This window comes from Hetaerina americana, unplaced genomic scaffold (genome assembly GCF_022747635.1).
Source record: "Hetaerina americana unplaced genomic scaffold, ioHetAmer1.1.p SCAF_2, whole genome shotgun sequence".
Lineage (NCBI taxonomy): Eukaryota > Metazoa > Arthropoda > Insecta > Odonata > Calopterygidae > Hetaerina > Hetaerina americana.
The window spans coordinates 27,071,903-27,216,081 of record NW_027286763.1 but is presented as its reverse complement, the minus strand read 5'-3'; the positions used below and the strand labels follow the sequence as shown (position 1 = coordinate 27,216,081).

Genomic DNA, 144,179 nt, shown 5'->3' with positions numbered 1-144,179 from the left:
AGACCTTCTTCAAGAGAGACTCTTGAAGAAGAGGTCTCTCTTGAAGAAGGCCTCTGAGAGGGCCGAAAGCTCGAACAATTTATGTATATATAATATTTCTTATATCTAGGTCTTTCCTGAATGCATTCTTCTCTCAATTCTGTTTTTCTTTAAACATTATTATATGCATTCAAATAAACTTCTATCTCCTAAGACCTCAAATTATCTGCATTAATTCATGACAGTTGTCTCCGCTCCTTTGTGATCCAAGTCAGGTGTGTGTGATTTTTTACTTCGCCACGCCATTGCTCCTCTGCTTTTAGCAGTTAGGTTTTAATAATTTCTTTCTCTCTTCTATTATTATATAGAGCCTTCTCTTCAAATTATCATTTGGCCCAGTACTCTTAGTGGTTCAAATTTCCTCGCTTTGAATGTATACCTTGATGAGGTGTCATCATTTACCATGTATTGATTCCCCTTTGCAGGGCATTGTCTTAATACTGTTTCCCTCAGAAGCAGTCTAAACTTCATTATTACCAAGTTTATATATGAATCGGTCTTTTTTGTTATGACATGCTAATCCTTTTACTTGAATACAGAAGCAAGCTCTTACTATGTGTAGTATATTCAATCCCATTCTTCATTTCCCGGCATTGACCAAGTGTACTTCCTTTTTGTGATCTGTTCCTTAAAGCTGTTTGGCAAGTCCAAATTGTGTATGGTACATACATCCAGAAATTCCTTCCCCTAGCATGTGTTTCCATGAATAGTTGGCAATTACGTTATCTAGCCTTTATTTCTCCACTACTACCTTCCAGTTTGCCATTATTATTGGTTTTAACCACCATTCCTTTCATGAGAATATCCTCTAGGTGCTCATAAATTTCTTCCTTTGCATCTGGGTATGGGCTTGTGAACTTGTATTATCGCCGTTTATCTTCATTCGCCTCTGATTTTAATCTTGGCACAATGATAATCTTTGATACAAGTTCATCAGTCCATTTTCCACCACTCCAAAAGTCTCTGCTGCCAGGCTACCTGTCTTCACTAGCTCCTAACATATATATTTTATATCTATCATTGTCATAATAGGGAATTTCCAGTTTTCTGATTAATTAATCAATATTACATACATCGGATAGCTCATCAAGATATCAAATATCCAGATCATACGCTCTGAGTTTAGATACCTAATTGCCGTCATAATTATTCTCAGACGTCCACTCCTTCCTCCATTTAATGAGTCGGGCATTGAATCGAAAGATAATAGACTAAATAACATTAATTTTCTCCCAGTAATTTTTTGTTTTTCGGGCTCAACAAACTACTCAGACTATTGGTAATTAGTCATAAATCAGGGTTGCATAAATAAAAATTGTAATTTACATTACCAATGTCTCGTAACGTGATTTGCATACCTTGCTAAATGTAGTCGCAGAGAGGAGATATCGTTTACTCTAGCGGGGTATTGTCATGCGTACGCCGCGCGACTGGGCCGGAGGGAAACGCCGCTTCATGTGTGCTTAATGAACGACTTGTATTTCATTCCTAGCCGCAATAAATATTATTTTGCTTGCATTGATTGGTGATAAAGAATTAGGGAAAAGAATGAAAGGCAAGACATCTTCGCATTCCTAAATTAGGGAGGCATTCATCATAAATGGGCTGCCAGCTCTCGCAGGCGCTGGACGAATTGACCTGGAAGACGTAGCTACGACACACATAATGCCTTACTGGAGGACGAGTATTATTTCCCTATGTCTCACTCAGCAAGGATATTCGCGAAGCAATGGTGGTATTGGATTTGAGGTGCGAGGAGGAATTGAAGATGGGTGCATGGCAGCGAAAATTTAGCCAGGAAGGCAAAGCGATTGCAAGTGAAATGGAACCACCTCGAGAATGAATAGAAAAGGTAATACGTGCTGAACCGGCTCCGCGCCGCGCGTTTGTCCGAGAATATGGACGCTCGTGGTTGGCGGTACACTACTGGCGAATTTCAAGCCATTGCATGTATCTCCAGCAGCTTGAGGAAGAGAACGCGAGTATGAGGGTTATTAATTATTTTGTGTTGTTAGATTAATGCCTAATGTATATGCGGGATGTAAGTGCCTGTATCCTGTCAGCATATAAGGCTGTAGATATTACTTCAATTAGCTTAAAATACCTTTCAAAATTTATTTAAATTAATTATATTGCCACGTAAGCATATTTGATTACCTGTTTCTACCTTATTTTTGAAATTTCACTGCATAATAAATTTATCATAATTTACATGCATGGAAATTACGCTTAGATCACTTCAGGGGCACCTCAATGCTCTGTCCAGCAAGGGTTTGTCTTTTCTTTTGGGAGGGCATATAGATGACTGTTTGAAATAGAGGCTACGGGAAGGCTTCTTTTATGGCGTTTAATTTTTTGGGAGATGAATTTTCCTATCACTTCTTTGTACCGAACTAAACACAAATTCTGCTGAAAGCAGGCTCACTCAAATTATTCATGTCCATCCATAACTAAGAGGGATTCGTGATTGACATATTTCCCTTGCTATCTTTCTCTTTTTTGAGATAGACACTGATCTGACTAAATTTTTCGGCCAATTTCCACCCTCATAAATGCTAATAATTAGTTTATAAAAACTATTCCTCCCACGATTTCGTTAACCCTCAATGAGTTCTGCAGAAACGTTTTCTACCCCCACGGTCTTATTTGATTTCAATTCTCTTAATGCCCTTTCTATCTTTTCATGAATTATGCCTTGATCTACGCTATCCTCATCTACGTCATATTCTCTCATTGTTTAACCTGGCTTATTCTCTATGTAATAAAGTTCTCCTATATGTATGCTCCTTCCTTATCTCGTGAATCTTCCCTGGTTGAACTAGTATTTTTTCCTGATTTATCTTTGATTTTTTCTATGGATATTCCCCTCCTTCTTCCTGACAATGTTCCACCCTTCCATTGCAAAACCCCTCTTCATCGCACTGTCTACTACCACGTTTCTTTCGCCCTACTTGTATTAGTTTCCCGCCTCAGTTTATTAATCAGTTCTTATTATTTCTCTATAACTCTTAAGTATAATTTCTTTCGATACTGAAGAAATAATAATGGCTCTCTAATGGAAGATAAATATTATATGGGCCCTGCAAGGACCTTCAAGTAGCTGGAACTCTAGGACTGACATTGTAATTCAATGCATTTATGGTTATTTCCCTATTTTAATACCATACATTTATAACACTCTCATATAAATTTACCTTACATAAATTTAAAACAGGGAATAGAAAATAAAATATTATCAGCAGCACATTAAGTAGGAGTTAAACTACAGATTTGACTGTTTTATACGGCTATTTCTCAATCTAAAACTAAAGACAACATCCTAACAAATCCTAAGGCTGATGAGATGGAGTAAAATAGTGTAAAAATATATTATTAGATGTAGTGTAGCCTCAATTTTTTCCACTGTTTAGGTGAAAGTAATGCAAGTATAGGCTATTTAGACTATAGAAACACCAATGCTCATATTGATACTTTGACAGTGGATCATTTCTTCAAGAAGTAAAATTAACGAAGAGAAAAATTCCAAATATATTTTAAGGTTTTACACTGTATCCTACACGAACATTAAGACAACTGTACTTTATACTATGCCTACAGGTCCTGAGGATCTTTTTGTAATGCAAGCGAAGAAACGTCTACCCATCCCCATCTAAACCCTACCTAGTATGTCGTTTTCTCCTAATCAGAACTTTCTGCAAAGTAACCAGCAATCCCAGGGAATTTGGAGGCTTCCGTTATAATAAATGGAATCATTTTGTATTCCAGAAGACTTTGTTCCAGTTGTGCTCTATTCTCATATAATCCTTGAGTTGAATAATGGTTGGGTGTAATGACCAATGTAAACTCTTGCCTTTTGTCATACTACACTGTCAAACTATTAGATATTCTAATATTGCCTTCCAGGCCAGGAATCTTCACGAGCATTGAGCGATAAAAATACATGAAAAAAAGTTAAATGGATAATTAGGAGACTGGGAGAGAAGATCTTAAAACTGCGACAAATATATCACAGTAATGCTGCCTCATAATGATGATTAAGGACTGACAACATTTTGGTATTCGTTCTACAAAAACAGGAAAATCTTTCCATCCTAAGGAAATTTCAGTTTATCAACTCTTACATATGATTATAGCTATACTTCTCAGTAAAAGTATACTACCGAGAAACAATTATATCATTAATTGCGCGGGTAGAGGTCTAAAGAGAACGTTATATCGATCCACGCCAACGTCTTCCACTGTATGAAGCGGCGAGAGTACATTGCACGAGGCCTGCTTGGGTGGCATGGATGTAGTGTCACGAGATTCATTCATAGCGATCGAAAATAAAATTATCGCATGATATCTGGGCCCTCCTGACAGTATGTGTGGCCGGTAAGTACCAGCCGGCCGCCTGAAGAACGCGAACCTCGCGTTTCTTCGTAGCTCTCAGCTCGAAGTGGGCTCGAGCTTCTTTAATCATTTCAAGAGCCCCTATCAACGGAACCAAGGGCGCACTGGTTAAAGACCTAATTTTCGGTACTTTTTCATTTATTTTTATTTAATCTTGGGGCAAGAAAAACGAGGGAAAGGGCCTTTAAAGGAAAGGAAACATAAAATACGAAAAAATGAGAATGCAAGATTAGATGCAGTAATTTGGCGGTTGAATTGTAAAAACGACCGTATATTGTAAAAAAGTGGTGAGTGTCTCATTTTGAAGGAAACTGGAGTGACTTAAATGACGGAAGCAGTTATTGGTGGCAAGTGCTATAAAATATCCAGCGGTAAATGTTACGCATTTCTTTCAAAGGATCCATCGCGCGTTGAAATCTCCAGCGGTCCCGCACACGAGAAGGGAGCAGCGGGAGGACAACGAGCAATGGAATTCTCATGGCGTTATACCCGCGTGGAGGATTATACGCCTGCATTTTATCCAGATCCGTTATTTCCCAAACCGAATGATTTAATTAGCTGAAAATAGTTTCTGACAATGATGATTGTCTCCGGATTATGCTGTTAGAATTTGCGCTCGTGGGACGTAGTCCATTATACTTGCACTTTCGAATGGAAAAATGAAATGATGGTAAGAAAAATAAGCAAAGAAGCACAGGGCATGGTTGGGGAGGAGAGACAAATTCAAAGGAGGCAGTGGGTCAAGGGTTTTTTTCATTGATGATGGAACGTTGAAGAATATGATAGGATATAGAGGGTAAAATGTTACTCGGAAGAGATTGGTAGTAAGTGAAGAAGCGTTTTGGGCGGAATGAAGGGGGGCAGAAAATATGCGGCATTGAAGAAGTGTTTATGGTAGCGTTGGATGCCTTGATGTATTGTGTTGGGTGAGGTTGAGAAGTGTAGCAGTGGTTAGTCATGTGTGCCCAACTGGTAAATTATCTTTATAGTAATTGGGCGCATTATTTTCAAATGAATAAAATGCTATATTTGATTCCCGTCAGAATCCCCTCACATATTTATATGCGTAATACAAATCTGTTCTTAAAAAAAGCAATAATAGAAAACGAAGTATATTATCTTGTTTTGGAGAAATACTGTCACTCGTCAATATATTCAAAATTAACTTGGAATTTTTTTCAAAGTCAACTAACAGCTCCTCTCCAAAATGCTTTGCTCCCGTGTTTTGAAATCCTATCAAATATAATATGCATTGAAGGCAACAGCCATCTCGAAGGCCGAGCGCACGGGTGAGAGGGTCGAGTGTGGGAGATGAATATGCCAGGTGAGTTTTACAAGTGACATATGCTCCAAACACTCGCTATCTTTTACTCTTTTAATGGCCAACTTAAATTTTAAGTTATTGAAAATTCATAAAGAAACTGATTCGCGCATATTGGCAAGAAAATAAAGCCACATTATTTATTTTTCTACTTTTTTATACGCTTATAAGACTAAATACGTAAATTCATCCGTCCAAACCATTCAAATTAATGAAAATTTTTACATTTAAATACGGGTTGTGATATTTTGCCTGATTTGAACCTACGAAAACACCTACTCCAATCCAATACGTTCAATCCATCCATGAAAACTGAGTTTATAGGAAATAATTTTTGCATGGAGATAGATCCGCCAGGTAAAAACACCTCCTCCTCTCGCTCCATCCCGTGACCCAGTCTTCCAACTAGTCTTGATAAGGCAAAAGGCACAGCACTCATCCGTGCCTCGAAATGTTTGTCTTTAGTGTCCACATTACCAGTTCCCTAATCCCGAAAGAAAAATTAGAGGTAAGGGAGTGATGGAGGAGATTGGGATCGATGTGGATGGCTTCTCGGGTGGGGACGGAGGAGTAGAAGGGAGGAGGGACTGTAATAGAGACGAGGAGCGGGAAGGAACGAATATTTGGGCTTATTCCAGTCCGGTTGGAGTTTACACATTCTCGGGTGTGGAAGAGATGCTGATCTAAGTGAAAGGAAAAATTATGTTGATTTCCTATTTCATAAAATTAATGGAAAAGAGAATGGGAACGAATGACAATAAAAAGATGAAGACATTCCTTCGATGCCTCGCGCATATCTCGCCTCCAAACTCCCATTCACCCTCAAGGGGCGCGTATGAGGACTAAAGCCCTCAGCTTTCCGGCTAATACAATACTAGTATACCTCTCCCATGATGAATTCAGAACTCATCATTCGTAAATATCTTTTTAGGAGAGTAGTTTTAGTTACATCAAATGCTGCAGTTATTAGGACCGTGGAACTCAGTAAAATAGGCAAATACGGTATCCACTAGTAAGTATGCGAAATGGTATAGAAGGAAAAATGCCTGTTTGAATGGGAAAATGATACAGGTATCCCTTACAAACTTCATTGGATAAATCTCGAGAAAAACTCTTAAAATAGGTGCCACCAATTCGTTAACACAAAATGAACGGAGCTTCAAACGGAGCGGGACTGTTTCTGGCTCAATATTAAAATTGGTGACTGGCTTCATTTATCTGTGTCTCCACAAATTATATTATTATTGGTATTCTACCATTTGAGATATGGTCTGGATGAACACAGGCTATATTTGGGCACTATGATGAATTTCCTTCTTTCCGTCCAATATACCTATTCCTACCCCTTCCTCGCATGCCTAATATTTTCCCCTATTCTTCAATATGATACTGGCAATCAAAATGCTCTACATCTATCTTTCCTGCTTCCTTTGGATTTCTCCCAAATATCCCCTCTCCTACCCCACAATACTTACCACTTCCTCGTTTCTCTTCCTTTCTATTCACTTCACTCTTCCGACCTTCTCCACACGCATCTCAAAAGCCTCCAATCAACGCCTATCATCCTGCTTTGATGACCATGTTTCAGAACCGTACAAAACCATGATCCTTACCAAAGTTTTAACTAGTGTTTTCTTAACATTCTTACTCAACTCAATCGGAGCTCTTTAATTCATCATTCACGTTGATGACATAATCACCGTCATTAATAGTAAGATATGCTTATTTTCCGACCACGCAGTGATTTACGGAGATGTCCGAGATTATGGGGATAGAGTAGAGTTAGCAGGTGACCTAAATGTAAATGAGCGTAATTGCAACACATGAAAATTATGGCAAAAATGTGTAGAGATGAATTTTTGGAAAAGAAGTAGTTCCCTCCCGAACGCCTACTGAATCAAAATACCGAAATAAAAAATGTATACTCGAGTAAATACTTGGTACCCTTAATCACGACCTCACATGTGTGAAATATATGCGGGGGATAAGTCGACAAGATAGCGGAAAAAATGAGATCTATTAGAAGAATATTGGAAAAATGTGTCGAAAAGGTTACAGAGCAGCAAGACAAAGTCTCTCAGCCAAAGCCTTCCTTCGTAAATGCCACGAATTAGTCCATAAAGACTCCCAAATTTTCCTAAACCTTTAAGTAGTTCCGCGGGAATATTGTCTACCCCCACAGCCTTATATGATTTCAATTTCCTTGATGCTCTTTCTATCTCGGCATCGAGTAAGCCTTGACCTAAAGTTATCCTCATCTAAGTCATATCCTATTTCTATGTCTAAGCCCACTGGCAAAATGTATTTACCATATGGTGCGTCAATGTACTTGTATTCCTTCTACCTTTCTGGAATTTTTCCTGGTTCAGCTAATAATTTTTCTGACTTACTTTTGATTGTTTGCACGTATGTTATCTGCTATCTTCCTGACATTACATTTACCTTCTCGTAGACCGTACCAATATCACGCCTCTTTTATATAATATCCATATGTTCGCTCTACCTCTGCCACCACACATATTTTGCTCTATTTGCATCCCGCTAGAGTTTATTACGATAGTTAACTCGTTATCTATCTTTCTACCTATCTTTGAGTTTTCATTTTTCTATTTTTCTGTCGTTTATCTTTATAATCATCTCCTCTGCAAGCCACCATGACCAAGTTTTCTTACCTCTAATGGATGGTATACTATCTCGACTTCTTCTTTCCTGTGATTGTCAAATTGGAGGCATATAAACCTGAAGAATGACCAAGTAATTCTACTGATTCATAATATTCTATAAGTCGCTCGCTTTATTTTTAGTACAATTCTTCGCTCCTTGTCGCTCAATATTTCCGCTCATATTGCCAATAATGTCGCTCAATATTGTCGCTCAATATTAGTATTATTGCCACTCCTCACTGGCTCTCTTTCCCTCCGCTGTATACTACTCTATATTTATCGCTGCAGTAATCCTTCTCGCAAAGCCGTGAAATATCTTAATTTTCCCTCTCTTTAGCTCCCTTCATATTTTTTTTAATTTTCCTGTCTTCAACATCGTTCCAGGTATCCAGGTGACTATTCTAAATGTTTCCCGCTGACTTTCTAAATAGTGTTTTTAACGTGACGCCATCACTCAAAGGCCGCCCCACTCTAGTCAGACGCCTTTGCAGCCACCTCCCTGAGGAACAGACGCTGCGTGGACTACCTTTCGTCTGGCTCCCTCCACTCGACCTGTCTGGCATGGGCGACCCTGGCAGTAGTAAATATCATTTCTCCTGCAGGCACAGCTTTAGGGGTGAGGGTGCACCAGTCCTTCCATCACGTTAAGGGTAGTAGTAGTCGTTGGGGAGGGAGATATTTAATATTTGATTTAGCAAAAAACTGTAAGCTTGAGAGCGCATGTTTTTCATCTTTAGTCTTGGAGAATGTAAGCCTTACATTGAAGGAGAAGGCTTTGGCGAGTGATTTAAAGTGGGTATAATTTTCTACTTTGGGGAGTGTATAAATCAGCCACGGACTTTATCGCCCATATAGGATATAATTGATCCAGGGAAAAATTTGTATTCCAGGAATCAAACAAATTCAATGCAAATTACTGGACGAAAATGATAAAATGTTGTTTTGATTATTGTTAACTAATGAAGTGGGTATTCACATTATATTTTATGATTACGAAAAATATAGATACGGTTTTGACAATTTTGAATATGAAAACCAATCACAATAATTTAGTATCAATTATATACACCCATCATCAATATTATACGCTAAAACTTTGACCTCGGATAATTTAGTCATTGGCCATAACAACTCATAAACAAGATTACATTTAAACGAATAATGCCTCCTAAAAACTAAAATAGTTACATGCAGTGAACAAAAATTTATTTGGGAATAATTGTGGAATGATTCAATTAAACAATTGTAACAAATTAGATGGAATGAAAATTCTAAGAAGCAGCATAGAAGAGAGGGAAAGCATATATCATATTCAGAACCAAGCCAAGGTGGAAGATGTGGCAACGGAAACTGGAGAGACTGTAACAATCAAAAACAAAAAACAAAAATGTAAATGAAAAATCTTGATTCTGTAATGATTTTAAAGTAAGGTAGAGCTCATCCCATACTGAACTCAATAGCATTTGACAATCACAAATCAGAGTAGTAATGGGGGATTATTCCTCATTTCTTGTGCTGCCTGAGGTTTCCCAGAAAGGTCTGGTGCCTGAAATATCAAACAGTTTGGGTTAACCTGATGGTGCATAGAGGCATCAACTAGGGTAGAAGTTGGCCCCATGGTCAGATGCCCAGCACTCTACCCATTGAACTATGATATGAACAATGGAAAGAAAATATTTGGCAAGTTAAACTCCTGGAGCCATATCTTACCCTCAAATATTTGGAACAAGATTAAAAAAAGCTTAATTAAGCACCTGAAAAGTGAATACTAGGAAGATTTGGGCTTGTGATTTCTTCTGAGGGTTGGAATGAGACCAACTGTCCATAAATTATAAATCTGTGTCTCATTGGTATAATGCACAAAGAGTATCAGAGGAGGACTGAAAATTGATAACCTGCCATGGAAAGGCCTGAAAAAGCTCTCCTCTGTGTTGTTAAGGCTAAAAAGAAAGGCATGTAGGATCGAATTCTTGCAAAAATGAGAAAAATGGAAAAACTTGCAATCATTGTCATAAGTAAGCACATTTTAAGAAATACTGCTCTTAATTCATGGCTCAACAGCAAGAATCATCAGAGGATCAATCAATAGATTCCTAAGAAGTGAAGATTGAGAAATTGAGTAGTACTTTTGTAATACTTGAAGGATGTTACAATCCTAGGGCAACTGGAAGCTGGTGTGTTGACTCTGGAGCTAAATGCCACATGGCCAATGATAGGTAGCACTTTTCTTCACAATGGGATGGAGTGGAAATAAGTGTTTATTAAATTCTATAGATGAGTATCCCAGGTTCACTATAACAAGGTGAATCAAAACAGAAGTTTGCTGACATTGTGTGCGAATATATTGCTTTGATGAGGACAAGGGTTGGAAGGACAGTAATGGTCTTTCATATGGAGTGCATAGCCAAAGAAAATTTTCTTCCATGAGAAGGAAGACAAAATTATTATTATCAGGAAAACAATTTTATGCATGGCCATTAACTCCTAAATAAATGGTTTTACAGAATGGAAAAATGGGACTTGAACTGAATCTGCAAAGAACTTCATAATTGCAAAGACTCTGCAAAGAATCTGCCAAGGCTTCATAAGTGATTTGAGGGAGAAGCTGTACTGACAGCTGCATATCTTCAGAGCAAAGGTTCAAGGAAAGGTGTCAAGAAAACACCATTTGAATGGTCACCTGGTGAGGTGCCAGATATAAGTCATATTCTTGTATTTGAATCAAAAGTCTGTTCTTTCCTTCCTAAGCATAAAAGGCATACATTGGGTGAAACAGCTTAAGTTGTCTATGGAATTGATAGCAGAGGATATTGAATCCTGAAGTAAAGGACAAATTGAGTTAGGATTAGTCAATCAGTGAGAATTATGAAAATGAATGAAAATAACTTTCATTACTGTAAAGTCTCCTTAGAACCATAAGAGAACAGTCCGAATTCTGCCTTTTTGAATTCTCCAGTTTCAATAATGCCCAATTCAATAATTTTGGAATGCCGAAAATGAGGAAGTTGGAGAGTATGTACAGACAATAAAACACAGATGTCAGGGCTAACAAGCATGAAAATGTCCCAGATTCAATGTTTGTTATTCCAGTTACAGGAATTAATAATTATCATCCTCTTAAATATTGTTCTGATAAAGATGATGAATTTACGGACTTACATAAATATCCGAATGAATAACCTATTATATTTTTAAACTTAATGAAAACTTGGAACAAGCTAAAATAATAGTCCTTAAAGTTTGAAGATCTCAAAGATCAAATAAGGATGTTTCTTTAGATTGTTATGTAAAAATGATTGGTTTGGCTTTTAAGTCAAGACCTGTTTAATCAAGAAGCTGAAATCATGGAGTGAAATTATTAAAAAATGCATTCTCATGAAACAATGGATGGTAATGCCTGAGAAAAAGTGAATTTCCTTTGATAACGCAATGATTTTATGTGATTTTCCAATAGGTTAGAAATCCAATAGCTTAAAATGAGTCTTTACTCCCAATCTAATGGTAGTGGCATTTATAAGGTTCCATTGGTAGCAAGGGGATTTTCTTAATGCTATGGAGATAATGATGAAATCTTTGCTCCTAGCGGGAAGCATGAAACTATTCATATGTTATTGACTGTAGATGCACAGCATCTACAGACAAGAGGCAAGACAGCTAAAATCTTGTATTGGAAGATTATGACTTGCTGGATTGAAGCTTTTCCAATGGGAATGAATTTTCTAATAGTGGCTGTCAAAAATAGTTGAAACCTTTCAAATAACACATTTTTTAGAAAAGATATTGGATTTTGTTTACTCAAGTACTCACTGCAGCAAAAAGGGGTGTAGGATATGATGCTATAGCTAGTTTGAATGACTATTTTGAATTTGAACAAGCGATTATGCTATGGATTATTTTCACTGTTGCAGGAGTCGCTCCAGAGTGGAGAAGTGTTTGCAATTGTTGGCTGCATGGATGGCTTGTTGCAATCCCCTTCCTTTTTTTCCCATTTCTGTGTCCTTCTGACCCAAAGATTATTATCTAGGGCATTTTTACTATTCATTAGCTAAATAGGAGAAGGAACATTGATGAAATATAAAGCTGATTAATACAAAGGACCTAATTTGCCAGCTGTTGGAATTATGTATGATATAAATATAGTATATAAATGAATGGCAACATGTTAGACATTGCATATTCATACATGGACAAAGTACTGAAATCATTGAAAAATGGGGCAAGTAAACTTAATGAGCTTCTAAGTATGGAGGCACCCATATCAAAAAAGAATTTTAAAATCTAAAATATAAAATTACACACGTTACCAAAACTTATTGGGCAACTGGAGACTAACACAGCAATATTACTCCATAAAAAGGGAATAATTAATAACCTCCTAACTAAAGGAGCATTAATCTGCTTAAAACTGGGTTGAATATTATAATCAAATTAGTTATGAAGAAAATAAATGAAATCATAGCCTTATCAGAAGATCAGCAAAGCTAAATTAAACATCTGAAATAAATTTATTGAATGCCAGCATACCTATGCTTTACAGACATAAAAAAATCTTTTGATTGAAAGCAACTAAAAGATGTAATTCATATTGTTAGTAATTAAATACCCAACTAAACTTCTCAGGATCATCCAAAATGTATTCAAAGTCAATATGCAAGGCTGGATTTATGCATTCCCTCATTCTTGTTGAAAGTAGATAGCTCTGTGGTCCTTCCCCCCCTTCAAAATGCTGATGATGCATAATTTCAAAATTAATGTGTAATACCATATTTTTTAAACAGAGTAGCACTTAATAAAATCTTTGAATCACAATATATTTAAAATTCAAAACTAAAATACTGAACTAATTATGAAATTGTAAAATATTAACACCTGCAAAAAACTTTCAATAGAATTTCTTCAAGCCATTTTGAATACCTGCCAAAATTTCTTCCTTCATGCTTTTGTCCATGAATAGGCTTTAATTATTACATTGAGTTGGGCAGACCTTGTTAAATATACAGTTACCCTAAAGAAGGAAAAGCTTATTTAGTTGCATTGTAGATTTAAAATGATCATTGATTTTTTTCATTGATGAGACCTTTCAGTTGGGAAATTTGTCACTGGTGTGCAGACAAACGTTCTACATTTGGATTGATTTTTTTAGTTTTTTTTTCATGGTCAATTACAAAGTTCTAGGGGGTTTAGTCCAAATGCTGCAATTGATCATGTTTGATTAAAGATGGACATCTTCATCCCATTTGTTAAGTTCCACATGATTTTTGAAAATCAAAAGCAGGCCTCTTCCCTCATCTTCATATTACACAACAGACTTTGTAATAGCACCAAGTCTTTTCTCAAAGCCCTTGCTAAGCAACTGACCTTTTTTCAAGTTTTGCTTTGAGGTTATCAATGCTCTTTTGAATTGTACTGATTAGAAAGCTGTCACGGCCTGCTTCAATGAACTTCACCAATACTTCTCATCAGATCAAAGTTTCCTGAGAATCAAATGCTTTTCATCATGCTCATATTATTATTTTCAGAAATACTGAGAGTTTTTCCCTCATATATACAAAATTATATTTCCAGTCCCATCAAGAACTTAACAAGTAATGGTAGAACTTAAAGAAACTTCAAAAACATCAATTTCCACATTTTGCAAATACATGTTCACTTGATGTAATCTGACCAGTGTCTTTCCCTAAAACTGTGTAATCAATGCTGCTTCAATCTTTTGCATCTTAATGATGTGACTTAGGATATTCTGGTCTGAAAACTGAATAAACACCAGCCATATTAGCTGCACTATTGTATGATGCCCATTGTGGGTACACTACAACCTGGCAGCTTTCAGTAATACAGACGATGCAGGGCGGTAAGAGTGTTAAATGATGATGGCAAATTTAAATCGCTAAGGGTTTATTCACCCAAAAGACAAGCTATATCAACAAGGCTGTGGTTCAATGGTCACACGTGGCAAGGTCAGATGGAGAGATATTGGTACGATGAGGGTGCATGATCAACTGCCGTTGGTTGGCTGGGGTGATGCCATTAAGGGTCTCTGGTGGCACAACCGCATACCTCTATAGCAACTGTAGGGCAAGGTTCAGAATTCCTCCAATGAGTGAAGGGCTAGGTCCGCCACATCCATTACATTTGGTAAAATATAAAATTTAGCATTTTAATAGGCTCCCCATTTTCCTTAACATGATACAAAATAAATAACAGCTGAACCACATGTGAGATATTATCAGTTGAATTCAGGACAAGGGAATAGTACTTGGATATTGTAGCTTCATTAGTAATATGGGTGAGTACTTTCTTAGCTAAGAGCTTAATGAACTTAGCACAAGTAGTTGATATCCACTGCCTGAATTTGCAAATCTCCTGATGTGATCAGCCAAAAATGGATAAAATGATCAAAAATTATCTCCTGCACCATCATATAACAACCATCATCATTTGGGCTAAATATTTTATTTGAACCTCTAAATAAGCTAGAGAGTTTATGACTACTATGACTCCATGGTACACTTTTTTCCAGGTGTCAGTTTCTTGTTCAAGCATTCTGAAGGATGCTAAGAAACGGCTGGTCAAAACTTTGATTAGGTGGGTGGTTTTGTATGGTGTGGAAACATGGCCATTGAGGGAGATGATAGATTGGAGGCAATTGAATTGTGTGTGTGTGTGGGTAAGAATGGAAAAAGTGAATAGAGCAAATAAAAAGGAAAACAAAGGACGAAGTACTTGGCATTTGGGGGGGTAGAGAGAACTATTGGCAAATATCCAAAGGAAACAGAAAAGATGGCTTCAGAGTATTTTGATTGGCAGTGGGAAATTGAAGACTGTGATTGAGGGCAGAATGTTAGACAAACGAGGAAGGGTTAGGCCAGGGATGTAGGACGGAATGAAGGGAGGAAGGAAGCATATGGAGATGAGGGGCTTATTATAGTGTAAGATGTTAGGTTGTGAATAGTTAGGAGGGGCAAGATATGCATGTATCGTGGTACCACTGTGTAGCCTGTGTCCATCCAAAACTTATCTCAAGCAGTAGATAACCAATATAATAAAAATAATGACAACTGCAATAAATTCAAATAATGCATTCACGTAGCCAGTGGAGACTAGTTCTATCGGATTAATGGGAAATCAATTGGAGAAGAATCATAAATAACTGGAGATACCGCCACAGCTGTAAATGAGACATTAAACCTGTTCAACAAGTATTACGAACTGTTTAACGTTAAAAAACCAAACAAAGAAACCATACATGCAAAATTTGAATGAAAATATAGGGAAAAATGTATCGTCAATGAACTCAAAACCCTTATCACAAACTAAACGTCAATATATGACCGGCACCTTTTTCGCCGATATCAAACTTATTGTTCCGTATATTCTTCACATATGTTAAACCTTCACCTTTCTTTTTTGGGATATGAACTAAAACTGATTTGGCGAAATCTTCCGGCCGAATTCTTCTATCATAAATGCTGCGAATGGGTCCATAAAAAACTCTTTTTTCCGATAGACTTTTTTAACAAGTAAAGTCACGCACGAGGTAAGTGAGGATATAATTATTAATCTGGAGAAAAAACTTAACAAACGTTCCACTTTCGGAAGAGATCTGAATATTCGTGCATTAATATATAAAAACATTCTCCCCCCCCACCCCGCCTCTCTCTCCATGGAAGAGAATATGTTTACGCTGTTCTTCCATCTGCTACCCTCCAATCCCACAAGAGAATAATTTCCCAGAGATGCGTGACTTTCTTCGCCTTCTTCCTCGTGACGGCTACATTCACAGCAATGCGGTGATATCTCGGGGAAGAGGGGCGAATGTTCGGCCAAATTCAGGATGGAGTGAGGGAAACGGGTGTGGAATACGTTAATCGCTCCCCTGCCCCCTCCCCCTCGCATCCTCTCGGATGCCAAGGAATGGCACGTCACGAAATGGCCCTCCTAGGGCGAGGACCCCGCCGACGGCACCCCTCCCCAATCCATGCCATCAGCATGTTCTGAAATAATTACCAACTTTATTCATCCGTAAAATGTATCCTTGCATGGCACAATAGCTAATATGGACTACTATTTTTTCCCATTTTCAATTACTTCGTTCATAAAAACTAATCAAATATGAAAATGCATGTAATTGATAATTTGTATCTTATACATATCATGCCCCGAAATTATTGATTGAACCAGAACAGATTCAAAGATGAAAGGAATGTATAAAGGAATCATATAGTAAAGACATTAGGCTAGTATAGAAAGAGAATATGACGTAGATATAAGATAGCTTAGGTCCAGACATGTCCCCTGACGGCGAGATAGAACGGGCATGAAGGGAATCGAAATGAAATAAGGCCATGGGGATAGACAACACCGTTGTGGAAGGTTTAGGAAAAAATGGGCGGAAGAGTATTTATATAATGATTCGTAGCATTTATGAGGGAGGAATTCAGCCGGAATGGCTTTGTTCGTGATGTGTTTCCTGGAGTGTCCAAGGGCGGAAGCTTAAATAATACGTATTGATATCCATTATTGAAATAGAAAGAAAGACTCGTACATTTCCACAGATTTTATTATACGGCACAACGCGTTTCACCGACTTGCGGCATCATCAGGTACAAAGGTTCATTTGTACCTGATGATGCCGCAAGTCGGTGAAACGCGTTGTGCCGTATAATAAAATCTGTGGAAAAGTACGAGTCTTTCTTTCTATTTCAATAATGGATATCAATTACTTCCACGAAGTGAAGCCTGAAACAATAGAATAATACGTATAGGGTCAATAAATTCTGTAAAAATAGCTCTCGGGTCTTTTTCAGGTAACATTACTGCAATTTACTTTCGCAAACCCGAGATCAGGTTTCTATGGAAGCAGAATGCAGTGGCTTGTTATTTACCTTTCAGGGATTGACAAAACCCTCAATAGAGTTCGATTGCATTTTTTGCTGCCTGAAAATTCGCAACGTCTCTCTTGAGACTCACTTCCTGAAGGCTTCAGAAGAATGCGTAATGTAAATCACTTTCCGTGAAGCCGTGTGGTCACAAAAAAATTGCGACGCAATTAAAAAACAGCGACGTTACTTTATTTGCAAAAGTAACATTGGAAGATAATATTTTAAAGGCAATTTTAAAGATACAAAACTTTTGTGTAGGATCATTGCATAAGCCAATAATTTCTTCCAGACGAATGAACAAGCATTAATCTGAAGATTTTGAGAAAAATACAAAATGGGCTTGATTGTCAAATTTGAGGCATTCTTATGTTTAATGATTAACAAATAGAGCAAACGAAATGCATTAGAAGATGGGCAGTGTTTTTTCTCTGATTAACGATCCACACTCAAAAAAGTCTTCATTTGAATTTTGGCGATATTTGGATTTCGGAACGGTTTTTGGATTTCAGCTCATCGCGTGACGAACGGCGCTTACGAAAGGGTGCAATTATCTATTTTTCCTCAAATTGCTAAATTGTTCCGAAAAAAATACCTCTGATAATATATATATTTTTAGTCATTGTTCCTGTAAACAATCGTCGTTTAAATCTAGATGCACGAGAACTTAGTTTAACTGTGGAGCTGTGAGATGGAGTGGTCGATCATACATTTTTCGCGAATAACATTTTTACCCCCGAGATTTAACCTTTCAGTATGACCTGAAGAAGGCCTAAGAGAGCGGTCGAAAGCTTAAACTAATGGTAATGTGAGTGCTCTTTTAAATTTTTTCTACATTTTTGTTCTATTCTGCCGTCCAAGCGTTATATCGCACTCGTGAGTGCTTCTACCTCATCGATATGCTCCTCTACCTCGTACCACGGCAGTGTATATGTGAGTGTGTATACATGTATGTGTATACATGTGTACACACACACACTGCAAATGGTTATCTCTTATGCTCTTATCTGTTATCTCTCAAAGCACACATAAGCATTGGTATTGGGCTGCATTTAACAATTTTTAATAGACACATATTTCGAGAATAACGTATTTATCTTCAAGATTAAACATCGTTAAAAGTAAATGTAGAACTCTTTTCGTTCATTTTCTTTACAAATTTCCGTCAAGTTTCTCGCAGTCATTCACCTCCACCCTAAAGCCACCAAAAAAGTGGCTTAAAGCAAACCGCGATCCGCGCCAACACTCACTCCTGCCGCCAGGCTTTCTCGCACTTTTCTTACCGATTTCTTCTTCTGTATGAACGTGGAAAGGATCGCTTGGTAATGGAAAACCCTGATTTACCCAACTGCTTGCATCCATTGTCCATTCCGTCTCTCCATCTTCCACCGACACTCAAGACGTGTCAGCTTAAGAATATGTACACATTGTGGAGCGTCTTCCCGATACGCAACGAAACAAACATACATCGTGCATCTTGGTTACATCTTATATTCTTATATCTTTCAATCAACCTCCTCGTTACTATTCTAGCATGTTGTAGTCTTAGCTAAAGCAAAGCATTATATTTCATTTGATATGTATTAATTCCTTCTGCACAACGTACCTCATTTGTGCCCATTCATCTTAGTCGATCCAAACCCGCAAATAAATCAATACCGATTTGAAATACAATTTATCGAGAAACTCTTCATCTCGATTTGTTTATCATCGATTCTCATCCCATGTGCCCAGCAAACATTCGAATCAGTGTTGACAACCCAATTAAATGGAAAGAACCAAATTTACTTTACAAAAATCCCACAAATAATTTAAAATATGAATTTACCACAAACATTGAATTCAATGAATAGCCTCCAATTTTATTCCATTTTTTTATTTTGATATACGCATGTCATATATAAGTAATTTTCTTTCCCATTTGATGTTGGAACGAGGAGATTAGATCAACGTGTAGTTATGAAGATGCATCAGTAAACTGCAGTCCAAAGTCCCAAAGTCTTTCAAGTTGCTTGGCTCCGACCACATTCCATCGAGAGGCATCGCTTTAAAAGAAACATCTTAGTGTTTAAAACGAGCCCGTGGTAATTTTCTAATTACATCGACTGCCTGTTAAGCGAAGCACTCAAAATATGAATATAGTTTAATTTAAATAAATAATCAATTCCTCGTTTTTAAACTCGTCAATTCCATTTATTTGACCGTTCTAAAGCTGGATCTTCGACAGGACAAAGGGCATCCTTATATGAGGATGAGGAGGGGGAATTGGATAGGACGGATGGGGGGGGGGAGGTGAACTTCATTTCTGAAGATGCACATCTCTTCTTGATTTTCATTTCATTCTAAGGGTTATTGTGAGGAGCTAGACAAAATAACAGAGTATATAATAATTTAGATAAGTTGGGTAATAAGTAAAGTATTCAATCGGATTCAGTAAGCGATAACTATTTAAATCTTGAAGTAAGTACTTGAGACACTTAAAGTAAGCACATGTCAACTATACATCTATTAATTAAATGAGAATATTTCATATATTGAGGCCTTCATGAATGTAGTCTAATGCTATTTTACTAGTTGAGATAGGCACTCTGTTTGGGAAAAAACAGCTTTCCTTCCCAATGCCTTTGTTTCATGCGAAACGTGTACACCAAACAAATTCAATGATATTTTTTACTGCTTTAAACTGGGCTGTACAAAACAATATATATGTAGATCACTAGTCCGATAGATTGGCTAAAATCTCCGGTGAAAGTTTTGAGCTAGAGTCTACGTATACTCACTCCCCTGACTTTGGTGCCCACCAAAGATAGACATTGTAGATCTGGTGTAACGTGCACCTTGCGATGCACTGCTGTTGATTTGGTTCTCAGAACTGACTTGGATCCGCGAGAGTGTTTGCCTATTACGACACTAATATTTGTAAGATAAATAAATCAGCGTACCGCTAGTAAATAATTTTATGCATTGCACTTCTTTAACAGGGTTCTGCCACATCTCTTTCTTTACCATTTTGTCAATTGAAATCCTTTCTCAGCGTGACTATCTATTATCCATTCACATTAAAAGGTAATGCTGTCATCCATTTGTGAAACAACCCTATATTTCAAACTTGCACAGCTGCGAGAAAGGTTGAGCATTTGAAAATTCTCCGAAAATATTATCTCCTCCCGGCCACCCCTCGATCGATCATTTAAGTGAGCGATACTGGTTCGACGAAGCCGTGGAGCGGACATGGCACATGATTTCGTTCAGGTGCACCAACTGGGGCAGTGGAATGGAAATACTACCTTGATCAAAAATTTCCCGGAATTTATTCAGAAAATTAAAAATACAAGTTTATTCATCTAAATCTATATTGTCCCCTTCAAAGTAATCCCCATCGACTGCAACACACTTATGCCAGCGCTTGATCCAATCCTCGAAACATTTTTTATATTCGGTTTTCGGTATGTCCATCAGTGCTTCCTGCGATTTTTCCATTACTTCCTCTCGGCTGCTAAAACGCGTTCCCCGTAATGGTTTTTTAACTCGATTGAACAGAAAGAAGTCACAGGGAGCCAAATCAGGTGAATTTGGTGGCTGTTGGATGGTATTTGTTGCATTTTTCGTCAAAAAATTACGAATAATGATAGCACTGTTCGACGGTGCGTTATCATGGTGCAAAATCCACGAGTTTTCTGCCCACATTTCTGGTCTCTTTCGGCGAATTGCTTCACGCAAACGTCTCATAACGCCCAAATAATACTCTTTGTTTACTGTCTGGCCTTCTGGCAAAAATTCATGATGCACTACACCGTTGTAATCCATGAAAACCGTCAGCATTGCCTTCTTTTTTGACTGAAAACGACGTGGTTTTTTTGGTCTCGGCTCATTTGGTGAACGCCATTCACTTGCCTGATGTCTGGATTGCGTGTCGTACTCATAAACCCACGTCTCGTCTCCAGTAATGATCCTTTTGATGAATGTGGGATCGGATTCAGCCTCGCAAATCATGTCTTTTGCGACGTCAACACGGTCTCTTTTTTGCATGAAATTGAGGTCTTTTGGCACCAACTTTGCTGCTACACGACGGAAACCCAAATCATTAACCACAATGTCTTGGGCGGATCCATAGGCAATGTTCAAGTCCTCCGCTATTTCTCTGATTTCGATAATTTGCGGTTATTGACCAACATTTCTTTTACTTTATCAATTTTTTCACCGACTTTCGATGTCGATGGTCTGCCACTGCGTTCATCATCTTCGATTGACTCACGACCACTTCTGAACCGCTCGTGCCACTGGTAAACGACCGTTTTTTTTAGAGAATCGTTGCCGAAACACTTTTCCAACATTTCCAACGTCCGTGCGCCACTAAATCCGTTTTTTACGCAAAATTTAATACAAGTTCGTTGTTGCAAATTTAAATCCATTTCTGAAATTGTAAAAAATCGCCAACACACACAGAGATAGATGTACTCTTGTCTACGTAACTTTTGCAAATGTCAAGTTATGACACTAAGATTTAAAGGGAATATCAACAACAGATGTACCAATTTAACAAAAAAAACAGAACTCAAATCGGAACGATGGGAGCGCCACACGGTGGTTATTCCGGGAACTTTTTGATCAAGGTAGTATTGCTGAGCCAATGGCACGAAAAACTGTACCACTTCGAGCCTATCAATTGAAAGTAAACGGAATTGAACTAAGGCGAGCGAGCATGCACCCCTCGTATGATTTGTTAGCATCGGAATCTTCACTTAAGAAAATATTTCATTCTTTTCATGATGGTTTTCAATATTTATTTCCCAGAGAAAAAAACCAAAAAAAAATCAAGCTCATTTGTTAAGGGTGAAAATACCCGCGGAGTGGATTTCCTTCCCACTATCTCGCGACGACACTGGCGCCGTCCCAGCAAATGTTTTGAAGTTGATCTTGAAAATAAATTTTAACTCTTTTAAAAATGTTTGTTAGGTTTATAAAAAGTAATATGCGAAAAGTAGCATCAAATTTAATGCAAAAACATACATACTTAAGGAAGCATTCACTTGTATCCATGTTTATTTAGGTTTAACTTATTGATGGAAATCGCCTTCCTATCCGATTAGTAGTTACAAATATTTCCACGGAAAAGACAGTTGTATCAGTTATCAATGCTCTGAATAAACAATTTAACCATTTTTTTTACAAATACACGGAGTTAATAAGATCGAATAGAAATCATTAACAATAATAACACATATAATAATATCGTTTTAAAATTCTTTATTCATCGTGTACAATAGAACATTTCAATACAAAAGACATTTGGCAGGCAATGCTCATCATGTTTAATAGTAGTATAAATTGAGGGAGGTACAGATTGAATAATCATTTTGGTCCTGCTAAGTTACCTCCAATTTTCCCCTACCTTGATTTGTATGATATTTTTGTTATATATTTAATATTGTCCCATGTGGCAAAAATTATAAATAATATAATTTTTATTTATAATTTTATAATAAATAATTCAATTTTCCAATCACCGTCAGCAAACGGGTTTGCATCAAGCGGAAGCATCAAATTAGTGAGGAAGATTGGTACTCAGCTTACAGGTAAAAGGTGTGTTGGAAAGATCTCGAAACGAAAACGCGGAGGGCCTCTTGCTGCGATTCGGTCATCTAGATACACACACGCGCCCAAGCACACATCCACGCAAGCTCTATCACTTACAGACGACAACCAATCACACGTTCTAGAGGCACGTGATGATTATACGTAGATGTGAGCACTACACCGTAGCAACGCATAGCACAAGTCGAAAATATTAAATAAAAATTTGCAAAATCACCGCCACAGACCCTGCTCATCATCAAACACTCGGTAAATGTCCGATCACCTTCGCACGGACGCAAGCACAAACACACACACAGACGCATACGCACATTGCGTTATGTACATAGACAACCGAAATAACAGAGCACGGACAATAATTCATTTCAACGCCAATACAAGAATTCATGACATTTGATATGCAAAGGTAAATGCACAGATACACAATCAATCCAAAATGGATAAAACAATAATTGGGTGAATTAAAACAACAAAATGGAGGACGTGCACAGGGAAAAGATGGAGGAACGAGCTGGACAAACGCAATGAAGTCGTTAAGGGACACGAAAACATGGAAAACCTTGATTGACCCTGGCCAAAATACCAAAATGTGCAGAGTGGGAAACACATGTAGCATAAGCTAAAATAAACAAGAATAGACCTAAATAATACACGAAACCAAATCAAGATATGAATTGGCATAGTGAAAATTGAATCCCACGCATACATTATGTACCTACAAGGAAGTTATAGAACCATAAATTACCATACCGTGCCACACACACATCAGGTTACCTCCAATGCACAGAGATACGATACGTTCCTCTTCTCCCTACTCCGAGTCAGGGAACAGGGGTTCACTCTGTGATATCTCCTTTATCCCTGATGCATCGGCCATTTTGAGAATTGATCTCTGCATCGACAGCGCCGATTCCGGTGATTTGAGGTTCTGCTAATTTCTTCTTAATAAACCTCTTGAATTTGAAGTTACACTCAACAATGATTCGACTCTGTAACAATTCCCTAAAAGATGTGAAAAGTGATGAGTTTGTCTAAATTCCTATTAAAGCCATAATATAATTTCACTTACGTACTTCTTCATCCCCTTTAGCTTTTCCTACAATTGTTTACCTCGTAAATCACGGCCTCTCTCACTCACCGAAACGTCATTTGTATTAATATTCTCGAAATACGAAGTTTTACCTCGATAAACTCCGTTTTGAATAATGTTTTGACGGGTTTGTCCATGCAGTAGGTTTTATTTGCCTTTGGGGGATAAAAAAAGACATCTTTGCCGATTCTCGATTAAACTCTTCGTCGAAAACGCACGATGGCCAATTGGGCGCGAGACCCGATGGACGGGCACGAAACACGGGAATGCGCCCAATCGGGAGTGTTGCGTGCCCACGGGGGGTGTAAGCGGCGGGAGGAGGGGGAGACAGAGGGTTGGGATCGGAAGGGAACGGGGAGAATCTGAGGATGAGCGTGTTTAACGGAGGTATGAAGGCTTATAAAAGGAAATAAGGGCCTCGAACTACCTCTCAGTCCTCAAAACTCTCGTCTAGAATTCAGCAAACTCACGACTTCAGATCTGCACGCGAATATACCCAACGAAAAAATTTGTATGTATTATTTAATTATTTACCTTAACTGTGATATTTTGATGCTCATATTAGCATATGGATCCTTGTAAACTAGTATCATGCTTCCTGAATAATGGGTAACCATAAGATTGCCCCTTGTAACTTTTAAAAATATTATCAACGAATACGATATGATTCAAAATTTTAAATTTGATCCTTGCAGTGATATTGCTATCCGTTCAAGACAAACGACTAGTAAATAAACATTTGAGCAACGCTTATGTGCGGGATCGAGTGCTATTTTACCCCACCTTCACTTCTCTTAGCTGCAAGAGACAATTATACTTTGTTTTCCATAAACTAGAATAACAAACTACTGAAATGTCTGTGTATGACAAAACTTCCATGCTTCATTGAATTTTGTCTGCACCAAGTGTCAGCGAGAAATTTTGACGATGTTCGTCAAAATTTCTCGCTGAAGTAATTCCGCTATTCCACTGAAGTATTTCCCTTCTACGACGTCCATCTTCCTGTCAACACACAGTCCAAGTGGGTGCATTGTTCCAGCCACCCTATTTGTTCCCTCACTTGCTGATACTTCGTTAATACTCTCTAACTTTGTTGTTTTCGCGTTTTATACTTCAGGGAACCTAATTACTTTGATTTATTTTTATTCTTCATCCCATTGCTTTCTTATGGTTTCTGCAAAGCACGTAGTATTTATTGTAATCCGTTGGCTGTCTAACAACTTTGTTTGATCATCTACAAATCTAAATGACTTATTCATCTCGCCAGCCAATTCCTTTCTCTGTTCAAACTCTTTCCACATCCTATTAACATTTACTCGGCACAACATCTAAAAATCACTGGCGATAACGGGCAAACCCGCTCATATCGATTCTACTTCTGCTACGATTGTCTGTGACATTTGATGCATAAGAAGATTTCGAGCAGGCCACATATATCCACCTAGTCTACTCCTATCTCCCTTAATACTTTGAATAGCTTTGCCCCCTTGGCTCGCCGAACGCCTTCTCAAAATCCTTGAGAAAATGTACCACCCTAATCCAAATGACAATGGCAGAAAGTTACATCAAAAGCTCTCTAATAAGGTATGTAGAAACTATGTGACATTGACTCAAGTAGCTAGACGGTTGTATTCGGTGAATATCAGTCGGGGAAATTAATACACCTAATCGATCTAATAAGTATCATATTTCGGGCGACAATAATTTAGTTAGCTTGTGCCGGTACAACCGACAGTTCAATATCCTGGAGATGTCCAATCATAGCTCATATTTGCTGTAGTTGCCTTTCATATTTCATAATTCCCGGAAGTAACTTTGAGCTGACATCATTCCTGTGCGTCATTGTAATATATCAAATGTTTCACACCTGTTGAGCTGTCACCAAGACCCCTGTCCCTTGGACGACCACTTGCCGTCGATAAAGGTATTATCTATGACAGAAATGACGCTTAAACAGGTTTAAATAATTTCAAGATGACGAAAACTAGATTAAAATCGAATTCTACTAAATGTGATGAGATGATTTGTGAAATTTTTGCACTGACATTTTTTGAACGTTATATATATTATAAATATTTAACCAGTACATTTACAAAATTCTAACGAACTGACGAATCAGTCAATCTGTTGCAGTAAAAATGCTAACATTCTTCAAGCTTTTTTTTAATGATTTACCCGAAAATGTCCAGGACCCCAGTGACGCAATTTGGGGAAGTAAAGAAGTCACTAAATCAAAAAAATAAATGCTATCAAAATGTTTTCCTTTTAAAATGTAATACAAAGCTTTTACTTTTTGGAAATGGAAACTCAATGGAATATCTACTTATAAGAAAAGGATATAACATTTTAAAATTATTAAATAAAAAATAATCTAATTAATAAATCTTATTGCAAAAACTGTCGTGGTATCTATTACTTAAAAATACATCAAATTGCTGCAGGTCGCATGAACCTACAAAAAATCAGAACAAACTTTTTTAATTTCATGAAAACCGGTCCTCGAAGCATTGCGCCATTGAAAAATAACTTATACTTAATGCATTCTAGCAAACTACCTCACAATTAGTTGAGTAATTAGACGGGCCATTCTATTCACTAAACAAACAGAAGGCATGCTTTGTTTAAAATTGATAATTAAAGGTATCAATTTCCCCGAAAGCGATAAGGGATCTCAATAGCTGTAATTGACCACGCTAGGGGAAAAATTATTCTTAAAATACTGAGTGGCCTAGAATCTTGTCATTGTTCTGTATAATCCTTGTTTTAATGTTCTTTTTATTACTAGCTGTTTGTCTTGCATACGTAGAAAGGTTCATGAATTCATCCCGCTAACTTTGTTGCGCACAGGCACAACCCTGGGACAATAAAGGAAATGGGTCTTATGCATCAAGCTTTCATCGGTTTCCTGATCCTCATAGCAACCGAGCACTGCAAAGGGGACAAATATTTATTTGGCAGGTGCCCACCTGTGAACCGAGATCCATTAGCCTTCGCTACTGACCCCGTAAGTACCTAAATGTCATGAGTGCCTACTTTTTGTTGCAAATATTTTAATTCAAGACTTTGGATTTGGTTTTTTTCTAATATAATTCTTCGTGTGTAGATATTTTGTAGAGTTTACTGATGCCTGTAGTCATAGATTGATTTGAGAAAGGCGTGGAATTTTCTCTATTCTCTTATGAGTCTTTCTTCGGTGACCAGCTTCATTTTTGTAATTAACTTGATTCTTTGATTTTTAATTCGTGGATCAATGTTATCATTGTTATCATCTTCGTGGATCAATGTTATCATTTACATTTATTTATATAAGACTTCTGCTATACGTGAAATATTGACATTACTTATTTCGATCCCTTACCGCCCGTAGGAATATTACCTCTTTAATGTATGTTTTATACTGGATCGCTATAATTTAATTGACATGATCTCTCCTACTATACTACCATGTGGCCACTAATGCATTTTCAACACCATCGCTTAGGAAATCTCCTGATAATTTATGCAAGAGATTTAATCTGACTTTATCTTCTCTTCGTGAGTCATTCCCAACCTTATTTCTCTAATAACCTAGATACGCTACTCAGTTTATCATAATGCTTTACAAATCTTGCTTAATCCAGCCGACTTCGTAAGAATTCCATGCGACTTCAGCAAATTCTAAATGAGGCCTAAATATGAAAAATAGAAACTTAATATATTGGAGCTGTTAATTGATGGAGACCGGAGGATTCATTTGGGTTAACGTTTTCAGCAAACATTCTACCCCGTTATGAGAAATTTCAATTTAGGGCATCGGATGGAAGGGATGATTAGGTGACATTCGGTGAATACACTTGGAAAAAAGGAATTGAATAACTTGATCTTTTCTGAAGTGCTGGTTAATCTTCCACCTCTTTCATTTTTCAGTGAATATTTTGTTGGCTTATTTCGCTGCATCTCCCGGAGATACGAACTAAACTATAAATGGTGTTGGATTCTCGCATGAAGCTTCAGCCAATTTCACTATGATGATTAACTCAACGCTTTTCTAAATTCTTTTTTGCTTTAACTGGCTAAGTGCCTAGAGATATCGTTGCTTATATTTTCATTGTAGCACGACAGTCTTCGACGCCTGAACGATTTGGTTGTTTTCATTGGGCCATCTACTTTTGTTTGCCGGCCCCGGTGGTGGCGGGGTGACGCCCTCCCCTGATAACTCAGAGGTCGCGGGTTCTATTCCCACCTAGGTGGCTTTTCCTCCACCTAGGGTTTGGGTATTTGTAATTGTCTTTACTGTAGGTATGTATTGGAGTCGGATGGAAGAAGGGACTATTAAGTCTCAATCTCGCCTCAATATAAGTCGTTTAATAAATTAATAAATCTAGGTCGAATAAATTGCACCATTTAGTATGCTGTTTTATGAATTTACTTGGAATGAACCTGTTGACTGCAGAACGTGTGATGTCAAGGAAGTAATTCCACGTACATCCACGTAATTCCACGTAATTCTACGTAATTCCACGTAATGCCGTATTCCTTAAGGCAGTATTAAGGTGTTTGCTAACTTTCTTAAAGTTAGACAAAAGAGCTTTGCAACATGCATTTAAGCTTTTATAGACTACCTTTTTAAACAAGTAAATCTTCTTCGCATTTCCCACTCCACATTGACAGAATTTGGCGTTTACTCCGTGCACTCTGAGGCTGCTAATTCCTTTAAGAATGTTCGTATTAAATAACTTTTCTTGTACGTTTGTAGCTAGCAAATATTAAGTCCATATCTAGACTATTAACTAGGGGCAAGGATTGCCCGTAGTTGGTGAAGTGATAAGTGGAATTATGGAGTACGTCACAAATCAATGTGAAGGCGACGAGCAGACATCTTGGTTTTTACCCCGTTTTAAAATTGCATGTGCTCAAATCAATAGGTGGGACATTGAAATCTTCGCCGATTATTGCCACGTTTGTTATTTCTGGTTGATTATTTTTTCTGGGTGAAGCTTTTGATTTGCTTGTAAAGGTACTATATTGAATTAACGCTAGGTCCTTTATTCGTGCACATATAGATTCTTTCTGATCAATGACATTCAGGGGAGTAAAAATTATCTCAGCTCTCCTGACGCAAGAGCTTAAACTGCACAAGCAAACCCGCCATTAATTCTTTTTACTATGTCATTTCTGTAAACGTAAAAGTAGTTTGGGAAAATTTCACTCTCGGTGATTTCAGTGAATAACCAGCTTTAAGTTCCAAAAAGTACGAGTCCTTCCGTGGATGTGGTTTGGTTAAGGTTCAGCGACTTCATTTTTCAAACTTTGGCAGTTATTATATATCACTATATTTATCCACCTTTTTAATTCAATTTTTTAATTTAACTTTTACATTCAAATTTTATTTAATTTTATTAATTTGATAATATTTTTTCTTTGTCTCGGCTTTTATGTATATTTATAATTATTAAATTAACTTAGATTAAAATTTAGACTTAGTAAATTAAATTAGATTAATTAACTTAAATTAAAATTAAGGTTTTTCTAATTATTATTATTTATATCATCTAATTATAAATAAAACTTTCCGTCTGATACGATACAGAGTACAATTCCTTGGGAGGATGGATAATCTCTTCAAATCTGCAATCTATGGCTTCGTTGATCCCTATGTTTTCTTCGTTCCCTGAGACTCTGCTCATAATTTTCAACAAAATTTTAGGTGCATGTTTTTAGCATATAATCTTTAATTAAACTATCTAAATCAATTTAAATACTTTTTCCTTTTAAGTTTGCCGGTAAGACCTGGTATGTGTTGGCCACCACTCCTGATCCTTTGAAATTTAAGCTGAAATGTACCTCTTACACATTTACAGCAGTCATCCCAATGAAACAGTATTCAGTAACTTTTTCAGGATATGAATACCTGTAAGTTATAATTCAATACTTAACTATTTGATTTTTATTGTGTTGTATATGCATGTTGTTTTGGGTGCTGTATTTGCTGGCTAGAATCAAATGCTGGAGTCTCTATAACGTCGTCACTATTGTTTAAATTAGATTAATTACTAGATTCCAAATCCAATATCCCTCCACTTTAAATTACACTCCAGAAAGACGGGTCATATCAAGTGAAATCATCAATTGCATTTAATTGGACTTTCATCATTTTGAAATTGACTGGATATTTGGCATAGAAGTACAGGAAGCATCATACAAAATAATGTTTTCCTCTGCCATTCTTGTTCTCTGTGGGAGCCGTTTTCAGGGACGCCCATGCACTGATTCTGACGTTTCCAGAGAACCATAAGTATATTTACTGAAGTACAATTGATTCACAGTAAATATGTATTGATTGTCTAATTTAAAAGATACCAACATTAAGTTCTAAATGGCGTTAAAGAAAAATATCTTCCACAAATGTATTTCAAAAGGGCACCTTTCGCCTGAACTAAGCAACACTAAATTTTGTTTTTTTAAGTGAAAAGTTACAATGTTTATGACTTTCATACAGAATGTACAACTGCTTTTCCAAAAATACTTAAAAATATTTGCAGTATTTTTAACCAAAGAATTCAAAACTTCGTATCATACTTCTTTTTTCAGTGAATTTGCGCAAAAATGGCCATTTTAGTCAAACAATCGGCCATTTAAAGAGTAATAAAATTAATGTGGTAGTAGAGATTTGACTTTAAATTTTTAAGTGTAAACAGATGATGAGTTCTAGAAAGCATTATTTATTATTTTTCAGATCTGGAATTCCTATTTCTTTCCTTGGAACGATGGATTTAATTGGAATGGTCGATCTAACTGCAATGAATTATGACGCCCCCGTCCGATTCACTGTGAGAAAATGTAAGTATGAGTGATATAAATAACAAAATAAACAGTGCATAATTTTTGAAAACGTATTTAATATTATGGTTTAATTGTACTGCTTAGAACTTTCTCTAAAATGAAAGATTTCAATACTCGTCCTTTACCTACTTGGAGTTGCCCGAGTTCACCTCACATTTAGAGGGCACCTAATCTGTAGGGCATCGTTTGTGTTGAAGGGAGTGATTCAACACCAGACATATACTAAGCACATAAAACATTACTTACAAGTTAGGAGCAGTTGGAGAATTTTTGCAATTAAAATTATTATAATAGCTTGGATAACAGAAATTGTTGTGGGTATTGTAGATTTTAAGTTTTTAATTAAACTCTTTTCATGCCAGAGAAGTATAATTATCATTGATTTGTATTGTATAAAATTACATGTAAGGATAGCAAAATAGCACTCTACCGAGTTAAACTACTGGATGATTAGGTTTATAATTGTTTTGAGCCTCAGTGTACGACGAAATATGGGCATTAGAGAGAGGGCACAGACTAAATTAGCTAAAGGTTCAGACCAAGTTGAAATTCAAGAACTACAAAAAATCATGAGAGAATAAATAAAATACGGCTTAGTTTTTTTTATTATTAACATTGGCCTACCGATCAAGGGAGGCAATTCAATGGACTTCGCACTGCCTAACTTCCAGGAGTTTACTTTTAAAATAAGGCTAATGCTATAGTAAATACTCTAGACCTATGATGATCTATTCTTCGAACGCATGTCAATTTTACCTCCCACCATCCATTTTAAAAGTCCTGGCACTTTGAAAAGTGAAATATTATGCCATTTGTGATTTAACTGAAAAAAAAAGTTACGTCAATTTTGTGACAGCACACGGCGCGAACGTGTTGGATCAACACAAATATATCCTTTTTAGAAAGAGGAGCGCTTGGAATCGATGCCTTCACGTCCTTTCAAAATAAAACGTAGCAGCAAAGATACGTTTTAGAATGAAAGTGAAGTACTGCAATAACGAAGACAAAGCCGTCCTGTCCAAAAGACCAAACACCAAAGCAGAAACCACCAGCTGTCAAAGAACAAAAGAACAGCCGATAGAATGGAGTGAAGACGCCGCCTATCTGGGTGTAAATATAAATATTAGGGGTCACGTAAAATCGTAACCAGAAAATGATTAGCAATGAAGCCGTTAGCAATTATCGCCTATTTATAGCAATAACGCAACACCGACTGGCATAAAAAATACATATACGCCACAGTAATCCGCCCAATTATGACATATTCAGCTCCTACTAGGATAGGTTTACTCTGAAAAACCATCCTTGGAAAGATAAATATATGAAAAAAGAGAAATTCTACGGTCAATGCAAAAAAGCTCAAGGCAAAAAAAACAATATGGATATCCATGGAAAAACCAATCTACAAAAAATGACAACAGTGCCTAAAAAGACCAAGTGAGAATTATTATGAAAAATGAAAAAAAAATAATTAAAAAGCAATAGAATATGTCAAAATTGACCAAAATAATGCATTAGACATGTACAAAAGACCAAAAACCATTCCCAACAGTGTACAAAGTTCTTTGATAGATGTAAATTTGAGATAAAAATTCTGGGAGAATACTACCTTGATCAAAAAGTTCCCGGAATAACCACCGTGTGGCGCTCCCATCGTTCCGATTTGAGTTCTGTTTTTTTTGTTAAATTGGTACATCTGTTGTTGATATTCCCTTTAAATCTTAGTGTCATAACTTGACATTTGCAAAAGTTACGTAGCCAAGAGTACATCTATCTCTGTGTGTGTTGGCGATTTTTTACAATTGCAGAAATGGATTTAAATTTGCAACAACGAACTTGTATTAAATTTTGCGTAAAAAACGGATTTAGTGGCGCACGGACGTTGGAAATGTTGGAAAAGTGTTTCGGCAACGATTCTCTAAAAAAACGGTCGTTTACCAGTGGCACGAGCGGTTCAGAAGTGGTCGTGAGTCAATCGAAGATGATGAACGCAGTGGCAGACCATCGACATCGAAAGTCGGTGAAAAAATTGATAAAGTAAAAGAAATGTTGGTCAATAACCGCAAATTAACCATCAGAGAAATAGCGGAGGACTTGAACATTGCCTATGGATCCGCCCAAGACATTGTGGTTAATGATTTGGGTTTCCGTCGTGTAGCAGCAAAGTTGGTGCCAAAAGACCTCAATTTCATGCAAAAAAGAGACCGTGTTGACGTCGCAAAAGACATGATTTGCGAGGCTGAATCCGATCCCACATTCATCAAAAGGATCATTACTGGAGACGAGACGTGGGTTTATGAGTACGACACGCAATCCAGACATCAGGCAAGTGAATGGCGTTCACCAAATGAGCCGAGACCAAAAAAACCACGTCGTTTTCAGTCAAAAAAGAAGGCAATGCTGACGGTTTTCATGGATTACAACGGTGTAGTGCATCATGAATTTTTGCCAGAAGGCCAGACAGTAAACAAAGAGTATTATTTGGGCGTTATGAGACGTTTGCGTGAAGCAATTCGCCGAAAGAGACCAGAAATGTGGGCAGAAAACTCGTGGATTTTGCACCATGATAACGCACCGTCGCACAGTGCTATCATTATTCGTAATTTTTTGACGAAAAATGCAACAAATACCATCCAACAGCCACCGAATTCACCTGATTTGGCTCCCTGTGACTTCTTTCTGTTCAATCGAGTTAAAAAACCATTACGGGGAACGCGTTTTAGCAGCCGAGAGGAAGTAATGGAAAAATCGCAGGAAGCACTGATGGACATACCGAAAACCGAATATAAAAAATGTTTCGAGGATTGGATCAAGCGCTGGCATAAGTGTGCTGCAGTCGATGGGGATTACTTTGAAGGGGACAATATAGATTTAGATGAATAAACTTGTATTTTTAATTTTCTGAATAAATTCCGGGAAATTTTTGATCAAGGTAGTATCCCCTGGAGTTACGGCTAGTAGAACTGGATAAAACCCTTTGGGCCGAGAGGGATCGAAGCATCAGGAAATCTGAATTAGATTAATTGCATATTTTAGGAAAACTGGATCATTTTATAGGCTGGAAGTCATGCGCACTTAACGCACGCGGCTATGGGCTAGTTAGCTCGTCGGGATTCATTTTAGGAAAACATTCAAGTACGCAGCAGTCGGGCAATGGCAACCAGTCGTGATAATTCAGTGCCTTCTTTGATGCCTCTTTCAGTCTGAAATTCAGTTATTTTTTGCAAAAGTGACATAACTTGTTCCCCACAATAGTGTCGGGGAACAATTCCGTACTTTTATCCTCCATTTATCCGTCCACGAACTGCTTTTGTATTTTTAGTACAGAATTTCAAATGGCCTAAGCACATATTCTGTCTTATGACGTGCATAGAATGAGAGACTTTCCCATGAGACGCAAAAAGAGATTTCACATAGTTATCTCTACACCTGGATTCTATTATCTACAGTTTTCGTCCATAATATTCGCCAATCTTCTTACATTACCCGATGGCAGAACAATTTTTCATCTTATGAAATCCAATGCAACACTTCGAGTTCACCATTACATGTTAAGCGAAGGCCAGCAAGGGGTATTCTAAATAACATAAACTAACTCAAAGACACACTCCACGTCACGAATACTCGTACATACGCGGGCTGTTCGCACCCAAGTGAACTTTTTTCTCGCTGAAGATTATCCGGCAATTCGGATGGGTTTCTCTTCCATTGGCATGCGCTGCAACTGCTATCGTATATTGCCCTAGACTCTGATTCTGTAGACTTCCAAAGAGCAGAACTCCTTTTCTCAAACAATCGAGGGTATAAAATAACTGGGAGGACGTCTCAAAACATTAAGCAATGTCGAAGAATGAAACGTTTGCAATCTCTAAATAGGTACGAAAGAGGTTTGTGCGCTGTTATCTTCTATACAATAAATCAAGCAAATAGAAAGTAAGTTGAATTTGTCCATCACTAAATGGCTGCATTCGTTAATTAGATGGATACGTATCTTTTTTACAAGAAAATAGGAGATCGTATCAGTTCTCCGATCTTGCCTTAAATACTATCCAAAATAAAAGTTCAAGAGGTTTGCGTCGTCAGTCGAAAATTCCGTTAGTCAACATGTAAACTTACTTCTTAAAGTTAAAGTGAAAGTGAATCATGGCTTGATGACTTTACTCACTTCTCCCACGGTGAAATCCCTCACCTCAGCTACTTATTCTAGGGGTAGGGGTTAGGTGGATGAAGGGACCAGTTAATCTCAATCTTGCCCCAACATTTACACATTTTATTATTATTAATAATAAAGCTAAATGACAATAGTGACCACCCCAATCCCATATTACATGTTGTACGTATCCATAACATTTTAAGCGATATAAATTAAGGAGGGCAATAATAACTTAAACCGTATTCTCACTCTGAATGAATTAATAAGAAATATTATTTATCTCTATCTACAAGGTACTGTAAAAGACACCGCCAGGGTGTGTAGCAGGGGATAATTCAACACCAGCCATGTAACATCATGAATTAAGTTTGTCTTAATTGTTAGTTTCGGAATAAATATGTAAAATAATTCAAATATTGCAGATATTTGTAACTTCAGGTATATTCACAACGGCATTTATGAATAAATATAATTATTAATATTATTGCCAAAGGTCTAAGTGAAGAACAACTTTTCATGCACGTAAAATGCTCGCTAGTCTCAAGAGAACTTGGTGGCCGAAAAAGATCGAATAATGTTCTAAGACTTACAGCAACTTCACTGTCAGGAGTGAAATACCCAAAACGCCTAAGTTATCAACAAATGGAATCAGGTAGTTAGCTAGTTATTTTTTGCCGACTAAGCTCGTATCTCCTATTTCTCCAAGCGCCGAGAAATCGCGGAGATGTCGCTCTAGGTTATATGGCATATCGATGGGATGTAGCAATAATCATGATGACTCGACCTTGGTCGAGGTTTTACTATCTAGTTTTTATTCCATTAAACTGTGATAGACGGTCATGTTACTTTAATTGTGCCCTCCATCACCCTTCAAGTTTATTTAGCCCTCATATGTATTAATTATTTAATTTTCATTTTCCTTCGCAGCATTCCTCATCAATACTTTCAGGGAGTACATTATCATTGATTCCAGTGCAACGTATATAGTCTTCTACTCGTGCATGGATAAATCATTTGGAAGAATAGGTATAGTATATACAATGTAAGGTATTTCTACTAATAGAGGTAGGTTTTCGACGGTTCCTAGCGACTCTTTCTTCTGCGAATCGCGTGAGCTTCCTCTTCTCTGCCCTACATAATTTATTTATTCACATCTTAGTAACTAGCACACCTACCTTCATGTTATCTCAAAAATCTGCTCTCTTACCTGCTCTGAACTGCTTTTACAACATCCCACATCCCTCAGGTATTTAACACCCTGCTACCATCCTCATCCCAATCTACAAAGACGGCGGTCGCGAGGATACGTGTATTTACAGGTCAATATCTCTAACGTCGAAATGCCGCAAAATCATAGGATATGCACGTATTCCAAGAAACTGCGGGAGATGCCGCGATAACTTTTATCAGAGTCATCTCCTAAGTGTGCATTACAATAATAGAATACGATGTATATTACTTGAGAACGGGATGGCATTCCTCAACAACAGGGACATACTCTGCCGAAGCCAGCATGTGTTTACTTACTGGATCCATTATTAATCGGGGTATTTCCTAGGTCAGCCCTTCCTTGGCTGATGGTTCGATGAACAACTCATCTACAAGCCTCAAGGCGTTGAGTGGCAAGTCCCTCAAGTTATTTATTAAAAGATGTTTGAGTTTTTAAACGGTATGACAGCGGTGCAAAATGACCTTAGCTGTCGATGCGCCCTAAACATTACTACTACTACGAAGAATCACGTAGAATCCGCAAGCTTCCTTCCTCTCTTCACTCCTTCCAACATGCCTAACCTATTCCTGCCACTTCCTCGCTTATCATGGTCTTCAACATCCCATTTCCAATCAGAGCGCTCTGCATCCATTTTTCCTGTCTCCTTATGATTTCTCCCACCAATTCCCTCTCCTCTCTTCTCCCACCATACCGACCACTTCTTCATTGTTTTCCTTTTTGCCCACTTAACCTTTTGCATCCTTCACATCCACTTTTCAAAAGCCTCTAATCTAAGCCTATCATGACCTCAATGACCACGTTTCCGCGCCGCGTATAATTACGCTCCTGATCAAAGCTATGACGAACCTTTCCTTAATATCCTTACTCGTATTTCTGCAACCAATTCCCTCCTTCTTGTGAAAGCTTCTTTGCCTAAGAGCCTTCTTTGTCTTCTATTGATCCCTGATATCATATTTAACCAAACTTTAATTTGATTAATGCATGCCCAGTGTGAACCTCCCCCAACCACACACACACCGGTGACTTGCTAGGTCCCATGTAGGTGTAGAATTTTATGTCTCCTTCATTCATTTAATACAATACAAATGCATACACCCACTTGTGTAATAAAGTCGAGTGTGAAATTTTGATTTTTTAATCCTCATTTTACAATAAATTGATCAAAGTTTGGATATTTCGAATATCAAATATTGAATTGATTGGATATATCAAATATTGAATCTTTATTTGCAGAAGATGTAATCATACTGACAACCACAAGGCCTTCCACTGCTGCCAACACGATGATGATACTTGGGAATGTAGCAGAATTACTTGGTTCGACATTGTCCTCAGTCACTCCTTACCTGAAAATCACCCCTCAGACAAATTGCCCGTGAACATAAAAAAATAATGTTGATGAACTGGAGTAATTTAATACTAGGAAATGAAGTTCATTTTTTAATACATATTTTTTGTGCTTTATCTTAAGCTCATTAAGTCGAAATCTATCATATTTATACATTTTACGCATTAAAGGTACAAGAAACCTTTGATATTCATATATGTATTCATATTTTTATGTATGTATTATAACAAATTGTCAATATTTAAAATATAACAAAAACATTTGTAAAACAATTATTTATCACTATTATAGTAATCATACTCGCCAGGGGCGAGGATTGACGCAGATTGACTAAATATAAGAACTTAACGCCGGTGAAAATGGCGGGCGGATCCATGTTCACAGAGTGGAAAACGGTTAGTAAATATCTTTTTTTGGCTCAACTACAATAAATAAATTAGCAGTGGTTAAAGTCATTCAAACACAATTTATAAATGCATGTCGAGACGCTCTCAAAGGGTGAGATACTTGAATTGGATAGGTAAATTAATGCGAAAGCAGAGTAATTGCTGTCAACCCGTCCAAGTGAGCAGCAATTCATCGCAGAATGAAGCTGTGGAAATCATAGGTCTTTTATTGGCTGTGGGGGTGAAAATATAGCACATTGGAAGAGGGAGCGGAATTAGGGCGAATTGTTTTGTCCGTGAACCGTTGCCCTCGATTTCCCATTGAACTATTGGCTCCCATTCCCGTCGATCAGTTTGCGTGAGCTTGTGTTTATAATTCACGCCCGATTCCGCCCTATCACCGATGAGGACGGCATGAATAGTCATTGCCAGCCAAGAAGTCGAACGCAGACATTTCTTCCCTCTTCTTGAATATTCATCCTGAGGCAGAGGCCCCAAAGCCGAGAGCTGCTGCAATAATGCACCGCTCGAAACGGAACACCATTCACACTGGACCCTTCATTTCGACCCAATATTGTGAAAAGAAACATTTAACACCTAAGTTTTTTAAAAAGGATTTTGGCATCTATTTACTACCATTAAAAATTAAGAGATAATTTCGCCTTGAAGAGATTTTTCGGTCTTATTTTTGGAGGACGGAGTAGAGCGAGGAAAAATACTAATTTTGAGATGCAGGAAGGAAATATAAATTATATCCTCCTATACCATTGAGATTTTTAAAGAATTTTTTCTAAAATTGCCCTACAAATCTCTTCAAGGTGAAGTTATCTCAAAATATCTCTTACGTCAAATTTTCTTACCCCCTGTGAGCACCTTACGAAAAATTTTCCCCTTTTCCCTGCCGTGTCTCAGTAGTTCGTTGTTTTGTTTCCTTCCCTGCCCATTTTATTTACTCCATTCTTATCTGGAGAGCTCTCATCTCTCCCCAGAATTCCGCAAAATATTACCTTCCACATAAAAGTTCTCAATATCTTATTTCGCTCCTCTTAACTTTCGATCTCTATGAATTATGTAATCCCTTGTAAACACTTTTTCGGTAATTAAGATATTATTCTAATGTCTGAAATGCCATACGCCCTCTATCCATTTCCATCTAAAAAATTTCTCAAGTATGTGAAACTCTCTACTGGTGCTAATTCACACTTAATGCCGGTATGAAGCGTGAGAAGGTATACCTGTAAGCATTTAAGAACAGAAATAACGGAAGAATGGAAAATTGAAGGGGAAATAAATGTAAGAATATAAATGGCAAAAGCGGCTTACATGAGGATAAAACGGATTATTAAGTAGCAGGATGAGTTCGGAACTGTGGAAGTGGTTAGTAAACTTTTACGCTTAGGGTATAATGCTATAAGGATGTGAGTCGTCGCGGGTGTTCTGGGTGACTCATAGAAAGAGAATAGAAGATTTAGAAATATGGATCTGAAGAAAGATGTTGAAGATCACCTGATCAGACGAGGTAGAGAAGGTGCTAAGGAGACTCGGGGAAGAGAGAAAATGCTGCTTGATGCACTAAGAGGCAGAAGAACCTTGCGTCATCGCGAGCCCTCGAGACCAGCCATAAGGCCCTCCAGCCGAAGATGGGGCATCGATGAAGCCAGAGCAGCGTTTAAAAAATGATTTCTCTGCTCAGCTTCATGAAAGATGCTCCGACTTTGGAGCACAGAGGGAGGTGACGGTTTATTGAATAATTACGTACACATAAAAAATGTTTATTGATTTAAAGTATTTGGCAACTTACTAGCTGGGTTATATTAAAGAACTATGGTTTCCAATTAAGTATATTCACGTTTTCCATATATATATATATATTTATTTATTTATATTTCCATATATATATATATATATACGCATATATATATGTATATATATATATACATATATATACATATATATACATATAAATATATGCATATATATATATATATATATATATATATATATATTTATTTATTTATTTATTTATATTTCCATATTTATATACATCGAAGAGTTAGCGTGTGATGTTGAATGATTGGATGGGAAATGGCAGACGAGCGAGTATGAAAGAGGAGGAGAATAAAACATTCGCAGGCCAAATGAAGGATAGCAGAAGGTATAAAAAAACTGAAAAAGAAAGAACTTATAGCAAAGAAAAGGGTTCAGGCTGGGAAAAGTGCGCACCCCATGCAATTGCTGCTAGGAGCTCTTAAAGCATATATTTACTATTGACTGCCCCTGATAAAGACTCACGTTTTCTGATGAGACGTATTTTGTACGAGTACTTCGCGTCAGAAGGTGGTGTTTTTGGTAAAACAAGCCGGTCGGACGTTAGCCTACAGGAATTCTATATTAATTCAATTATAAAATCCACAGTGTCAACGGCAACTCAGGAGCTACAACTTTCGTAGGTGACTTAGAGTTTTGCAAGATGGAGAACCAATTGTAAATGAACGAATGATAGCACTTTTTCGCAAGATATTGCTTCATTACCACACCCATTTCAATGCCCTGCACCATCTTAAATTGCGTCGGAGACCTGAAGGTGATGTAGTACATCGAAACCAGTCGTGTAAGAAATCAATATCTTGTGGAAAAGTGCTATCGTTTGCTCATTAAGATGGAGACACATTTGAGTAAGACTCCAAAATCCGATCCGAGAGGACGCCGTCCTAATAATCCTAATTCGCTCAGCTGTGATGCACTCACCGAGTGTAGTGTGTGTATTGAAGGTATTTGACTTGTTTTTCGCTCGGCTAAGATGGCGATCGAGGTCGTCAGGACATGTGGAGTGCTAGCACCGGAACGGCGTTTGCAATCGATCGTCGGAAGGTCACCAGACTCGAGGTCACCGGAAACGAAGTAAACCCAATTTAAGAAGGGAGTCTTTGTTGAATAAGAGAGAGAGAGACAGCGAACGTGGTTTCCTCGGAACCCAGAGATTCGCCTCCCTCCTCATGTTAAATCGGGCTCCTATCCAATCAAAGGAACTCCGAGTTCGGAATCACGCGATGCTTCTTTCTATGGCATTCAGCAAGTACTTCACGAATCGCAATTGATCACAGCGGCGACATTGTTCATCCTCCCGCGCCTGGCTTTTGCGCCTCACAGGCAGCCGCAGACTCTTCCGTCGGCTTCCACCGCGAAGTTGGCGAACGCCAGGCTACTAGTATTCCTACAACTAGAATTCCACTACTTATAATTAATTAGAAAAACTAGAATTCCCAGATTCCATCGCATCCCAGGTTGCAATATTCGCTGCGTCTTGAAGGCGCCTTGAAGGTGTCCTTCCACACTTCTTTATACTTCAGAAAATACTTTGTAAACTTTGAGGGTATCCATTAATAGAGAAAATTTTCCTTAGTGTGAACCACGTATGCCTCTAATGGTGATCTGATCGGTACATCATAGGACACCAGTCTCTCGAAAAACAAACTATTTTTTCCCGGATGATGGCTTTCCTGCCCTCTCTAGGGAACCGGCAGAGAAGGGAATGAATTTGACAATACCACCGCCGACAGTGGAGCGGCGTTTAAACCTTCCTTCCCCGCTCGCGTCGTGTCACTTAATCATCTGGTGCGCACCTCAGCTCCTGGACACTCATCAACGCATGGAAAGGTCAGGAGGTCAGTCGTCCATAGTGATTTCCACTTTATACTTTTCCCTAATCTTGTATAATTGAAAAATTTTTATTTGAGTGGATAGGACTTGTGCACTCCGTTCTAATATTTCAGAGCACGGGGGGAATCTTGATAGCGAGGAACTACTATATTGCAAGCTTTGAAGACAACTCGGCTCTTTCAACACCTTAGTCGATTGGGAACCTTAAAGATCTACCGCAGGAAGGCGTCGCATTCGGTTATCGGTGAACGTCAAATGTGTATTCACAGTGTCAGGCGACAGTTCAGAGAGGGAGGCAGTGTGACAGTTCCATTGGCAATTGGAACTACGAGATTCACAACAGAACAGTTTCACTCGAAATGAGGGGTTGATACTTTCTTTTAAGACTCATACAACGTTTTCCTATTCATATTATATTTCCTTTCGTGGTTGGAAAATTTTCATAGAGAATACGATTCCATTTCAAATTAAAAAGAAAGAAAGTTTAATATTATTGGCTACTCGCACGTTTTTAGGGGATTCATTCATTCAAGGTGCTTAACGATTTAAGATAGGTTTTGGTCGAACCCTAACGGCTGTTACGTTCTCCGTACCGCGAGAACTTCCTCTTTGTTTGCCCGACGTTATTCTATTCCCTTCTCCAGTCCTTCGCATCTTCCACTTACTTTTCTACATTCTAAAAAGTTCATTCTCTTCCTTTCTTCTATTCCGCTTACCCAACCCAACCCACCTGTCCATCACCACCTTAAAAATCCCATTCTGCCTCACAATATTTCTGCCGCCCACTTCGTCTGCCATCATCGGATTTTGTGAATTTTTCACCTTGGATTTCACTTCCTCTCTTCGTTCGTTACACGTAAAAATTCAGTGCATTATTTGTCCAACTCATTTCCTTTATTCTTCATCATGCCTGAAACGCCTTCATTGGCGCATTGAGTTATCCTCGTGCCTCAATGATCAATTTTCTCCATTAAAATCATTAGATATTACATTATTAGAGTCTTAACGTAACCGCTTTGGTTTTCAAATATAGTGAATAATTAATACCTTTCCAATAGATTATCACTATTTGTACTCACGTTTTGCGTTTAGAATACGTGCCAATCGTTGTTGTCCACTGCCATGGTCTGGCTCTCTCAGCCAACTAGCTGCCGTTACGATTCGTAAGGGTCCCCTATCAATAATGGATTGTCAGTAACGTCAGCAGTTTTCACTCCCAGTAAATAATTAAAAACGTCATCATATAACGGGTGACGAGATTTGATTATTGCAGTGATGTTCATAAGACATCTGAAAGTGCTCTTTCCTTTGTAACAGTAACTTTCAAAGGGAAGGATCGGTCGAAAAAGCGGAGCTTAGGAGGCGGCGCTTGCGATTCATAGTCCTATGCGCTACGTAATCTATTATAATGAGTGCCAAAATCGACGTTTTTCTCAAGCCTTCAATTCATTTCCACGTCGCATCGTAGTTCCTCACATACAGAGAAAAAATCATCAACATAGTAATCAACCCGAAGGTCGGTTTGTTAGATGATGGTAAGTACTAACCTTAACGGCGTGTGAAATTCACCCATCAGAGTAGGCGGGGTCAGTTCTTTCCCCTGTCCCGTCTATGGTTTCCCAGGAATATCTGATACGCGAAAAATTACACAGCCTGTATGGAGGTGAGGGTGCCCAGTGAGGCGTACCCGGGAATCGAACCTGGGCCCTCCAAAGCTTAGTCTCTGTCAACGGTCAATAGTCCAACAATCTACCCCTAGACTACCGCGTCCACTCACATTCAGATCTAAATTCAAAGAGTATGAATATCTCAGAAGTATGAGTGACCGCGGCTGCCAAAAATCCTCATCTGCCCGTTCCGCATTCCATTCCACAGCAAATTATGACATTCGGTCAAGGTCGACGTGATCGCATTTCGCTACCTCCTGGTCTCCCCTGATCGGAGGATTGGCGGAGAAGAGCCCACCCTCTGGTGCCCAGCGACCAAACCATCCCGCACTGGCGCCGCCCACCATGGTGGTCCAGGTGCCGCTGGCGCCCCGCCTCCTCCTCACCATCGTCCTCCTGGCGCCCTCCGCTCGCCAAACTCACCAAGAGGAAGTGAGAGGTGCGTGAGAATCCTCAATCATGAATTACAATCATCCGCTTTAAGTCCAGACCTTATAATATCCCTGATTTGTCTCAGAATAACCGCTAATTCACCACCACCACCCCCCTTGAGTTACGTACAATAAACGTTGACAGGTGGAACACATGAGGAATCTCTAATCATTATATGGTGAAAGGAATTATTTTATAACAATCAGGGTAAGCTTTTGGTAGATCCACTGCCTCATTGCCGGTAAAATCCTAAGCCACACCTTAAAGGAACATAAATACTCTAAAACCTGCATTATAATGAACCATCCTTTAACTCCACATACTTCCTCCCCTTCCCATCATTGCGTCAAATATGACCATATTTTGCCGACCTCTCCCTCGTTTAACCTCTTAATTACAGCCTCCCACATTGGCATTCAATATACCCTGTGTCTTAGAGTGTCTCTGACTCATTTAAATTTCTCACAGCATCACTCTCTCCTCCTAGAATTCATTCCTTAGTTTTTCCTTTTGGCCATCTCACTTTTTCCTTTCTCCTCCATGCCCGTATCTCAGAGTGCTGCAATCTGCACCATTTTCCTCGCCTCAAGGGCCAAGTTTCCTTATCGGGCAAAACTGCGCTCCTTATCAAAGCATTCACTTTTCTTCGCATCTTCTCCTTTGGCCATTGTCATCTACTCCCACTCACTCTTTAAAAGCTTCTTCGCCTGAGGTAGCTTTTTTTTTATTCCATCCGTAACACTTTGACTATCTTCGTCCGTAACACTTATTGATAAGTGAACTGTTCTACTTTGCTATTTCTCTACTAATTGTTAAATTAATTGCAGACGTGGACATAAACCCGAAGGTCGGTGATGGTAGAGTTCACCCAATACCAAGCCCAACGGTGGGTGAAATTCACACATCATGGTAAAGGAGCCAGATCCTCTATTCTGTGGAAACGCAAAGCCAGTTGATTCTTCCTTGTGCATTACAATGAGATTCCGCAAAGAATCGGCCTAAAATTTCTCTCAAAGAGGTAGGGCGAGTGAATGCAAGACGTGCTGAGAGGCAATGGGATGCTGAAGACGGTAATACGAGTAAAGGGGGAGAATGGAGGGGAAGCGTGGTAGAGGGAGGACAATAATAGGCGCTTTCGCTGGAATTAAGGTAGGCGGAAAGTATGCTGAGCTAGATAATGTAATTGAAAAATGTAGAACCGGATTTAAGGATATTTTCCAAGGCAATAAGATCATAGAAGGACAATTAAGTGTCGTTCTTTGATCGATTTCAAACGTGCCGTAAGCCGGGTAGAACTGCGGGATATTTTAACGGAGTCATCGGCTGATGTGCATTGAAAATGCAGGGATTTCAATAATATTGGTATTTATGCCAGCATTTTTTTTATTGCTTTTGTTGAACGGATGAGACTTGGTGGTGATTATTGAAAGAACAAACTAAATATAAAGGTTTAGAAGAGATGAGACATATGTTATCATTACACTTAACACTTTCACAGTGTGGCATTAACTCGCCTGCATACTATATTTTAATGGAAGCCGAAAGGAAAAAAATATTATTGCGTGCGTTTTCTTGTCTAACACTGAGAATATATAACTTATGTTACTACTTTTAGGTCATATTTCATTTGTGCAAGGAAGAGATGATGACGAAGGTTACCATGGGCTATGTATTAGCACGACGTTAGGCTCCCGGCATCTTTAATTCGTGCCTTAAATGTACTTCTATCTTGACTATTTATGACACATTTCTGACCAAAGTCACCTTCAAGTTCAAATAGGATCCAATTAAGGGTTCTTAGCCACGACTCTTCCGTGACGCAATGTTGAATTTGATATATTTTTACAAAACCCCTTCACCCAAGTCAAAAGTGCTCTGAACCTTTCTCTTTCGTGTACCAAGGTTCAGTGACCCCCAACGCTTCCCTAGCCGGAGAGGAGGACCGAAGGGGCGAGGCAAACACCAACACCGCTCGAGGGGACAGCGAAGAGTGGTGAGCGCAACTGGCAACCACGGCGGAAAAAGTCGGGTCCATTCCCAACAGTAATTGCAAAAGAAAGCGCATATTACATGAGTAGGTGGTTACGCATCCCTGTACCTAAGTAGATATTAAGGAAGCGATGTGAATGTTAAGAAATAGGACATGGATATAGTCCTCAGTCTCTCAGTATTATCAATATACACCGCTTAATTTAGACGGATATTAGCTTTTTGCTCTTTTATTGATGTGCCCAATACCGATAATTTTGACATCTAGAACCCCTAAAATCAAGTCCATTTTACGACATCATGATTCAAAATATTTGTAGCTTAACTTTGGCACCTTTTGGCCTGCGTATTTTTTCCAGGTCCTCCGCCCTCTGCCATCCTTCATAGCGCCCGGCACCATTGTTCTCTTCGCCACCCTCTCCACCACTCACCGAACGCTCTCCTCCCGTACCAGAGCCTTGTCTCACTCCACTCCTCCATCCAACTATTAGACCTTCTTCGAATTCCTCCAGGCCTGCTTATTTCCATTAAAACATGGCCGATGTCTCACGTCTCAATAACTTAGTTTGACGTGACCCCATCGTTGACGTGACCCCATCGTATTCATCGGAAGTTGAGGATTAGGTTTTCTGACTTCCTCAACTATATATTTTGAGGAGTACCACTGGAAATTCTCATTCCGTTCTGCGTTAGATGCAGGGAAAAGGTATATCTTAATTTTTAATGTCCACTTAGAAATATCCAAGTGTCATTATTCATGGAGCGAAGGTTTTGTTAAGAGTGCTGAATAAAATACTGGACGAAATCATGGAACACAGCGAAGGAATAGAATGGCTTCTGAAGATGAATAGGCACAAGAGATGCAATAGGAGTGGAGTGAACCATCGGAGAGCAATGTCTGGAGAAGTGGAAAGGCTGGAACGAGTGGAATGGTGCAAATATCTAATTACAGAGGTAATGAAAAGCTGGAGGAGTGAAAAGGAAATTAAAATAAGAATAGCATTGGCCAAGAAAGTTTTCGACAGGAAAAGAAAAGTGTTACGTTGCAAAGTAACTATTGGGCTGACAAAAAGACTTGTCAGGTATTTGGGTGGAGTGTTATGTTATATGGATCTGAAACAGAAAAAGGGACCAGGAAAGGCTGGAGGCGTTTGAAACGTGCGTGTGGAGGAGAATGATGAGCAAAAAACGGACAGACTGGGTGAGGAATGGAGGAGTGTTGAGGAGAGTGGGAGAAGAGAGAAGGTAACTAGGAAAAGAAACTTCGACACGCGCTAATAAGGGACAGCCTCTTGCAAGAGATGCTTGAAGGCACGGCTAGAAGGGCGGCAAGAGAGGGCGGAGGAGGGTCAAAATGACGGACAATGTGGAAGAGGGTGACTGATATTTACTAATTTAACGACTTTTCGGGGAGAGATTGAGACTTCAAAGTCCCTTCTTCCACCTAACCCTTACGCATTACATTCAAGATAATTACAAACACCCAAGATTTAGGTGGAGGAAAGCTACACTAGTCGGGAATCGAACCCACGATCTCTGAGTTGACAGGCGATGATGTTTCGCCGACGCCTCCGGGGCCAATTTGAGGAAAGGAAGAGGAAGGCACAGGAAACGAAAACATGACGGAGAAGAGGCCTCTATGGATCTGCCAATTACGGCAGATGGCCTATCACGATGAAAAATGTATTCTGCACACAATCACTTATCAGGATTTTTTTTCAGAAAATCAGGGGTTAAAATTCCTAGCTGATCACTGAGTACATCCCTATTCAAAGATTCAATTAATATGCTATGAACAAACGACAGAATCTTGTATATTCAGATGGGCATCAAATACTATGTTTCGCCGGTGACTTTCGCCGCCAAATCCTTGAAAATGTATTATCCAGCCGAATACCTCGCCAGTGCTCTATCTAACACCCGGCTGCATTCGCCTACTTTTGAAAACCATAATCCTGATAACAGAGACAAAGACTATTACAGTTTCCCTAACGTAATCCTGATCATAAAAATCAGTGCAACCAATAAATTAATAACTATAACATGAGCGAGTCGATTAATTCTTTTGGGAATATACGAGTGTGTAATAACTTTTTCGGATTTGGCCAATAAGAATGATTAATTTCAGCAAAATTACTGGCACATAATAAGCTCTCCAGTTATCTGAAAACTTCGTAATCGATCCTTAAGGAGAAGGCATTTGGAGCAGTTGGGCCGACTCATCGACGACATTCTGGAGCGGGTATCCTCGCTCCCGGGAGAGGGCGCCCTCCTCCCGGAGGTGGCAGCACGGAGACGCAGCCAGCAGCTGAGGTGCGCCGCCTTCATCTGCGACGACGCTTATGACGGCGTCGTCGGCGCCGTGCCCCTCCGCGAGGGGCCCGAGGACGACGGACTGCCCGCCAAAGGCGCGATAAGAAGCTGGCTTCCGGTGTTCACCCACAGGTGCGCCTTGTGAAAGCATCTTTGCGTAACGCAATCCTTCCACTAACAAGTACTGTGACCATCTTGGTCCAAAACACTTCCAAGATTACCAAAGTGTTCTACATGCTCTATTTTTTGCCCTACAATATTAATGTTTACTTTAAGCCTCGCTCTTTCTCGTAAACCTCTTTTCTTAGTTTATACATTATTTTCTATCACATTCTGGCACGTTTTCCCATACCCTTCGGCAGTTATGGGGAAATTTCCCCTATATCTTCTCATAGCCTAATTTTATTTAAATTACCTGAATGCCCTTTTTATCTCGATATCTCATAATCTCGGACCAAAGCTATCCTCATTGACGTCATATTCTCTTTCTTTGTCTAAGCTTGCTGGCCTAATGTCTTACCATACAGTTCCTCTATATCTTCCTTCCACTTCTCTTGAATCAGCTCTGATTCAAAAATTATTTCTCATGACTCTTTGATAGAGCGTGCGGATGTTCTCTTAAATCCTGATAGAGCTTTCACCTATTTGTTCAGCGTACCAATTTCACCCTTCGTCGTAAACTCTTCATGTCCTCGCACTGCGTCTTCCACCGCGCTTCTTTCTCTTCGTTTGTTTACCGCTTCAGTGTGTTATTTATCTCCTTGCACTTTCTTCTGCCTGATTCTGTGTTTGAAAAGGAGATTTCCCGAATAACCGCGATTTGGCTTCATGTCCTTACATCAGAGATGCGGTTAAAAATTAAAACTCAATGCCTTAATAACTATTACGAAATCATATCTCTCATTAATTAATTAATGCACATATGAATTTTGGCCTGCATTTCGTGAGATGAGCAAGAAATCATCAGTGAGGTGACGGACTAAAGCGACAAACCCAGAGCTTGCACGACTTTCGAGCTCAATCTGAGGTCACTAGGAGGTAGTCCCTCGTTTTCAGGGTCGGCGAGGAGGAGAGCCTGCAGCGGCCGGGCCCGGAGACGAGGGCCATGCTCCGGGCCGTCGCCAAAGACGGATGCCGGATGCTGCTCATCCTGATGGAGGACGGGGCCAGGGTTGGAGACCTCCTACGGTACGGTGACAGGTTGGTCGGACACTGCCTATCCATACTTTTAATCCGCCATCTAATTCGACGGCTCTGCCGTAAAGAAAAGACCGTTCGGATTGAAGACAACGCGATGTAATTTCATTTTAAAAAAGTGAAGTTGGAGATAGATCTTAAAGTAACGTAATTTAACGTCACACAAAGTTAATCGGCGTATTGCGAACATTTAATAACCATTTTTGAGATTTTTAGGGTGAATTTTTATTTTAAGCGTGAAGCCTAATAAACCATCTATTCTTCACTTTTCGCGATTAATTTTCATATACAATTGAAATTCTTAGTTCGGCAGCATAGTTCGTAGACTACACTGAGTTAGTTCTTCAATCTAATAAGTTAGTCTTGGCTTACTGGCTTAGTGCATTGCTTCCAATGCTAATTTATAAATTGGGTGCTTCTGTATTAAGATTGTCAGGTCATAATTACTGCTCTATGGGTGGCATTTTTTATTCGAAAGGAAATTACTCATCAAAAGGCTAGGCCATGAGAAAGTTTGGTTGCACGGCTAGATCATGTTCAGTTTTCCACGGCAGAATATTCGTAACTTCACGACATTCTACACACAGGGTTCGTCCGGAAAACAAGTGTACTGATTTTTCCCGCCGCTCCAGGCGCGCCCAGCACCACTCTGACGGGCTGCGATTGGAGGGGGGTATGTTGGCAAGCGACGCTGAAAAAGGCAGTCGGCTCTGAGCTGTGGTGTAGTGAGGAGCTCTGTTAACGCGAACCTCCACGCTCGACCCACGTCACGGAACGCGATGCCGAAGTTTTTGGAGCAGCGTTATTCCATCAAATTTGCGGTAAAGCTTGGGAAATCGTCTACCGAAACTGTCGGTATGATTAACCAGGCTTACGGGGAGTCAGCCATGTCCAGAAACATGATCTTTCGGTGGCACAAGATGTTCGTGGAGGGCAGAGAAGAGGTCGACGACGAACCACGGCCTGGACGCCCATCAACGACACTCACCGACGAAAATGTGCGAAAAGTTCGCGATGTACTGAACTCTGATCGTCGTCTTAGTGTTCGGATGATAGCAGAGCAGTGTAATGTGCCAAAAACAATAGTGCACGAGATTATTAGGGAGCAATTACAGATGCGAAAAATTTGTGCAAAGTTGGTGCCGAAAGTGCTCAGTGATGATCAAAGACTCAATCGTTTGGAAATCGCGACACAACTTGCGGATCACTGCAAAAATGATCCACATTTTTTAGAGAAAGTTGTTTCGGGTGACGAGACGTGGATCTTTGAGTACGACCCGGAGTCGAAGAGACAAAGTGCGGAGTGGCACACCCCATCATCACCCCGTCAAAAGAAAGCTCGCATGAGCAAATCTCGGATCAAGGCGATGCTCATTGTCTTTTTTGACAAAAGGGGAGTCGTCCACTATGAATTTGTACCTGAACGACAAACTGTAAATGCTGCATTTTACGTCCAAGTGCTCGACAGGCTTCGAAAACGAGTCGCCTGCGTCCGGCCAGCGATCAAAAACATCTGGCGGCTGCATCACGACAATGCGCCGTCTCACACCGCGCTTGTCATGTCGGACTTCTTGGCCAAGCACGGCGTGGCACGCTGCCGCACCCGCCCTACAGCCCGGACTTGGCACCACCGGACTTCTTTCTGTTCCCGAAGATAAAGAGGAGTTTGAAAGGAACGCGATACGGGACTTTGGACGCCGTCAAAGAGGCCGTGACGACGTGCCTTCGAGAGGTTCCCGATGATGCCTTCGCGGGAGCGTTCCAGGAATGGGAACGCCGCTGGAACAAGTGTATCGACTCACAAGGGTCCTATTTTGAGGAATATTAGCTTAAGATACGTAAAAGTGTAATAATTTTTTTTTCCTGAGCTCAGTACACTTATTTTCCGGACGAACCCTGTATATCCGAGAATATGAGCTGGGAACTTATTTTTGGGTGATGCCGAAAACATTTTAATGCAATACAGGAACAGACCCCTGGTTACAATCCGATACATTATGTCAAGGCGGAAAGTTGAAATAAAAAATAAACGTCAAAATAAAATGTTGACTTTTTCATCCAATTTCAGACTAAATATCTAATCACATGGACTAAAGTCATATTTCGTCAGATAGTGATTGCTCTACTTTTAATAATATCATCTAAATCTACTATCAACTGAGCTAGTTCAAACAACTGCGTAAGATACCGCGACAGTAACTTCAACGGACGGATATCAACCCGGGTCCCACGATATCCGGCCCAGTGCTTTAGCTAGTTACCAAGGCCTACTCTCATACACTCAGATTTATCCCGGTAAGGGCGAATGATTTTAAACTTTGAAATTAAGTTGATAATACTAGCAAATATTTGTGAAGCATTTAAAGGGATGAGAGCATCGCTCGGCATGGAGCCGCAGGAATTTTTCGGTCGAGGCAATTACTTTCGATGCCTTTGGGCCGAATTCTTACACCATTCTCGACGCTCCACCACTTAGTTTTTCAATCCGTATTATCCAGCCTTTTTCACCTGTTCATCGTTAAAATTAGTGAAAGTAAAAGTTAAAATCGAAGATATAGAGCTGCAATTCAATAAGGGGCGTTTTTACTCATATGAGATCCAAAATAAAAATTATGAAATATAACCGGTTACGTTTTGAATGAAGTCATCCGGAGCCCCTTAGATTCGGTTAAACACTCCCAAGTAGAATTTCTCACACGACGGAAAAAATAAACTATTCATACAAACAATTCCAATGCTCATTATTTATAACTGTTTAGTTTTCTCATAAAATGATATCTTATCGTTTTCTTGTTCCAATACTTAATTAGGAGATAAAATGTTAGAAAATGAAATTTTAAAAAAACATATCCAGTGCGGTGACTTCAATCAATTAATATATTTGGTTTACGTACCCGTAATAAATCTTATTGCCGTTGACCAAGCCTACAGATTCAATTATTTCTCCACTAATTATTATTATTAATAGAGGTTGTAAGGTATGTTTTCGATGGATTAAGAGCCTAAACACCGCTCCATTTCTAAGGCTCACCAAACACGACACGAAGCGAGACCCTCCATTAACATAAACCTTTCTTAAATCCCGCATGCTTCCTACTTCCCTTCATTCCACCCTTCATGCTTATTCTATTTTCACTCCCCCACCTCTCGCCTGCCTAATATTTCCATATCTATGACAGTGTTCGAAACCGCTAAACGTGGTTTGCATTCACCCCCCCCCCCTCAGACTACCAAACGCGCGACCCCCTTGACCCAGAAAAACTGAATTGGCAATGTCTTTACTCTTTTACTCAGCTTTACCAGGAGTAATAAAGTCGTTATGATGATATTTTTTGTGTATTTATAAAAAATAATAGTCATTTTATTACAAATTCATATTATCATTGCATCATTTTCATTTTTTTTAATAGAAGAAAGAATATGAGTATGCAGGCAGATTTAACGCGCACTTTTAAATTTCAGCCCTCCCTTGAACAGGAAAAAATATCTCGAGAAAATCATTCATTCCTCTACAAAAGATATTCATTATTCTTTCTACCTTAAATCGCAATCCCGGAGACCCCCTGTTTCAACCGGAGTTCAAAGTCCCTCTGTTGGGATCCCCGCATTCTCCTGCTGACCCGCTTCAATTCCTCCCATCGATCCCCTGCCACGCAGTCAGAGCACCTGTCCTTCGTTTGCTTTCGCTGGCGAGGCCGCGATTCGAAGGGGCGGGGAGTCAGGGAGCCGCCGCAACCTCCAATGGTGTCGTTGCAGGGAGCGCGAGCTGGACACCAGGGCCAACTATGTGCTGCTGCACGACCCGGCCCTCTTCCGCCCCGAGGCCCTCTACCTCTGGCGAAAGGTGGTCAACGTGTTGTTCCTCAAGGTGCACGGCAGCCCGCCGTGGTTCGAGCTGACCACCGTGAAGTTCCCGTCGTGGGGCGACGAGACGGGCTCCGACCTCGTTGACGTGTGGAGTCGAGGGGCGTTCTTGCTGCCCGCCCAGAGTAGCCAACCCCGCCCCCTCTTCCGCGAAAAGACGCACAGTCTTCGAGGCAAGACTCTCGGCGTGTCAACCTTCGACCACATGCCCTCGGCTGTCAGAGACCAGCCTTCGGACGGGCTGGAATTCCACGGAGTTGAGATCGAGGTGGGCGCACCCAAGACGCCCTACGGTCCCGATACCCTAGTGCGAGGGCCGTCCGGAATGTAGCACCCGTTTTGGAATCAAAAGATAACTAATGATTTTCTTGAAAAAAACGTTTATTTTTTTAAACTAAAAACCTTAAACTACTTCTTTTCATAGTCACCATGCAAATGTTTACATTTACCATAACGTTTGACGATTTTTTAAATTCTAGCTTCATACTCCTCTTTCCCTAGTCCATTGAGAAGAGTAGTCACCCCTTCTTTCAGTTCTTCATCGCTTTGAAATTTCTTTTCTACCAAGAAGTCCTATATTTTTTTAATTAGAGATAAAAAGCTGAATGGCATAAGACCGGGCTTCAGGGGTTTCAAATTTTCCATTTGAATTTTTGGATAAGTTCTATTTTTTTCTGTCACAAGAGGCCTGGCAGAACGGTGCCGCTTGACAGCAGACCTCGCCGTCGATGTTGAGTCGCCCACCGTAATTTCCTCAATATAGTATATTCCAATATTCAACAGCATTGATAGTGGCTCCACGGGGCATAAAGTTGATGAGAAGTACACCTCGTCGATCCCAGAAAGCCATAGTCATGAGTTTCCGGGTGGGTGTTGACGTCTTGAAGTTATTTTTGGTTTGGTTGGTGAACAAGTATATAGCATTCCTTTGATTGTCGTTTAATCTCAGATGAGGCATTATAAATCCATGTATCGTCTACAGTGTCAACGTAAGTCAAGAAAATCTCCTTCAACAGAATAGCACTCCATAAATTGCATATTTACAACCATACGTTTCCTTTTGCACTCACCAGTAAGTATGTGAGAGACTCACCTCGCACAAATTTCCCCATACTTCAGATGATATTTGATGATTTCACGAATAATTGTGCGTGAAGCATTAGGGAACTGTTAACCGATTCCATAAAAATAACGCGTCGGTCGTTCTTTATGAGTTCGTCAACTTAACTTAGCAGTTCGTCCGAAATGATAGATGTTCGCCCCCAACGGTCGTTATCATGGGCACTCTCCCTCCCTAATTTTCCAGCATATTTCCGGCAAAAGGTAGCGTATACAAATACATTTTTGAACCTTTAATGTATGCTTGATGATGAGAATTTGTACAATCCATGAGCATTATCCATTTTCAACGGATAAATCGAAGATGCGTAAATATTATCAATTTTAAAATAGGATCATTAACTCTATTCATAATAATATCCCCCGTTGAATTGATAAAGTTGGAAAACCGGTTTGCCTTATTGAAAAAACACTTCCCCAATGTAACGGTGCGACACTGTGGAGCATGGACTTGAATCAGCGGTCAGTGACGCAGTGCATACGTGTCCGGATGGTACAGTTACTGCTGTAGATCATTTTCGTACATTTGTTGACTCTAGGCATACAAACTCCGCATATTGCTCATTCTGCACATTGTGATGCCTCACATACGATGCTTGTGCCTCACCTGTTTATAGAGGAGCCAGTTTGGCCGATGTATTTGGAGGTACAGTCGGCGGTGTTACAACTGAGTCTATACCGTTCGGAGGGATTAAAATTTTCTAAGAAGTAGAAATTAATATTTATCAGGGATTTATCATCATTGTGGAATGAGATCTTGATTGGGAGACCGTGGGCGAACTTGTGTGTTGAGGGACCAACGAAATGAATTTTGCAACATCGTCTACAGGGTTCGTCCGGAAAATAAGTGTACTGATTTTTTCCCGCCGCTCCAGGCGCGCCCAGCACCACTCTGACGGGCTGCGATTGGAGGGGGGTATGTTGGCAAGCGACGCTGAAAAAGGCAGTCGGCTCTGAGCTGTGGTGTAGTGAGGAGCTCTGTTAACGCGAACCTCCACGCTCGACCCACGTCACGGAACGCGATGCCGAAGTTTTTGGAGCAGCGTTATTCCATCAAATTTGCGGTAAAGCTTGGGAAATCGTCTACCGAAACTGTCGGTATGATTAACCAGGCTTACGGGGAGTCAGCCATGTCCAGAAACATGATCTTTCGGTGGCACAAGATGTTCGTGGAGGGCAGAGAAGAGGTCGACGACGAACCACGGCCTGGACGCCCATCAACGACACTCACCGACGAAAATGTGCGAAAAGTTCGCGATGTACTGAACTCTGATCGTCGTCTTAGTGTTCGGATGATAGCAGAGCAGTGTAATGTGCCAAAAACAATAGTGCACGAGATTATTAGGGAGCAATTACAGATGCGAAAAATTTGTGCAAAGTTGGTGCCGAAAGTGCTCAGTGATGATCAAAGACTCAATCGTTTGGAAATCGCGACACAACTTGCGGATCACTGCAAAAATGATCCACATTTTTTAGAGAAAGTTGTTTCGGGTGACGAGACGTGGATCTTTGAGTACGACCCGGAGTCGAAGAGACAAAGTGCGGAGTGGCACACCCCATCATCACCCCGTCAAAAGAAAGCTCGCATGAGCAAATCTCGGATCAAGGCGATGCTCATTGTCTTTTTTGACAAAAGGGGAGTCGTCCACTATGAATTTGTACCTGAACGACAAACTGTAAATGCTGCATTTTACGTCCAAGTGCTCGACAGGCTTCGAAAACGAGTCGCCTGCGTCCGGCCAGCGATCAAAAACATCTGGCGGCTGCATCACGACAATGCGCCGTCTCACACCGCGCTTGTCATGTCGGACTTCTTGGCCAAGCACGGCGTGGCACGCTGCCGCACCCGCCCTACAGCCCGGACTTGGCACCACCGGACTTCTTTCTGTTCCCGAAGATAAAGAGGAGTTTGAAAGGAACGCGATACGGGACTTTGGACGCCGTCAAAGAGGCCGTGACGACGTGCCTTCGAGAGGTTCCCGATGATGCCTTCGCGGGAGCGTTCCAGGAATGGGAACGCCGCTGGAACAAGTGTATCGACTCACAAGGGTCCTATTTTGAGGAATATTAGCTTAAGATACGTAAAAGTGTAATAATTTTTTTTTCCTGAGCTCAGTACACTTATTTTCCGGACGAACCCTGTATGAGGAACCCAAACAATTCCCTCAAAGAGAATCGATTTATGAGCGGAATCTGCGCTAGAATCGCGGGATCCAAAGAGTGCTTTTAACCGATTGCACCATTCCCTCGGCAGATCCTGACCACGCTTGGCGAGTTCATGGACTTCCAGGCCCAGCTATCGGATGTTGAAGGTCTGAGTAATAGCGCGGGTGACAACCGGACGGGTGGGTTGGCGGGGTCGGTGGCCCGGGGCGAGGCGGACATCGCCTTGGGCAATCTTTTCTACATGCCCGCTTCCCTCCGCCACTTCGACCTCTCCATTCCGTACACTGTGCAATGCCAGACGTTCCTCACGCCCGAGTCCCGGCTGGACAACGCGTGGCTCACCCTCGTGCTGCCCTTCCAGGGGCCCACGTGGGCCTCCCTCTCCGCCGCCCTCCTCGCCGGCGGATTCCTCTTCAGGGCCGTTGCCGCCCTGCACCACCGCGTCACCAGGGCCGGCGGTACAGGGCGACCCTTCGCCACCCTGGGCGATGCTGTGCTCTACTCGTGGGGGATGCTGCTCCAGGTGAGGGCTGGTGTCGACGCGGCCCCCGCGCAAGTATTCGCTTCGATTTATTATTTACACCATGCTCACTGCACAGGGGGAAGTATACACTCCATGAAATACATTTATCAAATTTGGGATTTCAACAGAATGAAATGTTACGAGGATTTTCCGAATTGTTCCTCTTTCTCTCTGGGTACCTACTAGGTCTGCTCCTAAAGTAATGGGACTGAGTCGATTAGAAAACATTATTGACAGAACTGACGCAGTCACTCAAAAGCCTTCAAAGTAGCACCCTTATGCGTCCACCAACTGCTTGCAGAGGGTTTTCCACGTCTCGTACACCTTCTGGAAGGCGGTACCGGGAATACTGCAAAGCTCTCTCCTTACGGCCTGTTGCAACGCTTCCACCGAGCCGTTTTGACGTCCTTTCAGCACAGATTTGAGGTATAGGAAGAGGAAGAAGTCTAGTGAGGTATTGTATAAAAATAGTGGATCCTCGCATACATGGTCGAGAAATTCTTGGAAGATCTGCGAGCGAGTTTCCCTTTTTTCATCCGAGAGCACTAGAGGTACCAACTTCGCACACGCCTTTCTCATGCCCATGTTTTCGGTCAGAAGTCGATGCACTTCACTTTTAGGGATGCCAAAATTCATCAGAAACCATGCGCACACTTAATCTGTAATCCCTGTTCAACAAAACCTTCACTCCTGCAAGATTTTTGTCACTTTTTGAGGTCGAAGGACGTCCTCAACGTTCTGCGTCTTCAATTCCTTCTCTACTCTCCCAATACAAATTCTGCCGCTCAAAAACGCACGAATTACCCATGGCATTATCACCATAAGCAGCCTTTGAGCATATAATGAGTCTCTTTCCCAGTTTTACCCATTATCACGCAACATTTGATGGCGTAGCACTGTTCTAATAACCGGTTCATGACGGAGCGTAACGAGGTCACGTTATAGAGGTTTCGCCAACGAACAATCCACACTTCACAAAGGCTGAGAGCCACCTGCCGCCGGCCTCCAACCTTTCCTGAGACTCTCCCTCCTCGAAACCAGCCAGAGAAACCACCGCCTGCCCGTCTATCCGGGAAAAAATAAGTCCTACCACTTTTGGGACAGACCTTGCAAATGATAGATTGTTTATGCACATTGCATCTCAAAAAGTACTAACCTGTGGAGAGATTGATTTTATATTTAGCAATTCATTTAAATTAGATGAGCACATCGGAATTTGGCATCTAAATTCCCCCAACAAATGTGAATCTTTCTGGTTTCTACAAAATGCCAGTGGCGTAACCACAATTAAGGTCAAAAACATCTTAAAACTAATATTTACAGTGGTGCACAAGGGAAATCTGAAGAAATCCGGGATTCCGGCTTCCAAATCCTTGTGCGACATTCTCCGAACCTACCATTGAGGAATTGATTCCAATTATTACCAATGAACACATGTATCTACAATCAAAATTGCTTTTTGATGAACCAAGTGACAAATTGCAAACAAACCCTTGCAACGCTTCTAATCCCCACTTACCACAGACTAAAAACATGTCCAATATCTCATTTAACTCTTCTTAAACTCCACAAACTATGTGGATCGTTCAATAAGTTCTTTGGACAAAAAAAACTTATTTTTGTCGATATTGTTTATTTTTCGACGTAATCTCCTTTTAGTTCGATGAACTTTCCCGAGCTTTTCTCCGACATTTTTAAGCCGGCCAAAAAGTAGGTTTTCGGAAGGTCCTCAATTTAAGCACCTGTGTTGGCGATGACCTCCTCATTCAATGTGAATCGTTTTCCGACGAGGTATTCTCTTCAAGTTTGGAAATAAAAAAAGTAAATGGAGCCAAATCTGTTGAATACAGTGAACATTGTAAAAACTTGACCTTTAATTCCATAACTTTCGCCAAAGAAACTGCGCAGATGTGCACCCGTGCATTGTCTTGATGAAAGGTAATTTTTTCTTTGCCGAATGACGTTTTTTCTTGATTTCTACACTCAGCCGATGCAATTACGATGCATAATACTCTCCAATTATCGTCTGTCCTTTTTGCAAGTAATCGATATAGGTAGATGATTGCACGTGTATCCTAAAAAACCGTGGCAACCACCTTGTCGGCCGATTTCACTGTCTTGGCCTGCTCCAGCCTTAGGAAACCCCCCTTTGAACTTTCGTCTTTGGAAGCCCACTGTTTCGACAGTTCCTTTATCTCTGGAGTGTAGCAGTTTACCCATGTTTCATCCGCAGTTATGCAGAAACTCGTCAGGATTGCGACGTAAAGTGCAATACCAGCCTCCGAATCGATCACACGATTGCGTCCATTTTCCACTCAGAGAAAAAGCGCAGCCAAGATTTTTTTCACATTCAATTATTCGTTTAAATTGTTCTTGAAAACATTTTACCTCGTGATACGTAGTCGGTAGTCACAAATATTTCGCGAACCTTGATTCGTCGATCGCTCAAAACCATAATGTAGATTTTGCCAATCATTTCGAAGGAAGTCACTTCCACTGGATATTCCAAACGATGTCCATAGTTTGAGGATGAACGGCCTCGTTCAAACTCATTTACCCAATTATAAACAGTTGTAAACACAGGAGGAAATGTGCCTTGAACTTTATTCAAGTCGGCTTTGATCTCTTTCGGAGTTTGGCCCTTTAATGGAAGTGTTTAATCGCCAATGAATTTTTTTTAATTATTCTAAGTAAACAAAACGTTTGTTGCTTCAATCGACTGTGAAAGTGAAACCACATGATAGATATCACTGACTATTTAATAGTATTCTAGTGAGGGATAAGGTTTACTAAAAACAAGCATTTCCAATACTACGAGCGCTATCTATAGGATTTTCTAAAGACCTATTGAACGACCCACGCATACGCATTGCTCCACTCACCCCGGAGCGTGGTCGGTAGTGCAATAAATCACGACATATTGGCGATACTGGTGTGCATATTACGCCCGTTAATATCGGTCTTTTTAAGTGATTTGCATTATGAGACCAGGTCCCCTATTGGTAATTCCAAATTTGGAGAATTTAATCGTCTCTACGTTACGAATGGAAATGTTGGTATTTTTGCCATAATTTTCTGGAGATATGCGATGGAAACTGAACACCTTTTTCCTTTTTACGGTTGGTGACCTAACACCCCCCGCCACACGCCCTTGCGGCGGCTTGCGGGGTATTATGTAGATGTAGATGAACACCGATTCACTCCATGCCCATACTTCATAAGACTCAGAAACCGCCACCACGGTGATGGTCATGAACATTGGAACTCGGATCGCAATCACCTTGCACTAATGAGGCAGCATTTAGAGGTTGGAGCAGCTCTGTGGTTAGAACACTGGGCTTCTGCCTGGAGGACGCGGATTCGATCCCTGGTGACGCCTCTGCTTTACAAGCTCAGCCTCCCCCGAGCTGCGTGATTTTTCGGTTGACAGATTTTCCTAGGAAACCACAGGTGACACGGGGAATGGGAATGCCCTCCCGGTTTATCTATAACCACTCGTCACAAGTGAATTCCACAACCCTGTGGGACTTCCGCAATATCAGGCCTGCCTTACCCCATGACGCCCGAGCAACCTTCTGGCCGTTCGCCAGGTGTGGTACTGGGCGTGAATCTTTCCATGTCCGCCCTCAGGTTCCAACTCCGGCGGTGCCGGCCCCATGGCCCCTGAGAGCCCTTTCGATAGCGTGGTGGGTCTTCTGCCTCCTGGCGGCCGCCGCCTACCGCTCCTCCATGACGGCGGCCCTCTCCGCGCCGCCCCCCAGACTCAGCTTCGACACGCTGGCCGACCTGGCGGCCGCCCCCGATGACCTCATTTGCGGCGGGCTGGGCGACGAGGGTCGTCGGATCTTCTCCACTGCCTTGGACGAGCCCAGCCGGCGCCTGAGCGAGCGCTTTGAGGCCCTGGAGGGCGAGAGCGCGATGCCGATGGCGGTGGCCTCGAGGGTGGCCGGAGGTCACTTCGCCTACTACGAGAACGAGTACTGGCTGCGAGCGGCCAGGGCCCGGTGAGCGAGGGAGGGATGCGCAAAGGGGTGGGGGGGGGGCGTGCCGAATGGCTCCACAGCATGGATCGAAACAATGCATGACGGACCCATTGGTATTACAGCAAAAGAAGCACCAAGTAGTATTTACACCGACCCCTAAGCACACCTGTGGGAGAAGAAACCACGCGGATGCAAACAATGGCATTCTAACATATCTCGAGATCTTCTTTCTCAGGCAATAAAATAAGGTATACACAAGTAAGTCTTCTGAGACCTAACAAAAACTGTTTTTATAGTCATAAAAAAATAACAATCACAATATGCTATTCACGACCATGAGGAGATATGTGAATAACAAATTTTTGCACACTTTTCAAACATACCTCCAAACGAATAACTATTCCACATTATCAAACCAAAGAATTCAAACTTTTAACTATTTCAGAAATAGTTTACTAATGTTTTCAATCATTACTTTTATGAAATCATTTAGATAAGCTCTAGCAATTAGAGGAGGGGTCTGAAAGACCCCAGAAAACTATCGTATAGCGACAAAACAAACCTTTTTTTTAACCAATCCGAAAAACATTAATATATTTCACAAACCTTGTTTTCTTTTTACCTTTCCCTCTGTTTCCATTATCAACGTCACTCCTTCTAAATACTATCTCTTTACCCTCTAACACAGCATTCTTTCTCTGATCACTTCCTTTAACCTCTTATCCCTCCACCTTGCCTGCGATGAACTTCACTGAGAAACTTCCTCTCCCTCCCCACCTTACATAAAGGAGACTTGTCTTCCTTCCTCTTCAATCTCATATCACATCCTCTTTTCTCCACACTCACACACAATGTCCGCCACACTCTAATCCAAAGACTTCAGTCACATCTTCTCTCAGATTTTACTTGACGTACCTGCCAACAATTTCCCTTGCTTGCAACTTAAAAGCGACTGAAAATGCCCAGCATCAGTTTCTCCTGCCTCCTTTGTAATCCTTCCAGCAACCCTTTCTCCAGCCTTGCCATACCTAATAATTGTACGTCCATTACTTTTTAAGGCAGGCGAGGTAGGGGGGGGGGGGAAAGAATAAACAATTTGGACTAAATGAAGGGAGGCAGGGGAAGTACGTGGAGAAGGGTTTGTTGTAGGGTGGGGCTCCACTTTGTGTCGTGGTGGCCGATGATTAGATCTGCAGAAGAGATATCATTTCGTGTATCCGCTCAAAACATTCCTTAGCCAGTAGGTTACCTTTGATAAAAAATAAACTCAAATTCCACCAAAACTGTCGAATGTCCAGCAACATTTCATAGTGTATTTAGAGTTGTTACTTTGATTAATTAACGAACTTATTCTCCTTAAATATTCATATGCACTGAAACTGTCGCTTGGGTTTAAAAAAATATGAAATACTTTTCAAGTCTTGAAAAAAGACAAAGTTGGTGACGTGATGGGGAATATGCATTGGAAGTGTTCATGGCAATACAGACCCTAATTTCTTTTTTCAAATAAATAAGGCTAAATCAAATGCGAATACTGATAATAACTATTATATTGTGCGTTAAAACTGGCGAAATTTGCGGGACCCGCAGTACATTTTCATTGGTTTGACGTCATCACCGGTTGGGAAAAAGTTCACATTATATTTTATAGCTAACTTTTTACACGTTTAGGCATTATAACCCTTCTCATGAGCTACTACGTTGACGTGGTGAAAGGCTTGTGTGTTTTGATAACCCCTAGAGCTGTGCCAGCTGGAGCAATGGTAATTGCTTCTGGTAAGAGGATGCCGTGCGATGGTTAGATGCCAGACGAAAGGTACGCCTCGCAGCGTTTGTTCCTTAGTGATACAGCTAAAAAAAGGCAACTGAATCCAATGGGGCGGCCGTTTAAATGAGGGTATCATATTAATAGCACAATTAAAGAAGGCAACGGAAAATCACCATAATTTATTATTCCACGAGACAATGACAGATATTGTTCTTAGTGTGAGTCCTGTCAACTACGAGACTCGGCCCACTGAACTATGTTGTACGCGGCAGCGGGAGAAGAAAGGCTACCGCAGTCGTTGTCACACGAAATCCACATGAAGCGAAATTGAGAGCAGCAGCAGAGAAGAAGACGCTGAAAATGACTGAATCAGTTAGATTAGATACTTGGAATGTAAGAACGATATTAAGGACAGGAATATTAGAAAAGAAGATAGGGTAAATAAAGATGTATTAGGGTTATGCAAGGTGAAACTGAAGGACAGCGGGGACTAATAGAGCCCTTATTATAGAGTCATACCTCTATGTATGTGGTGAAGGGGAAGAGATACAGTGATGGGTGACAGTAGTATTGAACAGAAAAGTAGGAAGAAGCGCATTTTTAGAGAACAGGTGAGTGATAAAATGTTATCAGTAGATGATTTTGTTGCACAGGACAGGAAACACCGGGCATTGAGACCTCTTAGCCCATTGTGTTGACTAAATGGTTAATCTCCCCGTCACTCCATAAACTTCCGCCATCGTATCTCATATCCAAATACGTAGTTTGTTTGCTACATGGCAGTGCTCCCCATTATTGACGTGAAACTCCCGTTACATTTAAATCCCTAGCCCCCCCTTCCGTTGAAATTTTTCGCTCCTCCGGCAGGTACTTGGAGAGTCTCGAGGAGGCTGAGGAGGGCGGCCCCCCGGCCGAGAACGGAGTTCACTACGACCTGCACGTGATGCGGGAGTGTGCCTTCACGCTGCCCGTCTCGGTGGGGCTGGCGACCAACTCGCCGCTGCGGGCGCGGGTGGATGGGCTGTTGAGGCGCATGGTGGAGACGGGGCTGGTGACCAAGTGGCTGGCCGACGTCATGGCCCCCACGCTGGAGGCGGAGCGGAGACTCAAGGGTGCGGGCGAGGAGAGGGTCCTCATGGACCTCCGCCGCCTCTTCGGCGCCCTGCTGGCCCTCGTGGCGGGCCACATTCTCGCCGGGGTGGCCTTCGCGGCGGAGGTCGCCATCGGTCGGAGGGACCGGCGGCCGGTACGGGGCGGGGGCCTCGCCATCCCCCGGCCGTCACGCCGCCTAAGTGGAAGGACGAAGCGAAAAGCGAGGGCGCGTGTCAACAATCCTCCGTATTTCTATTTCATATTTTGCTGAGGGAATTGGTTCTGAGGCCATTAGGCAGCACTGTCATTTCTTTGAGAATTTAATCAGATTAGACCTACGTGGGAATTAAGAGCCCTCGAAGTGGTTCGTCGTATGATGTAAAGTGGAAAATTGAAAATTTAGTTGGAAATCACTCCGGTTTAGTCATACAGTTTTTTATAAATGTATTGGTATCCTCAATTGAAATTGACGACGGTAAAGAACGTTAGTCATATTGACAAAAAATTCAAAAATGCTTAACATTTATTAGCCGCATAACGCAATTACGAATCACTTAAAGCGCTGGCTCTATAATTTGAAAAAAAAACTTTATCTCACGATGAAAACATGACAGAGGTCTTTCAGTGTTTTATTTTTAGAAGCGTTAAAATCAAAGTAATATACTAAAATTTCTATTTCATCATAATTTTGAATAATGACTAATTCCCTAAAATTAATGGCAACAATGCTCATTCACAGACATTCCTAGAGCTTTAGAGAAGGACTACCACAGCGTAATATTACTGAAATAGATTGATATGTGGCGATTTTTTCAAATAAATCAAGTTGCCAACGCTTTTACTTTCATATAAAATATTCTCACTTGCTTGAAATTAATTCTATTTCCCAAATATAGAGCACAATATTTGCATCTCGTTAAGTGAAAATCTCATTTCATTGTTAGCCATAAAAAAATGAAAGACACCCTTAGAGTTAAGGATATAGAAATATGAAGAGCAAATGAGATGGGGCTTTCTGGTAGTTAAAACTTTTCAAGTTCAATACACATAAAACGTGAGATCAGAGAGAGGAAAGTAATTATTAAAGAGAATCTTTTTCCAAATACCTTTAATACAATACCAATTCGTCCTTTGCCTAAGTATATCCTTCAAACCTAATAGTTAATTAAACTCAGTGATAAAATATATATGGTTGATTGATATTATAAGATGATTGATGGTAATAGTGTGTGGGTTTTAAAACGTTAAAGATACTATTTGCAGCCAAGGTAACACACAATATATGTATCTATGATCTATATATGTAACTTGCCTTGCGAAAACTTATGTATGATGTTGAAAATTGTTTGTAGATATAAACTTTAATGTTTTTGATCAAAATATTCACTAGGAAAATTATATAGCTGCCCATTCAAAGTTCTTCTATTACTATTATAGTGTTTGGTATCATAGGAGCTGGTAGTAGTAGTCGTAGGGGAAGCGACCGACAGCTGAGGTAATTTGCAAAATTGGGGAGGGGCCGGAAAGGATGAAGGGTGGAGAGAAGGGTCAGCATTAGCCTACTCTGAACGAAAGGCTCCAAGGGGTCCACAGTGTACCGTACCTTCCGACAGACTGCATACTTACTCAAGTGCTCTCCAAAAAGCAACTCAAGTAGGAATTGGGATTTCATTGAAAAATATCACCAGGATTCGAGCCCGGCCCGGCCCTCTTGGTGGGATGCCATTACATTAACCACCGCACCATTCCAATCCCCTGGAAACTCCCTCCTCCTTGTGAAAGCCTCTTTGCTTAGCATAATTCTTCTACTTACTTCCCTAATACTTTGACCGTGTTGGTCCAAAACACTTCCGAGATACGTAACCTGTTCTACCTGCTCTAGTTTTTGCCTCCTATTTTAATGTTTAGCTTAGCCTTTTTCTTTCTAGAAAATTGCATAACTTTGTTTTATTAATATTGATTCTCATCCCATACCTGTCGCACTGAATTTCCAATTCACTTAGCAATGCTTGCAACCCCTTGGCTGACTGACAAATTAAAGCTTGGTCATCTGCAAACCTAACTAATTTTACGGATTCCCCGCCCACTTTCATTCCTACCTCCAGTTCTTCCCATGCCTCTTTGATCATTTCCTCTGCATACAGGTTGAACAGCAACGGTGATAATGGGTATGGTTTATACATTAATACTTTTTTATCAAAAAGGCTGTTCAAAATAAGATGACTGTCTTGTGCAGTATTGATGGGAAGTTAACACTGTGGCAATAGGTGGGAGATGTCAAGGCAAATCTCATCCCCATTTCCAACAGAAATCAGGTGTTCACAGAGGATAGCCCTGTGGCATCTGCAGCCCCTACCTCTGCCCCTGTGAGAGCAACACCATGAAGGAACCCTCAGAGTGGAAAGGGGAGGGGGATTCTAGTGATTGGAAGTAGTTATCTCAGGTGTCTGATGACCCATTGCAGGAAAGGGCAGACCATGAGGGAGTGTGACCTCGTGACCTGCAGCCTTGTCCCAAGAATTGATTGTGGATGGCCAAGTGGAAGGCAATAATCAGAGGCTACGTAATTTCTGCAGGGATATCGGGATCCCCTTCATTGATCTTCAGCCAGCGATCCAATCGCATAAGAATCCTCTGAACCATTCTTGTGTTCATCATGCATCTGAGGCTACCAGGTGTGTAGCGGGTAGTATATTCGAGATTTGCAGGGCTTTTTTAGGTTAAAGTAATGGTCAGAGTTTAGGTCAATTAGAGGGTTCCTAAAGTCCTCTTTGCCAAATAATTTAACTTTAAAAGAAGTGAGGGTCAGCGCTATACATTAGCTCATTTAATATGACTTAGATAGCATCGGACAGAACATTTCAATAGGATTCAATAATAAGATAACAAAGGATTGGGGCTAGGTTAAATATTCAAGCAACTGTAATGTATATGAAACATTATTTGTCTTAGTGGTTAATTACCAAAGTTTACAAAACAAAGTTGCAGAGTATTATAAACCTTATAAAAAGGACAGGCACATACATTACTATTAGAACAGAAAGCTGCTTATCAACTGATATCGCTGACGATGAAATTTTCCCAAAACACTTTTCCATTTACAGAAATGACGGAGTATATAAAATCAGGGGTAATTTCTTTTTATCAGTTAAAAATTCTTGCAACAGCAGGCCTGAGATAATTCCATGTAATGGCTGGGAAAAAGTATGGTGCTCAATTAAAATTACTGAATACAGAAGAATTTCTGTACGTGCATTTTAAAGTTCACCGGACGACAAAGGTAATTCAATACTAGGGGCCAATTAGCAATTCAAAAGTGTCTCATCTCAAAACAACAATTGAAACATTATTACTAGAACAATGTCTCAGCCATTGATTGGAGCCCATATAGTTCTAAAACAAGAGGTAAAGATAAAGATATCTGCAAGTTGCCACTACATTCCTTTATCTTGGACTCCATGCATCAACTTGTTAATTCAACAAATAGGGGTGATAATATTATTGATTTCTTAGCAACAAATATACCCAAAACATCTTAATTATAGAAACTATTGAAGGAATTAGTGCCCACAGAGCAGTAAATGCTAAGCTTTCCATAAATGTAGTCCAAAATAAGAAGCTTAGTTGTTTTAAGAAAGGGGCTATAATCGCTTAAAATGGCAGCTAGAGTCAATTTGCAAATTTTGAGGGCAATAGCAAACACCAAAATACTAAGGATACATGGAATCACTTCCTTGACATCTCGGAAAAAGCTAAGCCACAGGGAGAAAAGATTTTTTAATTCCCATTTTGCATTAAAAAGAACACCTAGGAAAACATCCATATAAAGGGTTATTGGGTAAGAAAAGAAACACTTAAAAGATTTTTTCATAACAGCCATGACAATATATATATTTAAACACTCACAACATTTTGCACACTTCTGGTACACCAAATGGCGGCAAACACCCAATACAGGACATACAGAATGGCATTCCCACCCGTGTGAAATATTTTAAAAAATTTTTTCTAAAAAAAGGTAAAATACTCAACAAGTGTACACAATGATTATGCCAAAATAAAATTTTCTCAAAACTCTTGCAAAAATTGTTCTCAATTGGACCTTCTATCAAGTTTTGTTTTATTCACTCTTTTAAACAGTATGCAGCGATCATCTTGCATTGTAATATAAAATATTTGTAGTCATACTCAATATTCATATACAAACACACATTATCTTTGTGCTTTAAGCAAAAAAATAACACCTAAACCCTAAAAGCCACTTCCTTCAAAAAAAGACTGATGCTTCACTAGCTTCTTGAACAAACCATCCTTAATGGCCATCAATTCGGCATACGACCCCTTCTCAGCTATTCGTCCATTTTCTAGCACAGCAATCAAATCTGGAGAGCAATAATGCAGTATGAGATGGATGTGAAAACGGTAACACAGAAAATGAATGATTTTTATCACAAGATTATTGACATGAATGGATTCTGGCAACTTGTTTCATTTAGGCATTCAAATTATGCACTGTGCTGACGTTTGGAATGGGAACTATTTAAGAGAACAATATGAAACTAATAACCTCATTTCTTATGCAAGCAAATGCTAAAAAGCTGTATTAAGCACTTCTTTGACGTTCATGCATAACTAGATCATGGTCACTTGAATACATGGAGAAATTATTATTAGCTTTGTGTGGTTTCCAAGGAGCTATTTCTATATTTTTATGAAATATGAGTATTTATTGATACATCATCTAAATGGGCAGGGTAAGCCCATGTAAAAATCGCTAATATGTTTCTATGGTGACCTATTATCATTTACTAATGTAACAACATCACATGCTTGGAGCATATGTGATTGTGCCTCACCTGCATTTCGAATTGTGGACAGTCGATGTGCTATTGTCAAAACAGTCCGTCCCTTCATTATTCTCTCCAAAGCCTCCTGAACCAAGTGCTCACTCTCTGAATCCAAGGCACTGAAAGAAACAATGAATCAAATAGTCATGTACTATAAGTAACACAACTCGTGTCTACAATTTCAACACTGCTCATTACTCTTGTCTATCTCCTATTAGAATTTAATCCAGGCCATTAGGTTACAAAGAAAATTTCCAGTAATTCTTGAATACACAGCATTCCTCTCTTTTATCATGATCAGATTTTAAAAGCATTTTTGGTAAAAAATCTTGGTACAAATTCTAACCAAAATATTGATGGGGTCAGAAATCCTTCTCCCACATAACCATGCCTCTCAAAATCTTGAAAATTTCAAAAAGCATAGAGCTTTTGCTCAATTATATTCAACTCTCACACACCTCACAGGGTTTTGCCATATGTAAGGGTCATACAAGATGTGACTAGGAGGATGGAAGGGAGATGGTAGCTGACAATCGCACCACAATCACCCCAATTCATGAAATGATCATTATACTGCAAACTAGTAAAACATTAAATGAATTCCACATGTAAAATAGAAATATTATTTTAAAGACACTTCCTTAATTTCCTTGAGAGTTTGCAGGAGATCAAAAGTGACCAAAAACAATGGTTCATGCAATTAAAAGTGAGTCATGATGAGGTTACCAGAATAAATTAAACGAAATAAAGGAAACAGTTCCAAACATAGAGGGCATGAGATGCATATTTCTTGAGAAGCTGGGCAAAGTAAACTTAAATTCAACTTACATCATCCATTTTATCTTTATTCAGAAAAAATTAAGTTTCCACCAAAATGGAAGCAAAATATGTCAGAGTCTGCAACAAAACGCTTAGACTTAAAATGCCTAGGGTTTTTTGTTTAAATAACTGATGAATGGCAAATGACTTGTTTTCTTTAAATATTCTATTTTTAAAAGGTGTAATTCCATGGACACATGGAAACGTGCAATAAATGCATAAACTGGTATTAAGGGTTGTACTAACCTAGTGGCTTCATCCAGAAGAAGAATCTTTGGGTTCTAAAATGAAAAATATTGCTATTATTATTATGCACCAATAAAAATGGCTGAGCAATATACATTCTTGTAAAATCTCTCCAAGGATTTAGGTATTCCACTACTATGGTAAGAAATATAATCACAACCTCAGGGCAGGTACATATCAATTATACCAATTCTTTATCCGTGTACTCCCTGGATTAGTTTTAATCTAGAAATGGAATAGATGTTAAAAATTGGCACCCACTTCTGACTGAATAGATCAATAGCTAATGTAGTTCATACTTTATCCAATCCATTAACATTTCATTCATAAGAATATGGGTGAGGGCAAACTAAATATGTGCTTATTGGAATGAAAAATTCTGAAAAAGTCATTTTATTGACACTGCATAAGTTTACCCTAGGGAGTCACTCAAGAAGAAGGCTGCTATATTAATAGGGCGACAGGGCATATTAAAATAAATACATAAAAACGCGCAAATCATATTTGTAACATTCCAAGACAAATTTAAATTACATTCAATAAATGTGCCAATATTGAGTTTTGAAAAAGCTTGGTTGCATTTCAATTTCTCCATTGTGTATCTCGAAAAATATTTATGAAAAAATACCATTTATTCACCCATAACGTTTGAATAGAGATGAGAAGCATGAAGTTCTAAATACTATTTGCTCCACAAATAATACAATAGTCATGACATTTAAGCAAAAATTAGAACTTTCCCTTGGATAACAACACAGACATTTATGGTAAACAAACTTTGAAACATTGGCAAATGGAAGCAAGAAACATGCAATAGTAACCACAAGAAGTAGACAAAGAGATTATTAGTCTTAGCCTTAAAGAGTATTTCACTAAAATTAGGGTTACATAGATATGTCGATTTTCTTGAATGCCACACTTCTAAACCAAAAATAGTAATGGTGTCCATATCTGAGTAAAATATCATTTCGTATTTGCAGAAAAACTCATATCCTTAATTGTTTTGTGATTCCTATATTATTATTCCATTTTGACATACAAGAAGAAATTTAATATTAAAGGTAAATACTTGAAACTGAAAAAAATGTTAGACCCATCTATAGCATTTAATATTGCTCAATCATAGATAAAAAATGTTGTGATTATACTGGAAATTTTTCACTTTGTAGACATATTATTTAAAAATGCTTTTCTTGCAGCACATTGGCTCCAAACCCACTATAATTGTGGGATTTCCAGATGAAGAGCTAGGCAGATGATCTTTAAATTAACAAAACAATATTCAGCCCAATGCAATGATGATATTATTTGGAGTTATAAGGTAAAAATAAAGAAGGCAATCTAATACTGAATCCAGTCTACATTCAACATGAAGAATAGATCATCACACAGGAAAAACCTTCAAAGGATCACTTTCATAATCATAGCATCATCATCATCAATATTTCAATCCTAGGATTGAAGCCCATATCTTTCCATTCTACTTCATTTGAATGCAAGGCAAGGCTGCATAATCTAGGAAGAATAATGCAGTGGTTTCCTATTGCCTTCCACATGACAGTACTGCAACCGGAAATTTTTCTCGTTCCGAAATACCATTTTTGTGTTTTTCTGTTAATGTGGGGTTGTCTCGTTCCTAAAAACCATAAACAAATTTTTTCTAAGCAGAAAAATTTTTGCCAGTCACAGGGATTGGACCTTTTGCTCCACAGGCAGTAACACTACCTCTGGTCCACCCCCACTAAAAATGTTAGCACAATAACCCAAAAATAATAGTACATTTTGAGTGGCATTACTTAAAACTGTTTTCATCAATGTCAGCATGATCCTTCATTTACCTGATGAATGGATAAGCACAAATACATGCCAAAAATACAGCAAGAAAAAAGGACTATACAGGGTTCGTCCGGAAAATAAGTGTACTGAGCTCAGGAAAAAAAATTTATTACACTTTTACATATCTTAAGCTAATATTCCTCAAAATAGGACCCTTGTGAGTCGATACACTTGTTCCAGCGGCGTTCCCATTCCTGGAACGCTCCCGCAAAGGCATCATCGGGAACCTCTCGAAGACTCGTCGTCGACCTCTTCTCTGCCCTCCACGAACATCTTGTGCCACCGAAAGATCATGTTTCTGGACATGGCTGACTCCCCGTAAGCCTGGTTAATCATACCGACAGTTGCGGTAGACGATTTCCCAAGCTTTACCACAAATTTGATGGAATAACGCTGCTCCAAAAACTTTGGCATCGCGTTCCGTGACGTTGGGTCGAGCGTGGAGGTTCGCGTTAACAGAGCTCCTCACTACACCACAGCTCAGAGCCAACTGCCTTTTTCAGCATCGCTTGCCAACATACCCCCCTCCAATCGCAGCCCGTCAGAGCAGTGCTGGGCGTGCCTGGAGCGGCGCGCCCAGCCCAGGAGTCAGTACACTTATTTTCCGGACGAACCCGGTATTTCATTTTTGAAAACATAGTGTATGATCTTACAAACATAGGGATCAGTACTTGAGCAGATATGGCACCTGCTTTCCTCTTGAATTGAATTTGAATATCGACAAACCAGTCAGGAAATCATCGATAAGGGAGTCAACAAGCAATTCAGCCAATGGATCCTCTTCACTGCTTCAAAGCACTCCCACCACATTCACAAGCATCCAAAACAGATTCACCTTGATAATAGCCCTGGCTATGGCAACCCTCTGCTTCTGCCCACCGGAAAGCATCACCCCTCGCTCCCCCACCGTCGTCTCAAACTGCTCAGGCAGTGCCATTATGAAGTCGAGGGCATTGGCCTCCCGAGCAGCCTCCTCCACGCTCTGTTCCACATCGCTATGGTAACCCTCCTCTTTGCCCTCCACCCCACCATGGTGGCCCACACCATACAGTATATTCTCCTTTATGGTGCCAGAGAAGAGCACTGGCTCCTGGAAATGAGATAATGTTTCAATTCCAACTGCACCAAGTGACCATCTCATAATCAATTACTGCAGAAATATTTGGATATTTCAAGAGTAGAGGGTGTGGAGATGGATGGATAAAGTGAAATGGATGAAAAGCAAAGCAAAGAAAGAAGTCCCAGGTATGGTAGGGGAATAGAGAAGACTGCCAGGAGAAATTTGAAGGAGGAAGGAGTAGTGACTGAGTTAAAATGGAATGTGCATACTGAGTTAAAATGGAATTTTGAAGACTTCTATACATAAAGGGTTGTGGGAATGTTGAGAAGGCAGGGTAGAGAAGGAACTGACATAATGGATGGAGTGAAGGGGGGTTGACAATCTGCGGGCCTGAGGGGCCGTTTATACTGAGGCCACAAGGTGGGCACTCTTTGTGGTTAGAACCTCCTTTTTCTGCTAGTTGAGGAGCCTCCTTGTTTCTGAGCCCACGCCACTGCTCCATCCCAGTCATTTCTCCTGACCAACTTGCTCAGTAGCACCATTTACCCTCACCTGTGCCTGGTGCCCTAAGTACTTTGGGGTCATCTAATTTTGTTTCAATAAATTTCAAGTGACACAGAAAGGCACTGCACTTTTTGTGCTTTCTTCCAGCACACCATAGAATTACTTCAACTTTATTTTTGGTTTTAAGGTATTTAGTATGGGTATTCAGTGGATCTCAGAACTGAATTGTTGCCTAGTTTTTATCTTCATAAAACATTCTTTAACAGACAGATTAATTTAACCACTAATACAATATCATCTAATGCAAACACTTCTATGATTGAATGGATTGAATAGATAACTTCTCTGCACAGCTAAGTATTGACAAATACCTTGTACCATTACTATATATTATTTAAATCCAAAAAAGCACAGGATCAAATTTTGACAAGAAATAAATGGAGAGTTGCACTGATGTCATCTACATCTCAGGTTTATTTACACCATTGTCATGAATCTTACGCCAGTTGGTGAATCAGCTGTTATATCATATTACCCCAGGATGAATATGATGAATTTGATTGGCTTCCAGGCATTTTACTTGGAAATTATGATGCACACTTCATATTTAACAGCTATATTTCAAAAATTTAGATTTATGCAAAGTGTAAAAGTTTGAGAAAATAAAATTTGTAGCAACTATTGCCACAAAAAGGTAGATTGGTGAAGTTTTACCACTTGCATTATTTTTCTGTAGGGAATTCACAGAGACATTTTATACATTGTTTTATTTTTTTAGTCACCTGGAATTGTCTTTTTTTATAAAGTTAATAAAATTAAAAATGTGTCAATTAAAGTTGCAAAAGTGGAGAAAAATATGTTAAAAATGAGGAAAATGGCAATCTGAAATGACAAGTAAAGAGTGTTTTTGATCAGTTAGACAAAATGATTGCAAGTGCACCTAAAAGAAAACAATTAATAATACAGGGGTATTAGAGTGCAATAGTAGGCAAAGGGAGACACGGGAGTGACAGAGTTGAGAAGGATTTAGGAGAAAGGAATGACCAAGGCGAGAAAAATATAGTTATGCAGGAGATAAAGGTTAATTGTAACTTCATCTGTATTAAACACCACTGTAGATGTGGTTACCCTTGGAAAATGCTGTAATATTTATGGATATCATATTATAGTTACGATGGGATTTAATAATAGTATAATCAACTCACATGCCCGGGAGCACGTACAAATTTAGATCCCAATTTAGGGATAACTAAGTGTATTGTTAAATTAAAGAGAATGAAGAAGGGAAGGAGTACAAGAAAATAGACTATAGAACATTTAACTGGAGAAAAAAGGAAAGAGTGCCAGGATGTAGTTAGTTTAGGGTTATTGCTGAAAATACAGAATTTCCCATCATTTATATTCCATAAGTGTGAGCTGAAATATGACTGAACAATTGTCTTGCTGAGTGAAGTAATACAAACTGAATGCATGGAAACGTTAAAAGAGGTTTTTAGTACCCAACTCACCTGACTGACAGAGGCCATGTGGGAACGAAGCCAACCTGGGTCAATGTCAGAAATCGAGACTCCATCCAAAGATATGATGCCCTTGTCAGGGTCATAGAGGCGAAGGAGGAGGGCAGCAAGGGTGCTCTTCCCTGACCCACTGGCCCCAACCACCGCATACATTGTCCCTGCCTCAACCTCGAGATCCAAGCCACAGAAGACAGGCTCTGTGCGTGAAGGATAGCGGAACCACACGTCTTTGAAAGCTATCCGTCCAGTTGGAGTGGCAGCTGGCCTCAGCCCCTCTGTTGACATGATAATGATGTTAAAAACTGAACAGCACACAAACCACTAACCACAACAGACTCATTCATTAAACATTTATGTTCAAGCCACAAAATAATCACTTCATACTGTAGTCATAACAGAACTTTTTGATCTTTGTTCATAATTTTGTAATGTTATGACAGATGCAAATCCCTATGCAAAATTAAATGTCATAACCCTCGAACAATCCTCGGTAACATTCAAGCCTAGTGACCCAGTGTTGCCCCTGTCCTCATCACTCCAAATGGGACTGTCCCTGTCACCAAATACCACTTCAGTGCAATGAAAGAATATGCCTTCTTATGGGCTGAAGAAGAAAGAGAGAAAGCTGATAAATACTTCTTTGTGCCACAATGTCATCCGAAAATGGTTGAAAAAGAAAACATTGACTGCTAATCATTGCAGCTATTGTATACATTTATGCAGTACAACAAATTTATCCAATATCCTGAATATTTATACTATATGGCATCTTCCTTTTAAAAATGCTACCACCATTGACACATTTATCTTTAGAAGACTGCTAGAAGTTACCTTAACGATTTCAGAAATTACAGACACGTTCACCCTGGCAGGACCCACCAGTGGGTCACACTAGTATCAGCTTCCCTGGTAGTGTGATTCACCAGAGGGTCACACCTTTATCTGCTTTGCTGTTGGTGTGACCCATTGGTGGGTCACACCGTAATAAGATCCGCATTAGATGTTTGAAGGCATATTGAGGTGTTCCGTGCCAGTTAAATAGTTATATTTTGTATTAACTTGTTATATTTTGTATTTTTGCCTAATAATTTCAAAACTAAGAAACAAAGAAGTCAAATTAGCTCAGTATTGGGATTCACTCATTTTTCTGAGGATATTTATGTATTTTATATGGCAGGCAGTAATAAAAGAGGAAAATCACATAAACTTTTTCATTTGTGTTCCAAAAAATATAAAATAAGTAAACTATTTCCATGTTTTATTAAAATATTCCAAGCATAATGCTGGTTTATTACCGCAATAAGTTTTAACCTTTTTAGTGTTTTTCATTGCTGCTAACCTTCCGTCTATTTTGCTAATTGTGTTATAGCACTCTTTACATCTTTTTTGCATTACCCTAGTCGCACCTACACATTTCTTTAGACAATGTTGCTTTTTCTTTGGTGCTTGTGTTGAACCAGCAATCTAAGTTGATCAAGTAAAGTGGAAATAATGTCTTCATAATATAGTAAAATGCTCAGGTTTTTCAGACTCCCCAACTCTTTGTGGATACACCAAGAATTTACCAACACGGTACCATAAAGTTAGTTTAATTGCTATCTTTTTATAGCACTTTATCATCTTCCTTAAGGAAGTATAATATGAAGGCATTTGGTCAGATATGTCAATGCCTTTTTTGGCAGCATTGAAACCAATAATGGTATCTGGTTTTCTAATGATCATGTTAATGTCAACCAAAGTACAATTGTAGGTTGCACGTTGCCAGCATAAGTACAGGACTCTTGTCTGTCCATTTCACAAATTTTATTCTATCTGAATTTAGCAGCTATATTATGTCACCCAGTTTTTGTTTGCTCTTTGTATGTAAATCCATATCCTTCAAATCCAAATGAACACTGTGTATTCATTTGGATTTGAAGGATGGCCAGAAATAGCATTTGATGATCTGGCTTGAGGATACATATTATTCATCTGAAAGTTAAGAATCACAAAATCTAACATTCTCTGACAGTCTGAGTTGGGAATTCATGTTTTGGTGCCACTTGATGCCCTTCAACCTACTGCTTACTCGGAAAAAATGACATTACTTGATGTGCCCACGGGTGGGTTACAAGGCCTGACATGGAAATTTTGGCTTCCGGGCTTTGTCGGTAATCCATGAGAATGTGATATATTAAATTTAAATCTGTATGAAAACAATTAAATAGAATAGTGTAGACAAAAATAAAGTAAAAAATTAATATTTTTCCATCATGAAAATGCCACCAAATACGAAATATCTTGTAGTGCCCTACCGCCACCAGGGCATGCATAGGAAATCGCACACCAGGTTGAACATGCTAACCACTTCCTGGAATCATTTGACAAAAATTATTGTCATTTAACTTATGTAACTGTAATGATTAGTAGTATATAGTCGGTACATGACATGTCAAGTTGGCTGCTGGATGCCTTGATAAAAATGACCCTTTTTATAATCACTTGAAAATAATAATTTAATTGTCTCATAATGGAAGCTTGCTCCTTCACAATTATTTGCAGCTAATGCATACAAATATCCTGCCCAGAGCATTCCAATAATACAAATAAAACACTTAGATGCAGGGAACTACCATGCAGTACGATGAAATGTGGCAGCAACAATATGCTTCCACTGTTTTCAGAAAAATTTTCAGATAAGCACAGATTTCATGAGGAAATTTTCACCTTTTAATGGGATCAATGGTTGACGATCAATGAGATCCCAAAGTCGTGTGCTGGCCCCAATCCCTCTCATGGCCTCCGAGTAAAAGGATGAGATACCAGCAACTGAGATTCCAACATAGGCAGCATAAAGCAGGAATGAAGAGAGCTGTCCCACAGTGAGAGATTCTTCTGCCACCATTCCACCTCCATAGCACAACACCGAGAGAATCATTACATTTCCTCCCAATCCTGTCTGAAAGTTAATTGCATGATTTTCAAAGGATTATGACATTGGTAGGAGAAATTTTAATCAAATTCTTTAGTGCAATATCCTACTTTTAAAAATCCTTGCTCACATTTTCACTTCAGCTGTTTTTCAAGGCTACCTCAGTCAAACTATATAGATAAAATTTCGATATCTCTTGGATAAAGTGCATTTTTACAAATAATTAGAAGAATATTTCATATTGCAAATTCAGATCAACATATATATATATTATAAATTATATATATATATATATATATATATATATATATATATATATATATATATATATATATATATATATATATATAATATAAATTATATACTCATATATACAGAAACATATATAAGGAAAAGGGATAGGAACACGTATAAAGGACGAACACAATAGAGGTGGGGAAGGCGGAATCGAACGGATCACAAGAGTAAAAATATTTCCTCAACCGGGACTCGAACACCGGATCTTTCCACTTGCCGGGCGGATGCTCTTAACCACTTGAGCTATCGAGGATAGTCAATTTACCCTGAGATCCGTGGGTCTAATATGTCGCCAAGCGCCCCGATTCTTTCAGCCAAGAGATGGCGTCAAGGGGCTGTTTCACCCACCAAAGGAGAAATAGACAATACACAAGGAAAGGAATGGACAGTGGGTTAGAATTCATTCAACATCATACAGGAAAGGAACAGTGCGTTTCGTGGCACGCATAGCCAGAAGAAAGAGATGAGCCACATTGGCCAAATACACATTCAAACACGAAATCCCGCCAAACGGCGAATAAATACTCATATATACAGAAACATATATAAGGAAAAGGGATAGGAACACGTATAAAGGACGAACACAATAGAGCATCCGCCCGGCAAGTGGAAAGATCCGGTGTTCGAGTCCCGGTTGAGGAAATATTTTTACTCTTGTGATCCGTTCGATTCCGCCTTCCCCACCTCTATTGTGTTCGTCCTTTATACGTGTTCCAATCCCTTTTCCTTATATATGTTTCTGTATATATGAGTATTTATTCGCCGTTTGGCGGGATTTCGTGTTTGAATGTGTATTTGGCCAATGTGGCTCATCTCTTTCTTCTGGCTATGCGTGCCACGAAACGCACTGTTCCTTTCCTGTATGATGTTGAATGAATTCTAACCCACTGTCCATTCCTTTCCTTGTGTATTGTCTATTTCTCCTTTGGTGGGTGAAACAGCCCCTTGACGCCATCTCTTGGCTGAAAGAATCGGGGCGCTTGGCGACATATTAGACCCACGGATCTCAGGGTAAATTGACTATCCTCGATAGCTCAAGTGGTTAAGAGCATCCGCCCGGCAAGTGGAAAGATCCGGTGTTCGAGTCCCGGTTGAGGAAATATTTTTACTCTTGTGATCCGTTCGATTCCGCCTTCCCCACCTCTATTGTGTTCGTCCTTTATACGTGTTCCTATCCCTTTTCCTTATATATGTTTCTGTATATATGAGTATTTATTCGCCGTTTGGCGGGATTTCGTGTTTGAATGTGTAATATAAATTATATATATATATAAAATTATGTATATATATATAATTATATATTATATATATATATATATATATATATATATATATATATATATATATATATATATATATATAATTATATATATATATATACATTATAAATTATATATATATGAATATACATACATATACACATATACACACACAGACACATACTTCTAAGATTACTGTCACTGGTTATTACAATATGTGAAACTATTATTTGAAATAACCTTTGGCAAAATACTAATTTCATACAATGATCATTTTTTAGAATTTCTGGATTACACAATTAGATTTACTATTTTATCAACTGCATACCATTCCAAAAAATACTCCTCTAGCTAAGGCTTCTTTGTATGCAAGTTCCAGCACTTCAAGTGTTTTTTTCTTATATGCTGCAATTTCATGAAGTTCCCCACTGAAGGACTTCACGGTCCGCACATTGGCTATCCGCTCCTCTGCCACATGGGTTGCCACTGCCAGCGAGTCCTATTTCAACAGGAAACATATATAAGGAAAACTGATGAGATAAGAATAATTATCTAAGTGAGACAGTGACACAATAGAGCTGCAACAAATTCCATCAAAAATTCCGGGTAAATTAAACTATTTCCCGTGAAAATATCTCCATTTATTTTATAAGTTTTCATTTCAAGGCTAATTACCTCAAAAATTTGTAGGATTTGCACTTTGGGCAATAAATTGTTTGAATATTCATATTTTGTAGCAAAAATAGCAAGCTTACCATAAACATGTACTGACCTGCACAGATTTAGTTATGTTCTTAACAAATCGCCCATACACAACAGCCAGACCAGCCATTGGTGGTACAATTGACAGGCCAACTAGGGCCAGCTGCGGCGACAAGTAGAACTGAAAAAATATTGCAATGTTATTACATGCTCCTGAATTTTATTAATCACCAACAGAATGCATTGTATTTGATTAAAACTGATTATAAGACATTTATCAAGGAAGCATAGTATTTAAACACTTAACTTAGTTAATTGATCGGAAGTGATTGAAGGAAGCACCTATTTTAGGAAAGAGCCACCCCAATGAAATTATATGATGAAGGTGCAAAAGCAACTGAAGAGCACATTGAATGTGGTGTTATCATGCACCTTATTAATGTACCTATTCTATCTACACTTCCATTTGACATTAATGAAACTTATATGCAGGAATTTCACTCATATTTTCTTTCTCCCCGTTGATGGTCACCTGTGTGACCGAAATACCGGTATAGGAGTTTCTTCTTAATTATTTTTATTGGCCTTAGGATCTTCTTTCTTGAGATTATTATCTTATAATCAATTTCACATATGGTAGATGTCGTCATTTAGGAACATACAGTTGTTCATAGATAATATAGTATACAGCACAATATACAATCACATAAAATACTTATTTGAAAATAATTGCATACATACACCTAATATTCTACTCACGCTAGGCCTTATAGTTTTAGGCTAGTAAAGTCGAGCTCATAATACTCCTCTATTGAGTATAACGGAATGGAGGTAAGCCAATCACGCAGCACCCTGCGGAACACCACATTGTGGGCTGACTTTACAGATTTTGGAAGCATATTAAACAATTTGATAGGTAGACCTTCAACTTTGTAAGTCCTTTCTAGCCTACAGTATGGAAAATCCATATTAGACTTGGCTCTGATGACACTAACATTCTAATTAATGCTAATTTCATGGATGAGCTGACACAGAACAGTACTTCAGCAATGAAGATAATATTCTATTGGTGCAAGGAAAAGTCTGAATCTAAATAACTATAAATCCCAGGCCATCCATTTCTCTCTCAACCCCTCTAAAATTAGCCCCTTAAACATGACTTGATAACCAAGCCATGCTCTGTGTTGTAAGTATAAAATTCCTCAGTATGCCTATAGACGAGTTGAACGTGGGAGCCTCACATGAATGCCAAATCAGGAAAATTAAGCTCAGCATGCTTCCTTCTAAGAACACTGTAAGTAGGGATGTGCTAAAACTGTTATATTATGGTATTGTGGCTTCCCTTATTATTTATGGCATTATTCATAGGGCTCATCCCCTCATTCAAAAAAATTTGCATACCACAAAAGAAAGCCAATCATCACTGCCCCTAAACCTACCATACCATCATCCCTCTCAATATTTCAGACCTTGGTCTCCAACTATAACCGTGTGCGTATGAATATTATACATCAAACAGCATTTATCAGAATATCAAAACAAATTCACAATACCACAAACACCGGACTGGAACAGAATTGGATAGTCACATTCAATATACCAGGACAAATGTGGCAGACCTACGTCCATGGGGCCAGCGCTATAGCAACTAGCTGCCACAGGCTTATAAAGAAAAAAATATGTAATTTAAAATGATTTAAAGATGTTTCTCATTGAGAATAATTACTAGATAATTTCAGAGTTTATTAATGATAAATCATGACCCCCCCCTCCCATGTGCATAAACTTTGATTTATGTCAATACTGTCCACCTATGTATCAATTCTCATGTTGTAAATCATGAGCAACATATAATTTCAATCCTACTGTATACTGTTTTGAATTATTATTCTCTTGCATCATCACTAACCATTTTGTTAGCTGTGAACAGAATGTAATATATATAATTATGACTTGTCCTATATAGGATCTATGCTCCAAACCTTTAGACCAAAATAAATATTATTTTTATTCAAATTTGGAAGGATAAAGTTGTTCTGATGGGCAATTCCAATTAAAAGTATCTCAGCAGTTTATGCTAGTGAAAATACTTGCCATCATTGACACTCCTGCAATGACCATTACAGAAGAACGGAGTCCATCAGATATGTTCATTGTTACAGACTGGCTGACTACAGCTGTATCAGCAGATAGCCTATTGATCAATTCACCAGTTTTATTCGTATCAAAAAATCCCACTTCTTGCTTCATTATCGAAGAAAACACTTTTGTTCTAAGAGCCTGAGTTATTCTTTGGCCTGCAAGTTAAAATATCATCAAGACTTACTACACTTACCAAAATCTATAATTACTACAACATTAAATAATATAACATTAATTACTATGAAATTAATCACTATAAAATTAATTACTATGATATAACAAATTATAAACCATGTAAAAATACTAGACTAGCAGGATTACACATATTCAATATGATATAGTCATAGAAATTTATACAGAAATAAAAATATTAATGCATTTATAAATAACTGTTAATAAGGAAAATTAAAACTGGATTCAGCAAGATCCACTCAGATTTAGTATGACAATATCACATCACTGAATACAGTGAATAGTATACCTCCAGCTAGATTCAAGCACAGGGCCATCGCAAATTTAAAGCAGCATCCTCCCAAAGCTAGCAAGATCCAGCTAGATCCATTATGACAGTATTTCTTTCTGTAGGAAGATACTGAATTCTTACTTGAGTCTACTACTTTTCTCCAAAATCTAACTGGATCTCGCTTTAACCTATTACATATTACAGCCGGAATTTTTACCAGGGATTGAAACTTCCTCAAAAGTAATACGCACTAGTGTTAGTGAAATAATGACCACATTAATAGAAATAGTACCAGCAGATATAGGACCATGTAATATCTGAAATATGACACCCTTCAAATATCATCTGATGACTGAAAACCACAGTAATTAACACAATCATTAGCTTTGTAGACGAGGATAGAACTTAACATAATGCTAACCACTGCATGGTTTGTTTCTCTCATTAACAGTAGGTTGGAATCCCATTTATTTTCCCAGGGCTAACTTTGGCTTCCCAAGGAGATCCATTTCCCAAATATTTACACCAATAGCTTTAGTGAATTGAAGGTACCCTCGGATAACATGGGGATGGAACCCAATCCCTCAGATATAAATAGATCAATTATTTACCCACTAGGTTACCGTACCCATAACATTCAAACAACTGGTCCTAAATTTGTTATAAAATAGTGAAACTTTAACATGTTCTGCAGTAGTACATTTTAAGGCCCTCATGTCCATGCCTAATGTTTTCAACTACAATGCTTGGGGCTCATTATAAATTTTACTTTTACCTACCACTACTTGAATTGATAAGTTCTTATCACATGAGTCCTTCACTTATTATTAAATGGCATTAATGAGTATAGTGTTGCAACAAAAAACAAAAAGGAAACTCGTCATTTTCAGGTCAAGACAGAATCCAGGGGAAGAAATGAGAAGTAATGGTTTTCATATTTTGGAATCCAGTAATCTAATAAGGGTATATCAAGGAAAGATGCAATCGAATTGGTTTGCCATAGCTTATTCAGTGGATGATTTTTTTGTTACAGAATTGATGTTCCCACAAAGTAGGATACTGGCAAATTCACTCATGAAGTCATGACAATTGGGTTACAAGACTGCTGGGTGAATTGCAGCAAAATTTATCACACATTGTAGAAAATGCCCTGCCAATTCCAGTGCTCCTTTTTGCTTTTAAGGAGAATATCCTTACTGTCACATCAATAATTATAGTTTCTATAGAATAGGTAGAAGAAACATACAATTTGATTAACTATGCAACTAGGGATGGAAAGCTCACATATATGCAAAGAAATGGAAAATTTGAACAGCATTGAGAGAGAAATTGGCATTATATGAACTAGCAAAATTAATGCCAGCACCAATTTGTTTTGTTTCCGGAAGTTGTAAATTGAAGTAACTCGCAACACAGAGAATATAGAGACTCGCAGTGTGATTAAGTTCCTTCATTTGATAGGTTACTATGCCCTCAAATTCACAATGAAATGATGGCTGTCCCTCACAGACAATCCAAGAAGTGGAAGACCATCACTCATGGACGATACTAAAACAGTGAAGAAAGTGGAGGACTTTATCCTCGTATTAGACCCAAAGAGCAACCATCCAAATGGTCATGAATGACACTGATCCTAGATACAGCATTCTGTGGAAAATTACTCATGAAGAACTCCACATGTCAAAGGTGTCAGCAGCCTGGGTTCCATGACTACCGACTCCTTTTCAGAGTCAACCACGGCAAAAAAAAACAAGCATCAATCATAAACTTGTAAAACAAATGCTAACTTAATAAAGAGCTAGAAGATACAATAAATGACACACAGAATAATAAAATTTATGTCAACTCTAAGAAGTCTTTATGTGCATTGTCATGAGCAATTCTGAGAGATCTAATAGGTAGCCTCATCACAATAAATAATATCATTTGATTTATATCATTAAACACTAAAATAAGCTAATTAGGATTTTCAATTATCAAGGGATGTGGTAACAGAGAGCATTCAGCCACAGATCAGTGGGCCTAGGTTTGAACCCACTAAGTGCCTCTCACCCCTGTCACCCTAAGCTTCACCGAGCCTTCGCGGTTTTTCCAGCCAACCAGATCTTCCTGGGAAACCACATGAAATAAGAGAATACTCCCCCTCCACTCTCCTTACAGGTGAATTTCACCGCCATATAGTGCTAATTATGAATCATGCTCTACCCTCATCTATGAATGCTAACTTTTCTAGAGAGATAGCCCAAAACACTACCAAGAACATTTAGTACCAAATCCTACACTATTTTTGTCTTTTGACTGTTTTTGTATAACACTATATTTTTAAAAATCTGAATAATTCATATAGTTGCACTACAAAATAATTAAAAATTAATGATTAGAGTGAAATGAATGAGGTTGCTACAATCACTATATTAAATTGAGATTTAAACGTGTACACTTTTACTGAAATACCAAAAGGAACGCTGCTGTTTCTGCTGGAAATGTTTTTTATAACTATACTGCAGCATGCGAAGAAGAAATGCTAGGAAGACTTATCTTTCTAGTCTAGTCATTCTTGCTCAGTAAAATATCCAAACAGCTAAGATTTATGATAGTGTATTGAACTGTAGATATGAAGGAGAATGAAGTGGAAGACATTATAATAATGCGAGAAATAAGATTAAACATAAGGATTTGATGACGAAGTAAATAACTATCAGAAGTGAAAAGGGTGTTGCATAAACCCAAATCAAACCAGAAGAGCATACAGGGTAATTTTAGTTCAGGGGAGGGTGGATTAGTATTGAATGTCAGATAACTATTTAGCAGATGAAAAATACAGCACAATTAAGGATTTGACTAACTGCAAGAATGTAAAGATAATTCTTCCAAATGTATTGAATTTTCAGGAAAATAGCAATAAACACTAAACACATGAAACTTTCAACTTAAGTTCATAAAACATGCATACATCAAATAGATGCTGCTGCATACATCAATAAAACGTAATTATACACCAACCTGATATAGACATTAGATATACTCTTCCGAAATTACAAAGTCCTCCAATAATAAATACACCAAACAAAGCTCCAGCTATCATGTAAAGTTTCTCTTTCATAAGTCCAGCTTCAGAAGTGTATATTATGTCAATGACCTTTCCTAGGCCGAACGGCACAGCCATAGTTACAGACGAGGATACAATGAGGAATAAAATTGCCCCTGTAACATCAATAATAAACTTTTTCAAATCTCAATCAAGCCGTTCTAAGTTTTCAACATAAACAATTTAACTGGAAAATAAAAAATAGGCTCCTCTAGGTTTTCAGACAAACGGAAGTATTTATAAAAACATTAAACTTACCCGTTATTCGCCATTTTTCAGGCTTTGCTAAACACAACAGCCTTCTAATTTCTGAATATTTGGCCTGGTTATTTCGTGAGGCCTCCCTACTATTTACCAACTGTTTCACAATTCTTTGCCTGAGCTGTCGACCGAAACAAAAAACCCTAACTTTGCTTTCAAGAAATGAGATTGAACAAGACTTCTTGCGGAACAGGTTGGGAAGAGCTGACCTACGTGCAAGGGTGGCATAGCTTCTAACTTTATAGTCGTGACATTTAAAATCACCAACACCATTACGACGCGAATATCCCCAATTTATTATTTTACGCGAGCCTTCTCCCCGTGAAATAGAGGAAACAGGTTTATAGAAATACTGAGATGGTTGAAGAGAAGGTTTTATTAATATCTTACAAAATAAACCGGGAGCAATATTCATCTTTGTTTGGAACTACACGGTCGAGACAGTATATACCTTGAATATGAAACATCTATAGACCAGAAATTCAAGACATCGTCAGTTATTAAATCAGCACCCTCCTCAACAAAGTTTACCAATCATTACTGATAGTAGAATTATTGAAAAGTTTATCACACATTCCCCAACTCAGAACTTGTACACGTAAATTTTGATCAAAATGCGCCCGTGCCTCATCCTTTGTTCGCTTTTCGTCTGCTTCAATAGCTTTTCGCCGAGACCACTGTGCGCTCCGGTCACGTGACCAAAGGGTACTACTATGAATGAGATGCTTTTCGTACGAGTTTGACTCCATATATAATTCAAAACACTTCACCTGCTAGCCTATTTATGGCGGTGGACTATATAATTACAAAATCACAAGTCTTATACTTTATTCAAACGCAGAATCGCTCCTTAAATCTTTAATTGAAAGAAAAATACATGTGATGAAACCGGAATCGCAGCATATGAAAGCAGATTTATAATAAATTAAGCGATCACTGACTGATCCACTTAGAAGTGAGTTTGCTTTCTGGACTCGAATTCATATGACTCTGTTGAATTTTATTATTCTCACGATTATGCTTCAATCGTAATTCTCCTTTGTTGATTTAAAGGAGCAATTCATAATAAATATTTTTTCAATGCCTTTTTGGAAGATTAAAAAAAATTACCTTAATTTTTCTCCTATGAACTAACAATATCTAATATGATATTTTATTTAATTTCATAATATAGCTATTAATGAAACAAAAATGGCACTTACTGCAACGATTGCTAGAACCGAATTAGGAGACATTCACATTGGAAACCTCAATAGATTTGGTGTTATATTTTATATTTGTGTGCGTGTAAGTGTATGTCTACACATGCATACATATTTATTTTCCCACGAGAATGCTCAAAAATGTGAGTATAAGTCTGTTCGCAGGCGTGGCTATAGTATGAAACACCTAAAAGCCCATAACAATGCAACAATTTCAAAGAGTAAAAATCATTCACCTTGACCGGGATGCGCGAATGATTTTAAACGCTCTGAAATTGTTGCATTGTAATGCATTCACGGATTACTCCGTTAAAAGTTACCGCCGCGGCATCTCCTGCAGTTTCTTAGAAGTCGTAAAAGACACAAAAAAGGACACTCACGATCTTGTTTTATTAATATTTCGGTGACACAATCATATTTTTCAATGGTAGTAAGAAGACAGAGAACGGATGACGGGTAATACGCGAGGTCACTTTCACACGCACGAACCTTCCGAAGACATTAACTCGCACGCCCTATCCATCTGCTCGATGTACTTCAAATGAATTTAGTTTCTCGAACATCCCCTCAAAGGCGCTTTCCCCTTCTGGCCATCCACAAAACAACGGCAATTTCCTAAATGTCCCTCCGTCACTTTTAAGCGACCCGTCAATTTATTCGACGAAACCCACCAGGCTCTTATCTAAATACTCCTTTTTTTCATTTCTCCCATCCCGCGGTACCACCTCATGGCAATGTACCACGCTCCTCAAGATCCGTATAAACAATCACCAAGGCTCTTGTGAAACTTCTTCCGCAACAGCCTCACTACCAGTTCCCAAAAATTTCTCACTCTACTATATTTCCATTAATGACTGTCATCAATTACTGCCTCCCTTCCTCCTCAGACACACCATTATAACTCAAAACCCTCGAGGCGGTGTACATTTGGCTCCTTGGAGCATTTTTGTCCAAAGACAAAATGGCGTCCTTTGCTTTTGCGTTTCATGCCATCGTCACGCCTGTATTTAGGCCTACATACAGGGCCCGTGCAATAAGTATCGTGACTGTTTCGCTGTAGCCTCAACGGAGCGGTGGATGGATCCGACCGCTCGGCTCGGTAGAGGGGTCCCCATCACTCAGGCGCACTTTAGTTCAGTCGCCTCCGGGCATGCGTTGAGACAGGAGGTGAATTTTTGTGACGTGTGACTGTTTGTGGAGTCATCGCGCCAGCATGGAGCGCACCGTCGAGCAACGCTACGCTGTGAAGTTTTGCGTTAAACTTGGGAGATACGCGTCAGAGACCCTTGAACTCAATAAATAGGGTTATGGGGATGATGCCTTAAGCCGCACAAGAGTTTTTGAGTGGCTTAAAATGTTAAAGGAAGGCCGGGAGCTCGTCGAAGACAAGCACCGCGTCGGACGCCCGAGGACCTCACGACCCGATGCTCAGGTGGCCAAAGTGAAAACGTTTTGGACTCTGGCAGGCGTTTTACCATCGCCCTTATTAGTGAGAAGACCGGCCGTTCAGTCGAAACCGTCCACACCATTGTAATAAAGGATCTTGCGATGAGGAAAGTGTGCGCGAAGCTGGTGCCGAAAGTCTTGAGCGAGGAACAAAAACTGTCGCGGGTGGAAATTTCGCAAGAAATTTAGGACTGCGTCCAGGAAGATGAAAATTTTCTCGACAACGTTATTACCTCAAAGGATAGCTCAAAAGGAGCTCAAAGGATATTGGTTCGACTCCATCGAGGCGGTTCAAGCGGCGTCGACAAAAGCTCTCAACAGTATCCCGGAAATCGACTTCCGGCGAGCTTTTGACGAGTGGCAGACGCCCCTAACTAAGTGTATCGAAGCAGGAGGAATGTATTTTGAAGATTATTAAGAAATCGTAATGATAGCTGCAATAAATTTTGATTTTTGGAACCAGTCCCGATACTTATTATACGGACCCTGTATACGTACGAGGTCTGTTCAAAAGGTATCGTGACTTTTGTGTTTTTCCAAAAAATATTTATTTATTCATGATTAGCTATTTTGTCCCCTTCAAAGTAATCCCCACTAGATACTATACACTTGTGCCAACGTTTTTTCCAATCCTCGAAGCACTTCAAAACTCATTTTTGTGATCTTGTTTAGCTCCTCCTTCAATGCAGTCTTTATCTCGTCAATCGTAGCGTCGCGTCGTCCTTTCATGGGCCTCTTCAGTTTCGGGTCAAGTCACTGGGGGCCAGGTCTGGGGAATACGGTGGCTGCAGCATCATTGGTGTGTTGTTTTTGGCCAAAACTTCGCGCACAAGTAACGATGTGTGAGCAGGGGCGTTGTCATGGTGCAAAAGCCAATTTTTGTTCTTCCGCAAATCCGGGCGTCTCTGGTGGATTGCTTTGCGTAAATTACGCATAACTTGCACGTAATATTCCTTATTTACCGCTCTACCATGTGGCAAGAAATCATGATGAACCGCGCCCTTACAATCGAAGAAAACTGCAAGCAAAACTTTCACATTCGACCGAACTTTTTTTTTCGGTTTTGGCAGCTTCCATTGGAATGATTGAGCTTTAGTTTTCACGTCATAACCATAAACCCATGATTGGTCACCAGTTATGACCCTCTGGAGAAAATCTGGGACAGAGTCGCGGAGAGGGTCATTAGAAATGTTAATGCGTTGCTGTTTTTGGCCGAAATTGAGCAATTTTGGTATGAATTTCGTGGCGACCCGTGTCAAACCCAAATCATTGGTAAAAATCGAATGGTACGAGCCAATCGATATGTTTAGGTCGTCAGAAACTTCTCTAACGGTGATTCGACGATTGTCAAACACTATTTTCTTCACTTGATCAATGTTTTTATCTGTTGTTGACCTGCTCGGGCGCCCGGCACACTCTTCGTCGTTCACCTCTTCTCTGAGAACATTTTATACCACCGATAAACGTTGCTCCGGTCCAAAGTATATATATATATATATATATAGAAATATATATATATATATATATATATATATATATATATATATATATATATACATATATCCAGGATATATATGATTTCGTCGAAGTAACACGGAAGTGTTGAATAACAAACTTTGACAGCAACAAACAATATAAGAACACATAAAAAGATCACTCACACGTTATTGCTTGATCATTTCGACGGAATTCAACTCCGTCTTCATCGGAAGAAGTAGAAGTAATGACTTTTGGAATAGGAGAGGTGAGGGTTGCGAGAGAAAGGAAAGGGGGCCAGGGGAAGGGGAGAACGGGAAGCGAAGGAGGGGCGAGAGGAATGGTTGGGGGAGAGGAAAGGGTGAGGAGGGGCTAGAGGGGAGCGGAGACAGGGAAGGAGTGAGAGGGAGGAGGTGGAATTGGAGGTCGCGTCTTCTGTCCTGCTGCTGCTGCTGGTTTTCCCTTGCAAGGGTTTCGTGGAATGACGACCGCGGAAGCCTTGCCTCCCCCGCTGCCGGGCACGACACACGGCCGATTGGGCCGAGCCCCGTAGTTGCCAGGACTCAAAATCTCTGTATAGTCCATCGTGTTAATCTTGGGAATGGTAATTGAGGTGGTTTCCCGTTGCCTTCCTCAATAGTGTTTTTAACGTGACACCATCACTTTTTATATATATATATATATATATATAATTATTAGGTAATCTATCGGTTAAGGTAGGTTTTTGGATGGACACAGTTGCTAAATAAATATTTTGCGATTCCTAACAAAATACAAAATCCAGTATCCTACTCTGCATCAGGTCCTTCTTCATCTCTGAGTACTTACTTCCCCCCTTCATTCCGTCCAACCTCCCGATCCTGCTCCTGCCCTTTCCTCGTTTGCCTAACATTCTCACCTCTATTACAGTCTTCAACATCCCACAGTATTGGTAGAAATCTAATGGAGGCAGGAAAAATGGATGAGGGGCATATTGATCGGTAGTGGCGTATTTATTTATTATTATTACGTAATCTACCGGTACCGGTAGATTACGTAATAATAATAAATAAATAAATAAATATATATATATATATATATATATATATATGTGTGTGTGTGTGTGTGTGTGTGTGTGTGTGTGTGTGTGTGTGTGTGTGTGTGCATGTATGGAAATTGAGCATAAGCTGCTGGAAAATTAATTCAAATTAATTATCAAATTTATTAATGAAATGACAAAGAAAGGAGAAAAGGAGGAGGCCATATTCTGCTTGACAAACAAAACAGACTGCTGGAAAAGAACAGTTATATGTGATTTTTGTCACCGAGGGATATTGCTTGTGAAATTCGTGAACTAAAATCTATTTGAATGATTTAAGTGATTTCAGATGTATTGATCCATTCAGTTCTCAAGAGTCTCGCAACTTATTGATCACGACCTCCCATGAGTTAGGACCGGAATGGGGTTGCGTAATGCGTAACAAGTTAATGTAAAATCAATTCAGCGGATTTATTACCGATCTCTTGATAACGGTTGTCCCCGGGATGTGGGAGGCCCTCCTGGAACGCCAAAGCGCTCGACCCCATTCAGAACACCATGTACATACGTAATATAATTATTATTGTTCATACGTAATATTTTTATTACATTGGCTGGACGATTTAAAAAAAAAATCAGCGTGCTCCTTCACTTTATAGCTTAGCATATTTTGAAGCTCTTTGGAATGATCCACTAGTCCCCTCCGTTGGCACGGTTTTGAAGTCATGCCCCTCGTTTACAATTGCTGGTATTTTTGAGCGCGGAATTAATCTCAAATCGGTTTCTATTTGAAGCTGACGTTTCGGATCATCCGGGGCAAAAGGGAGCGTGCAGTGGTCGCTTGAGAAGGACAGGACAGATCACTGACTTCCACGTGGAGGAAGGAACCTGTAGCACGTCACGCCCTTGGTTAGAGTTTTGGACAAACAAACACATTCCTACACTATTACTCGTATTAATAGTAGCCGGTTGTCAAATTGTACGCTCACAAGGGAACGAAAAATTAGGAAAAATTGGAAGAGTACTGAGTGAATGTGATGAAAGGGTTAAAGAGAAATGTTATCTTTCGCTGGTTATGTCTCATTTAGAATATGTTAGTAGTATGTGGAATCCTCATGAAGTTCGATTGATTGTCGAATTAGATCGTGTGCAGCGTAGAGGCTAGAGCAGCTAGAGTTTTAAAACGCTGTCATGAAAAACTGAGTACGTATCAAAGTTATTAGAGGGACTACAAGTAGGTTAGGAATCAATCACGGAGCGAAGGTTAAAAATTACAAATTACAGGTTTAAAATAATAACCAAAAAATTGAATTACAAGTTACCTTTCTTTTGCATAAATTGGAAAGGCGTCTCTTTAGCGGTGATGTTGAAAATGTATTATTGCCATCCATCGTACTACGGTAGGAGAGATCATGTCAATAAAATTAGAGAGATTAAGTGTAGAACAGATAGATTTAAGATTTAATTTTTCCCAAGAATGACAAGGGATCAGAATAACGTTGCCCAATCGCGCTAGGAGGGAAAAGTATTTAGTCTAAAGTAGTCTTGTGTGTAATCACCCCCTGCCACACACCCTGGTGATGGCTTGCAGGGAACGATATAATAATAATAAGCACTTCAGATCCCCGCCCAACACGTCACTGAACACCGTAAAACCCCACACTACCTCCAACCATCCTTAAATTCCGCGTACTTACTCTTTTCTTCATTTCTTTCAACATGCATCTTTTATTTTTTCCCCCCTACTTTGCCTATACATGATTCTCCCCTACGCATTACCGTTTTTTCTAAAGTAGTCTGCCACTCAGAATGACCGGCAGCCGCTCCAACTGCCTTCTTAGAATTTCTTCCGACAACCTCCTGCCAAGCACTTCGCTGTAATTTCGTTGAATTTCCTTTATGTCAATTTTAAGTTTCATTCCACTCCACATCCATAGGCAACCATCTCGAAAGTTCACAAGCTGCGGCTATGCTCACGCTCAAAACCTCAAATCGCTGAGTCGTAAAAAAGTACATATAAACCTTAGCCCTTATGAAAACAGAAAACTTTTATTTGATGTCATAGAAATTTTAATTTTGTTTGTTCGGATTTGCATTATTTTCTATTAATTTACATTTTTGATATTGTCCGATGGATTCAGTTCGTCGACGCGCACAATATATGCACACATGTGGGTCTCCTTCCCGTGAAGAACGAGGCACATGAAACTTCCCGCCGTTGGGGCGTTGTACGTATTTCCGGCCCCCAAGTGCCCCTTTGGGCTCAGCCATTGCCATGATAGATATGGGCGGCGTTTCTCGAGTTCAGCTCTTGTCTTGTGGATGGCGGGAAGTGTTGCGTAACCTCTCGGATGCCACGGGAGTTCTCAGCTGTCCCGAAAAATCTTGGCCACACGTACCATATTTGGGTTATGTTTATTGTGCACCACATTTCTGCGAACAGAGTACATCGAAAATGTACACCTCAACTTTGACGTTGAAATATCATATAAAGTCCCCCTCACCGGTTTATTGGCGTTCTCTTAGGTGGTCGGGGAAGTGGCATGCGCCCTGGAAAGCCTTTGCCACGCGTACCATGGTTTCTCATTTGGGTTATGTTTACGGTACCCTCATTAATACGAATTAAGTACATCTAAAATATGCAGCTCAAACTTTGAACTTGAAGTAGCATATTAAGACTCGCTCACCGGTTAATTCGCGTTCTCTTAAGTGGTCGGGAAAGTGGCAAGCGGATGATTTGGAAGGAGGATACGAAATTTATTTTCGGAAATTTAATGAACGCGATATGTTGGAATATGAACCCGATCAATGGACTAGTTCCCGAATGATAAATCCGAGGTACGGGCAAAGTCCGACCTCGGATCGCACCCACACTTGACCAGCTTAAGCGCAAGACCCTCGGGTTTGATTTACGACACTTGATGTTTCCTTTTTTGGCCACGTTACTTCAATTTTTTAATGCTTTGAGAAATTGTTTTGTTTTCGAATGAGGGCTCTACCACGTGCAAAAAAAGAATATGGGAGGTCAAGGAGCTTTGGGAACACTCCCGCCTACTGCTGCTGCTTTCTGCTGGCGGTACCAATATCTCGGAATCGGTGCATGTGACGTATCTTTCCTTGGGATTCGGCTTGTGGATGCAGAGTTCCACTCTCTCGTGTCTTCATTCAAAACGTGTCAACACGAGAGCCTGCCTTTACAGCGATCTTGGTTTGATCGCCGACTTCGGTCAGCTGTCTCATATGCCAATGGGATGAAATCCCGTAAGAGGCGAGGCGTCCGAATGTGACGCAACTAGTAATAAGTATTCAGGCTGAAATATAGCAGGCATTCTACGCTGGAGGCTGGGGTGGATACTAAGGGGGAATATAGGTGGCACTCACAATTAAGGAAGAAGGGGAAAATGTCTTTTAAATTTTTGAGTACACATTTATGTAAACCATAACGTTATTAAATACTTTTTCAATTCTTTAAGGACTTGTAAGAAGTAATCTTTCCGAAAGCCCCTTAATTTATCGACAAAGGTTCTACGGCAAATGTGCGTATTACTTACGAACGAGAATTGACATAAAACATTCATCTTAATAATTACGTAGCGAAGGAAAGGCAGTGCAGGTCACAGAAAGATATAAAAATGTTCATTGAGTGACTTTCCTGATACCATAAGTTAATTTCAATTATTCCGACAACAATTTTACTCCCATCCCAACGCTTTGACTCTAAACCCACCGCACAAAAGTATGAGCATGGGATGCTCTTTCTGTTGGGCCGTAGGAAGAATCGATAATTTTCTATATATAGGCACCATCAAGAGTTCGATAACAACTATCTAATCTATCTTCACGACATGTGGGTGGAACAAAGAGTAATATCAAAGGATTTTAAACGTTATTCCTATAAAACATCCTCGGTGGAAAAAAGCTGGTCGCTAGAAATAATATCCCGAATGAGAAAATACCGAAAATAGAAGTGTCTTCTAAGACCCCCGCGCATTTATTCGTATCAAAATCGTTCTCTTGCGGAAGTATTTAGAAGAGCTCTTGCCCTGATTAATTGCCTCTCCATCAATATCGCAACATTTATGTCAAGTCCAGAGCGAATGGCAGGGCAGCACAAGTCATATACAATTCAAATTTTGTACCTATATAAATGGGTGGGCAGTTAAGAACGAGCGATGGAGCTATAAAATTGAGCATATGAGAGAGAATTGGGTTGCTAGCAATTGTACACCCGCAACGACATTTTAGCTTTATCTACAATTTATATAAGAGAAAAAGCACATACATAGTAGTGATGAATCTGCCATTAATGTCTTTGATTAGATAAAATAATGTGGGTGTTCCTGGAGGGGATATGATAGCGTGGGGAATCGATGTGCGAGGGTGGGCGGAGTGAGAGATGGTAGTGAGGTCGGGGACGTCAAGATTTAAGAGGATAAATAGGGAAAATCAATTAAAAAATGCAATACGTGTTGGATGATTAAACGGGATGAAAATTAAGGAGGAATATAAGACAGTGAAAGAAAATTTGAGCGAGAAAAAGGAAACAAGTTCAGTTGAAGAAAGATAAGATCGTGTCAAAAGGTAAATTGGAAGTCGTAAACGAAACCACAGGAGCAGTAGATAGGAAAACAGGAAATCCACGGAATGAAGGTGAAATAAATAGGAATATGGACGAAAGAAGGAAATTAGAGAATGTGAATACAGAGTTTGGCAAAATAATACGCAAAAAAATAGATAAAAGGCTGAATATGGATACAAATAGGGTAAATGAAGCGTCGTTGAAGATGCAGTGTGATGATATGGAAAGTTTACAAAGGAACGATAAAATTAGTGCGAGGCATAGGATAGAGAGCCGGATCAGCCGGAACGGAAAATCCGTGATCATTTTCTATATCTTACGTATATGTCAGGGAAATCATTAATTGAACCAGGAAATGCATAAGAGAAAAGAGGATAATACAAGTAGGACCAAGAAATCAGACCAGAAAGTCTAGACGTAAAGAGAGATTTATAAATAGATGGGGAAAGATTTTGTCTACGCATACTTGAATTCGAAATAGAAAAAGTTATCAAGAGAATTCGATTTAGGCTGTGAAGACAGATAGAATCCTTGCAGAACCAATTAGGGCTTTACAAAAACGCCAAAGGTATAGTTTAGACATTCGTGGCGTTCATAGGAACGGAGTTTGGGAGAAGAATTCGTCTGATCAGTGTTCGTTCTTACTTTTAAAATGGGAAAGGGGATAAATTGAAAAAATTCTAAGGAGGCCGAAAATGTCGATGTTGTCATCTTGATTGGTGATGAACTATTGAGGATACTTGAAAGTACTTGAGTTAGATGAGATACAGTTAGGCCAGAGGAGTAGGAACAGAGAAAGGACAGGCATGAAGAAATGAGGGAAGTATGCAAATTTGAGGACTGTTTAATTGCTCTCTTGTGACAAGTGAGAGGAAACTTTTGCAGAAAGTTACATAGAAAGGGTTGACAATTTTCATTTGAGGAAAAATATAAATATTTGTAGAGCCTGGAACAATTACAAAACTATCTATTCGGAGACGTGCCAATGTGCCTCGTTAGGGGAATCGGGGGAACGCGAAGGACCGGATCCATCACTGGAATCAATACGTAAGCGTTTATCCTCGTTAAAAATATAAGTCTATTAATTACCAAAGAAAAGCAACAATAAATGCATATTTTTACGATCAGAAATAACGTCGACCATATAAAATGAATTAGCTAAATTAAATCAAAGTTGGTCGAATAGGGTGTCATTTTTCTTTTCAATTTTTTTCTTCATTCCACCCATCAGAAGAGGAGGCATCGTGCGGCTGTGCTGAGGCCATCAGTTACCAATCCGCAGAGAGGTTTTCTGCCGAATGCCATCGGTTAGTGAAATGAAATACCTGCGCAAATATTTTCTTACTCCTAGGTCGAGACCATTGGGTGTATTTCTGCTTTTAGAAATGGTGAATGGGTCTCTGAGTTTTATCAGGTTGAGCATAAAATATTTTGCGTATTTCAATTTACGACAAATATAAGAGTAACATTTTATTCTCTTTCTGATTTTCTCAAGATGAGACGAAGTTTACAAATAATTTCGACTCCAAATAATAGGTCACTATAGAAGGCGGAATGTGATTAGCGAAATCACCGCAGTAAGAAATTATTTCATTTATTTTACGATATTTATTCATTCTCGCTAGAAAAGTAAATTCAAACCAGATTGATAAAATGTTAATTTTGAATTTTTCCTCTACATAATTTTTTAGGTACTTTATCTTCCGTATAATCTATATTAACAAGGTTTGCAACATTACTATTCCTCCATCTCCTTTCCTTAGGGCATTAGTGCCTGTCATATAACACTAATTTTGTATTATTATTGAAACCTGTTTATGGGTTATATGTCAGAGCATTTGTCACTCTATTAAATTCTCTAGCAGTGTTGAGGTCTTAGATGGTGTTATTTAAGTCTAAAATTGCCACTGCAGCTGCTTATATTATATATATATATATATATATATATATATATATATATATATATATATATATATATATATATATATGTTAATCTACCGGTTAAGGTAGGTTTTTTTGGATGGACACAACTATAAAATAAATATTTTATGACTCCTAAAGAAAACACAATCCAGCATCCTACCCTACCTCAGGTCCCTCTTCATCTCTGAGTACTTCCTTCCTCCCTTCATCCCGTCCAACATCCCTATCCTGTTCCTTCCCTTTCCTCGTTTGCCAAACATCCTCCCCTCTATCATAGTTTTCAACATCCCACTACCGCTCAATACGCCCGTCATCCATTTTTCCTGCCCCCATAGGATTACTCCCAACAAACTCCTCTCTTCGCCCACCATACCAAGTACTTCCTCATTTGTTTTTTTCTCGGTCCATTTCACCTTCTCCTTTCTTCTACACACCCACATTTCAAAAGCCTCCAATCTGCGTCTACCCACCTGCTTCAATGACCACGTTTCCGCGCCGTACATAGCTACGCTCCATATCAAAGTTTTTACGAGTCTTTTCTTAATATCCTTACTCAACGTCCCTCTCATCAACTCCCTCCTCCTTGTGAAAGCCTCTTTGCCTAGCGCAATCCTTCTCCTTACGTCCCTACTACTTTGACCGAGTTGGTCCAAAACACTACCGAGATACGTAAACTGTTCTACCTGCTCTAGTTTTTGCCCTCCCATATTAATGTTTAGCTTAGCCTTTTTCTTTATAGAAAATGGAATAACCTTTGTATTATTAATATTGATTCTCATCCCATACCTTTCTCACTGAATTTCCAATTCACTCAGGAATGCTTGCAACCCCTTGGCCTTTACCTTTTTCGGAATAGGAACTAAAACTGATCTCACAAAGTGTCCCGGCCAGATTCCTTCCTCCTAGATACTACGAATCAGCCCATATAGCCTCTTCCTCCCACATTTTCCTAAACATTTCATTAGTTTCGTGGGAATGTTATCCACCCCCACAGCTTTATTTAATTACATCTCTCTTAATGCCCTTTCCATCTCATCGTCTAGTATGCCTGGACCTAAGCTATCTTCCTCTACGTCATGTTCTTTTTCTATGCCTAACTTTTTTGGTCTAAGTTCTTTACTCTACAGTTCTTCTATATATTCCTTCCACTTCTCTTGGATCTTTCCTGTGTCAACTATTATCTTACCCGTCTTATCTCTAACTATTAGCATAGATCTCCCTTTCTTACTTCCCAATAAAGATTTAACTTTTCTGTACAGCGCACCTATTTCACCCTTCCTCTGCAAACTTTCCATATTCTCGCACTGCGTCTTCCGCCATGCTTCTTTTGATTTTTTGTTGCCCGCCTCAATTTATTATTTAACTCTTTGTACTTCATTTTGCCTAACTCTTTACATTCTTCCATTTTCTCCTCTCATCCATCTTTGTAATCATCTCATCCGTGATCCATGGTTTCCTAGTCCTTTTCGCGTCAACGGTTCCAATAATGTCTTTTACGTCTTTCGATAACCCTTTCTTGATACATTCCCATTTTTCTTCGATGGTACTTAGCTCTTTACCATCCTCCATGATTTTCTCTACAGCCTGCTGGTGCTCCTTCCTTTTCAATCCCTTTCATGCTTCTACATTCCATTTTCTAACCCGCCGCCCCTGCCTTATCTTATTGAAACGGACGCTACATTTCATAACAACTAAATTGTGATCGGAGTCCGCATCCGCTCCCGGGAAGCTGTGCGAATTTATCACACTGTTCCTAAATCTGTGTCTAACCAGGATATAATCTAGCTGATACCTTTCTGAGTCACCAGGCATTTTCAATGCATACCTGCGTCTTTTGTGGTGTCTAAACCAAGTGTTGGTGATGACTAACCCCTGTCTCCTGCAGAACTCAACTGCATTCTCCCTGCGGTCATTCCTCGAGTCTATACCGTAGTCCCTTACCTCATCACCATCTTTTCTGCATTCCAATCCCCCATTAGTATCAAAAGTTTCCCTGCAGGAACACTCGCGATTATGTCCTCTAACTGATCGTATATCCTATCGACATCTTCTTCCTTATGGTTGCTCGGTGGCATGTATACCTGAATAATAACCATGTTCGTCGGTTCTGCTTTTATTTCTACTAGTAGTATTCTATCCGTTACCTGCTCTATGTTGACTACGCTTCTCCCTACCTCTTCATTTAATACTATGGCAACCCCTCGTTGGCTCTCATCCCCGCCGCTGTATATTATTCTATACTGATCACTCCAGTAATCCCCGCTATCTTTCAATCTCACCTCGCATAGACCTAAAATATCTATATTTCCCCTTTCCATCTCTCGCTTAACATTCTCCAATTTCCCTGTCCTCATCATTGTGCTAACATTCCACGTTCCTATTCTAACTAATGTGGTCTTCTTCTCCTGCGTCTTCTGTCCTGCTGCTGCTGGTTTTCCCCAGCAAGGGTTTCGTGGGATGACGACCGCGGAAGCTTTGCCTCCCCCCGCTGTCAGGCACGACACACGGCCGATTTGCCCGAGCCCCGTAGTTGCTAGGACTCATATTCTCTGTAATATCAATCATTTAAATCTTGGAAATGACAATTGAGGAGGCTTCCCGTTGCCTTCCTCAAAAGTGTTTTTCACGAGACACCATCACTTACTGGCTGGGGAAGCCAGTAAGGTGTCCTATATATAGGTAAAAGTGGGTCGCGGTAGTCCAGGGGGTAGAGCGTTGGATTACTGATCAGAGGGTCCGATTCCCGGGCAAGGCACCCTGAGCACCTGCAGCTCCACCCAAGCTATGTGATTTTTCGGGTACCAGATCTTCCTGGGAAACTATAACCAGCACAGGGAAAGGAACTGCCCCCCCTACCCTGATGTGTGAATTTCACACGCCGTCGGGCTTAGTACTGGGTGAACTCAGCCATCACCTACCAAACCGACCTTCGGGGGTATTAATGTGTTTATGGTTTTATATAGGTAAAAATACGTCAACATCCTTACACTAATAGATGGTAACAACCAATGAAAACATGACATCATAATTGCCTGTGGCTATCTACAGTAAGTATGCAGAAGATTAGAGCCAGGTGGTTGAAATTAATTCTAAACAACAGAAGGATCAAAAAATAAACAATATTTATAAGCCAACACATCATGCCGCCGAATTACTTGTTCGCTATGATTCATAAGTCGAAACGAGACATAGGTTTGCGTGCCCTTTCATTTGCCACATTAATTAACTTTCAACAAACCAAATGGAAAAAATTAGAGAATGAATGACATGGAATTTTCGTGTTTTGTTCGCTTTTCTTCGCTTGGTTAATATCGGCGCTCAGTTGTTCTAGATACCCTTCAAGTTCTTTGTAAGTGCCGCCTACATGGTGATTGTTTCAAACCTGAATTGAGTTAAGCTTTTGTAATTTAGAATTTTATCAAGAAAATTAGCCATGGAGAAGAATGCCGTATGCAGCGATGTTTAAGCTAGAAGTCGTCAATTTCGCGAAAGGAAATCGCAAGGCTTTCAGGATCTATCCATTAATAAATCTTTTAGATCAAAGTTACGTTTTAGTCGGGAAAAGTGGATGATGCCTGGTGTGAAAGACTACACAGAATCAGGAAGGATTAAAAAAGTGTCTTATGAAGAAATAAGCCGGTGGATCCTGAAAAATTGGCAGGGTGTCACAGTGACTCGCGTAAAAAATGGATTTGAAAAAACTTGAGGCAATATTTCAACGCTAGTGCTAGAAGATGAGGAAGAATTAAATGCACATAATTAATATTTCTATTCTATTGTTTTAGGCTTCACTTCGTGGAAGTATTTAATATCCATACTCATCCATACATTTGTTAATAAAACTTTCCGGAGTTAACCCACAATTAGTTCATATAGTAAAATATATAGGTGAAACAATAAGTATAACTGACAACTTAAAATGAGCCTCCCACATACATTAAATTGAATGTAAAAGCGGGCAAGCAGATAAAAATTGGGATTCATTACATGCATTATTATCAGGAGTGAATATAGAGCCAAGGGACATTGCTATCATGCTCTCGTAAGACCTCATTTAGAATATATATGTAGTGTATAGGATCCAACGAAAAAAGACCACATTCAGGTAATTGAGAATGTGTAATGAAAGGCTTCCTTAAAAATTATCACAGACATCAGATAACTTTTTGATTATTTTAAAGGAATTGATCTCTCTTAAAAAAATCTCTTTAAGTAGAGCAAGATGACCCCCAAAACTCCCCCAATGCTTCGGTGATTCAGTTTCTGTGACCTTCTGATATTAATATTTTGCTAAATCACCGAAAAACAAGCTATTCATAATATAAGACTGGAGAAAATTGTTTAAAATGTTCTTATTGAAAGGCACAGGTTATTTTTTCACTGTCATAGCATTTCAGCATGTACCGTTCTCAAGACCTGTGCACATATAGATACATTTTTCTGATAAACAAGGAGTTCATGATAATTTTGAAAAACGTATTTAAAATAATAGAACATATTGATTTAATTTGTTATCATTAAATTAATGTGCCTTCTTTCTAGTGAATACATATCTGCTTCCCAAGATGAATCTTAACTTAATAGTCAAACCTTTATCTGTGGATAATTTTTAAGTTTAGTATTATTTGATGCACTGCATTGTGAATTATAATACAGTTGAAAAGGAATTGCAATGCACAGTTGTTAATATTTCATTTGATGGTTCACATTTCAATTGAATACCTTCATTATAATTTGGTTATTGTGGGCTCGATGATTAGTGGCAGAGTTGATACAAAGTGTGGATTCTGTCACGCATGTAAAGTGATTGCTGGCATCATCAACATTGGAACAGGATTGCATTGGGATATATGGCCAACCCATTCACAATTGATAATATTCCAACTATGTAATTTTAATCCCCTAGTTCTCTGAATTGATGTCATTATTGCATCATTGCATTCCATTTCAGCACTTGATTAGAATTACTTCAAATTAGTTCATTGGCCAAATCACTTAATGAAACCTCATTTACCAGATGACATTGTGCCTAACAAGATAATGCATTTAAAAATAATTAGTATCTACCCAAGCATAATTGTTCCTTTTCATTTTTACAGATATTTGGATGGATCTTCCATCATCTTCCATCCATCACAGTTCAGGATAGCTGAAGTTCTTGGAGGTGGGTAATAAATATTTTAACTCTCCTTTAATTTGAGCCGAGTTGTGTGAATAAAAAACGTAGTCCAATATTTAAACATTGGAAATTTCCCCAAAAAATCCAAGGAAGCTATATCACACTTAAGGATAGGTTATATATTGGGTTTTTTTGTTATGAAACACCAGTAAGACATGAAATTTTGATAAAATATAGTAGGAAATATATCACAAAATCAATAGGGTAGAATCAGAAAATTTATTTTAAGAGGCATGTCACAATGTCAGCAGCAATATGATTCTAAAAAACTAGAAGAGGAGGCTGGAGATTGAAGACCAAATGCATGTTTAAAGAGGAGGCTGAAGATAGCAGGCCAAAGGCATATATGAAGAGGTGGCTGAAGATGGTTAGACTGAAGACATATATGATGAGTAGGCAGACAGCAGGAGCCTGAAGGTGTAGGAAGACAATACATATGTAAAGAGTAGGCTGTCAAAACCAAAAAGAGATCAATGTCAATCACAGATACACAATGACAAGCCATAATAAGATGACCAATGAGAATGCTGAATAGATTGAATTAATCAATGTGAAATGTAAAAAGATTATAACTGAGACTATTTTCATAGGTATCACTGTGTATGGGTATTTTAGGGTAAATGAGAATTACAAACCTTTATTTATTTCAAATGAGAGTACTATTGCCAATTTAGCCAAGGTGATAGCATAAAAGGGGGGAGGGGACAAAAGACCTTTTTTTTCTCTTACGACCTTGGAATTATTCAAATGCTGAAATGCTCCATTCAAAAACATATTTAAGAGTCTTTTTTTGTAGACTACTATAGGCTACTATGGGTGTGTTAAGTACAACTTTAGCAGTACAAAAAATACATAGGAAGGTACATGAGAATATTTTTCTAGTTCTTCAATATATTTCTATGCTTCATACTAAATCCCTAAATGTAGGCAAAATTTCGATATGATTATAAACTGGTCAGTTTCGGTCACAAAATCTTACATTATTCTATAAATTAATGGGATTTTCATTGAAGAGTAATTGAAACAACTTCATTTGGGAGATTCAGCTGTGAAAGGGTTCAGAGAGTAGTCTAGGTAAATGATTTTATTTAGATTGTGCTTTTGACTTTAAGGAGGCCAGTGGTACCTTTCATTAGTTCCGTATATGATAAAGGAAATTCATTTCACCTCTCCATTACGAGTCAATTTTGCAAACCACTCCCTTTATTTAATGTATTAAAATTGTGTTTTACAAAATTCCAAAATTTTCATCTCTTGTGAGAAAAATGAAATAATTACTTCTTTTTTATCTGTGAGTGAAGATAATGAACATATAATGTTGGCTTATGAGATGTGGGTTGCTGTGGTGATGGAGAAAAAAGTTGGAAAAAGAGAAATGAGAATTGAAAAATTATAAAAAAGATTGAGGAAAGAGAGTAAGCCACTAGGAAAAATGGGGAAAGGTAGAAAAAGCATAAGAAATAATGAACAGTAGTGGAATATGAAGGTCGTGATATCAGTAGAGAGCTGTGAATGCATGGTATTCTCAGAAGGAGAACAGGCTTTCTAGACAATATGAAGGCAGGTGGACATAACAAAAGAAATAATAATTTTTGAGCAATGGAATAGCAAGTACACACAATACTTTGAAGTAAATACCCAATAGGAATCATCCAAACGTCTCCCTTCAAGCAAGTAGACTACCTTGACATGAAATCACAGTGTCTCACATCCCATTTTTGCCCAATATCTTTCTATTCACTAAATTACCCTGAGGCAGAAGTGAATTCCACTCCTGATTACACTTTATGGTAGTCAAAGGATTGGTGGCACCATTCAACCAACACCGAATTACATAAATGATATTGAGTATCAATTAGAAAGGACAATATAGACCAAAATTATCACTGATGGAATTATACTAGAGGAAATGAATCAGTGTCAAATAAACAGATATAGCAGGGTATTTGAGGGGTTGCAAAAACAGATGAGATTTTTATCATTATTACTTTTTATTTGCCCAGAGATCACAATACAAAAATACCAGGTGGGTGGTGCATGCACATGATATAAGGCATATCAAAAAAGAGCAAAGACACATGCTCAATTAAGATACAAAAAAAAAAGAAATGTACTCATAGTCATAATATTTGGCACAAACCCATGAACATTGGCTGTAACATGCACATGAAATATCAATTCAGAAAAATCATTGATTACCAACATGAATCAGACCATGACCATTGCTCTAAACTAAGAGTATGAGCCTACTGGTTGGGAATATTGTTGAGATATTCGTCAACTGAGTAGAACATATTATGTTGTAGATATCTTTTTAAGTTATTCCTGGATGCATCAGTTCCCTTAGTGACCTTTATACTTTTGAGTAGTTTGCTATATAATCTGATGTCCATTTCTTTGGGTCCTAATTTCAATGCTTTTGTTCTTATATTCCCATAATGCTTGTTGTGCCTTCCTCTTCTCCCCTCCTCTTTGGTGATTTGCTTCTGAATTTCTGAAGATGCCATTCCCCCTAAAAGTAAAAAAAAAGCAATTCAAATGTTTCCATTTTGCATGATAATATGTGTGAGAACAAGATAAGTTATGGTTGTCTGGATAAATATAGCAACAAAAGTCTTTCTCATGAGCTAAAAAGCCCACTAGAAGCTATAAGTATTTGCATCCCATCCCCCTTTGCACTCATGGATTTCTATTGTAATCTGGAGCAACTTTCATGAGATGTTGGATTTTTTAACCTATGTTTTTATGTCACTATTAAAAACCATATTTTTTGCAGACATACTTAAACATCTCGTACTTCCCTTTTTGAGTAAGCACTGTGAAAGGAAGTTGATTTGAAACTCTTTCAGTGAATGTGCTCCCTCTCACATATTTATACCATACTACCCTCTACTTTTAGGTATTTACATTTCCTTTTCTTGGGAGATGGTTGAGGCAGATACTTGTTAGAAATCCATTTGAAAAGCAAAAAGAAAGGATCAAAGACTTTGCGTTTCCACAGGAAAGAGTTTGTCGTTGTCAACTAGTTTCTCTAGCTATTTCTTTAGCATCATCTGGACTGATTACAAAAATTTCACCCTCATATGTATATCGTCACTTGGTGGGGTTGGGCAGGAGATGGCAGGGGGGAGGGAAGGGAGGAGGAAACCAGGGTAAGTGAGGAGAGAGAGTGCGACCTGGATGGGGGGAAGGGTTAGTTGTATGGTGGTATGGTGGTTAGTCACTGAGTTCAGGGAGGGGGGTAGAGGTCATTAGTGGTTCTTAAGTAGTAATTGTGGCATGTCTAGGAGGGGTGAGTGAAAAGAGAAAAGGTGGTCATTGGTGATGGTTTCATTTCTCTGTACACTGGTCAGTATGGCCAATTGTTCGAGGATGTCCATCCGGGTCCCCTTCCTCTCCTTGCACATAATTTGTAATGCAATGATCATCCTCTTCTTAACCAATTAATAAATGACACAGTTTCGAGCGTTACATGGTAGAAATCATTCATGATGAAAGAAGGCATTTTGCTTTCCCGCATAGATTTTTTTTATTACTAATAAAAAAATTCTATGTGGAATAGAAAAGTGTCCTCTTTCATCATCTTTTGTTGAGATTTAACAACAGGTTTACTATAATACATGTTTTTTGTGAAACAAGTAATAGGTTTATCAATCAGAAAGTCATAGGTAAAAGACAATTTTCACGCCTTTAAGACTTTTCAGAAGCAGCTATTAATAGATTCAATTGACATAAAAGTGTGATTTTTCATCTTTTTAAAGCACTTGATTTAGTACCTTCCCTTGTGTATCTATTGATCACTGCTCTATGATTAATTTTCTGAAACATTGCATCATGCAGATTTCTTATTGGTAGTCACAGTTATAGAAATTTTGTCTAGAATATTAATCATTGCTAAACAAGATTCTCTCTCTCATATAGCAATATGATTTCTTTTTCATTTATGGTCACTTTGTGTCCATTAGTTATTTTTTGAATTGGGAGAATTTCATAGAAGGCTAGGCCGTCCTGTTTATGGAAATTATTTTTGAATGTAGGTGTTTCTTTTGTGAAACTTCTTAATTATAACTTGAACCTCACATTCAAAATGAACCAGAATGAACTGGTATGGATAATGTTGCTCAGGAGTGTAAGGCCTGACAGTAAAGTAACACCACAGTCCACAACTGGTGGGCAAAGAATAACAAAGGAAAAGGAACATGAGTTAGGGTAAGGATTGTGAGGTGGGCTGGGTAATGATTAATTACCCAAAATTCATCAGTAAAAAAGATTGTCTTCATGCATCCTTTCACTCAGTATCTCCAAGAGCCACATCATTTCTTGCCTTTATATTTCTTCTTATTGACCCCTGACATTATTTGTTCCTATGTCTTTCTCCATTGCTATTCAATTGCTAATTTCATTGTCATCATATCATTCTTTGATATTATTCATTAGTACTTCCTGCTAATTCACATACATTTTGTCTCCCCTTTCTTCTTGTAAGACCTTATGATGTGTGAAGGTCTCTGAGGGAATAACAGGGAAAATTTTCCTTTCCTCCTCTTGACCCTTCTGTTTTCCTCACAAGTCCTGATACCCTTAATTCCTTCAACAATATCAGACCACTTTCTCAAAGTGAATCAATAATTTGCAAGTCCTTTTAGTCTGTTCATGTAGACCCTGTGTCTGGAAGTAATTATGTCCATTATAAACTATTTATCCCAAGGAATATATATTCAAAATTTAAAACCTTCTTTTGAGATTTATTTGAAATAATTAGTGAATAGATTTACAATGAGAGATTAACCATCCATGATCTACTTCTTCTGAGTCTCTTTGTTATCTTCTCACTTCCATGGTTAATCCAGGAAATGATGTTCGACAGTAAAAAACAGGCTATTGGTTCTTAACACTATTTCATGATGTACTAGTTTCTTTTCTTGCATGATGAGAATGACATATTGTCTAGAAACAGTTGCTTGAGCCAATTCAGTGGAAAGCTGCATATAATAGACTTAATCACTTTTTTCAGTGAGTTATTTGAAACAACCTCACAGCTATTCCACTACACAATGAAAAAGGCTAGTTATGCATCATTTCTCTAACAGAGCACAACAGAGTGCTGCTATATATTTCTGTTTTATTTAATTGTCACCATAAGACTTCCAACAAAGTTCTAGTAGGGCAGATGCCCTTGTTTCACTAAATTCCAATAGGGCTTTCAAGATTTAAATTGAGCTTCAGTTTCATTTTCGTGGTGATGCTGTCAGGAATGTTTCAAAACAGTCATTATCAGTTAAGTTTCCTTAATCAGGTGATGCTAAAGTATTTACATTGCATCACAAGGGTGTGAGAACATGTAATTAGATTCATATGCCGAAACATGTCCAAACTTCAAGCATTGATGAAATGATTTAAAATTCCACAATTTTTACATTTTTTCTCATAAGTAGGACTCTCAAGGGTGAATTGTTCCTCATTTGTTGGAATGTTTCGATCATAGATGTCAAGTCTTTTGTGGACTGTCCTTTTCTGTACTCTCAAGAATTAATGCCTGTATCCTTCCGCACCTGATCCATATACAGGGTTCGTCCGGAAAATAAGTGTACTGAGCTCAGGAAAAAAAATGTATTACACTTTTACATATCTTAAGCTAATATTCCTCAAAATAGGACCCTTGTGAGTCGATACACTTGTTCCAGCGGCGTTCCCATTCCTGGAACGCTCCCGCGAAGCCATCATCGGGAACCTCTCGAAGACACGTCGTCACGGCCTCTTTGACGGCGTCCAAAGTCCCGTATCGCGTTCCTTTCAAACTCCTCTTTATCTTCGGGAACAGAAAGAAGTCCGGTGGTGCCAAGTCCGGGCTGTAGGGCGGGTGCCGCAGCGTTGCCACACCGTGCTTGGCCAAGAAGTCCGACACGACAAGCGCGGTGTGAGACGGCGCATTGTCGTGATGCAGCCGCCAGATGTTTTTGATTGCTGGCCGGACGCGGGCGACTCGTTTTCGAAGCCTGTCGAGCACTTGGACGTAAAATGCAGCATTTACAGTTTGTCGTTCAGGTACAAATTCGTAGTGGACGACTCCCCTTTTGTCAAAAAAAAATAAAAAAATCAGTACACTTATTTTCCGGACGAACCCTTGTATTCTGGCCCTGACCTACTTCTCCATCTAAACCCCTCAATCAATCCCAACAATTGGTATTGCAAGACCAATGCCTAAGTTTGGCTGAGGTTTTCTTACCAATATGCTCTTTAATGTTGTCCCCTCTTAACCCATCCTTCAAAATACCTCTTTTATCCAACTTAATATGCCCAAATTCTTTTGACATTTATTGATAATGCCAAGCTTTGAAGGCCTTCATTCTTCTCTTTCTTCCTTCTCTATGGGCCAGACTTTACAACTCCATCAGAGAGTGCTCCCAACAGAAACTCTTTAACTTCTACCTTGATTCAATGCTAGTATTTTAATTCTTATTTCTCACCTTATCATTTGTTATTATTGACCCAAACTATTTGAATTCATTGTCCCCTTGTAATTCTGCTTAATGTTTATCTTCACCTCGAACCATTCTATTTGCTTTTTCATTGGCAATTCTTAAAATACCCTCCCACAGTGCCATTCATTCATTGCCTACTTTAAAATGTGTCATTCTTATTCACTTTCACTTATGTTGATACACAAGGTGATGGATATACAAGTTCAGGATTGTGACATGGCACAGTACTACATCTGCTTGCCCCCACTCTGCTTGCTCCTAGACCTCAGCTAGCAAGCTTTATCAATGAAAGACATGTTCCATGTAATAATTCTGTGAATACATTTTTCTAAACTATGCTTCCTGACTTTCCTTTTCTGGATAGCTCCTCAGTTGTTTGACTTGGTACAAACCTCAATAGTCCTTCCATCTCCTTGCAATTCCTTGAACAATCGTCATTTTAAACTCTAATGGCTTTAACTCATTAATTATTTCTGTCTCTGAAGAAGTATCAGACAAAGTTAACAGTTTATGGTATAATTTTTTATCTCTTTCATATTTAAATGCAGAAGCATCAATTAATTGTTCACCAAGTCTTATTTACTTATCATGTTGGTTTCATATAAGATAAATACATAAACCAAGCATAAAACGTTTAATAACATAGTTAAGATCCTTGAAATTATTTCAGAAATATCTTTAATATAGGCAATGTGTAATTTTTTGTGAGTATAGTGGTATTCCTGAACATAATCAAATTTTTTGCCTTAGAGACATATTTGCAGTCAAACATTAAATACATACAACATAAATACATACAACATAAATATGTACAACATAAATACATACAACATAAATACATTCAACCCTTCTTTGATTGTATGATGGACACTATATGATTAAGTCAAATTATTAATTCTATTTAACCAATGCGCCTGATGGTTAAATAATACGTAACTCTTGCTATGATGATTGTCATCACCAGTTCAAAGATATAACATGAATTAGGAATTTATCAGTATTTAATTGCTTGAGATATTAATTTAGGACATAATTTGGAGAAGTCTCATCAAATATTGTTTAAAAAGTACTGGCCATCAATTGGTAAAGCAACCACTTGATTGCAGAAAGAATTATAAGCTTTATTATATATATTATCAGGATCTATATCCAAAGCAAAGACATCATTTAATTGCTATAGGTTTTATTCAGTTTTTAGGTGACACATATAGTTATTCATGAAATACAGATTACTATACATGGTTATTCATTAGAATTAGGGAGTTGACATTTACCGGAGCTTTGATGCACAGGCAGACACACGCACCAGCAGACAGGAGGAGAAAAACTATCCTGAAAGAATAGAAAAAGAAAAATGAGAGGTTGCAGTGGTATATGAATAGTTGTTAGCCTGAGTGTGGGTGGGAATCGGACTTGGTTAGTTTAAAGTTAGTTGAGTCCATAGTCTGCATAGTGGTTATAACTAACTCTGTTGATTTCTTTAGAGATTTTAGTGGAAATCAATACATATACTTAATCATGCCAGGTGAGTGCCAAGTCTATAACTTTAGCAGCTGTTTGAAACCTTTAAAGTAACATTATACAAAAAATCAAGATCCCATTGAGTCATGATATTTTAGGTATAAATCTATTTTAATTTGCTTTGGCAGTATGGGGAAGTAGTAGAGAGAATAAGCAGAACTTGTGCTGTTGTAATAATGCTAATTTAATGAAGAAGGTCGATTTGAGGGTGTTAGCTATATATGTAGGTTAATGGCACGTGAAGCATCAAATGAAGTTATCCAATTATACAAGTTAAATCTGTCAATATGTTTTTTGCCTGACATTATTTGAGAAATATCTAAAATGTAAACATAGGCATCTTTAGGTGATTTAAACTGCTTCATACTTTTTCTTTATTAGAATCATTTCTTATTTCCTTTCCTTCATTTTCTTTCTCTTCATCTATACTTCAATGAGGATCTCAGCAAGGGCCGTAGAAATAAGTCACCCTTGGTCCTGCCCCTTTAATGAGAGGGACAGATTATTTAAGAGAAAGTCCATAATTCTACACATGGGAATATCTGGAAATCTGTGTAAACATACAGACAGGGCATTTGTTTACAAAATGGGCTCATTCACATGCACTAAGGGTCCAGATTTCAATCAAAGTACATTTAGCCACTGCTAAATCAAATATTATATACCGATATATTTTCCCTTATTGCAATGTCCATTCCTCTTAATCAAACTTAAAAGTAATCTTTTTATTTTAAATCTCTTATACATGTGATCTTAAATATTATACATCTTGTGTATTGGTGATTGAAAGAAATGATTAAAAAGATAGATGAGTGAAAGAAATGGAGGAATGTAACCACAGAAATAAGTAGAAAGCGGAATACAGAATTAAATAATTAAATGAGGTGATTTTCTATGGACTAATTTATAGCATATATGAGTTACGAATTGGCTAGAAGACTTTGTAAGATCACTGTTAGATCCTATCCCAAAAAAGGAGAGTCAGCTATATGTGAGGACTACAGAACAATAAGTCTGATTTCACGAGTGTTCAGTTTTCATTTATTAGAAAAGGTAGATAACCTTTGTACAGTGACAATGCTCTGCTACATAACTGGCATTCCTCAAACATGTCAGCTGTTACAATACTTAAGATTTAATCAGCAAGGTTATTGGTTAATACTTACATGCTCCCAATATTCAAAACCAAATTGTGTCCAACCTTTATAATACTACATTCAGCTTGACTCACAGCAAAGGATGATGATATTTATATAAAAGGGTGAGAACAGCGCCTACAACTACTTGCTGTAGTTTTAGCTGCTAGGTGCTGCTTGACATAAAGTAAGACTGTTTTCTTCTTGTTAGTACCCTTAAAATTGCTGGTAACAACTTATATTTGTTCATCATTATTGCAAGGTACATAGTTTAAAACTCATATCATGCACATAATATCAAAATTTTTACTGACCACATAAAATAAAAAATTGGGATGAGAAGCCATAAAATACTAATGGTCTGATTGGCGATGCATGGTGAGAATGCAAAATAAAATTTAACTGCCACATGAGTCAGTAACATTCCAGACTTAAGCCTTCTGTTTTAGTTTTAGACTTCAAAAATGCCCTTTAAAGAGTTATACATTCTTTTTGCAAACCTTTCCCATTGCAGGAAAATATGTCTTAGGCAAAATGACTTAGCTTTATACCAAAAATTCTTCCTGAAATTTGGCAACATGTAGACAGTTGTTTTTAAATGGCATTTTATGAAAGAAAAAGCAAAATAATACTCTTTAAAAACTTGATCGATTTTGGAAAAAATGCAGCTAATGCTCAGAATCACTTTTTTTTTAACAATTCATCATTATATACTCCCTTATGCTTAATTATGATTTTCCAGGTGCCACACCAACATTGTATAGCATTTAGATCATCTGCATTGGCTGCATTATTTTCAGGATTAAGGATATGTCTATAAAACACTTCACAATCAGCAAATAAACATATCTTATTGTTCTGTACGCTGAAAATTGAAGTAGAGCGGAAGGATAGGATATATATCCACGAATTATATGTGTCTCAGATGTTAAATATTAAAATAGGAGTTCATAATCTAGAGCAGGTGGAACAGTTCACCTATCTCGGAAGTTTTGCTGACCAAAGTGGTCTAAGTAGTACAAGGGGCATAAACAGAAGAATTTCATTAGGTAATGAATCTTCCACAAGGAGGAGCGATTCATGATATGGATGAAAAGTAAGAATGTTGGGAAATGCCAATATTTTGATGTGGATTGTGTTCTCTACGGCACGGAAACATGGTCATTGAGGCAATATGAAAGGTTTAGATCCCCTAAATAAAATATATGTGCTTTGTACCTCTCCTTCTCTTTCATTGTCAGATATTGGATTGGACCTTAAATAATCTTAAGAGCAATCTCTTTGGCCTGATTGATTATCTTTTATGGTGAGAAGTTGTCACATTAGGGTTTCTCTAATGAAAAAGTGCCCTAGGAAACATAATCAAAAATTAATGAATGAAAAGTGACTTGTAGTACTCACTTTTTAGCTTAACAAATTGAAATGAAGTTCTAAATGAATACTTAAGTGGCATATAGTGTCAATAATAGCATGAAGCATACAAAAATTCAGAATTCTCAAGAAGTGTAATACCTGCTTAATACCTTTACCACCATTAACAGAAGACATGAAATTTATCAGTCACTCAGGAATCGCTGACCCTAAGTGCATTAATAATGATAACGCGTTTACTTGTCCGGAGATTTGGTGGATTTTAAATATCCTGGCTATGTTAATGCCCATGCTATGAGATTAATCATCTTTCAAAGTTCACCCTCTAGGTATTTAATAATAGCATGGTCAGGGAGTTCTAAACATTAATGGTAAATAATGGTAGCAACACTTTTTGAGATTACTTTGAGTAGCTATGTCCCAGTATATGCCACTCTGCCAGAAAAAAGAACATGCTAAGTCTCTGAAAGATTCAGCTCCTTTCTCTTGGTTTTGTAATTAACATCCAAAAGTGGATTTTTAGTGCTTTTTTGTAGCTAATGAATGTTTTTGCCAAAGAAACCGCACTGCAGCACCACCCCCTCACATAGAGGTGTGGTGCCGGGGGTATCTAAGAAAATACTTATTCAAGAATAAACGTCATTACAAATAACCTTGGGACCATACCTTCATTTAGCCTTGTAGAAGTGCGCAGAAAAACTTGTAATTGGCCTAAGCACAAATAATGTGACCGCCAATTAGTAATTGCCCCTGTATTTGGTAATAAAATGCATGAGTGTATGCATAAACTAATTGCTGTTTTCAGGAGATGTTTTCCATGGTTCTACGGCAAACAGGTTCATTGGGAGTGATGGGTAAGATCCATCTTGTGTTGCAATATATGGAATAAATTGTCAAACCAAGAAATTGAGAGTCAAAAATTGAGTCTAACTAAGAGCAATTAAGAATGTTGGTAAATGACAACTTAGATTTGGCATAGATCTTAGTGTATTTTGCCATGTTGTGCACAAAATAATGTCAGCGGTGTTCTCTAGTTAATTTTTGAAGAGAGAATCAACCAAAGCAGCAAAACGTCCATTAAAAAGTAAATCTTAAATTCACTTCACAAATTTATATTTTTATTCCTACATTATCCTGATTTTTATGGCTTAAAAGTGATCCAAAGCTTGATTATGGTTGGAATTATTGCTTATTAAAAGATATTCCCAATGGTGTGATTTGCAAAATTAAATTTATTTAATTTTGAATTGTTTGCAGAAGTGATTCATGCTAATTCATCTAGTCTTAAAAATGGGAATGTCACCCCTGTATGGCCTGCTACTAACTAACAAGTTACCTCCCAAGGTAGTATGAATGGTACCTATCATTTAAGGAGAGATGGTTTAAATAGAAAGTTGTGACATGAGTGCAGAATGTGTCCTCAATAGTTAATGTTCATTTTCAAGGAAAGTAACACTAACCTTTATGGCTATTCTTAACTTCTGAATATGCTCTTGCAGTGTATACTCCATACATACACCTCACTCCCTACTCACTCCTACTCCCTACCCACATGCCTATAAATAAACCAGCCTGAATCCCACCCTCTCTCATGAATACCCACCAGATTTATTTTACCCGAACATGACCCTACCAACATTGTACAATGTTATTATGATCCCTTATCGTTAGTGGAAAAAATGACATCTAAAATCTATCTCTTCTATGCTTAATCTCTCTAACTTTATTTGCATTATCTCTCCTACCCTAGTATGTACGATGGGGGTAGTAATATATTTTCAATATCACTGCTTAAGAGACTTCCTTCCAATTAATGTAAGAGCTTCAATCTGTATTTTAATCTTCGCTCCGTGATTGATTCCCAGCCTAGCTGCTCTAATATTTTTGATACGCTACCAACTTTATCTAACTATGGGGGCAGGGTAGACCAGAGGTAGCGTGTTGAGCCGAAGGTCGCTGGTTCGAGTCCTGTGACCGGCGGAAATTGATTGGCTTAGCATGGAATTCGGCTGTTAATAGTTTTTCGGAACGAGGCACTAACACATTGACAGAAACACCACGATAATGGCATTTCAGAACGAGGGAACGAGAAAAATAACCTGAACCCATGGTGAAAGGCAGCAGTTTCACCATTAGGCACTAGTGCCCCAGACCGAGCGGGTCGGCCCGGCACCAGCTTCCACACCTGCGGGCGAGAGTTACGTATCGGCCGCAGTACTGCAATGTGGAAGGCGACGGGAAACCACCACATTATTCTCCCTAAAATATGCAGTTTTGTCTTGCATTCAAATGGAAAGATATGTGCTGCAGTAAACCAATCCTAGGATTGAAAAACTAAAAAAAAACTAAGTTGATCATGACAATATTTTACAAATCTAGCACCTCGACGCTGAAATTACATGAAGTTTTAAAATATTACCTTTTACAAGGGAGGCTCGCAGGTCATTAGGTTGTAGACGCATGTATGCGATAATATGAAGCACTTCCGATCCGCCGCTGGACGGGAGGACAGGCGTAGTATTTGCGTCGCGTGACGCCAGCATCTTATGTACTCGTGCAATGCGGATTGCTTGACGCAAAGGATGATGCCATTCATGGCTTCGGGCATTTTTGTGAGGCGTGTCCTGTCTCGCAGGCCCGGATCTCGGAAGTAAGAGATCCGTCCTGAATTTGAATCCTTTAAGAATCGACACTCAAGGCGACGTGACCACCCCCAGAGCAACAGTCTCGACCGTTCCTCCGAGGGATGGCCCCTTCCTCGCTCCCACCACCGTCTGGTCCTTGCCAACCCAAGGTTTTGACGAGCCTTTTCTTAACATCCTGCGAGCTCAAAGCCCCTGTCATCAACTCCCTCCTCATTGTGAAAGCTTCTTTGATTGACGCAACTATTCTCCGCACCTCCCTAATACTTTGACCGTATTGGTCCAGAACACTTCCGAGATACGCAAACTGCTCCAACTACACTCCTATTTTGATATATAACCTGACCTTACTCTTTCTAGAAAACCGTATGACTTGATTCTATGTTAGGTAAAAAAGAAGGGATTGATCTTTACCTGAAGAAGCCGACTGGAATGTCGGCTAAACTCTGACGTTGAAAATCATTTTACGAGGATGAGACCCAAACTTAACTTTGACCACTGACACCATTCTGCAGAAGCATTTGCAAAAATATGATGAAACGTTTGATGAAGCAAATTTTCATAATTTCTTCCGAAAGCTTTGGAGGGGAAGCGAAATTTTAACTTTTACCTCGCAAAGAGGACAGATATGCGTAGAATACGTGAATTGTAAGTAGAAAATGAGCATATTATAAGCCGAGTATAGTAAATCATTACATCGACAGACAATTGTAACGAAATAAGAGAGATAGGCTGCCGAATGGATCAATTCAAGCATTCGTTTTTCCCCTGCACTGTTCGAGACAGCAAGTTAATAGGGTCAAAACGTTATCCACGGTTTTTGAAGCAATGACTTTGGAGGATCAAGTGAAACAGTTTCGGAAAACAGAGGTCCCACTTCCAATCTTCTTTCAAAATATATTAACGTGACGAATGTCAATTGACTGGAAGTGGATAGGCCCCGGACACCCATTTCTACGAAATCCAGGGCGGAAGGAGAATCTTGCTCCCTGCTCCATACCGGATTTCCAAAACCGGGTTGGGAACCAGAGCGCTCACCCTCCGGGATCTCCTTCCCTCTGCTTCCGCTGGTCTCCAGGCGCGGCAAACACCCATGTGGATCGCAGGCCGGATGGTATGGCCGTACGCGGACAGTAAATCCATTAGACTGTTTGGAATTATCCCTTCCTTACTGGGGGTTAGTTTTTGGGTTATGTCTCGCCGCCTTTTTAGTCTTCTCTTACGACAGGCAGGGATACTGCGGGAGGATTCTCTGTCCCCCTACCCGCATGAGGGTAGGGGGATTGAGACCAACTAAAGAGATGATAGAGTCACCGCGAAAGAGGAATTGAATGCTACCAGAGGATATCCCAGTGCACTGCACAGGCCGTGGGATGTGACGCGGTTGACTCATCAACTTCCGAGGCGGGATTGGCAAGGCTGCTTCATCTGTGCCTCTACCCTCCCTCCCCATCCCCTCTGACCCTCCATCCAACCCACCCTCCCTGTAATATACAAGTTGCTATGCCCTTAAGTAAAAAACTCAAAAAAAATAAGGAAGCTGACAATACCCACTGAGGGATAGTAGTTGCCAACACATTAATTTTACCGAGTTCCTGATGAAATTTTCCTTACCGGCAATTTTTCGCCACTTTAATTGGAACTTGCGTATTATTTTCCGGGTCGTAAGGCATTAGCATCACCATTGGGCTCATTTACTTACATGTGTGTTACGGCATGCAATTGTATACTCATGGACTAACAATGAGAACCAGGTCTGGATTCACTGAATGGTCACACGATGGATTGTTTAATGACGCGCGCGAATTTCTGGAGGGGCACGCAATTGCGTTGTTGGCTGGTAGTCTTGGAGGCAGTTGTGCGGACACTCGGCACTCATGCTTTCGGCGAGGTAGGGAGCAGTTAACTGAAGGACTCCAGTTCGCTCCAGCGTCAAGCCCTGCGAAGATACGCGAAATACGCACTTTCGGAATTGAAATGGGCTAACAATTCCCTCTGCCTCATTTTCAACCGTCCCAATTCGATCCCACTCTCTCTTGTGCGAAGTCTCCCCCCTAGCGAATAAACCCCCCTAGCCTACCCCGCCTTCCCCCCAAAGTCCTCCCCTTACTTGCCGACGGGCATATGGTCTCGCCAGTTCACTTTGAGAGCCGGGACGAGCAAGCCGATCCAAGCGGATGAACTAATCGCTATCCCGGAGTTCGTATAACCCGCGAGGGCATATCGTCGAGGTACTTTGGAGAAGACTAAGCGGTCGAAATCACGGACAGCTTTATACCTTTGGTAAGTGGCGATTTCATAAAAGCCCACGTGTAAACATACAGTGGTAGATTAGGCTTCTTCATTAATGTGTTCAGTGTATCAAGTTTTTAATTGTCAGGTTTCGATTATCTAGATCAGTGGGAGGACTCTCCAAAATTGACGGTTGCATGCTGGTACGTATGTAGCAAGACTACAAAAATTATTTTGAAATGTACTTGCTGGCATCCGTTTACACATACACTGAGCAAAGGGTTGAAGTACGCGGTAAATCCGATCATTAGCTTAGCTCAATTGTCGTTGGTTATTGTCCTGGGGATGTATTAATGATGACCCCGTAATTGTCATCACTGGGAATCGGAATAGTGCTGTGGATAACATACTGGCTTCCCACCCTGACGGTCCTAGTTTGAATCCTAGAGGCGGAAGGTATTTTCCAGTTGTGCCTCAATCCCTACGATGAAGGTGCTTTGTGGAGAGCACTTTGAGTGAGTACACCGCCCGTCTATGGGGACTTTAAACTGCGGACCCCTTGGCGCCTTTCGTTAAGAGTGGGCTACCGCCGACGTCAGGTTTCTCTCCACCCTTCCTCCTTTCTCATCCACCCGAATTGCGCCCAATGACCTCGACTTTCGGCCACCTCCCCTAGAAATACAAATATTGTCGATCCTCGGCAGTACTGAGGTTGCAATCATGGGGGGATCGAGATGGTGCGGGGGCTAACGTACTGGCTTCCCACCCTGAGGGCGCGGGTTCAAATCCCGGCGGTGTTGAATATTTTTCAGAGGTATCTCGATCCCTACTTGAGGTGCTTTGTGGAGGGCACTTTGAGTGAGTACGCCGTCCGTCGGATGGGACGTTAAACTGCGGACCCCTTGGCGCCTTTCGTAAAGAGCAGGCTAATGCCGACGCCGGGTTTCTCTCCACCCTTCATCCTTTCCTGTCCATCCCCTATGGCGCAAATGACCTTAGCTGTCGGTCGCCTCCCCTTAAAACTACTACTACTGCAATCATGGGCGCGGTAGCTTTCAACTCGTGTCCACGAGCATTGAAATTTCAATTTGCGACGTACAATTCTTTGTCACTGTAGACGATCCACAATTTATAATCTGATTACCTTCTTGTCTACCCCTCGCTTGGCATGTGATTCGAAACGGGGAAGGACTGCTGATTCGATCGCGCGTTAAATGGATAAAAATTCAATCTGAATTTTGTAGTTCATTCCTTCGTGTGTGACGGTGGCACCCTAATTAGTATCGCGCTCGCCATCCAAGCACCGAGGCTGTGCGCCCAAATCTATCGTCGGGTTTGCGAGCGACTGGAATATATTTCCCAGGAGACCTTATAAGGATAAGAAAGCAACCGTCCCAGCGTGTTCGAGCTTGGTGAAATTAACCACCTCGGCTTTAATGTTGACAGTCTTAAAAAAATACTATTTTAAAATTGCTTTCTTTGCAGATATGCTTCAGATGAGGTCACTACTAGGCTGAAACCTGTCAAGCTTCCCTCGTCATTTCATCTTAGGCCTATCACAGGAGTATCACCTGAAAAAATGCCCGCCCGATGCCGAAAGGAGAAAATATGGGTAAAATCTTATAATTAAGGTTGCTCTGGCTCCAATTTGCAAAATATTTCCACTCATTTCTCAAGTATTATAAGTGCGATGACTGATTATTAATTTTTTGTCCGAGCAAGTAGAAATGTTGTAAACGTTGGCACTGTAATAGTGCCGTGAATAAAAGAACACTTGTTTATTTCCCACAAAACTTTACATTAGCAACAGCTAGTTTCAATAAAAAGCCATAATCCTTGGGTACCTTAATATGACGGCTGTGTTGAAATTAGATGTAGCAAATAAAAGTTTTGTGGGAAATGCTTTGCATTCTCCTTTAATTCAAAAATAAATTTCCATGGAATAAAGCCTGATATTCAGTGTATTAAAGGGGAGAACGTTAGTCAAGACAGGTAGCTGTAGGGATATGATAGGATTGTTGGGTGGAATGATGGGAAGTAGAATGAATGTGTAAGAGGGATTTATTGTAGTGTGTGGTGTCAGGTATTCTTTATTGGCAAGGTTGAGAAGTGGTTGGAATTTAGTGTCTTTCTAATACCAACTTTAAACTTTTAATTCCCGATGAACTAGTACATTATTTAAGAGTAAGTTTTATTATTTATTATTCAAGCCAAATTTGTAATCATACGGTTATAAAAATCAATCTTTGTGCTGATCAGTGGTTAATCCTGTTTAATCATTTGGTTAGTTTGATTTTCAAATGATTTTCAAATTTGACTCAAGTATTATGGATTTGGGTGAAATCTTAGTACATACTAATCTCCTGCTGACTGACTGGGACGTTTTTTTCATTTTATCCATCTGCATTAATGAACTTGTAGGTTGACTTTGATATACCTTGCCTAGCAATAAGCTGAATTTTGTGACATTCACTCATCAACATGATAATATTGGGGGACAGTTCCTTTTCTTGTGCCACTTTGTGGTTTCCCAGGAAGATCTCTTACCTGTTAAATCCCACAGCATGGATAAAGGGCAGAGGGTCTCCAGAGGCATTACTCTGAATCAAATCCAGGCCCCAAGGGCAGTAAACCAACCCACTACCCATTGGACTACCACATCCACTGCTTACTTTGTATGTAATGTATTTTGAAATGTTAAATTATATTAAGTGAAATCAAATTAGGTTTAATTCCTTATCTTAATTTAACAAAGTATTTTTGCCCACTGTAAATGTTATGTCAAGAACTTGATCAATTTCTCTAGGAGATGAAGAAATCATTTTGAAAGCTAATGAAAATTTAAATTTTTCCAAATAATGAGTGTCTAGATAAAGTTGCTCTCATCATTCTTTCATCTTTTCTTTGTTTTGACAAATTATTTCATTAAGAATCACATTTAACAAGATGGTTTAATTATTAATTGGTCATTTTTTGCCTTGTTCCTTCTTATAAAATGTATTTTGACAAAATGTCAATAGAGAAATAAAATAAATCACTAATGTTACACAACTATGTCAATTTTTAACACTTTCATTTCAGGTGAAACTATCAAAGTCTCAGCATACTTAGGTACTAGTTTTGCAAAAAGACATAAGTCCTTGCATTTAATTGTGTATTAATACAAGAGGAATAGATTTGAATCTCAACAAGGAATCATTTTTTATACATTCAATACCAAGGTTTTGGGTGCATAAGTTTTAACAACTTGTGCCTGGAATATTGACGTTAATAATGTGTTCTGAACTGCACGCTTCGATGTACACTATTTGGTTCCCGCATAACACTCTAGAGATATTAAAACTCGTGTATAATTCTATTTTTTCTCCAGGGGAATCATATGGAATTCTGACCTGTATGTATGTTGTGCAAAGTTATGTTCAACCATATAGACCCTTATTCAAAAAATTTAAATTTCCTTGCCATTCCTTCTGTCAAATATATCTGCCATGTCTGTTTTAATCATAAATAATATCCATATCTTTCATGCAAATAGCAATATTCACTCATATTCAACTAGAAATTATAACATCCACATAAGTTAACATAAATCAGCAATTTCATATAAAACCACGATCGTAATGGATGTAATAATTTGTCATAATACCAAACTCAATGAAAATGAGTGATAAATTGTTTTCAAATTGACTCTGAAAATTCCTTCTAATGAAGTGTTATTTTCATTGAATAAATTTTTGAATAAAAAATAATTGCAATGCTTGTCTTTGTATTTCTGGGTTCTCCATCCGTGTTGGTTGTCTTTTGGTGACGACAGTTTCCCTGGCCATCCTGCCTGCGTCTTCAGGTCAAAGGTATTTTTTGAAGCTTTCTTGCGAAGGCCAATTGTTGATGGATATTTATTAAACAGTACGTGAAAAATACTATCCAATCAGAGTTCAGTATTTGACTACCAGCTCTATCTAAAAACTGTTGTTACCCAAAGACAACAAAGGCAGATTGAGGACCCGGAAATGCAAAGACAAGCAGTTTAGTGCTGTGGAAACCTTTGCTCAAAGTAATTGTAAGAGATATTCATTTAAAGGTGTTCTACCCGTTAGTTTTAAACAAATGAATAAAATGTTGAAATAGTAAAGTAGCAGCAGTTGTTTATCAAAAAATTCCCCATAAATTGTCATGGATGAATTGCATCTTTTTTACTAAAATACCAATTTTATGAAATTCATTTCCATTTTAATTGAAGCTTAATATCTCCGATTTTTCAATGTGATTATATGCATGGATTTAAAGTGAAAGTGGGGGATCGAGATGGTGCGGGGGCTAAGGTACTGGCTTCCCACCCTGAGGATTCAAATCCCGTGTTCAAATCCCGCGGTGTTGAATATTTTTCAGGTTCATTCCTGGGTTCAAAGCGCGGGTTCAAATCCCGGCGGTGTTGAATATTTTTCAGAGGTATCTCGATTCCTACTTGAGGTGCTTTGTGGAGGGCACTTTGAGTGAGTATGCCATCCGTTGGATGGGACGTTAAGCTGCGGACCCCTTGGCGCCTTTCGTAAAGAGCAGGCTAATGCAGACGCTGGGTTTCCCTCCACCCTTCATCCTTTCCTGTCCATCCCCAATGGTGCAAATGCCCTTAGCTGTCGGTCGCCTCCCCTAAAAACTACTACTACTACTTAAAGTGAAAGTTTCCATTTTTTATTTTTAAAGGGGAACCAATCTTTAAATCTTAAACCAGTAAATATTTCTTTTGCCCTTTGGAACACTCATGTATTTATATTTTTGCTTAAAACATCCTGAAAGTAGTTTTCAAAAAACTACTGACTTAAAATATTCATTGTTTTGTTTTCCCTCGGGTCTTCCATTGGATGCTTATGTTAGGTGAGAAGGAGCATCAATGGGAATCAAGGTTGATCAGCAAGATTGCTCACTGAAGGAAATAAGGAAAGAAGGTGTGTATTTCCTTGCTGGTGCTCCCTTTTTATGAAAGAAAGATTTAATTGTTATTTTAACTTAATCTTATAATTTCCACAATCATAAGACAGTATTTAATTATAATTTGAAATATTCTAAATATGAATGCTTTAAAAAAATGTATTTGATCAACAAGCGCAAAGATATTAATGCATTTTAGATTCCAATTTCCTACATGGTATTTATGAGTGATGATCTGAAGTTATTCATTTCAGCAAGCCTTTCTCAACAAATGTTAATCGCAGATACATTCATTTAAAGGTGCTCTACCTATTGGTAGACAAATGAATAAAATTTTGAAGTAGAGTGTAGTAGTAGTAGCAGTTGTTAATCAAATAATTTGCAATTATTTGTCATGGATGAATTGAAGTGAAAGGTTCCATTTTTTTAAATTTTAAAATCTTTCAATTGTAAATGAGTAAATATTCCTTCAGCCCTTTTGAACTTGGAATGTTTTTTGACTTGTCAAAGGCTTTTGATAATGTAAACCACAATAGACTACTAATTAAACTCAATAGAATAGGAATTAGAGGAAGTCCTTTAAACTGGTTGAAGTCCTTTATTCATAATCGCACTCAAAAAGTAGTGTTATCAGTTGATGGGTCAAAATATTCATCCGAAGCATACCAAGTTAACAAAGGTGTTCCACAAGGCTCAACCCTTGGGCCACTCCTCTTTCTGATTTACATCAATGACCTACCTAACTGCTTACCAAATAATGATGGAATAATACCAGTGTTGTACGCTGACGACACTAATATAATAATATCAACACAAACATATCCCAGCCTTGTGGAAAAAGCTAAGTCTGTCACACTTGCTATAAACAAGTGGTGTACAGACAACCTTCTAGACTTAAATGTAAATAAAAGTAAAATAGTAAACTTTACACACAATAAGAACATATCAGATGATCTGCTGGTAAAAATCAATGACCTATCAATTGAGCGTGTGACAGAATGCAAATTTCTAGGTATTTCTCTATGTGCAAATATTTCTTGGGATACTCATGTAAAAGCCCTCCAACACAAGCTCAGTTCAACTTGCTACTTATTAAGACACCTGTATGAAACTACAAGTAAAACTGTACTACTCAATTTGTACTATGGGGAAATTTACTCAAATATAACCTACAGTATAATATTATGGGGATCAGCTGCTATTTCTCAAACCATCTTTAAAATGCAAAAGAAAGCTATTAGAATCATCGCCAGGAAACCTTACAATGCTCCATCAAGGCCTATTTTCCATGAATTAAATTTGCTACCACTCCCATGCATCTACATTGTTTTTAATTCTATATATAAAAAATAACATCGGCAACTATTCTCTTAACTCTGCCTATCATCATTATTACACCAGAGGCAGGAATGACTTCCATTATGGGAATATAAGAACTAAAGCATTGAAATTAGGACCCAATGAAATGGGCATCAGATTATTTAACAAACTACCCAAAAGTATCAAGGATACACAGGGAACTGCCGTATTCAGGCATAAACTAAAAAGATATCTACAACGCAATATGTTTTACTCGGTTGATGAATATCTCAACAATATTCCCGACCAGTAAGTTCATACTTTTAGTTTCTAGCAATGGTAATGGTCTGATTCATGTTTGTGATCAATGATTTTTCTGAATTTGATATTGTATGTGCATGTTACAGCCGATGTTCATGGGTTTGTACCAAACACTTATGTAACTATGAGCATCTATTCTTTTATGTATCTTAACTGAGCCTGTGTCTTTGCTCCTCATTGACGTGCCTTATATCATGTACATACTTCACCCACCTGGTATTTTTGTATTGTGATCTCTGGGCAAATAAAAAGTAATAATAATAATAATAACATACAAGTATTTATATTGTTGCTCAAAACATCCTATAAATAGTTTATAAAAACCACATAAACTTCAATTTCATAATCATATTTCAATTATATTCCCTCAGGTCTTCCATTGGATACATATGCTAGGTGAGAAGAGGAGCATCCATGGGAATAGAGGTTGACCAGCAAGCTTTTTCACCAAAGGAAATTAGGAACGAAGGTGTATATTTTGTTGCTGGTGCCAAGTTGGACAGTGCGGTCAGCATCTAAAGAAGTGCACTTCATGTGGGTGTCAGCCGTAAATGAGGCCTCTTAATAGACTGCAATTCCTCCACAGCTAACTTTATGGACAGTGGCTATGAGGGTGTTTCAGTAAAATGTTTTGGTTAAAAAAGGATACTTGGAATACTGATGCAATTTCTAATACTGATGTATCTCAACAAATGCATTTGAGTAATAAAGATGGACTAGACAATAATGAATGTTGTTTAATTTTTGAACCTTTCTCTTTGTGTAACCTTTGAATGACTAATTTTGCCTTAAAAATGCTGCTTCAAAAATTAGAGAGAATTACAGGAATTCATCTAAAAAATAAAAAAAAATTTCTGAGGTTAAACCTTTATAAAACTGTTGATTTAATTATTACCTATAGTACAGTAAACTGTTAATGAATATATTCTAATAATCTCCAAAAAATGATGGGTGTGAATATATTTACAACCTCTGCCTTACACTCCATTCGGCAATGTGGATTATTCAATTCGTTACGAATTAAAACATAATTATAAGTAGACAGTTTCTTGAATGGATGGTTGGCATTTCCTGCAAGTATCTATTCAAAACAAATTATCAAATCGATTGTTTAAAAGCGAAAAAGCCGTGAAAGAGGCATTATTTCAATTATTAGCATGAATAGTTAAGTAGCAGCTTTACTATATGTAAAATATGAAAAGATGCCTTAATCCTTAAGTTGGTAGCCTAAAATATCAATATTCTCAAGTAATTTTATCCTACCCTGCATAGCAACATTGTGTGCACTCTGAACAATTGTTCTGTGGTTTTCAAGGTGTTAATTGTAATTAAAATAAACATATGAGCTACACTTGCTCGCACCGGGTCAAAATTTACGTCATGCACCCAATTGAATGAAGTCCAATAACTAGAGTTATTTGGTCTATCACATGCGAAAAAGCATGGTATCGAATGTTTTCCAAAAACCAGCTCACGCTTCAAAAAAGAGTAGCTCCATCGACGGCCAACCGCTCACGAGCCGTCTCGGAGTGCCGTGAGGCCCAAGCCTCCCCGAGAAAATATGTTGAAGTCCCGAGTCCACCCAGCGAAAAATATTCTAAGTCCAGAGCCCCTCGCCAGGCGAGAGAGGCGTCGAGGCAGGCTATACCTTGGATTCGTCAGATGAGAGAGGCTTGCTGAGGTCGAGTTGATTTCGAGAAAAAAATCGGCTAAGTCCGTAGTTTTGCAAAACAAGTAGTAGTTTTGAAGCCTAAATTATTAAGTAACCCGGTAGCCTGGGGGATAGGAGGCAGATTGTGGAGGAGAGACTATAAAGCGTATTACCTCGATTTACTTTTGCAGCCGAAATTTTTTTTTTTGCAAAATATTTTCGATTCGCTAATATGCAAAAATTTGTCGCCAGAGATTTTGACGGTAGGTTCAGGACGCCGCAGGAGATCAGGAAAATAATTAAATATTGAATATTATTGTGAGGAGGGCTGCCATTTTTTCCAGCCGGGCGGCTGGGCGCCGGGAAAAATGGCAGCCCTCCTCACAATAATATTCAATATTTAATTATTTTCCTGATCTCCTGCGGCGTCCTGAATCTACCGTAAAAATCTCTGGTGACAATTTGTTAAAAATTAGTGAACAAAAAATTAATTAAAGATTGGTTGAGTATCTAGCCAACAGGTGGCATATGCCTTCACTAGTTGGAACCTCCTCAAATACCTGCACATCGTAATACATTCTTTTCCCACTAGAGATACATGCCAAAGTGTAATTTCGAAACTCAATTTTTACATGCCCATACAAAATACATTGTGAATTTGGTATTTGGCTTAATGGGATTTGTTCAAACTTGGGGCACAGTTAATAAAAATATGATACACCCTTCCTATTACTTCCAGCCCATTATTATAGAATGTGCTGGAACTTCATGATGTATTTAAACATTAGTGGGTTAGATATTAGATAATCCTCAAATTAAAAATGGGTCGGCATTCCTAATTGGTTGGATATCTCCTAGTTCATATTCAGTAATTTATGCAATGTTTAACTTCAATGAAATTGGTCAGTTGTGAAGTATAGAAGAGTTATGTTTGATCCCAAAAAACTTCAGTATTAGTTAATATTAGCATTGTCCAAAAATTCAAGAACTTGATCTCAACACTTACTGGTGCAGTTCTATGCAATTCTATCCACTGCATTGATTGCCACTTTCACATGCTCTTTATTACTGCAGTCATAGTAGTTAATATTTTAATTATAAATAATAATCATTAATGCAAGAATACATTCAAAGCCTTTATTAATTTCAAAATTAAAGAATACAAAAGTGTCAACCAAACAAGTCTTAATTTCTTTTTAAACAATGCAGCAAACAAAACTTTCTGAGAACTCCCAGGGTTTAATAAAACCCATGTTCCTGATATTTCAGGATAATATTGCCGCATCTTCAATTAAGTTTCTTCACCTTTCATCCAAATTCAAATTAAGTACATCTAAAAATGTTCAGAATATTTTTCTGCACAAAAAGTTGAAGGAATAATTTACTATCTTACACCATGATGTGAAATAACTATTATATATGCTTTCAATTGTACCAGAAAATCAACTTTACAATCTAATATCCATAGGTCACTTAGCAAGTCATGTTCTTATATAATTTATGTTTACCTATCAATGGGATTCATATTAAAAACCTGATAAAAATTAATTTGCTAAGTTGCACAGGAATTTAGATTATAATGAATTTCCAAACTGCATATTATTAGCCCACTAACTAGGAAGTATTATGAATCACGGTAGAGGAGAGGGGATTGCTGGGAATAATCTGGTAGGAAAGGTGGATGCAGACCTTTTTCATTAGCACTGGAGCAGTCAAAATTTTAATAGATGGGAAAATGTTAGGCGATGGAGTAGTAATAGTAGAGGCATATTGGACAGAATGGAATAAGGAGGTAGGCATACATTGAAGAGGGGTCTATTTTAGTGTTGGATTTGGCCGTTTCTAGAGGTGATGCAAGGAAATTGATACTGTACGGTTTGGTAGCCATTTTTCGTCATCAACCTACCTTTACTGGCAGATTAATGTGATAATTATTATCATTATTAGACCCATGTTAAAGAACTGGAAACTGTAGTAATAAAATTAAAATAAGATGCCAAGGAATTTAAAATAAAAAGATTATAATAAAGTAGTAGGTGTGATTTGTATGGAATCTGACATCAAAAGATTATGAAGCGGGTAACTATTGATGAAAACCGTTTAAGAGCCATAATTTATTGGACCTGATTTATTGGTACTTGTACCAATGGAAGGATTTTAACCTCTATGGGAATTTTTTGGGGAAATTCTTTACCAAAACAAAAATGTAAATCAAAGTCAGATTGTATAATGCTAGATTACTTCAAAATGTAATCAATGCTCTTCATATTTTATTGCACCTCTCCATTTGGATTCAATTATCTAGTTTGAAGATTAAGAATTGGGACCTCGAGAAACTTGTGAACATTAACCTTTATACCTTGCGACTCATTTGGCAGAAACGTTTGAAATAAAGACTGAATGAAAGGAAGCCATCTACATACGAGTGAATGATTAAGGCTCTCCGGGTTTCATGGTTCTTAATGGACCATTTCAAAGGGCCACTCAATAGCAGATTCTTCACCATAGTTACTTTGTCACAAACTGCTTGTTTACTGTTTTTCAAGCTTGGATAATTTAACATGTTAAATCATACTTCAAATTCATATTTTCAACCACAGGCACCTACCTACCTTGCTGTTCATTTGGACTATCATTTGTAGCTGGTTTCTTGTAGTTAACAAATGAATGGCTGCCTATTAAATATTTTCAAAAAATTTCATTGATCCACAAATGGATAGGAAGTCTTTATTTACATGTTTCATGTTAAAGATTGGATTACATCAAATAGGAATAAATCTATTAATAATAAAAACAAACGCATAATCAAGCCACATCGTGAAAAATCACTAAATACTTGGATGACAGGCACCACTGTGATATAAACTACAAAAAATCAGTCAACCCTTACGTCTGGTTGGTTAGTGATTGTCGAGTTCACTCAATACTAAGCCTGATATGGTGCTAAATTCACACATCAGGGTAGAGGGGGCAGTGCCTTTCCCTGTGCCAGTTATGGTTTCCCAGGAAGATCTGGTGCCCAAAAAACAGCTTGGTGGAGCTGAGGGTGCCTTAGAGGCATGCCTTCGAATCGAAACTGGGCCCTCCAGTCAGCAGTCCAGCACTACTCCTGGACTACCAGGTCTCTCAATGATATGTACATTTGATTGCTTCCTTTACCATCATAGCAGGCTGAAATGTTGACACTTATCACATATGTTGGAAGTAATTAGTTTATAAGCTGGCACTAACTCAGTTTCTGGAAACAATACTTTTTATGATGATTGAAAACAAAATTAAGCATTAGAAATGTGCATTTTTGAAAACCCACTTGCATTCAAAATTCTTCATAAACCTTATCCGACTGATTGATTGCAATGTGTGATTTGTCAGTTAACCAGGTCTCCCTGGGAAACCAGACCTGGCTCAGGGAATGGAACTATCCCGATCTTATTATCCTGTTTTGTGATTTCACACATGGTACCAATAATATTATAAATTTAAGTAGATCTCTCTTATCAAACAAGCCTTCAAGTAGAATTGCATTGTTTTCATTTCAGATCAATGAGGCAGTTTCTCAAGCAGAAAGTAGACATTATAGTCAGACAGGAAAGAAAGTTTTCACTGGTCCACCCATCTTCATTTCCATTTATTATTGTATATTATGATTATCAAATATACATTTGAGAAATTCTCCTCGTTTGTACTTAGGACCAATTGGGTTGGACATGGCACAAAGATTAACAGATGAAACTTAGCATTGCCACAGTTACCATATTTGCTATTCATCAGGTAGCAAAAATCTACCATTTTTATGACATTAATATCCTTCTGAAGGTTATATCCTTTCCACTTTTTACACAACTCTTGTTAAGTTGTGTTTTGTATTTATTGAATTTTTCCAAGTTCATTCCAGTGAAGTAATTTTAATTATAACTTATGAACTTTCATGAAATACATGTTCTAAACAAGGATGAAAAGAAATTTAATTGTGCACTTTCAACAGTAGGTATCAAGTTAACAACAATCAAATTTGGATTTATTTTATCAATACTGAGACCCACCTCCTTCGAAAATTCACCATCATTGCCACAAATACTGCCCACAAGCAACTGCCAGAATTGCTTGCTTTTGCCATTGTTATACTCCAACAATCAGGATTCAGAAGCAGCTGCTGGACAGGTCATAACCATGATATATGTATGCATAAATGTCAGTAAGAGGAGTTTGTCAATAACAGTGAAATTTCAAAAGAAGTAAGTTATTATTAACCATTGCTTTCAATGCAGACATGCAAGTTCCAGGAAACAACACTTGACAGACAAAACATCTTGTTCATTTAATATATTACCTTTTAGTGAGTTTCTGCAGCAGATGAACTGACTTTATTGGACAATATGACAAAAACAAGGTAACGAAAATTAGGTAAGTACAGAGAAAAAAGCGAAGATTAGAAAGAAAGATGTGGAGAGAGGGTGCTGAGGCTGATGCAGAGGTAATAAAATAGGTAACAAGAGGGGTTTTAAGGTGTTAACTGCAGTAACAGAGGGTTAGGCAATGACTGGGAAATGATGAATTAGTTGTCCTGTCACTTGCAATAACACAATAGAGACATTGAAAAAAAACAAGCTATTCTCTTTGTTGGTGATTGAATAATATGTGCACAGTGGCCTATGCTCAACATGTAATTTGTACAGGCAAAATTAATAGCCATTGAGTGCTGATTATTACTAGAACTCACCATAGAATCCACAGAAATCATACTAATAAGCTAAGAGTTTCAACAAAGGATGCCCACCAACTCATGGAGTGGAAATTCAAATGGCCAAAACTAAGGTAAACTAGAGACTTCATCTTCATATCATCACTATGGGTCCATCAAGGCCATTGAATTTAATATATACTCTGATTATTTTAACCTCTTTCTTTATCTAAAAATAACTCACCCTAACCAGCACCTTTATTCCTTAGAACAAGTGCCCATCCTTGAACTCATTGGAGAGAAAACACCCTAACCACAATCCCTCAATCAACATTAGGTTCACTGTGCTTTTTAAAATAAATTAAAAGACAAAGACAGTACCACATCTGTGTTCTAACTTAAATTTATGCCATGGTTCAAAGAAAACTTCATTTCACAGGGCACATTAGATGACTCGCATCAAACCTTATTAAAGGGAAATACAAGATTGATTTGGAAATTTTTTTCTTCAATTGAAAGTCATTTGAGAAGGAAACAAAGAAAACTCAATCAAAATTTTAATATTAAAATGAAATTTTTTCAATTTATTGAAGAAAAAATAGTAATCTTTGGCTTGAGACATGCCACAAACTATATATAACGCTCTAATTCTTGTAGAAGCACAGCAACGATCTTGAAGTCAAATATCTCCAAATTTCACTGAAGGGATAAAATACATAAAATGACTAATTGACCATAGCACTTGACCACTTGATAAGTAATGATATAAGATAAGCAGATGCAACTTTCCACTTCTTAGGATAGATTCCACTTTCCACTGATCAAGTGGAAAAGTGCTTCGATCAGTTATTCATTATGTTTGACTTCCACCACATCATGCCTAAAACTACTAAAAAATATATAAAGATTTAAAATAGCTTACAGGTGTATGTCAATACTTGCAGTGTGAATCTTGCTCTCTTCTCTATCCCCTCTTCTGCCTCAGCAGACATGTGTTTGAGCACATCAGAGTGTGGCTTCTTTCAGTTGAGAGCACAAATGGTGGCACCAAAGTTATGATGATGATGATGAATAGATGTTCCAGATATCTAAAAACAGTTTCTTCGAAAGTGAAGTCCATTCTAGGCTTGAGGTAAGAGTTGAGGTCCATCGATATTATTTCTGGATAGGAAGTACAAATTTAGAAAAGTACCACCATGGGAGGGGTGGCATAGTGGCGGAGTTTGTGATTAAAAAAAGTATCATTCAACTACATGAACAGTTTGGGGGGTCAAGGCAACGAGCAAAAAAATTCAACAATAAGTTATGGAACTAGGAAAATTTGGTTAAAAAATCTCCCTATTTGTGCATCTGTGTGATGGTTGAAAAATTATTACATTTACTTTTTCTGTACATGGCATCATAACTGGATGGCAGATGGTTAAATGAATTTGGCCAAGATGAAAATAAATACTAAATAAAGTAAGAAAAATAAGATTTTTGAATGCAGATTGATATGATGGGTATGATTAGAGAGTTTTGAATTTTTTTCTCTAAGTTGTTCAATACCTATATGAAGGTAATTTACCATTAAAACTTTTTAATTTTAGAAACAACTACATACTTATTGCATTGTTTGTCAGTAACACTATGTTCAATTACTATGAAATGCAACATTATGAAAATCATCACATTTTAATTTACTCGCAGACTATGATTCGTTCATTAAAATTATTTCCACAAAATCTTTCCCTAGATAACTACCAAATACATACTTACAATGAAGTACTGCACTTCTCCCAGTTATATTTTGTGTGGTAATCTATATTTGTATTCCTGTAGTAGTAGGCACATTTGCTCACCTGTGCTCACAAGCATTGCAGGGAGTATTTCAAATGTTACATAAATCATGGCCATTCCCTGTATGTGCGATGTGATTTTGTATGCCTGCACCAAAACTCCTTCTCTGGTCAGAAATAAGGATGTTCACAAGTACGACACCAGGGGAAAGGATAATCTTCATAATGGCCTTTTGTAGCAGTACTACAAAAATAGCCAGAAATTTCAGGAAAACTGCTCTTTAATAGACCTCCTGAAGAGTTGAAAAGAATACTACCCCCAAGAAAATAAATTCAAAAAAATGTCAAAAGATTTCTTTGTAAATGTTTTTCGGTGCCCAAGAGTACATAGAAAGGGCCAATACTGGGAAATCTGTTTTTTAAATCTTTAATACCCATATATTTAATGTAAATTATTATTCCTATTAATTTGTATACATGTTAATGTACCTGTAAATGTTATTGAATCTTAATGAAGCCCATACAATTATGTATTGTTCTATAGCAAATAAATCTATGTACCTGAAGAAGGCATAATGTGAAAATACTTGGTACACAGTAATAAAAGGATGGTGGAATGGTACAAACCATAGCAAATCACTCAGTCCATACTTTTGGACTGAGAGTGCTGGTGAAAAAGAACCTGAATTGCTTGCACAGATAAGCACACTAAGTGATACCTCAAACCTGATAGAAATATCTGAAATATTTCATTTTAAGCCTCATTGATCATTTGAAAAAAAGCAAACATAAGGATCACAGTTGGTTTATCACCATGGGCAATACTGGAGGTAGAAGTTAACGAATCTTCTCATTTATGCCTGATTAAATACCCTAGGATATCAATCTGGGAATGGAGGTGAGGAGAGGACATCATTGTCAGCATTAGTTCACTGTAGTTAGTAGTTCACTATCATTAGTTCAAAAGATGCCAAGAGGTAAAACAATTTAATGCTCCATTTGATGGATGGACTGCTCCATTATAGCATATGGCACCAAAGTAGGGATCAGGATATGTTAGAAAGGTGATGGCACCACTGTGATTCGAACCCAGACCTTCACCAAAACACTAGCTGCCGCACCAACCTGTCATCCTCCCTTCCTGCAATCCTTCGTTGAAGTCATGTTATTTGGCTCATAACAGAATGCAAAAAGATTCTAAAAAATTTGATGATATGTAGCGATTGTAATAAAAATTTTTCACCAGGTCATAATGACATGGCGTCAGTTTTGAATAACATATACAACTCTGACTATGAGTAATTATATTCACTTATACTCAATTGTATCCACTCAAATTTTAACTTAAGTTCCCGAGAAGAGATAAGAATGAGTAACTTATCTGCCTGGATACCTGCCTTGCCAAGTAACTGCTCCAAACATTTGATATACATATTACATTAAGGTTCTTAATAGAATGTGATATGGTAGTCTAGGAAACCAAAATTTTACTTACTGTTAAGTGGTCCCCGGAATGAAATCCCGGTCAATATATTTGGAGAAATATGAAATTAAAAGAGGAATATTATGTGGTATTCATAAATTGAGAAAAACTATATTATAGGAGAGATATGATTTGAATGCTCCCATTCACTGGATTCTAGAGTTTAACATACTCTAGAATCCAGTGAATGGGAGCATTCAAATCATATCTCTCCTATAATATAGTTTTTCTCAATTTATGAATACCACATAATATTCCTAAGCTAAGAGCTAAGGGCTAAGAGTTCATTGCGAGTTGTACAACCAGTCATCTCAAAAAATCCCTTAGGATTGATTACTAAGATATAAATGGATGGCATGAGTTGGCAAAACTCATTCAAGCCTACCTGGAATATGCGGAGCAGCATCCAGTAATTCCATTGACCTACTGGAGTGGCTCAAACGCCTTACTCCGACATTCAGTCCTAGTCCTCCCTCCACAGCCTTAGATAGAATGCTTCCAGAGAGCTCCACTCACGCCCCACTAGAGAGAAGGAAGGCTGCCATGAACAGAAGAAAGCAATGTAGACAAATAGGTGAGATGAAGAAATGCAGGGAATGAAGAGCTGGAAGATGCAGGCGTGGGAAGTGGTGGAGACCGAGCAACTGTAATGGGAGACTATAATGCCCGCCTCACAGGCAGGGGGTTGGAGGGAGGAGGGTTAGGACAAGGGAGTGGGAGACAGGAATGAAAGAGATGAAAAACTCATCCACTCTAGATGACCTGGCTGATGAGTGCATTTGAATGATTGGAATGCAACTTTAACATGAAACTTTCACATTATTTAGAGTAATTTAAATTTTCATTAGCTTTCATGATGATTTATTTATATCTTAGAGAAATTGATGAAGTTGTTGACATAAAATTTACAGTGGGCAAAAATACCTCTTAAATTAAGATAAGGAATTAAACCTAATTTGATTTCACTTAATATAATTTAACTCATTTCAAAATACATTTCATACAAAGTAAGCAGTGGATGTGGTAGTCCAATGGGTAGTGGGTTGGTTTACTGCCCTTGGGGCCTGGATTTGATTCAGAGTAATGCCTCTGGAGACCCTCTGCCCTTTATCCATGCTGTGGGATTTATCAGGTAAGAGATCTTCCTGGGAAACCACAAAGTGGCACAAGAAAAGGAACTGTCCCCCAATATTATCATGTTGATGAGTGAATGTCACATAAAATTCAGCTTATTGCTAGGCAAGGTATATCAAAGTCAACCTACAAGTTCATTAATGCAGATGGATAAAATGAAAAAAAACGTCCCAGTCAGTCAGCATGAGATTAGTATGTACTAAGATTTCACCCATATCCATAATACTTGAGTCAAATTTGAAAATCAAACTAACCAAATGATTAAACAGGATTAACCACAGTGATCAGCACAAAGATTGATTTTTATAACCGTATGATTACAAATTTGGCTTGAATAATAAATAATAAAACTTACTCTTAAATAATGTACTAGTTCATCGGGAATTAAAAGTTTAAAGTTGGTATTAGAAAGACACTAAATTCCAACCACTTCTCAACCTTGCCAATAAAGAATACCTGACACCACACACTACAATAAATCCTCTTACACATTCATTCTACTTCCCATCATTCCACCCAACAATCCTATCATATCCCTACAGCTACCTGTCTTGACTAACGTTCTCCCCTTTAATATACTCAATATCAGGCTTTATTCCATGGAAATTTATTTTTGAATGAAAGGAGAATGCAAAGTATTTCCCACAAAACTTTTATTTGCTACATCTAATTTCAACACAGCCGTCATCTCAAGGTACCCAAGGATTATGGCTTTTTATTGAAACTTGCTGTCGCTAATGTAAAGTTTTGTGGAAAATACACAAGTGTTCTTTTATTCACGGCACTATTACAGTGCCAACGTTTACAACATTTCTACTTGCTCAGACAAAAAATTAATAATCAGTCATCGCACTTATAATACTTGAGAAATGAGTGGAAATATTTTGCAAATTGGAGCCAGAGCAACCTTAAATTATAAGATTTTACCCATATTTTCTCCTTTCGGCATCGGGCGGGCATTTTTTCAGGTGATACTCCTGTGATAGGCCTAAGATGAAATGAGGAGGGAAGCTTGACAGGTTTCAGCCTAGTAGTGACCTCATCTGAAGCATATCTGCAAAGAAAGCAATTTTAAAATAGTATTTTTTTAAGACTGTCAACATTAAAGCCGAGGTGGTTAATTTCACCAAGCTCGAACGCGCTGGGACGGTTGCTTTCTTATCCTTATAAGGTCTCCTGGGAAATATATTCCAGTCGCTCGCAAACCCGACGATAGATTTGGGCGCACAGCCTCGGTGCTTGGATGGCGAGCGCGATACTAATTAGGGTGCCACCGTCACAAACGAAGGAATGAACTACAAAATTCAGATTGAATTTTTATCCATTTAACGCGCGATCGAATCAGCAGTCCTTCCCCGTTTCGAATCACATGCCAAGCGAGGGGTAGACAAGAAGGTAATCAGATTATAAATTGTGGAGCGTCTACAGTGACAAAGAATTGTACGTCGCAAATTGAAATTTCAATGCTCGTGGACACGAGTTGAAAGCTACCGCGCCCATGATTGCAACCTCAGTACTGCCGAGGATCGACAATATTTGTATTTCTAGGGGAGGTGGCCGAAAGTCGAGGTCATTGGGCGCAATTCGGGTGGATGAGAAAGGAGGAAGGGTGGAGAGAAACCTCACGTCGGCGGTAGTCCACTCTTAACGAAAGGCGCCAAGGGGTACGCAGTTTAAAGTCCCCAAAGACGGGCGGTGTACTCACTCAAAGTGCTCTCCACATAGCACCTTCATCGTAGGGATCGAGGCACAACTGAAAAATACCTGCCGCCTCTAGGATTCAAACTAGGACCCTCTAGGTGGGAGGCCAGTTACATTACCTACCGCACCATTCCGATCCCCATTGATGACAATTACGGGACCATCATTAATACATACCCAGGACAATAGCCAACGTTAATTGAGCCGAGCAGAAGATCGGATTTACCACGTACTTCAACCCTTTGCTCAGTGTATGTGTAAGCGGATGCCAGCTAGTACATTTCAAAATAATTTTTGTAGTCTTGCTACATACGTACCAGCATGCAACCGTCAATTTTGGAGAGTCCTCCCACTGATCTAGATAATCGAAACATGACAATTAAAAACTTGATACACTGAACACGTTAATGAAGAAGACTAATCTACCACTGTATGTTTACACGTGGGCTTTTATGAAATCGCCACTTACCAAAGGTATAAAGTTGTCTGTGATTTCGACCGCTTAGTCTTCTCCAAAGTACTTCGACGATATGCCCTCGCGGGTTACACGAACTCCGGGATAGCGATTAGTTCATCCACTTGGTTCGGCTTGCTCGTCCCGGCTCTCAAAGTGAACTTGCGAGACCATATGCCCGTCGGCAAGTAAGGGGAGGACTTTGGGGGGAAGGCGGGGTAGGCGAGGGGGGTTTATTCGCTAGGGGGGAGACTTCGCACAAGAGAGAGTGGGATCGAATTGGGACGGTTGAAAATGAGGCAGAGGGAATTGTTAGCCCATTTCAATTCCGAAAGTGCGTATTTCGCGTATCTTCGCAGGGCTTGACGCTGGAGCGAACTGGAGTCCTTCAGTTAACTGCTCCCTTCCTCGCCGAAAGCATGAGTGCCGAGTGTCCGCACAGCTGCCTCCAAGACTACCAGCCAGCAACGCAATTGCGTGCCCCTCCAGAAATTCGCGCGCGTCATTAAACGATCCATCGTGTGACCATTCAGTGAATCCAGACCTGGTTCTCATTGTTAGTCCATGAGTATACAATTACATGCCGTAACACACATGTCAATAAATGAGCCCAATGGTGATGCTAATGCCTTGCGACCCGGAAAATAATATGATAGTTCCAATTAAAGTGGCGGCGATAAATTGCCTGTAAGGAAAGTTTCATCAGGAACTAGGTAAAATTAATGCTTTGGCAACTGTTTACCATTCCTCAGTAGGTAGTTTGAACCTAAATATTTCCTTAGTTTTCTTTTAGTTTATTACATGGCATGGCAACAAAAACGGGGAGGGTGGGTCGGATGAACGGTCAGAAGAAAGGGGGAGGGAGGGTTGAGGCACAGGTGAAGCAGCATTGCCAATCCCGCCTCGGAAGTGCGATAAGTCAACTGCGTCCCATCCGACGGACTCTACAGTGCTCGAGACGTCCTTCCAATTTATGCAAGAGCTTCAATCTATAATTTAACCTTCGCTCCGTGATTGATTTCCAGCCTAGCTGCTCTAATATTTTGGATACGCTGCTAAGTTTATCATAACAACGTTTGGCATAGCTAGCTTTTCTACACTGCACGCGATCCAATTTGGCCATTAATCCAACTTCGTGAGGATCCCATATATTTGCTGCATATTCTAAATGAGGCCGAATCAGCGAAAGATAACGTTTCTCTTGGGCCTTTGCACCACATTGACCAAGAACTCTTCTAATAAATCCTCATTTTTTGTTAGCTTGTCCACATACCATATTCCCCGTTCGTGTTTCACACAGGAGAGGTCGTGAGTGAGGGTAACGCCAAGATATTTAATCGAGTATACGCATTTCATTTCTGTGATTTATGACTACGCACCTGCGACGTGAGATGGAAGGATAGCGGGGATTACTAGAGTAAATGTCATAGAGTCCTTTACAGCGGAGGGGACGAGAGTCGACGAGGTGTTGTCATAGTATTGAATGAAAAGGGAGGAAGGATCGTAGTCAACAAAGAGCAAGCAACGGATAGAATTTCATTCGGGTAAATTAAAAGGAGAACCGACGAACTCGGTCATTGTTCAGGTATATATGTCACCAAGCAATCATAAGGAGGAAGATGTTGGTGATACTATCAGTTGGAGGATATAATCGAGGATTTTTCTGGAGGGAAGCATTCTATAGTGATGGGGGATTAGGATGCAACGGTAGGCGAAGGAAGTGATGCTTATGAGGTAGGCTAGTTCACTTATGTAGGCTAGTTACTTATGAGGTAGGTAGGTGAAATGACCGCGGGGAGAAAGTAATTGAATTCTGCATGGGACAAGGGTTAATCAATCGTCAACACTTGGTTCAGACACCCCAAAAGACGTAAGTATGCATGGAAAATCCTGTGTTACTCTAAAAGGTATCAGTTTTACAAACATTTGGGAAGAGCGTGATCAATTTGCACAGATTCCCGAGAGCGGATGCGGACCCATCACAATTTAGTTGTTATGAAGTTCAGCGACCGATTCAAAAAGAAAAGGAAAGGTAGGCGGGTTAGGAAATGGAATTGAGACGAATTAACTGCAGTGACAAGAAAGGAATATCAGCAGGCTGAATTTAAGAATTTTCTAGAGAATATGATATCTAATCTGATGACCTTCTACTGAAGCTAATACTCGAAAAGGAAGAAAAGTGCAAGGAATAGGAAATAAAACCCTTTGAAATAACTCCCGTATCACTAACTTTGAACTTGAAAGTCTCTAGATAACTCACTTGTTTGGCCCATCATGAAATAAACGGGACATACAAAGAGAACGATTGATGGCTCGGGTTACTATTGATCGGAAATAAAATCTCAGAGTATCACATTACTAAATTCAAATTCTTGTCGATGTTGTCAATATCAATTTAGAAGTATCTTTAATTCAACAGGCAAGCCATCATTATTCACCTGTCGTGGGAAAGGGGGTGGCGGCTTGAATGATTATCTTAAATAGCTAATGGACTTTTAGGCAATGAGCATTGGGTAAGCGAATGCCTGCAGATAGAGTAAGTTGTGACTAATGTTTCTGCCAAATTGTAAGAAATAAAAGTTCTAGTTTAGGAGATACTGTTTAGTACTTTCTGATTTTTGGTGTGAAAGGCCGACCCTGGTGAGGAATAGTAGTCCCTGGTTCCTAAACTAGGTAATGAGCATGGGGTAAGCGTGGACCTGAAGATAGAGGAAGAAGTTCTTTGGATTTACGCAAAATTTCGAGAAAAAAATGTTCTATTTTCGGATATAGCGTCTCAAAAGGTTTTCCTTTCGCTATAAAAGACGACTTACCGCTTGGGCTAACTTATGTTTAGTTATCTTTCTAGGGCCGTATATCATATAATAATAATTTAATATCGGTGATGTAATTGGTAGTGGTTACAAGGAGTATTACAGAGTATGCTATGTTCAATGCAGTAGATAAATGCAGTGGTTTAGGAGATTTACTTAGTTACTTCGTGCAAAAATGTTTATGTTGGTATGACTGAAAAATCCATAGCATCACCACCCGCTAAGTAGTCGTGGGCTAGCTCTCTGTGGCCCAAGTTCAGTTAAGTAAAAAATATTATTGGTCAGGGTTCCCTTCAAAGTCGTCTCCTCCTCAACGTATGCACTTATCCAAACGGTGTTTCTACTTTTTGAAACAGTCCTCGAACGCTTCTTCCGAAATGCTCATAAGCTCCTCCGTTGAATTGTTCTCTATATCTGGAATGGTGGCAAATATTTTTCCTTTGAGCGGGGTCTTTACTTTATAAAACAGGGAAAAGTCATAGGGAGTCAGGTCTTGTGAGTAGGATGGGTGAAGAAGCACCTCGGTCTTGTTTTTGGCTAAAAAATCACGAGTTCTGAGATAAGAATGAGCCGCCGCGTTGTCGTGGTGAAAAAACAACTCACCGCTCATCCAAACTTCGGACCGTTTTTGTCTGATTCTCTCTCTTAGGCGTTTCATAACCCCCAAGTAGTACTCCGTGTTGTCTGTCTAGCCTTCAGGTAGGTATTCTTGACGCAAACCCCCTATTTGTCGAAAAAACATTCAATACCACCTTGGAATTCGAGCAAACTTGTCGAATTTTTTTGGGGTCGGGGAATGTTTCACCAATCCAATGTGATGAGTGCAGGATTGTTTCAATGTCATATCCATAAACCCATGACTCATCTCCTGTTATGATCCTGGATGAGAAGGTTTCATCCTGTTCAGCTCGATCAAACAGTTCCTGACAGACTTGAACTCGATGGTGTTTCTGGTCTGCTGTCATCAGGCGAGGCATGAATTTGATGGCTACTCGATGTATCCTCAATTTTTATGTCAGAATTTCATATCACGAACCAATCGAGACCACACACTCTTCTGGAAGTGCCCTGGCAATCAAGCGTCTATTTTCAAGAGCGAGATCGTTCACTTTCTCGACGCCTGGATCATTAGTCGACGTCCATGGTCTTCCGGAACGCTCGTCGTCTTTCACTGACTGCTGTCCCTTTATGAACCGGGTAAATAACACTTGGAACACTTCATAGAATCCTCACCATAAGTCTTAGTGATCAACTCAAAAGTTTCCGTGGAGGAGAATTTCACAGAACAAAGCTGCTCCTTCAAAGAACTCGTTTCCGTGGAGCCGATTTTTCGCCGAAATCCACAAACACCCCTTCACATAAACGGCTGTCACTAATCAACAAATTTATTGAAGGCGGTTTTTCAGGTAGTTTCCCCGGACACAACGCATCCAAGCGTATTAAAAAATAACCCACTGGAAGCTCAAGAGTTCGGTAACTTCATGAACAGACATCGCCAGTAAGCCCCTTATTAATGGGTTTCCGTGGTTGTCTTCTAAGTGCAGTCAGTGGAGTAGTTGCTGGTAGTATAATGCTCGTATTGAGACTAACGTTCCACGTTTTCTTTCGCTGGATCGCGGTGTGTCATGTGTTTGTGGAATGCTAACACTCCCTGCCACCCGTCCCTACGAAAGCTAATGTAAATTGAGACGCATTTATCCTTGCATTGGTTCGAGTTTACCCCAGTTTTAGAACGAAACGTAGCGAACGCGATGTCCCCGTGTCGACGCAAGCAATTCACGCGAGTGCCGAAGCCGCGCTGCACTCAACGGACGCGGGAGCCAAGTCACGGGATATGCCCACGTTATGTGTCGGCGCTCGATCTCTGGGAGCCGCAGTAATTGGGGGGGCATTGTCTCGAGGCAACCGTGGGTGGCTTGTGGACAACACGGCAAGCATAGTGCCCCTCCAACAGCCAGAGGGGTATTATTCGAATCAGGCAGCGTGATTCACGCGTGTAGTTTAGGGAGAAGATATGTCTTGTCTTCTCAATGATTTTATAATTTCAACCAAGAACAATGGAAACCTTTCTTTAAATAAAAAATTGGCGCGAAATGTTGCCACATAGAAGTATTTTTTATTGGCATTCTTCCATGATTTTTCTGTGCTAGGAAACCAAAAATTTGACCAACTAAATGGAGGAATTCCACAGTGCAAAACCATTCGACTTGACCGGGATCCGAATCCGAAGCCATTTTCTAATAGTCAGTACATCTTTACCTATAAAAACAATGTTACATCTTATAATAAAAAAATCTTCAACCTAGTACTTGTTCGATATACTAAGGACGCTTCCGATGCCATGTATTTGCACAAACATCGAAGTTACCACCGGTGAATGATATTATTATTTTATGTACTAAATGAGCGTTGTGTACTTTATCCCATCGTTTCATGAACTAGACAAGACATGATTTTTCTAATATCCCATTTTAATATATTTTGAGATTCATTGGACAAACTCATGTGTTTTTTTGCTAAAACAAAATGAATCGACAATGAGAAGATCCAAATACTTTTCAATTCAATGATTTAATTTCTGCCATAAACCTAAGCCCGACGGTCTGTGAAATTCACACATCAGGGTAGGGGGGCCAGTTCCTTTCCCTGTGCCGGTTATGGTTTCCCAAAAAGATCTGGTACCCGAAAAATCGCATAGCTTGGGTGGAGCTGCAGGTGCCCAGGGTGCCTTGCTCCAGGAATCGAACCCGGGCCCCTCCGGTCAGCAGTCCAACGCTCTACCCCGGGACTAGTCCTGGACTCTAGTCCTAGACTACCTAGACCCATGTTCATTTTACGTTTTGAAAAATTCACTCACGATTTGAACTGCATATAACTCGCTTATTATTTTTTCAAGATTAAAAAGTATTTTCAATTAGTTTTTTTTCTTATTTTTTGATTTTTCTAAATTACCACGCTTCGCTTATCTTTTCCTCATAAGGCACATCTAATAAAAGGTGATAAGTAAAGAGTGTACGAAATATTCGGCAATGCCACATTTTAAACTACTCTTAAATGAGCGGGAAGGGGGGGGGGGAGTGAATCGCCTATCGCCGTGATTTCTCGACGCCGACCTTCACTCCCCTTACTCCATTCTGACCAAGAATTTTTTCCCTTTCAGGCCATTGGTCCTCAGAAACTTCCTGCACTGCGATGTCATCGTTGGGAGTTTCTGGGGAGTCAGGCTATTACGTTTAAAATCACATGCGAAATATTGATGTAGGTGACTGCATTCAACCGCCCAAAACCGGGAGATGACTGTTAATGTGAAGCTAAGACTCGAAGAATGAATTAAACGTTGTAAGAGAACGTATAGTGTCTTATCACCATGTTAAATGATGCTATTGAAGAGGAAAGATAAGGCTCTCAGTAGCTAGGATAGAAGGGGACAGGTTGTGTGTACTTACTTCTTGTGTCCAGATGATAAGTGTTTCCTGTGACCATGAGTATGTGCAATAGTTTTTGCGACCGTCAAACATCCAATTATATACGGTTCTGTGGATGATACAATAATAGCCATTCTTTAGCACACTGTATAGTACCAATGGTCTCATTTTTAAACCAAGGAAACCTAAAAAAAAAGGAGCTTTAGAGTTTCGAAATTATAGACATTCGATATTGTATCTGACATTGTAATTTATCCGTTGCCTTACGTGTGTTTTTGCTGAATGTAATTTTTGACATGTGTATTGCGAGGATTTCCAAATTAAACTTTTATTTCACCATCGTTTTTTTCAAAAGACATCGGTGCCTTGGTGACCGCTGACTACATGACTTAGCGTGATGGCGCCTACAAGACACCGCTACTTAAACTATTCAAGAGTAGGAAGAAATTATCTCATAGTTATCTGTCACGCAACCCTTCCAATAGATAGAGATTTTTGGATTCTAGGAACACAGTTTATTCTATTGTAATGAAATGAAAATCACCCCACCTCAAGGTCCCACTTGAAAGCCTTAAGGTCAAGCAATATATGCGGGTGCGAAGAAACCCGCTTGAATTACACTTTTGGGATAGAATGCGCTTATCGACTCGCAATGTCAA

The 144,179-nt window shown here is 38.9% G+C and overlaps 2 protein-coding genes and 2 long non-coding RNA genes across 5 annotated transcripts; 3 read left to right on the top strand and 1 right to left on the bottom strand.

Moving 5' to 3' along the window:
* Nucleotides 1–43,591: 43,591 nt before the first annotated feature.
* On the top strand, nucleotides 43,592–66,076 carry LOC139687638 (ionotropic receptor 21a-like). Its single transcript, XM_071584879.1, has 9 exons — nucleotides 43,592–43,685; nucleotides 45,581–45,671; nucleotides 47,858–48,112; nucleotides 49,037–49,180; nucleotides 52,934–53,309; nucleotides 56,415–56,849; nucleotides 60,480–60,853; nucleotides 63,468–63,846; nucleotides 65,960–66,076. Exons 1-9 carry the CDS (start codon nucleotides 43,592–43,594, stop codon nucleotides 66,074–66,076), a joined length of 2,265 nt encoding a protein of 754 aa, XP_071440980.1.
* A 1,497-nt stretch (nucleotides 66,077–67,573) lies between these two features.
* Nucleotides 67,574–86,270, bottom strand: LOC139687991 (ATP-binding cassette sub-family B member 10, mitochondrial). Its single transcript, XM_071585381.1, has 11 exons — nucleotides 85,642–86,270; nucleotides 85,299–85,499; nucleotides 81,785–81,987; nucleotides 79,761–79,871; nucleotides 79,317–79,487; nucleotides 77,228–77,459; nucleotides 74,513–74,796; nucleotides 72,276–72,530; nucleotides 69,605–69,639; nucleotides 68,549–68,658; nucleotides 67,574–68,074 (listed from the first exon to the last, which is right to left on the bottom strand). The coding sequence occupies exons 1-11, from the start codon at nucleotides 86,057–86,059 to the stop codon at nucleotides 67,944–67,946; spliced, it is 2,151 nt and encodes a 716-aa protein (XP_071441482.1). The 5' UTR covers nucleotides 86,060–86,270; the 3' UTR covers nucleotides 67,574–67,943.
* Nucleotides 86,271–100,860: 14,590 nt separating this feature from the next.
* LOC139688353 (uncharacterized) lies at nucleotides 100,861–108,313 on the top strand. The gene is made up of 3 exons (XR_011700739.1): nucleotides 100,861–101,393; nucleotides 102,388–102,452; nucleotides 108,289–108,313. It is a non-coding gene; the product is annotated as an uncharacterized lncRNA (long non-coding RNA).
* A 9,465-nt stretch (nucleotides 108,314–117,778) lies between these two features.
* Nucleotides 117,779–125,111, top strand: LOC139688036 (uncharacterized). 2 transcript variants are annotated; one of them, XR_011700718.1, is made up of 4 exons: nucleotides 117,779–117,902; nucleotides 119,337–119,463; nucleotides 121,666–121,702; nucleotides 124,772–125,111. It is a non-coding gene; the product is annotated as an uncharacterized lncRNA (long non-coding RNA). The 2 variants fall into 2 exon arrangements; XR_011700719.1 differs by lacking the exon at nucleotides 121,666–121,702.
* Nucleotides 125,112–144,179: the final 19,068 nt, after the last annotated feature.

Bases quoted from the DNA above. Each gene is read 5' to 3' on its own strand.
- LOC139687991 (XM_071585381.1), bottom strand. From the start codon at position 86,059: ATGAATATTGCTCCCGGTTTATTTTGTAAGATATTAATAAAACCTTCT. The intron at 81,988-85,298 runs GTTGGTGTATAA...TTTAACTTGCAG, and splicing joins ATATCTAATGTCTATATCAG to GCCAAAGAATAACTCAGGCT. The intron at 77,460-79,316 runs GTATGCAGTTGA...ATTAACTTTCAG, and splicing joins GAGGAGTATTTTTTGGAATG to ACAGGATTGGGAGGAAATGT.
- LOC139687638 (XM_071584879.1), top strand. From the start codon at position 43,592: ATGGTGGTCCAGGTGCCGCTGGCGCCCCGCCTCCTCCTCACCATCGTC. The intron at 43,686-45,580 runs GTGCGTGAGAAT...TCGTGTACCAAG, and splicing joins TCACCAAGAGGAAGTGAGAG to GTTCAGTGACCCCCAACGCT. The intron at 63,847-65,959 runs GTACGGGGCGGG...CTGTGGCAATAG, and splicing joins GTCGGAGGGACCGGCGGCCG to GTGGGAGATGTCAAGGCAAA.